This window comes from Bufo bufo, chromosome 3 (genome assembly GCF_905171765.1).
Source record: "Bufo bufo chromosome 3, aBufBuf1.1, whole genome shotgun sequence".
NCBI classification, from domain to species: domain Eukaryota; kingdom Metazoa; phylum Chordata; class Amphibia; order Anura; family Bufonidae; genus Bufo; species Bufo bufo.
In genome coordinates this window covers 106,622,562-106,766,740 of record NC_053391.1, presented here as the reverse complement: position 1 = coordinate 106,766,740, position 144,179 = coordinate 106,622,562, and the positions used below count along the sequence as shown (strand labels likewise).

At 42.5% G+C, this 144,179-nt stretch overlaps 1 protein-coding gene across 2 annotated transcripts; it reads left to right on the top strand.

Annotated features, from left to right (window-relative positions):
- The first annotated feature begins 51,497 nt into the window (after positions 1-51,497).
- FOXN1 (forkhead box N1) lies at positions 51,498-142,044 on the top strand. Of its 2 annotated transcripts, none has more exons than XM_040423456.1 (10): positions 51,498-51,876; positions 58,711-58,834; positions 95,992-96,134; positions 102,174-102,623; positions 105,928-106,053; positions 124,123-124,250; positions 128,833-128,929; positions 136,706-136,913; positions 137,895-138,389; positions 139,382-142,044. In XM_040423456.1, exons 2-10 carry the CDS (start codon positions 58,774-58,776, stop codon positions 139,645-139,647), a joined length of 1,974 nt encoding a protein of 657 aa, XP_040279390.1. In that variant the 5' UTR covers positions 51,498-51,876; positions 58,711-58,773; the 3' UTR covers positions 139,648-142,044. The 2 variants fall into 2 exon arrangements, with proteins under 2 accessions (XP_040279390.1, XP_040279391.1); XM_040423457.1 differs by having other exon boundaries at positions 58,711-58,836; positions 95,980-96,134.
- The last annotated feature ends 2,135 nt before the right edge of the window (positions 142,045-144,179 follow it).

The window sequence follows — 144,179 nt, the reverse complement described above, 5'->3', positions numbered from 1 at the left end:
CTGGACCCATTCATTTTCAATGGGTCCTGAAAAAAAACGGACAGCTCAATGTCTGATTTTTTTTCAGGACCCATTGAAAATGAATAGGTCCAGATCTGGTCCAGATCTGTTCCGCAAAAAACGGAACAGATCAGGAAAGAAACAACGGATGTGTGAATGGACCCTAAAAGGGTTTTTCAAGACTTAAGAACTGATGACCTATCCTCAGGACAGGTCATCAGTATCAGATCGGTGGGATTCCGACACCCAGGACCCTCGCCGATCAGCTGTATAAGAAGACATCGGCTCTCCTATGAGCGCAGCTGCCTTCTCTGTGCTTACTAAGCACAGCGCTGTACATTGTATAGTGGCTGTGCTTGGTATCATTTGTATGAGCAGCAAATGTCCAAAAAAAGGACTCTGATTTCGATGATGTTCTGTATATGCATGTGACTGCTGCAGGCCACTACTGGACTCAGCATTCATGTTCCAAAATTATTACTCCATTGGAATTTGCATTCATTTAATTACAGTTGAATCTGGGCTGGAGTTAACTGGTGCGCCACTTTCTACTAAACATACTTACTGGCACAACATCGGTCAAGAGAGCATTTTTGCTGTATTCACAGGGAATTGAAGCACTGTTTTTTATTAGTTTTTTTATTTGACAGTTGCTGCTACTTTTTTTTAACTTGTTTCCACATCCTGCCTTAAATGTATGGTATGGCATCTAATATATTTGCACACCATGCTGTATCCTACAGCATACAGATTAAACCAGCTCAGAACCTGAGACGGCATTATTAGGAGTATCTGGGGACAATTACAGGGTCCCAATAGTGGACAAGGCAACTGCAGGCCTAACATACGGAAGCTGATTAGTCTAATTAGGCTAAGTTCACACGAACGTGTGTGATCCGTGGCCGTATTGCGGCCCGCAAATCGCAGGCCGCAATACACGGCCACAGTTCCGTGTGCATTTCGCATCACGGATGCAGACCCATTCACTTCAATGGGTCCGCAAATCCGGAATCGCGGAACGGCAGCACGGGACGGGACCCCTCGGAAGCACTACGGAGTGCTTCCGTGGGGTTACGTCCCGTACTTCCGTTCAGCAAAAAGATAGAACATGTCCTATCTTTTAGCGGAATGGGCGGATCGCGGACCCATTAAAGTGAATAGGTCCGCGATCCGATGCGGCTGACCTACGGCCGGCGATCGTGCATTGCGGCCCGCTATTTGCGGGCCGCAGCACAGGCACAGGTCACACACGTTCGTGTGAACTCGGCCTAAGGCCTCATGCACATGCCCGTTGTGTTCCGTTCCGCAAAATGGGGTTCCGTTGTTCCGTGATCCGTTTCCGTTTTTGTTTCCGTGTGTTTTCCTTTTTTTTGTGAGGACCACCAGACATAAAGGAATGTAAAAAAAAATCTAAGACAGGTTTGCCATGCAAATGATAGAAAAAAACGGACGTGCAGACGCGGATGACAATCTTGTGTGCCTCCGCGTTTTTTAGCGGTCCCATTGACTTGAATGGGTCCGCAAACCGTTTTCCGCGAAAATAATAGGACAGGTTATATTTTTTTGACGGACTGGAACCACGGATCACGGACGCGGATGGCAAACGGTGCATTAGCCGAGTTTTCAACGGACCCATTGAAAATCAATGGGTCCGCAGAAAAACACGAAAAACTGCGCAACGGACACGGAATAAAACAACGGTCGTGTGCATGAGGCCTTATAGGTGAACTTCCAGTGTAAAACCAATTTCACTTGGTCAGTATTTGGTGAGTATTTTTCATAAGTATTTGTAAGCAAAAAAAATAATAACTAAAAGTGGGTCCAAAACAAAGAAGAGGCACAAATCTTCCAATGTACATTTTTGCTGTAAATACTGATACTGATCATGTGGAAGCAGCTAAGGATGGGTTATAAGGCCCGATTGTCAGGCAGATTATCATGGATATACGTTCCTATGAAGATTCATTCCAGATAATCTGCCCATTTTAAGGTGCAGCCAATCACCCGATGAAGAAGTACAACACTCGTTCATCGGGTGAACCAGTCGTTCATGCAGGCAAGGAAATTATTGTTTCTAGGCAGCAGATCATGCTGACTAAATAGCCCTCTGCTGCCCAGAATCAATTCAGCTGTATGAGGACGAGCAATGATTACTGCGATGTGGAGGGGATCTCCGCATGTAAAATGCGGGTGCAATGCGTGAGGTGAACGCATTGCACCCACACTGAATCCGGACCCATTCATTTCTATGGGGCTGTGTACATGTGAAAATCGCAGCAGGGTCTATATTCTGCGTTTTTTCACGCAACGCAGGCCCTATAGAAATGAATGGGTCTGCGTGAAAATCGCAAGCATCCGCAAACAAGTGCGGATGCGGTGCGATTTTAACGCATGGTTGCTAGGAGACAATCGGGATGGGGACCTGATCTTTATTATTTTCCCTTATAACATGGTTATAAGGGAAAAAAATAGCATTCTTTATATAGAATGCTAAGTAAATTAGGGATAGAGGGGTTAAAAAAAGATTAAAAAAATTTAAACTCACCTCATCCACTTGTTCGCCCTGCCCGTCTCGTCTTCTTTCTTCTTCTTTGAGGACCTGGGAGAAAAGGACCTTTGATGACGTCACTGCGCTCATCACATGGTCCATCACCATGGTGATGGACCATGTGATGAGCGCAGTGACCTAATTTACTTAGCATTCTGTATTAAGAATGCTATTTTTTTCCCTTATAACCATGTTATAAGGGAAAATATTAAAATCTACAGAATATCTTACCCAAACCCGAACTTCAGTGAAGAAGTCCGGGTTCGGGTCTGGGTACCACATTCATTTTTTCCTAACGCGCGTGCAAAATGCATTGCACTCGCGCGGAAAAACTGAACAACGCAATGCAATCGCATACAAAACTCACCCCACTCACAGGCAAAATCGGACAATTTTTCCGCGACGCACTCGCATCCTATCCGGCCCTCACACACGACACCTGTGTGAAAGAGGCCTTAGTATTTTGCGTTCAGTATACTGGCCGTTTTTTTAGTTCAGTATGCGGTACATATACTGAACCATTCATTTCAATGGTTCAGCAAAAAATACTGAAGTGTCTCCGTGTGCATTCCGTTTCAGTATTCCGTATTTCCGTACCGTGAAAAGATAGAACATGTCCTATTCTTGTCCGCAAATCACAGTGCTTGGCTCCATTCAAGTCAAGGGGTCCGCAAAAAAAACGGAACACATACGGAAATGCATCCGTATGTCTTCCGTATCTGTTCCATGTTTGCTGAACCATCTATTGAAAATGTTATGCCCAGCACAATTTTTTCTATGTAATTACTGTATACTGTATATGGCATACGGAAAAACGGAACGGAAAAAACGGAAACACAACGGAAACAAAAAACGGAACAACGGATCCGTAAAAAACGGACTGCAAAATACTGAAAAAGCCATACTGTCGTGTGCATGAGCCCTTAGGCTGGGTTCACATTTGAGCGTTTTACAGCGCGTTCAAACGCGCTGTAAAACGCTCAACACATGAAAACCAATGCTTCCCTATGGCCCTGGTTCTCACTTGAGCGTTTTACAGCGCTGAAAAACGCGCTGTAAAACGCCCTACGCTCAAACAAGTACTTGAGCTTCTTTGGGGCGTTTTGACGCGCGTTTGTGTCCATAGGACATTGCAGTCAATCACACAAACGTGCGTCAAACGCGCGTTTACTATTGCAAAAAACGCTCGTCAAAAACGCGCGTTAAACGCGCATATCAAAGACGCTCAGGTCTGAACCCAGCCTTAGTCCTAGGTCAAGCATCAGTGCTTTGTTCAGTGTTTGGTCAGTGATTTCCATCAATGATGGTCAGACAAAACCAGGTGTGGTTCAAAAACATAGAACAGGTGCAAATTTTTTCAATTATACCTTATCTCTGTGGAGGCTCCACTGGTTTGACTCAGTCACTGATGGAAATCACTCATGAAGCAATGACCATGAAGCATATCTATTTTGCAAGGGCATAATGACCAATATGGACATCAGAATGGACCTGAGGATTTATTAGGTGAAGCCACAGCTCTTCCTCTAGAAACTGCAGTGGAAACTACAGCTTGTCCTGCATAAAACAATTACTCATTCAGCTTCCGCAACAGAGAAATAAAAAAAAGATATGGATTTTAGAACATAGAATGTATTTTTTAAAGAGATTTTACGATGAAAAAGTAAAAAATAAAATAAATAAAATATTAAACAAAACTATATCAATTTGGTATTGTCATTATTATAAAAACCTGCAAAATAAAGTTATCATGTTACATACTCTACATGGTAAACCCCATAAAAAATGAAAGAAATGAAAAAACTGTCAGAATTGCTGTTATTTGACCACCTCACTACCCCCCAAAAAAGAGAATAAAAAGTGATCAAAAAGTCATATATAACCCAAAATGGTACTACAGCTCATCCCACAAAAAACAAGCTGCTCATCCCACAAAAAATTATGGCTGTTATGAAATCATTTTAGCAAAATCCATTGTCCAAAAGCCAAATTGCATCCTTCCTTTCTGAGCCCTGCCGTCTGCCCAAACACCAGACAGACTTGATGGTGCTAAGATCAGGGCTCTGTGGGGGCCATATCATGACTTCCAGGACTACTTGTTCTTAACGACATTGGCTACATGTTTGAGGTTGTTGAGGTCTGCTGCAGAATAAATTTTGCCCCAATCAGGTACTACCCTGATGGTATTGCATGATGGATAAATATCTGCATGTTTGTTTCCGTGTCTGTTTTTTTTTGCGGATAGGATGCGGACCCATTCATTTCAATGGGTCTGCAAAAAACGTGGACAGCACACCGTGTGCTGTCTGCATCAGTATGTTCGTTCCGTTGCCCCGCTAAAAAAATAGTGCATGTAGTATTTTTTTCTAGTTTGGATAAGGATAGGCATTATTACAATGGATGCCATACGGAATGTCATCCTTTTTTTGCGGATCCGCAATTTGCGGACCGCAAAACACATATGGTCGTGTGCATGTAGCCTTAAGGACACCATTAATCCTGACCATGCTGAGGACTGTAGATGCAGTGATAGGCCAGGGGAATATAGTGCAACAGATGAAATACACGTTATGTTTACTTCCCTTTAGGGCGGTGGGCCCTGAATCTTTTCAGACCTTGGCAATGCCCCTTGACTCCAAACCTAACATGTCTTTAAGACATCTTCAGCGTAAAGAAGTACAAGGAGCCCTGGAAGTCATGATATGGCCCCATAGACCCCTGATCTTAACATTATCAAGACTGTCTGGGATAACATGAAGAGATAGAAGGATTAGACCAAGCCTACATCCACAGATTTGTGGTTAGTTATCTAACATGTTTAGAACAACCTCCCTGTAGAGTTCCTTCAAAAACTGTGTTCACGTGTACCTAGAAGAATTAATGCTATTTTGAAGGCAAAGGGCGGTCGCACCAAATATTGATTTAATTTAGATTTCTTATTTGTTCATTCACTTGACATTTTGTTAATTACTAAAATTAAACTATTAACACTATTATTTTTGAGAGCATCCTGACTTTGAGGCATTTTTGTTACATCTGCCTAACACTTTTGCACAATAATTTATAGTCAGCAACATTTACTACTAAGTCTAATACTATAGTACAATACGTCAGGAAAAAACTATCTCAATATTACTTAGGTAAGTAAAAGAAATCCAAAGATATTACCACAAAAAGTGTCACACGTCAGATTTGAGAAATGGGGCTGCATCCTGAAGATAAAAATAGGCTTTCTGAAGATCAAAATAGGATGCATCCTAAAGCCTCTTGCACACAAACGTATTTTTTTCCGTTTACGTTCCGTTTTTTTGCGTTCCGTATACGGACCGTATACGGAACCATTCATTTCAACGGATAACCAAAAAAAACGTAAGGTACTCCGTATGCCTTCCGTTTCCGTATTTCTGCTTTTCCGTTCTGTTCAAAGATAGAACATGTCCTATTATTGTCCGCATAATGGACAAGGATAGTACTGTTCTATCAGGGGCCAGCTGTTCCGTTCCGCAAAAAACGGAATGCACACGTACGTCATCCGTATTTTTTGCAGATTTGTTTTTTGCAGGCCGCAAAATACAAAAAAAAAAGCCATACGGTCGTGTGCAAAAGGCCTAATGGGGTTAAAACTGTATGTACTCTGTTTTTATCTGGCTATTAATATCATTATTGAAGCTCACTTCATAGATGAAGATAACTGGTCTAATTATGCTTTGCCTACAAATAATTATTTTTTTACAGTAGCAAATACATGCTCATTGGAAGCCTTAGGCTCAGTTCACACCTGAGCGTTCTGAAAGGAGCGCTCTGTATGCGCGATTGTACGGACGTTTACAAGCGCGCATACAGAGACAAGTGTGCACACAAAGTCTATGTACGGGAACGCGCGACAAGCGCCCAAAAAAACGCTCCTGTACTTGTGTGAGCGTCGGGCGTTTTACAGCGCGATCGTACGCGCTGTAAAACGCCCAGGTGAGAACCATTCCCATAGGGAAGCATTGGTTTCTCCTTGTTGAGCGTTTTACAGCGCGTAGGAACGCGCTGTAAAACGCTCAGGTGTGAACTGAGCCTTAGGCCTCTTTCACACGGGCGTTGCTGAAAAATGCGCGGGTGCGTTGCGGGAACACCCGCGATTTTTCCGCGCGAGTGCAATACATTGTAATGCGTTTTGCACTCGCGTGAGAAAAATCGTGCGTGTTTGGTACCCAAACCCGAACTTCCTCACAAAAGTTCGGGCTTGGGATCGGTGTTCTGTAAATAGTATTATTTTCCCTTATAACATGGTTATAAGGGAAAATAATAGCATTCTGAATACAGAATGCTAAGTAAAACAGGGCTGGAGGGGGTTAAAAAAAATAAAAAATCATTTAACTCACCTTAATCCACTTGCTCGCGATGCCGGGCATCTCCGTCTGACTCTTTTACTGTCTAGGACCTGTGGAGAGCATTAACTATAGTTTAAGGACCTGGGATGACGTCACTCTGGTCATCACATGGTACGTCACATGATCTTTTACCATGGTGAATCACCATGGTAAAAGATCATGTGACGTACCATGTGATGACCGGAGTGACGTCATCCCAGGTCCTTAAACTATAGTTAATGCTCTCCACAGGTCCTAGACAGTAAAGGGGACAGAAGCAGATGCCGGCTACGCGAGCAAGTGGATAAAGGTGAGTTAAATGACTTTTTATTTTTTGTTAACCCCTCCAGCGCTGTTTTACTTAGCATTCTGTATTCAGAATGCTATTATTTTCCCTTATAACCATGTTATAAGGGAAAATAATAAGGTTCGTGTCTCCATCCCGATCGTCTCCTAGCAACCGTGCGTGAAAATCGCACCGCATCCGCACTTGCTTGCGGATGCTTGCGATTTTCACGCAACCCCATTCATTTCTATGGGGCCTGCGTTACGTGAAAAACGCACAAAGAGGAGCATGCTGCGATTTTCACGCAACGCAAAAGTGATGCGTGAAAATCACCGCTCGTGTGCACAGCCCCATAGAAATGAATGGGTCAGTATTCAGTGCGGGTGCAATGCGTTCACCTCCCGCATCGCATCCGCGCGGAATACTCGCTCGTGTGAAAGGGGCCTTACTGATCAGTTACACCCAGTTCAGAACCTCAGAACCAAGGGGCAATTCTACAAACCATTTGCAGTATATGGGATAGGTAATAAATTAATAAAGGAGCCCCCAAGTCACCTGTGGGAAGTGGATGGAGCAGTGGTCACATATGCGGTGGTCACATACAGGGGACTCAGGCATCCTTGTTTTTGTAATCAGCGTGGGTCCCAGCAGTCATACATTCATCACCAATCTTGTGAATAAATGATAAATATTGTTCATGGGCCAACTTCTTTATAAACCACAGGCATGATTAAAGCTGTCAATACATGTGAGATGTGTTCTGACTCCAATATAAACATGCACACTCCACTTTGCCAAGCATACATGTTTATTTCAGTGGGGAGAGGAACAAAAGCCAATGCCAAACCAATCTTGCAGCAGATAATCTCCTGCAGACACAAAAGGATTAGGTAAATCAAAATCAAAGTCAGGAGAGGTCGGAGGCCCCAGTACACGCTAGATTGTTGTCCTATTGCTTTACTGAATGTATACGGTCAGCTACATTCTGCACTTTGTAAAAGGTACTCACCTGTAACAAAATAGAGTGGGGGTCTTGACAGTCAGAGTTTATGGATTTTTGGATTGAGCATGTGAAGGCAAAAAAAACAGGCCTATTAGTTTCTAGAAAGTGCCAATGTCAGTGCATGTACTTCAGGAAAGACTGGTTGGACTTAACTGAAATAATAAACCACCTGGATTATTGTTTGATGTTGTACATCCTTTTAAGTGTTTATATAGCCATGTGGCTTCACTGTCTATAGAAGAAGAATATTGAAATTGTGCACACCCTGAGATTATATAAAGTAATGATATATTTTTATTATGGTAATTCAATCCAGTGCCTATGTACAAAGCTCAGATCAAGACTAGAAAATTAAATATTGAACGTGAATTAGCATAAACATATATTCTGTGTAATTATTCGGGTAACAATATGGGTCAATGTCAAACAGTCTAAGGCCTTTTGCACACGACCGTATGGCTTTTTCAGTATTTTGCGGTCCGCAAAGAACAGATCCACAAAAAATACGGATGACGTCCGTGTGCATTCCATTTTTTGTGGAACGGAACAGCTGGCCCCTGATAGAACAGTACTATTATTGTCCGCATAACACGTAAAAAAAAAACGTTTGTGTGAAAGAGGACTAAGAATGGAAACTTACCTGTTAAATCCCCTGCCCCTCGGTCAGTGCTCTAGAGCAGTGGTTCTCAACCTTTTCACGCCAGGTACCCCCTAGTGACAAGAAGTTCGAGCTGAGTACCCTCAAGGAAGCGAACTGTTATAAATGTTAACCGTATAAGGCTATTCTCACTCCGCAGTCATAAGCGCTGTTCTAAGCATCTGTCAGCAGTTCCTTTAGATTTGATAGAAAGAATAGCGCATAATGCAGCACTAATATTCCTATCAAAATGACATATACCACATTAGGACCCATGATGGATTACTATCACTTTTTCTATTACATTCTGCCCTATCAAACATACAGGAGAATACAACACTTCATACCTCATCACATCCAGTGACATTTCATCTGATGTAGATGCTCTCTTTCCTCATCTTCTCCATTCAGACCAGACTGCCATGATGTCTTCTTTCAGCTATGTAACGTCTCTGTAGAGTTTTTTTCACACAAACATCTTAGATTCCTACTTTTCCATTGTCCTTTCCCATTTTCTCAACATCCTGTCCTGCAACCCCCAATACTGTGCCCAATATGCTCACTGATACTATACTGCAGAAACAGTCTCCCTGAAAATAATAGCACCACACAGATAGCACCTTCTTCATGAATTATTGCCAGACAGTGTCCTCCAAAATAATAGTGCCTAGCAAATAATGTCCCTAACAGTAATAGTGCCAGAAACATAGTGCACTAGGTTGATACTTTCCCAGGGTGCTCCAACAGTAATAGTGCTTCCAAAAGTTCCACCAATAGTAATAATTCTCTCCCAAAGTGCCAATACTAGTACTCATATTCCTCATAGTCCCCCAATAGTAATTAAGCCCACCATAATGACCACAGTAGTAATAATTCCCCCTACAGTGCCCCAGTAGTAATAAAGCCCACCAAAGTGCCCCTATTAGTAGTAAAACCAACACAGTGCCCTTCATTAGTTATAAAGCCCATCATAATGCTTCCAGTGGTATCAAAGTCCCCAGTGTTCCCCAGTAGTAAATATCCCCCTTATATTGCCCCCAGTAGTACTAATGCCCCCTAGTAGTAAGGACGCCCACCATAGTATGGCCCAGAAGTAATAATGCCTGCCTATAGTGCCCCCAGTTGTAATAAAGCCCCTAAAATGTGTGCCCCAATAAGTACAAATGCACCCTTAAAGTGTGCGGTAATATTAATTGCCCCCTTATGTGTGTCGGTAGAAAGAAATTGTGAAAAAGTGTCAAAGGTGTCTTTCACTGCAGCATAGTCTTTGTCAGCCTTGAACCGCAAATGCCTTCAACACGATTAAAAAGTCTCTGATACGTTGCCTGTCACTTTTGCTCTGCAGGTCCTGAAGTGAAGTGGATAAAAGTCACACAATCAGTCTTAACGTTTATCGGACTGCGCTGCTTTGAATCCTCAGGAAGTGTCCCTTTTTACGTTAGGGCCATATGCACCTTCAGAGATAGTAAAACATCGATATCGACACCAATCGCACTCCTTCTCAGTGAGCCATTCTGTGAATCATCAAAGAGCTGGCACAGATAGTGAAGTACCATCAGCAAGGGTCAAATTGTATAGGATTTATTATACTCACCGACGTAATCAAGATTAAAACATATCATAAAAACACTGGATAGCCCTCGTGTTCCTGCCAGGGTTTTGCTCACACAAATACCTTACTGACCGACTCCAGTGGTCGACCATACAGATTCTGGACCTTCTAGTTCTTTCCTTTCTTTTTTTCCTAGAGTACTGTAGAGTAGAGATGGCTTTCGCTTTCTCTGTTGTCTCAGAAATGAAGGTTCTTTGGAGCTTAGGCCTAGTCCTTTGAGGAGTGAGAAAATGTAGCTTCTCTCACTTCCTCAGCTAACTCTAGACTGAACTAGGGGAAGATCTAAGTCCCTTCTCTAGCCTTCTACAGGGAGTTAGGATTGTTAACTGAACAGATCCATAAACTATAACAGTGCAATACAATAAATAACATAAAAATAATATTATACAACAAAAACAATTTGCAAGTACCCTATTCTGGAGTACTGCATCAGTAGAAAAAATAATACCCCCTTATAGTGCCTAAAGTAGTGCTAATGCCCCTTTAGTTGTGCCAGTAGAAAAAAAATGTCTCATTACAGTGCTCCAGTAGTACGAATTGCCCCCTTATAGTGCCCCCTCCACCCAACCACCATAGTGGCCCAACAGCATTCTGCAAAAGAAGTCTAGGCCTGCTATGCTCCACTGGGCTCCCTCAATGTCAACATCTGATTTGACATTGCGGCAGCCAATCACTGGCCGCAGCGGAGACCGGATCCCCTTACATCATGACAAGTGGTCACATAACACAAGGGGATCTTGTCTCCACCACGGCCAGTGATTGGCTGGGGCGATGTAAACTGGATGTTCACATTGAGGGAGCCCAGCGGAACATTGCAGGCCTAGAGGAGAAGGAGCAAAGAGCCGGTGCTGGAAAGCAGGTAAGTAATCTTTACAGGTTTACAAGTCCGTTCATTCTTGCACAACCCCTTTAAACTTTCGGACACCCCCTTTGAAATGTTTCATTAATGTGACTGGGATTTATCAGAATACCAGTGTGTGTTTTGGGGCAATGCGTGTTTTGGGGCATGCTGGAGATTTGGAATTCAACATACAGAAATGCATTGGATTTCATCCACAGTTTATGTGTCAATATTTGAGCATTATATGGAGTATTATTTTCGCAGTATAATTAGCAGTGTGTACTTTTTTTTCTGACTTTTCCTATGGTGATCTGTAATTTGTATGTGTCCCAGATGGAGTACATGAGGTTAGGTAGGTTAAAAGTGGTTAGCGGTCAATAATTTGTAAATAATATTGCAAGCACTTGATTTGCCCAGCATTTCAGCTCCTTACCTTAAAGTAATATTCCAGGATTGAGTATTTTTTTGAAGTAAGCCTCCTAGCATGTGGTACCTAAGGAAAGAATCATACTCGCCTGCTTCTTGCTGCTCAGATCCTGCACCCTGACTCCGTTCAGCGATCTTCAGCTGTTGTCAGGAATGGACAGGGTCAGGTGCTCCAATGCAACCAATAGCTGGCCTCAGCAGCACCGTGTCCCCAAAATGGCATGTGGCCCAGCACTGATCAACTGCTTAGGGACAAGTCAATTGTGAGGCCAGTCACTGGCTGCAGGGGAACACGTGGGAAGCCAGGGACCAGAAGATCTCTGAATTGAGCCAGGGTGCCAGAGTGGAGGGGAGCAGGTGAGAATGATTCTTTACTTAGGTACCACATGCAAGATGGCTTACTTTAAAAGAGACCCAATCTTGGAATACCCTTTAACCTTCCATAGATGTTTTGACTAGGCTTGGATATGCAATATTTTTATAGTCAGAAGGTCAGACCATAGTTCACTTTTTTGAATGGCTTAATTTACTAATCCATCGGTTTTTATTTTATTGTGAACTCATATTTTCTTCATCTGGAGGGCCATCCAAAGATTGCTACTGGTTACATAACCATTCAGGTGCCTTCTGATTTGGGGGGTTTTAGGGACTGTAAGGAGGCCTCATTCTTTTATATCTTTAAAAAAAGACTCAGTCTTCCCAAATCTGTGATTCACATTGTACATAGGGTGTCAGAAAGACCATTCTAGGCCTTTTACATAAATAAATCTGCATCTACACAGCCATTGCCCTCTTTTTCCACTGACTGCATTGTGTCAGGTTATCTCATCACTATTAATGATGATCCAAAAAGCAAATTTTCGGTTATTTTAAAAATAACATGAAATATAACAGAAAACAAAAATATCAAGATAATCAAAAATGACACCATAAGGCAGGGATGGCCAACCTGTGGCTCTCCAGCTGTTGTAAAACTACAATTCCCACCATGCCCTGCTGTAGGCTGATAGTTGAAGACAGTCTGAGCATGCTGGGAGATGTAGTCTTGCAACACCTGAAGAGCCGCAGGTTGGCCATTCCTGCCATAAGGCCATTTGTTTTAGGATTACCTGTAGTAACCTATGTTTATAAAGTTACTGATTTGAAAGGTAGGAGCTAATTGTAATGCAAAATCGGTACGTGTGCAAAAACCAGTCATTCTACATTCCATAATCACAGAGCAATGAAGTGAACATATTTTATTTTAATAGTTGCACAAAAATATGCAATAGAAAATATCAACTTTGTAGCTGCAATACAGCACTAATGTGTTCTGTGGCAACGAGGTAGACATACCCTATGTGCAACCTGCACAGCTGCAGATGGGCTTCGCAGACAAGGGTGTCCATTACTATCGATATATTGTCTACATTTATGATTATTGTGCATTGCTCACAATTACTATTGGATTGACTGACCGGTAAGGGGATTTGGAGAGCCATAAAGCCATAAGGTACATGGTCTGCTCTAGTGTTGATCGAGCATACTCGGCCGAACACCAGTGCGGCTCGAGCATCGCGATGCTCGGCACATCGCGGTGTTCGGCCGAATACCGCGTGTGCTTGAGCGCTATGCTCGAGTCTCCCCCCCCCCCCGCAAGTTTGTTGGCTGCCACGCAGCCAATAAACATGCAGGTAAGTACTGCCACTCACTGTAATGCTGTATCCATGTTGGTTACTGGCATTACAGTGATTGGCTGGCCGGAACACGTCATCGGGTGCTATATAGCACCCAATGACACGTGGTTCGGCCAGTCTTAGTCAGGGAGAACTGTACTGTAGAAGGGACAGATAGTGTAGGGAATTGAATTTTATTTTTTTGTTAGGCACGGTTGGTGTTAGAGACCCAAAAGTCCTTTTAACCCCTTAAGGACTTAGCCCTATTTCACCTTAAGGACCAGCCCATTTTTTTCAAATCTGACCAGTGTCAATTTAAGTGCTGATAACTTTAAAACGCTTTGACTTATCCAGGCCATTCTGAGACAGTTTTTTAGTCCAATATTGTACTTCATGACACTGGTAAAATGAAGTAAAAAAATTCATTTTTATTTATAATTTTTTTTTAAAATTTACCAAAAATTTGTAAAAAATTGCAAATTTCCAAGTTTCAATTTCTCTACTTCTATAATACATAGTAATACCTCCAAAAATAGTTATTACTTTTTATTCCCCATATGTCTACTTCATGTTTGGATCATTTTGGGAATGATATTTTATTTTTGGGGATGTTACAAGGCTTAGAAGTTTAGAAGCAAATCATGAAATTTTTCTGAAATTTTCAAAAACCCAATTTTTTGGGACCAGTTCAGGTCTGAACTCCCTTTGCGAGGCTTACATAATAGAAAGCACCCAAAAATGACCCCATTCTATAAACTACACCCCTCAAGGTATTCAAAACTGATTTTACAAACTTTGTTAACCCTTTAGGTGTTCCACAAGAATTAATGGAAAATAGAGATACAAATTCAAAATTTCACTTTTTTGGCAGATTTTCCATTTTAATAATTTTTTTCCAGTTACAAAGCAAGGGTTAACAGCCAAACCAAACTCAATATTTATTGCCCTGATTCTGTAGTTTACAGAAACACCCCATATGTGGTCGTAAACCACTGTACGGGCACACGGCAGGGCGCAGAAGGAAAGGAATGCCATACGTTTTTTGGAAGGCAGGTTTTGCTGGACTGGTTTTTTTTACACAATGTCCCATTTGAAGCCCCCTGATGCACCCCTAGAGTAGAAACTCCATAAAAGTGACCCCATCTAAGAAACTACACCCCTCAAGGTATTCAAAACTGATTTTAAAAATGTCGTTAACCCTTTAGGTGTTCCACAAGAATTAATGGAAAATAGAGATACAATTTAAAAATTTCACTTTTTTGGCAGATTTTCCATTTTAATAATTTTTTTCCGGTTATAAAGCAAGGGTTAACAGCCAAGCCAAACTGAATATTTATGGCCCTGATTCTGTAGTTTACAGAAACACCCCATATGTGGTCGTAAACTGCTGTACGGGCACACGGCAGGGCGCAGAAGGAAAGGAATGCCATAAGGTTTTTGGAAGGCAGGTTTTGCTGGACTGGTTTTTTTTGACACCATGTCCCATTTGAAGCCCCCTTGATGCAACCCTAGAGTAGAAACTCCATAAAAGTGACAACATCTAAGAAACTACACCCCTCAAGGTATTCAAAACAGATTTTACAAACGTCGTTAACCCTTTAGGTGTTCCACAAGAGTTATTGGCAAATGGAGATGAAATATCAGAATTTAAATTTTTGGGCAAATTTTCCATTTTAATCCATTTTTCCCAGTAACAAAGCAAGGGTTAACAGCCAAACAAAACTCAATATTTATGGCCCTGATTCTGTAGTTTATAGAAACACCCCATATGTGATCGTAAACAGCTGTACGGGCACACGGCAGGGTGTAGAAGGAAAGGAATGCCATACGGTTTTTGAAAGGCAGATTTTGCTGGACTGGTTTTTTTGACACCATGTCCCATTTGAAGCCCCCCTGATGCACCCCTAGAGTAGAAACTCCAAAAAAGTGGCCCCATTTTAGAAACTACGGGATAGGGTGGCAGTATTGTTGGTACTAGTTTAGGGTACATATAATTTTTGGTTGCTCTATATTACACTTTTTGTGAGGCAAGATAACAAGAAATAGCTGTTTTGGCACCGTTTTTATTTTTTGTTATTTACAACATTCATCTGACAGGTTAGATCATGTGATATTTTTATAGAGCCAGTCGATATGGACGCGGCGATACCTAATATGTATACCTTTTTTTTTATTTATGTAAGTTTTACACAATGATTTCATTTTTGAAGCAAATAAAATCATGTTTTAGTGTTTCCATAGTCTGAGAGACATAATTTTTTCAGTTTTTGAGCGATTATGGCTACTTTCACATTAGCGTTTTTCTTTTCCGGCATAGAGATCCGTCACAAGGGCTCTATACCGGAAAAGAACTGATCAGGCATATCCCCATGCATTCTGAATGGAGAGTAAGGGTACTTTCACACTTGCGTTGTTTGATTCCGGCAGGCAGTTCCGTTGCCTGAACTGACTGCCTGATCAGGCAAATTGTATGCAAACGCATGTTATTTTGTCTGACTGATCAGGCATTTTTCAGACCGATCAGGATCCTGATCAGTCAGAAAAATGCATTGCAATACCGGATCCGTTTTTCCGGTGTCATCAGGCAAAACGGATCCGGTATTTTTTTTTTCCTCATTTTTAAAGGTCTGCTTGAATGCCGGATCCGGCACTTATACATTCCTATAGAAAAAAATGCCAGATCCAGCATTCAGGCAAGTCTTCAGTTTTTTTCGCCGAAGATAAAACCGTAGCATGCTACGGTTTTCTCTTTTGCCTGATCAGTCAAAATGACTGAACTGAGGAAATCCTGATGCATCCTGAACGGATTAGGGCTCTTTCACACCTGCGTTCTTGTCTTCCGGCATAGAGTTCCGTCGTCGGGGCTCTATGCCGGAAGAATCCTGATCAGGATTATCCTAATGCATTCTGAATGGAGAGAAATCCGTTCAGGATGCATCAGGATGTCTTCAGTTCCGGAACGTTTTTTGGCCGGAGAAAATACCGCAGCATGCTGCGCTTTTTGCTCCGGCCAAAAATCCGGAACACTTGCCGCAAGGCCGGATCCGGAATGAATGCCCATTGGAAGGCATTGATCCAGATCCAGCCTTAAGCTAAACGTCGTTTCGGCGCATTGCCGGAGCCGACATTTAGCTTTTTCTGAATGGTTACCATGGCTGCCGGGATGCTAAAGTCCTGGCAGCCATGGTAAAGTGTAGCGGGGGAGCAGTGTACTTACCTTCCGTGCGGCTCCCCTGGCGCTCCAGAGTGACGTCAGGGCGCCCCAAGCGCATGGATCACGTGATCGCATGGATCACGTCATCCATGCGCATGGGGCGCTCTGACGTCATTCTGGAGCGCCCGGGGAGCCGCACGGACTGTAAGTATACCGCTCCCCCGCTCCCCGCTCCTACTATGGCAACCAGGACTTTAATAGCGTCCTGGGTGCCATAGTAACACTGAAAGCATTTGGAAGACGGTTCCGTCTTCAAATGCTTTCAGTACACTTGCGTTTTTCCGGATCCGGCGGGCACCTCCGGCAACGGAAGTGCATGCCGGATCCCAACAACGCAAGTGTGAAAGAGGCCTTTCTCTCCATTCAGAATGCATGGGGATATGCCTGATCAGTTATTTTCCGGTATAGAGCCCCTGTGACGTAACTCTATGCCGGAAAAGAAAAACGCTAGTGTGAAAGTAGCCTAATCCGTTCAGGATGCATCAGGATGTCTTCAGTTCAGTCATTTTGACTGATCAGGCAAAAGAGAAAACCGTAGCATGCTTGAACTTTTGGGGGTATATTCCTTTACAATGCATTCCAATACTTCTGTATTGGAATGCATTGGCTGTATGAGTAATGCTGTGTGTATTACTCATTCAGCTTCCGGGGCCTGTGATATCCAGGGGGCGGGATCTCACAGGCTCTTCACCGGAAGGCAGCGCAGATGCCTCAGGAAGGCATCGCGCTGCCTTCCATGCCATCGGGTCCCCCCCACAGCCCCATGGGGAACAATGGCACCGCCGCCGCACCAGGTAAAAGCCGCAAACCGCAGGTCTGAATTGACCTGCGGTTTGCGGCGATCGCCGACACGGGGGGGTCACGGGACCCCCCGCGCATTTTGCCGAGGTGCCTGCTCAATGTTTTGAGCAGGCACCTTATTCCGATCACCGCCCGCCATGCCGGTACGTCATGTGTCCTTAAGGACTCGGGAAACATGCCGTACCGGTACGTCATGTGTCCCTAAGGGGTTAAGGACTATTGTTATGTCTGGCAGCAATATATATTTTTAGCGCAACAACACGCTGAAAAACAGTTTAAGTGGCACTGCGTACTGGTTTCCTCTAATCCCCTGTGGGTACTGGAACAGTCACTCAATTTGCAAAATGAGTGCATAATATTGCAGCCTGGCGGTGCTCAACTCTATGTAGACTGTATATAATGTCAAACATTTATAGCTTGTAAAAAAGAGGAATTTGGTGGCACTCACCATTGGTTGCATTCCTTCTTTATTGATTCCATGGTTAGGATAAAAACTGCAGGAATATCATTGGCAGTGAATGGACAATTGTATATGCAGTGCAAAAAGATATGTGGCGACGGCCGTTTCAAGCTTACAGCGCTTTGTCGGGCCAGCATAGCAGCGACATTGGAATGCCTGCTTAAATACCTGTGTACACACCCCTTGTATGTCATCACTGGTGGCGCTCAACTACGGCGCTCACCTGTGAGGTCATCCCGAGGTTAAAGGTGTGTACAGTCCTTGCGGACATTATCATGAAAACATGTGAACACTAGAAACCTCACCACCACCACCAGCTTGATCGGCCACATGGCATCAAAGCTCCCTAACAGGTGGGACGAATGCCTGGGTCCACAATCAGTGTCTGTGGGTCACACCACTGACTCTTCTTCCCCTGTGTTACGTGTGTCCAAACCTCTGTTCAAGATGCAGGCCCAGATGCCTCCCGCCCTGCACCTGGACCTTCGCAAGCACCATCAGCTAGTACATCCACTTCTGTGTCCAAGCGCAGCGTACAGATGTCCATACCCAAGGCCTTAGAACGAATGCGCAAATACCCAGCCACCCACCCACAGGCCATAGCACTAAATGCGCACCTTTCCAAATTGCTGGCCCTGGAATGTTGCCATTTTGGCTTTTGGACACTGAGGCTTTCCACAGCCTGATGGCGGCGGCAGTCCCTCGTTACTCAGTCCCCAGTCCGCCTTACACCAGCATGTGTCCCGTAACATCACCCGTGCCCTGATCAACGCAGTTTTTGGGAAGGTCCACTTAACGACTGACACATGGACAAGTGCTTGTGGCCAGGGACACTACATTTCCCTGACGGCACACTGGGTGAACGTTGTGGAGGGCATGAGCGAGTCGTACCCTGGGATGGCACAGGTGCTACTGTAGCCAAGCATTGCGGGCCCTACTTCCATCAGGATTTCCGCCACCACCTACAATAGTAGCTGCAACCCCCCTTTATCCTCCTCCACCTCCTCCTCCACTTCCACCTCTGAATTCTCATCTTGCAGCACCAGTCAGCCGTCAGTAGCTGGAAGCAGTAACAGGCCGTGCTGAAACTAATATGTTTAGCTGACAAACCGCAGAGCTGTGGCAGGGTATAAGGGACCAGACTGAGCTGTGACTCTCGCCACTCAACCTAGAAACAGGCATGGTTGTGTCTGATAATTGCCGTAACTTGGTGGCGGCTTTGGAGCTCGGCAAGCTTACACACATACCATGCTAAGCCCACGTGTTCAACTTAGTGGTTCAGCGGTTTCTAAAAACCTACCCCAATTTGCCTGAGCTACTGGTGCAGGTGCACTGCGTGTGTGCCCATTTCCAAAGGTCATCTACAGCTGCTGCCGGTCTGGCAACACTGCAGCAGTGCTTGCAATTGCCAGCTCACCGACTGTTGTGCAACGTGAGCACGTGCTGGAACTCCACGTTCCACATGTTGGCAAGGCTTTGTGAGCAGCAGAGGGCAGTAGTGGAATACCAGCTGCAACATGGTCGTCACCTTTCCAGTCAGCTCCCGCTCTTCACAAGCGACAAGTGGGCATGGATGTCTGACCTCTGTGAGGTTTTACGCAACTTTGAGGAATCAACACAGATGGTGAGCAGCAATGCCGCTATTATCAGCGTAACCATCCCACTTCTGTGTCTACTGAAACGCTCGCTGCTCACAAGGAAGGAGGACGCTTTGCATGTGGAAGAGGTGGAAATGGGGGTAGACAGTACACAGGCTGATAGCCAGACCACTTTCCGTTTGTCTTATCAGCGCAAATTGGATGAAGATGAGTAGGAGCAGGAGTAGCAGGAGACGGTTGCCTCAGCTACAGAGGATAGTACCCACAGCAGGTTTATTCCACCTGTTCAGCGTGGATGGGCCGAAGAGGAGAAAGAAGATGAGAAGATTGAGAGTCATCCTCCTGATGAGGACAGTGAAGTTTTGTCTGTTGGGACTCTGGCACACATGGCTGACTTTATGCTGCCTTTCCCTTGACCCTCACGTTATACGCATTTTGGCCAACACCGATTACTGGTTGTTCACCCTTCTCCACCCCCGCTACAAAGAGAACTTCTCATCTCTCATTCCTGTGGTGGAGAGGACTAGCAAAATGGTGCAATACCAGAAGCTCCTTGTGGAAAAATTGCTCCAAAAATTTCCAGCTGACAACGCTGGCAGCAGAGTACATAGTTCCTTGGGCAACCGAGGAGGGGAGACGAGGGGAACACACAGCAGTTCCAACTGAGGCAAGTTTCATTCCTCAATGATCCCTCTGTGCCTTACAACTATGGGTGTCCAAGCTGGACACGTGGCACGAACTGGCGCTCTACGCCTTGGAGGTGCTGGCCTGCCCTGTCGCCAGCGTTTTGTCAGAGCGGGTATTTAGTGCTGCTGGGGGCATAATAATTGATAAGCGCATCCGCCTGTCAACTGAAAATGCTGACAGGTTGACTCATCAAAATGAACAAGGCCTGGATTGCCCCTGACTTCTCTACTCCACCAGAGGAAAGAGGCTGAACATAAAGGCACTTTAAATGTGGCTTTTATGGTGTATTGAATACACTGTATTCCCATGCACCTCTTCCACCACAAAAAAGGGTATATGGTTCAATCTTCCTTTTCTCCTCCTCCATCATATCAACATGCTTATTAGGCTGCCTTCGCATCTAATATTTTAGAGGGTCAGCTCAGCAGCAGGCCCTCAACCATAATTTTTTCGATGGTCAGCTCAGCAGCAGGCCCTCAACCATAATTTTTTCCATGGTCAGATCAGCAGCAGGCCCTCAACCATAATTTTTTCCATGGTCAGATCAGCAGCAGGCCTTTAAACTTAATTTTTTCCATGGTAAGATCAGCAGAAGGCACTCGCTCCTAATGTTTTAGAGAGTCAGCTAAGCAGCAGGCCCTCAACCATAATTTTTTCCATGGTCAGCTCAGCAGCAGGCCCTCAAACATAATTTTTGCTATGGTCAGCTCAGCAGCAGGCCCTCAACCATAATTTTTTCCATGGTCAGCTCAGCAGCAAGCCCTCAACCATAATTTTTTAGATGGTCAGCTCAGCAGCAGGCCCTCAACCATAATTTTTTCGATGGGCAGATCAGCAGAAGGCACCCGCCCCTAATGTTTTAGAGAGTCAGCTCAGCAGCAGACCCTCAACCATAATTTGTTTTCGATGGTCAGCTCAGCAGCAGGCCCTCACCCATATTTTTTTCTATGGTCAGATCAGCAGCAGGCAATCGCTCCTAATGTTTTGGAGAATCAGCTCACCAGCAGACCCTCAACCATAATTTTTTAGATGGTCAGCTCAGCAGCAGGCCCTCGCCCCTAATGTTTTAGAGCAGGGGTGTCAAACTCAAATTCATCGGGGGCCGCATCAGCAGTTTGGTCACCCTCAAAGGGCCGGAAAACTTACAGTTAGTTGGCTTGGCCCTTGGGGATCTTGGACGCCACTTCCACACTTTGGCCGGGGGCTCGGTGGAGCTGATGAGGTGTTTTATCCTAATGAGAAAGATTTCATAATAAGTATTTGGAGAAGGTGCAGAGGGATAGAAGAGCAGGGAGAGGCTGGTGCTGCTACTAGGGGGTCATACCATGGGGGAGTAATAAAGCCCACCATAATGCCCCCCCCAGTAGTAATAATTCTCCTTATAATGTGACAGTGCAAAAAATACCCCCTTGTTATGCCCCCATTTGAGCTAATGTCCTCATAGTGCCCCCATAATGTGCCAGTATAAAATGCTCCAGTAGATGCCCTCAATGTCCCCCATAATTTGCAAGTATAAAATACCCCTTCTTAGTGTCCCCCGTAGATGACCCCATAGTACTCCTCTCCCCTCTTCCCCATAGTACCCACGTGTCCCAGTATAAAATTGTACTGTATAGAGAGCCCATATAAAATACCCCTTCTTTGTGGCCTCAGTAGATGCCCCTATAGTGCCCCCAATCATGTGCCAGTATTAACAGTCCCCCCGTGCCAGTAATAATAGCCCCCTATGCCAGTAATAGCAGCCCCCCTGTGCCAGTAATAGAAGCCCCCAGTAATAACAGCCCCTCTGTGTCAGTAATAACAGCCCCCAGTAATAACAGCCCCTCTGTGCCAGTAATAACAGCCCCCAGTAATAAAACCCTCTCTGTGCCAGTAATAACAGCCCCCAGTAATAAGAGCCCCTCTGTGTCAGTAATAACAGCCCCCAGTAATAAGAGCCCCTCTGTGTCAGTAATAACAGCCCCCAGTAATAAGAGCCCCTCTGTGCCAGTAATAACAGCCCCCAGTAATAAGAGCCCCTCTGTGCCAGTAATAACAGCCCCCAGTAATAAGAGCCCCTCTGTGCCAGTAATAACAGCCCCCAGTAATAAGAGTCCCTCTGTGTCAGTAAAACAGCCCCCAGTAATAAGAGCCCCTCTGTGTCAGTAATAACAGCCCCCAGTAATAAGAGCCCCTCTGTGCCAGTAATAACAGCCCCCAGTAATAACAGCCCCTCTGTGCCAGTAATAACAGCCCCCAGTAATAACAGCCCCTCTGTGCCAGTAATAACAGCCCCCAGTAATAAGAGCCCCTCTGTGCCAGTAATAACAGCCCCCAGTAATAACAGCCCCTCTGTGCCAGTAATAACAGCCCCCAGTAATAAGAGCCCCTCTGTGTCAGTAATAACAGCCCCCAGTAATAACAGCCCCTCTGTGCCAGTAATAACAGCCCCCAGTAATAACAGCCCCTCTGTGCCAGTAATAACAGCCCCCAGTAATAAGAGCCCCTCTGTGTCAGTAATAACAGCCCCTCTGTGCCAGTAATAACAGCCCCCGCCAGTAATAACAGCCCCCTTTGGCAGTAATAACAAACAGCCCCCCCTTTGCCAGTAATAACAGCCCCCGCCAGTAATACCAGCCCCCGCCAGTAATAACAGCCCCGGTCAGTAATAACAGCCCCCTTTGCCAGTAATAACAAACAGCCCCCCCTTTGCCAGTAATAACAGCCCCCGCCAGTAATAACAGCCCCCCCTTTGCCAGTAATAACAGCCCCCCCTTTGCCAGTAATAACAGCCCCCGCCAGTAAAAGTATTGTACATAATAAAAATAATTAAAAAAAAAAAAACACATACTTACCTCCTTGGCAGCGATGCGATGCAGGCCTCTTCTGGCCTGTGTCCCACGCTGTATGGCTCAGGCAGCGCGATGACGTCATCGCGCTGCCTGCGCCGGCCTCTGATAGGCTGCAGGCACTAGGCCGGCAGCCTATCAGGGGAAGGGAAAGGGACACGCCTCTCCCTCCCCTACCGCAGCACAGGCAGGCATCTGAATCGCTGTCCTGAGGACGGCGATACAGATGACTGGAGATGAGCGCTTCCACAATGGAAGCGCTCATCTCCCTGTGCTCCGCCGCCAGCTCGCTCGCCTGCCGCATATCGGCGGCGGCTGCGCGGGCCACATGACGAGGTCTGGCGGGCCGGATTCGGCCCGCGGGCCTTGTGTTTGACACCCGTGTTTTAGAGGGTCACCAGCAGGCCCTTGCTCCTAATGTTTTTCAAGGTCACCAGCAGGCTAGCAATCATAATTTTTCAAGGGTGGGTATGAGTAATAAAGGGTGTATTGTAGTGCCGGTTCCTTGTAATTTTTGGCAGCCCTTTCACTTAGTGCATAGGCTTTATGAGTGTAGGAGTCCCCCTACCTGAACAATTGTACCACAATGTGAATGAGGCCCTCCTTTATGTGATATACAAGTTGTATCTTAGTGCCTCTTCCTTGTAATTTTTGGCAGCACTTGCACTTTATATACAAGCAAATATACAGGAAAGAATGTTTCCTAACAATTTTTCCTCTAAAATTGATTTTATCTTCAGTTGTTGCGTATTATTGTCAGTCTATAAAATTGGCGTACTACTCAGACAACATCGTTCCTAGCAGCAACCTGGGAGTCCAAGATGCATCCCTCCCTCCCCATGCTGTTCCTGAACCATTTCAGTGGTGTTTCCATCAATTTCTGACCTTTTCATATGAACCAGACACCCTCCCCTCTTCAGAGCAGGGGGTGCCTGGTTTAATGCTTGGGTTCACCTATTGACTTCCATTAGTGCATCCCAAGGTGTTCTACTCGAGTAGTGTTGAGCGAACTTCTGTTTTAAGTTCGGCGTCTAAAGTTCGGCTTCCGATTAGCGGAGAATCCCGATATGGATTCCGAATTCCGTTGTGGTCCGTGGTAGCGGAATCAATAATGGCCGATTATTGATTCCGCTACCACGGACCACAACGGAATTCGGAATCCATATCGGGATTCTCCGCTAATCGGAAGCCGAACTTTAGACGCCGAACTTAAAACAGAAGTTCGCTCAACACTATACTCGAGCACCCGAGCACTTTGGTGCTCGATCAACACTAGTCTGCTCCCATTATTCTGTTGCTACACAGCGGGTGTCTCCTGTCTGTGCCCACCTCTGTTATTGTATGACTTGGTGGCATAAATTGAAATCTGATGGTTCTTCAGTATCTATAAAAGAAAATACATACAATATGTGCAGTATATCATAATTGATGTTGCTCTTTTTTATGGATAAAATGTTTTTAAAAACACAATTATATAATTAGTAACATTTGTTACAGTTTCTATGATTTTTTTTTTTTTTCTATTAAGTTGTCAAATAGAAAATATAGGGTAGTTCACCAGCAAAAACTAGCTCTGGACAAGTCATTGAGTGCACCACCAATTCAGCTTTTAGGTATGTTCGTACAGCATTTTTTGGACTGGATGTCAGGTTCTCTGCATTTTTCCAATGTATATTCAGTCCATGTGAACATATCCTTAGATCTACAGAAGCTAAAGGGGGTCATTTATCAAAGACGAGCGTTTTATGCTATTTTGTTTTGCCCCTGAACTGCAGGAGGATGTGCCTAATTTATGAAGAGACGCACGCCTCATCATAAACTAGTCCATGTGCATAGATTGAAATCTATTCCAGTCCCTGACTGAAGAAGATTTCAATTGTTATTTACGCTTTGAAACAGTCATAGATGTTATTGAATTTGCCAGGTCAGATAGATCTGCATCGGCTCCAACCAGTGGCGAAGATGGTGCAAAAACACTGGGGGGACATTTATGAAGACCGGCGATTTAGGGTCTTCGTCCCTTCGGTGCTGGCAGTTCATACACCTAACATAGAGGCGCGGACCTCAACATAACTTTAAACGGACTTGTCTAAATCTGCGTCAGCTCCCTTGTTGGCGTAGCTTTAGACCATTTTCTACGCCTAAAACAGGTGTAGAAAATGATAAATGAGATGGGCCTGCCAGCCAGCCTTTTTCCCCGCCCACACCACTTCACCTTTTTTAGACCTGGCGTGAGCGGCAAAAAAAAGGGAAAAAGTCGCAGATTTCGGAAATTACCCCCATTGCATGGACCTAAATTTGGGTGCAAGGGCATTTAAAAAGTTGCACAACAGGGACGTTTGACTTTTTTTACACCTAAAACTGACTAAATGATCATGATAATTAACCCCAATGTACACAATAAAGGGTTAAAAGCTTATTCTCAAGGTTGGGGGGGGAATTTATCAAACCCTCCAAGTCAGAATTCTGGCTTCATAAAGTCGTAAGTAGAAACTTTGGGGGTCATTTATCAAACTGGTTTACCCTCAGTTCAGACCTGAGCGTTTTACAGCGCGTTCCTACACGCTGTAAAACGCTCAACAAGGGGAAAACAATGCTTCCCTATGGGAATGGTTCTCACCTGGGCGTTTTACAGCGCGTACGATCGCGCTGTAAAACGCCCGACGCTCAAACAAGTACATGAGCGTTTTTTGGGGCGTTTGTCGCGCGTTCCCGTACATAGACTTTCGGGAACGCGCGACAATGTGTGTTCACTTGTCTCTGTATGCGCGATTGTAAACGCCCGTACAATCGCGCATACAGAGCGCTCCTTTCAGAGCGCTCAGGTGTGAACCCAGCGTTAAAGTAGAACTGGCTTAGTTGCCCATAGCAACCAATAGATTCTGCTTTTCACTTTGGAAAATTAAAGGTGGAATCTGATTGGTTGCTATGGGTAAATAAGCCAGTTGTACTTTACACCAGTTTGATAAATGACCCACTTTGTGTCTTTCTGGGGCCACTTGCAGAAAAAAAAATGTTGCGACTTTTTGAGCACTGCCCCTTCCAGTGCCCCTACAGACTTATGCCTCTTTCACACTACTGTATGGCTATTTCAGTGTTTTGCGGTCCGTTTTTCACGGATCCGTTGTTCCATTTTTTTGTTTCCGTTTCGTTTTTCCGTATGGCATATACAGTATACAGTAATTACATAGAAAAGATTGGGCTGGGCATAACATTTTTAATAGATGGTTCCGCAAAAACGGAACAGATACGGAAGACATACGGATGCATTTCCGTATGTGTTCCGTTTTTTTTGCGGACCCATTGACGGAACGTGATTTGCGGGCAATAATAGGACATGTTCTATCTTTCAACGGAACGGAAAATGGAAATACGGAAACGGAATGCATACGGAGTACATTCAGTTTTTTTTGCGGAACCATTGAAATGAATGGTTCCATATACGGATCGTATATGGAACGCAAAAAACGGCCCGCAAAACGGAAAAAAAAACGGTAGTTTGAAAGAGGCCTTAGAATGAAAATTTGGTCAGAATTTGAGAATAAATCCCGTTTATGACTCATTTATGAAGTGCAGCTTTTTAAAAAGTGACAACTCCACACCAGGCACCTCCAGGCGTACTTAAACTACCCTCAAATATGCCTACAATGATACATTTCCCCCCAAACTGTTTATATATGTGGACAATTTGTATTTCAAAATTATTTATTAAACTGCCATAGATAAATTGATCTGTTACCAAGATACTAGTAAATATCGTTCCAGAAGATAAATACAATGTTAAAAATCAATTAAATCATTCAGCTAATCATATTAAAAATATATTTTTTTTAAAAAACAACATAAAAAAGAAACATTATGGAGGATATTTATCAAGACCGGCACTTTCTGCGCCGGTTTTGATAACCTCTGCACTGCCAGAGGATGCAGGCCTCGTGATAAATTAAGTCCATCCTCCAGCAGTCTGTGCTCTGAGCTGCCATAGATTTCTGGCTTCATGGTGTAAAAGAAGATAAATTTGTCTCGGTGTTGGCCATGCCCCTTTCCTGCCCTTACCATGCCCTTTTTGAAAAGTTAGCGAGGGTCTATTTTTTCTTTTTTTTAAAAGTCACATATACACAGCTTGCGACTTTTTAAAGCCACTTTTCTTCCCCTATATGGCTTCTTCTGTAATGCCTCTTGGCCGCAGTATGCTTTTTATAGCTCATTATCAATAAGCTCTCTAAAGTGTCATCTAACTCTAACTTCTGCCCTTTAGGCTGAGTTCACACGGGCGAGTATTCCTCGCGGGTGCAATGCGGGAGGTGAACGCATTGCACACGCACTGAATCTGGACCCATTCATTTCTATGGGGCTGTGCACATGAGCTATGATTTTTACGCATCACTTATGCGTTGCGTGAAAATCGCAGCATGCTCTATATGGTGCATTTTCCACGCAACGCAGGCCCCATAGAAGTGAATAGCGCTGCGTGAAAATCGCAAGCATCCGCAAGCAAGTGCAGATGCGGTGCGATTTTCACGCTTGGTTGCTAGGAGACGATCGGGATGGAGACCCGATCATTATTATTTTCCCTTATAACATGGTTATAAGGGAAAATAATAGCATTCTGAATACAGAATGCATAGTAAAATAGGGCTGTAGGGGTTAAAAAAAAAATAAAAAAAATTAAACTCACCTTAGTCCACTTGATCGCGGAGCCCGACTTCTCTTCTGTCTCCTTCTTTGCTGATTGCAGGAAAAGGACCTGTGGTAAAGTCACTCTGGTCATCACATGATCCATCACATGATCTTTTACCATGGTGATGGATCATGTGATGGACCATGTGATGACCGGAGTGACGTCACCACAGGTCCTTTTCCTGCAACCAGCAAAGAAGGAGACAGAAGAGAAGCCGGGCTAAGGCGAGTTAAAAAAAATGTTAACCCCTCCAGTGCTATTTTATAACCATGTTATAAGGGAAAATAATACAATCTACAGAACACCGATCCCAAGCCCGAACTTCTGTGAAGAAGTTCGTGTTTGGGTACCAAACATGCGCGATTTTTCTCACGCGAGTGCAAAACGCATTACAATGTTTTGCACTCGCGCGGAAAAATCACGCATGTTCCCGCAACGCACCCGCACCTTTTCCCGCAACGCCCGAATGAACTCAACCTTAGGCCTCATGCACACGACAGTATTTTTTGCGGTCCGCAAAAAGCTGTTCCGTTGTTCCGTGATCCGTTTCCGTTTTTGTTTCCGTGTGTCTTCCTTGATTTTTGGAGGATCACCAGACATGAAAAGTGAAAAAAAAATCTAAGTCAAGTTTGCCTTGCAAATGATAGGAAAAAAACGGACGCGGATGACAATCTTGTGTGCCTCCGTGTTTTTTCACGGACCCATTGACTTGAATGGGTCCGCGAACCGTTGTCCGTGAAAAAAATAGGACAGGTCATATTTTTTTGACGGACTGGAAACACGGATCACGGACGCGGATGACAAACGGTGCATTATCCAAGTTTTCAACAAACCCATTGAAAGTCAATGGGGCCGCAGAAAATCACGGAAAATGGAACAACGGACACGGAACACAACAACGGTCGTGTGCATGAGGCCTTACTCCTATTTACCAAAAATGAACTCATTAACTTCTTCCTGACATGTGCTGTACTAGTACGTCACGTTGAGTTTTTAAAGATGGCACTGTAGTCTATGAAAGAAGCAATCTCATGATTGCTTGTTATGGTTCTCTATAGGAACTATAAAAAAGGGGGGAAAAAATAATAATAATGTTTTTAAAAATAAAAAATAAAAAAATATTGAAATTCTAAACACCCACCCTTTTCCCAAAATGAAAATAAAAATATTTAAACACTAAAAGAAATTCACATCATGGGGATTTCCGTATGCAAAAACACCCGTACTATTAAAATGGTAATTTTTTTAACTCATACGGCAAATGATAAAACGTAAAAAAAAGCCAAATGGCCAATTCACCGTTTTATGGTCGCTTCCTCTGCCACAAAAAATTTTATAAAAAGTAATCCAAAAAATGGCATAAATGAAAAGTACAGATCACCTCGCAAAAAATAAGCCCTTACACAGCTCCATACACATAACTACAAAACGTTATAGGAGTCAGAATATGGCGACAAAAAAAAAGGATTTAAAGTTTTTATTCTTTTTTCAGTATTAAAACACAATAAAAACTATACATATGTGGTATTGCCGTAATCATACTGACCTGGGGAATGACATTAAATGATCAGTTTTACCATAAAGGGAATGCTGTAAAAACAAAACCCATAAAACTGTTGCATTGGAATTGCACTTTTTTTTCCAGCTCCCAACTATATCATATGCAATATTAAATGATGGAATTAGAAAGTGCATCTTGTCCCACAAAAAAAAGCCGTCATATGGCTATGGGAACGTAAAAATAAAAAAGTTATGGCCCTAGAAAGGCAAGGAGTTAAAAACAAAAATGTGAAAACTAAAAAAACTTCCGGGGCTGAAAGGGTTAAGGGATTACTATGCTCCATTATGAAGAACAGACCAAAGGACCAAACTCTCACGCCTCAACAGGTGTTTCCCTATGGCTTCTTCACATGGTAAAGGTCACATTTTAAGCCTAGGATGGTAAACGGTGTCTACACAAACCATTAGAAGGCATTTGTATGACATTGGGCAATAAGCAGACATCCATCTACAGGTGTTCCATCGACCTCATGTCACTGCTCTCAAAGGCCATGATGGTGCACGGGAAGACGGCAATGAAGGCTGGAATGGTGGTCTATCTTCTTCAGCGATGAGTTCCGCTTTCATCTCAGATGCATTGATAGCCAGAGATTGGTCTGGAGACAATGTGGGCACAGCAATGAAGAGGCTTTTACAAGGCAATGTTACATCAGTACTACTACAGGGATTCTGGTGTGGGTGCATAATGTGCAGTAGCCAAACCCCTCTAGTCTTCGTTTCAGGTACACTAACAGTTCAGCATTACAATGATTTGGTCATGAACATAGTGGTATGGCCATTGCTCCACAGTGATCCAGGAGCAATTTTTAACAGTATACATCAGGCCAAATGTTGCTTGTTATACCATGGCCTGCAGCATCTCTGGACTTGTCACCCATCAAACAGATCTGGGTCATCATAGCTTGGCAATTGCAAAGGGAGCTGCCAGCAGTGGATCTTGATGATCTGTGCACCCAAGTGCATTCAGCATGGCAGAACATTCCTCAGACAACCATTAATAACCTCATTATAGCATGGCAAGGTGTGTAAGCACATGTATTCAGAGTGTGGTGGCCATACTTTATACTGACCAATTTAAGATGTTTTGAATACTTTGTTTCCATTTTTTTTATAATTTGCATATCAAAACAACTTTTTCTTTTTGGCTTTTGCGTTTTTATTGTTGAGGAGTGTATAAGGATTCAGTCACCTTTAGAATTTAAAAGTTGTAGTATATACACACTTTGTATGATTTCCTCAAGTGAAGAGTTGAATATGTGAACATGTTTCTTATATCATCAAGCACATCCAAGCAAAGGATTCTATTCCAGGGCTCCCTGCCACCACCTCTGAGTCTGTCTGGAAGAACGTGGCTTCTAGAAGATTAACCAACAGGCGCAAAGGTCTGGCATAGATAGCCATTCAGGCAGGCTTGTGGACTATGCCACACCAGGTACTGCCCCAGGTGTACAAACATTCTTGTACCTCTTTTGGGAGTGCCCGTTTGCACAGGCCCTGTTGAATGCCCTGGAAAATGAACTCAGAGACTTTATTTTCAGGAGCAGCCTAAACCACACCGCCATGCTATACGGACTCTTTCATGAGACCTACACTATTCAAGCTATCAATATGGCCTGACACCCTATGAACTGTTTTAAGGACTCTCTGTGGTTTGCCAGGAAAAGCCTGATGATGAACTGGGAGAATATGTCTGTCCAGGACTGCCACAGGCTGTGGCAGCCTGCTCAGAGACTACTCCATCATGGATGGTTCAAACATTGACAGAGAAGAAGATTAAAACCCATTTCCTTCCTTCTCTTTCCTATTCGTGTGTCTGTCTTTCAAAAAAGCTTTGAGCCTGTGATACCCTCCCTCCCCCCACTTCCCTGCGCCCCCCTTTCCCTGTCACTTGTCTATTCTTGTTGATTGATGTGTGATGTTATATTAAAATGTCAGTGTGGTGTTGTGCATAGTGTACAGTACAGGATCTGTGCCTGTGCTGTACATTGCACAAATGCACTGGAAGTTTATGTGTAGTATTTATTGTACTGCCTTCCAGCCTGCGCTGTGTTGCAGTATACTTTTTTTTTTTTTTAAAAGAAGGGTCCCCAATGGCCTCCACTTTCTGCTCCTGGCTCGACACATGTTGATGCCCAATCAGTCTCTTCAATCAAAATTCAACCCCCCCCCCAGAAAACTCTTTTAATCCTTTTTAATGTGTCATACTTCAAATTTTGTATTATTTTGATTGGCGGTTTTGTAAAAAGACACTTTTCTAATGCTTTTTCTACACAATTGTGACATAAAGAAGTTGCAAATTATGGAGCACACCATATGTCCTATAGATGTTCTCCCAATTGATCTGATGTTATTTATGCTACTTTTGTAAAACTTGTGATCTGTACTGATTTTATTGCCCATTCAGAACCCTTTGCTCTATTTGTTTACCTACACATAGCCCCTCTTCTCATGTGTCTTGCTTACCTGCTTAATTGGTTAATGAGCAAAATTTTCCCTAGTTCTATCATCACACTGCCTATAAATGTAGACACAGTCTAAGGGGAAGCCCTCACTGGGGCAAGCAGTCCAAGCGCCATCCTTGTCAAAGCACAATCTTTTCTAATAAAGAAATGAGGGGCACTCCTTATAAGGGAACAGGAATCGGTAGTAAGGGGTTAAAATTTAATAGAAACAATATACATCACATCAAATTGTCATACATAAAAACATTCTAACAATAATCAATAAATATAGAATCAATGAAGATAGGGTCCTGAAGAAACCTGTTGATAATAAAAGTTCAAGGGTTAATGGGACACTGCCCGCAATGAAAGTCAGTCCCAGCAGGTCTATAAGCACCTGAATGTGATTCCAAAAGCGTATGGTTTAACTGTATCAGACGAAGATATGATTGCCAGACAGTGTCCAGATTCAGACCTCCAAGATAGGAGGGAAGGCAATTTGTATCAGGTTCTGAGAATGATCGCTCTTCAGATATAATAGCGAAATAGTAGCAAATGCTTCTTACCATATGCCTTCACACGGCTCACTGTGGTGAATCGAAGCAGCAGCCGATCACAGCTAACGCGGCGTCCCACGTGGTGTAGAGTCAGAACGTGACGTCTCACGTGACTCATCAGCTGGAGCTGTGATGGCGAATCTTGTTGAGCTTACAAACACCACCTCAATACGAGACTGGTATACAGATCACCCCGACCGACGTGGTCACTGCTCGGTCACTTGTAGTACTTGGGGGAAAAGGCTCACTGTCCCAACTTGCCCAAACGCGTTTCAGGGTATACACCCCTTCCTCAGTGGTGGAGACAGTGAGCTCTGAGCAGCTTTTTATATCCTCCCAGAGAGCCAGCCACAGGTGGGACTGCTCTAATTGGGACCTCAGGGACCCACAGTGGACGCGCTCATCTCCCTGTGCCCTGCCGCCGCCCCCCGCATCACCACTGGCCAGCGGGGCTCAAGAGGCAGCTGCCTTGGGCCCCCCAGGAGCAACTGGGCCCGCGGCAGCTGCCCCTTTTGCCCAGCGTTAAAGACGGCCCTGGCTCCCACAACCTTCGACACATGTTTCGCGTATAGTATGCCTTGTCAGGAGGAATAAACCATTATAGGAAGGGGCTGACCTGAAATACTATGCAACTTCCAATGATTATAATTACTGATGATCACGTGTGGCAGTCCCATGACAAGTATCTAATATTGCAGCGCATAATCTTGAAGAGGGCATTGGCTATCTGTTCGGTCCCTTAAAACCATATTTTTTACTTAACCCCCCCACCTCATAGAAATAAATACACAAAACTACTGCTCGGATTTAATCGGCCACAGCAGCCGTTTATTGAATAAATAAATACATAACATAATTAACTTAATAACCATAAATTAACCAATAACGAGGGAGGTCCTAGAAGCCCCAATAACCTCATAAACACCGGGAAAACCTGCGTCTCCATCTTGCCCCCAGCCGTTGAACTTAGCTCGGAGGCAGCAACTGATGGACGCCTAGTTCGTTAATACCAGCTCCTCCATGAGAGTCCAGCCCCTCCCGCGGGGCCCTCCCGCAGGGCCCTCCCATCCTCAGGTACCACCATATTTTTCTACTTCAAGGACCTCCCCCGCCTCCACGACTGCCGCGACAAAAACATATGACCCCTAACCCTGCCCTAAATCCCTACTCAACCAACCCCCTCCCATGTACCCCTTCCCCCATCTCCACTGCCTACTACCTCTTTTTTATTTATTTTTCTTTTTTTTTATCTCACCAAAGAATGCATTCACCAGGGACGGGAGGGTGGGCGTTCGCTTGCCCTGGCCGAATGCTCCTGCTCCCGCCTCCTCTTTCGCCTGTCCGTTGGCCACCCCCCCTGTTCGCATGGCAACACCCGCCCTTCTCTCATTCCCTGCCTCTACTACTTAACCCCTAGCTCACCTGTCCCCTCACACCCAAAACCCTCTTCATGAGCGGCCTCCCCTTACCGCTGCACTTCCTGTCCGGCCTGACTTGAAGAGGGCATTGGCTATCTGTTCGGTCCCTTAAAACCATATTTTTTACTTAACCCCCCCACCTCATAGAAATAAATACACGAAACTACTGCTCGGATTTAATCGGCCACAGCAGCCGTTTATTGAATAAATACATAACATAATTAACTTAATAACCATAAATTAATCAATGACGAGGGAGGTCCTACAGGGAGTGCAGAATTATTAGGCAAGTTGTATTTTTGAGGATTAATTTTATTATTGAACAACAACCATGTTCTCAATGAACCCAAAAAACTCATTAATATCAAAGCTGAATATTTTTGGAAGTAGTTTTTAGTTTGTTTTTAGTTTTAGCTATTTTAGGGGGATATCTGTGTGTGCAGGTGACTATTACTGTGCATAATTATTAGGCAACTTAACAAAAAACAAATATATACCCATTTCAATTATTTATTTTTACCAGTGAAACCAATATAACATCTCAACATTCACAAATATACATTTCTGACACTCAAAAACAAAACAAAAACAAATCAGTGACCAATATAGCCACCTTTCTTTGCAAGGACACTCAAAAGCCTGCCATCCATGGATTCTGTCAGTGTTTTGATCTGTTCACCATCAACATTGCGTGCAGCAGCAACCACAGCCTCCCAGACACTGTTCAGAGAGGTGTACTGTTTTCCCTCCTTGTAAATCTCACATTTGATGATGGACCACAGGTTCTCAATGGGGTTCAGATCAGGTGAACAAGGAGGCCATGTCATTAGATTTTCTTCTTTTATACCCTTTCTTGCCAGCCACGCTGTGGAGTACTTGGACGCGTGTGATGGAGCATTGTCCTGCATGAAAATCATGTTTTTCTTGAAGGATGCAGACTTCTTCATGTACCACTGCTTGAAGAAGGTGTCTTCCAGAAACTGGCAGTAGGACTGGGAGTTGAGCTTGACTCCATCCTCAACCCGAAAAGGCCCCACAAGCTCATCTTTGATGATACCAGCCCAAACCAGTACTCCACCTCCACCTTGCTGGCGTCTGAGTCGGACTGGAGCTCTCTGCCCTTTACCAATCCAGCCACGGGCCCATCCATCTGGCCCATCAAGACTCACTCTCATTTCATCAGTCCATAAAACCTTAGAAAAATCAGTCTTGAGATATTTCTTGGCCCAGTCTTGACGTTTCAGCTTGTGTGTCTTGTTCAGTGGTGGTCGTCTTTCAGCCTTTCTTACCTTGGCCATGTCTCTGAGTATTGCACACCTTGTGCTTTTGGGCACTCCAGTGATGTTGCAGCTCTGAAATATGGCCAAACTGGTGGCAAGTGGCATCTTGGCAGCTGCACGCTTGACTTTTCTCAGTTCATGGGCAGTTATTTTGCGCCTTGGTTTTTCCACACGCTTCTTGCGACCCTGTTGAATATTTTGAATGAAACGCTTGATTGTTCGATGATCACGCTTCAGAAGCTTTGCAATTTTAAGAGTGCTGCATCCCTCTGCAAGATATCTCACTATTTTTGACTTTTCTGAGCCTGTCAAGTCCTTCTTTTGACCCATTTTGCCAAAGGAAAGGAAGTTGCCTAATAATTATGCACACCTAATATAGGGTGTTGATGTCATTAGACCACACCCCTTCTCATTACAGAGATGCACATCACCTAATATGCTTAATTGGTAGTAGGCTTTCGAGCCTATACAGCTTGGAGTAAGACAACATGCATAAAGAGGATGATGTGGTCAAAATACTCATTTGCCTAATAATTCTGCACGCAGTGTAGAAGCCCGAATAACCTCATAAACACCTGGAAAACCTGCGTCTCCATCTTGCCCCCAGCCGTTGAACCCAGCTCGGAGGCAGCAACTGATGGACGCCTAGTTCGTTAATACCAGCTCCTCCATGAGAGTCCAGCCCCTCCCGCGGGGCCCTCCCATCCTCAGGTACCACCATATTTTTCCACTTGAAGGACCTCCCCCGCCTCCAAGAACGCGCAGATTGACATCCTCAAGCCTGCGCGTCCCTCCGCATCCGTAACGCTATCTCAACTCCACTCTGGATCCCCAGAGACCACAAGTCCGTCCCCACCGCATTCAGTTGCACGCCATCCGTTCTCCAAAATGCACCAACACCCTTTTCCAAGTCCTTATGTCGCACCACCACAGCCCCATTCTTTGCCATAAATCGGCCCACTGCCCTATTCACCTTTATCCGGGCCTTATTAAGGCTCTCCACAGACCTTGCCCCCCTCCATGACTTACGCGGAACAATGTCCGACCAAACCGTGACCACACCTGGGTACAACGCCCAGATCCTCAGCAGGTCAAACTTCACATCCCGTATTAACTCTCTAAACGGACGCCTCCCCAAGTCATTGCCCCCAACATGGAGCACCAACACATCCAGAGGACAATCCAACCGCGCAAACCGATGCACCTCCCGCAGCACTCCCCCCCCATAACATCCCTCTAACCCCTAACCACCTGACCGTAGCCACATCTGAACTCAACCCCAGCTGGCGACCGTTCAGCCTCACATCTGCTCTGATTGCCCCCCCCAAAACACAAACCTGCAAACAAATAAAAAACATAATTAACACGACCCCTACCCACTGCAACACAACTACAAAAAACCCAGCCTAACATAAGAACTAAACCGTACCGACTCCCAACGCCCGATCCTCATAATTACTTCATCACTGACCCCCAATCTAGCCGCCTCAGTCGCTGCCCCGATCCTAAATGAATGTCCAGAATAATCCTTTTCCTACACACCCAAAGCCTTTAAACATTTTTTAAACACTTCTAAAAATTGAAATCTGGACAAAAACGAACCATTCTCATGCCGAAGAAACGGCAATGAATCCTTTTTAATACCCAACCGATAACTCCCCACGCACCGCATTGGGCACATACCACAACCTGGAACAGAAAACAATGTAAACTGTTGCCCTCTGCCCTCCTAAACCGTCTTTGACCTACAAATCCGAACCACGACCCTGTCCTCGGCCAACTCCACATCCTCGCACCTCAACCCCCCCGCTCTGTTAACACTGCCGCTCACCAACTCCCCAATCTGAAAGCCCCAAAAAACGCTAGCGCAAATGCTGCCCTAAATAACCCCAACTCCCATCCCAAGCTACAAATGACGCTCAACTTCTCACCCATCTGCACCAACAACTCAAAAGACACCGGCCTCCTCCGATCTGTCACCTTACCCACCCCCCTACGCCAACCTTTTAAAACTTGCCGTACTAAAAAACTTTTTGTCAGATCCGCCATTCCCTGCAACCTGAACCCAAACGCCACACCCACAATCAAACGATTCACTCTGGACACCGACCAGCCCTCGCTTTTTAAATGTCCCAGCAACATCACTAGCTTAATACCCCCATCGTCAACACCTGCTCCCCAGTTCCCGTTCCACCTTTCCCAGGTTTCCCACGCCTTACCATACTCCCTCCACGTACCAGGACTCAGTGAGTCCCTCAACAACCCCATCACCTCTCCTCCAGGATCCCCCAAAGCCACGGCGGAGACTCCAGACCCTCCACCTCCGCTTCTGGCGCTAGAAGCCGGAACCGCTCCCATTGTGAACGAGAATCCGCCACAGAATTAGACACTCAAGCGACATGCTCTGCCACCAACCACACGTTAATCGACAAGCAACGCAATACCAAAAACTGCAATAGCCTAACCACCGGCGGGGAAGATGGCGATAAACTGTTGATAGCCTGGACTACCCCCAAATTATCACAATGAAAACGCACCTTCCTATTCTCAAATCTTTCCCCCCACAACACCACCGCCATGACAATGGGAAAAAGATCTAACAATGCCATATTCTTCACCCAACCCGTACTACCCACGACTCCGGCCACCCGCCCGCACACCATTGCCCCTGACAATAAGCTCCAAAACCCACTCCCCCCGACGCGTCCGTATATAACTCAAAATCCACATTATCACAAACCTCCCCCATTACTAATGTCCGCCCATTATACTGACCCAAAAATTCCACCCATACCCTTAAATCCCTTTTTAACTCTTTCCGCAACCTAATGAAGTGATAAGGCGCAGACACACCTGATGTAGCTGCGGCCAACCTTCTACAGAAAATTCTACCCATCGGCATAATCTGACATGCGAAATTAAGCTTCCCTAACAACGACTGCAGATCCCTCAACCTAATCTCCTCCCGCACTATGGCCTTATCGATTTCCTGCCGCAAATTCAGCAACTTGTCCTCTGGAAGCCTACACTCCATCCTCTCAGTGTCTATGACGATCCCCAGGAAACACAATTCCGTCACTGGACCCAACGTCTTTTCCCTCGCTAACGGTACCCCAAAACGCGCAAAAACCGACTGCACCGTGTGCAACAACAAAGAACAGAAACGGGAATTCGCCGGCCCCAAACACAAAAAGTCGTCCAAATAATGAATAACCGATGGACAACCCGAAACTTCCACCACCACCCACTCCAAAAATGAGCTAAAAGTCTCAAAATACGCACACGAGGGAGAGCACCCCATAGGTAAACACCTATCCACAAAATACTCCCCATCCCAAAAACAACCCAACAAACCCATGCTCTCAACGTGAACCGGAAACAAATGAAAAGCCGCTTCAACATCAACCTTGGCCAACAACGTCCCCCGCCCCCACTGCCTTACCCACCTAACAGCCGCATCAAATGACGGTTCGGGATCTATGCCATCATTGACCGACGCCCCTTTCGGATAAGACAAATGATGAATGAGCCGAAACTTGTTCGGCTCTTTTTTTGGCACCACCCCCAGTGGAGACACTTTAAGGTTCGGAAGCTGTGGCGCCCTGAATGGGCCCGCCATCCGCCCCAACTCTACCTCCTTTTTTAATTTCTCAGCCACTACCTCCGCATGATCAAGCGCGGACCTAAGATTCTTATGAACAATAGGCCCCACCGCTACAACCGAAGGGATGCGAAACCCAAACCTAAAACCGTCCCCCAACAACCTGGCCGCCGCCCGATCCGGATACCTATCTAGAAACTCCTGCATCTTTTCCACCCGCAACGGCGTCCGACCCTTTTCCAGCACCCTCTCCCCCCCTCTGTTTTCCCCCCTTAAAGCAACGGCTAGCTCCATGGGGGCCCCCACACACGGTGCATTCGTGCTTAAATTTGCACTTAGCACCGAATCTGCAGTTTCCCTCCTTAAAGAGGAAACACAACCCTTTTGCTGACGCTGCCGCCAACGCTCCCGGAGATGACCCCCCGGGCTCACCCAGAAAGGACTGCCCAGCCGTAGGCGGTGCCGTCACCTTCAACCAGAGCCCGATATCCTTGTGGTCCCACCGGATATCAGGCCTCACCACCTTACGCTGCCGGAACTGCTCATCATAGCGGAGCCATCCCACCCGCCGTAGACCCGATACGCCTCCCCTATGGCATCTTGGTAAAAGAATAGCGCCGAACAGCATTCTGGGGACCTTTCCCCAATGACACTTGCTAATATGGCAAATGCTTGCAGCCAATTAGTAAATGTGCGTGGAATCAACCTATGCCACCGCTTATCCTCCTCCTCCTTTTTTCCCTCGTCCTTTTTCCCCCTATCCAAGTTAAACCGTTCCAAGGGGAGCAGGGATAATATTTCCACATACTCCCCTTTCCAGATCTTCTCTTTTACCTCCTGCTTCAAATGGGCCCCCAAGGGGCCTCAAAGCACACATACACTTCCCAACGCGCTCTGTCATCCAGCCTCTGCCCCTCCTCCTCCCCCCCTGCCTGAGTCTCAACAGACACCGACCCCACTGTTCCCCCGCGCGTCCCAGCTACCGGTCCTGGCGACACCCCCCAAGCCGGCAATGGTGACCCCCTGGCTGACCCCAAGCTAGACAACCAACCCGCCAGTCCCTCAAAAAACTGCCCCAACCCTTTTCCTGACTCACCCATGGCCGCCCCCCCTCCCCAGCACTTCCCACTGGGAAGCCCTGCGCTAACATGAAACCCCATGCTGTCTCACCAGGCACCACGGGCGCTGTGACTCCCGCTGCCGCAGATCCTGACTCCCGCTGTACGGACGCTCCTTCGACGTTCCTGGTCCTGAATCCCCCAGACTAGATGCAGAGAGCGGGGGAAGGGGCGTCCCGCTCTGCTCTGGGCCCCGCCAGGCGGGAGCGCCTCGCTGAAGGGGCTCCCTACTCGGCGCCGGACCCTGGGGGTGCTTTCAGGGCTCAGTGGGGGTAGCCGCAGGAACAGGCGAAACTACACAGGCACCAGCCTGCTCCTGCAGCCAGCCAGGCCCCCGCACCTCCGCCTCCCTGAGCAGTCGCTCCAACAGCTCCTCTACCGATAATGAAAGCGCAGCCATTGTACCGCCTGTCCGCTCGCTTGCCCTGGCCGAATGCTCCTGCTCCCGCCTCCTCTTTCGCCTGACCGCTGGCCACCCCCCCTGTTCGCATGGCAACACGCGCCCTTCTCTCATTCCCTGCCTCTACTACTTAACTCCTAGCTCACCTGTCCCCTCACACCCAAAACCCTCTTTATGAGCGGCCTCCCCTTACCGCTGCACTTCCCGTCTGGCCTGACTGTAGTGGGGCGCTGTGCTGAAAACAACTTCCATGCTGAAAATGATTTACTTAATAAATTAGGCCCATTTCATGCTGCTTGGGAACGCCAGTCTTGATAAATGTCCCCCACTGTCTTCTCATTTTTTGCTCTTCCTCCTTCTCGAGCAACCACTCTTGGGGTCCCGAGCAGGGGACCGACCACCCTCTACTGATGTCTTCATGCTCTTGCAGAGCACTAGTCCTTTCAGGTGCTCATTTTAGGCATTAAAAAACTAGTTTATAATTTGCTGAATTACAATAATATATTATTTTGCACATAGCTAGAGGGACTTTCTGACAATGAGGGGTAGAATTAAGATAAGGCTATATTATCTTGTACGTAAAAATGTAACGTTCAATAAACTAAATCTTAGATGATGTATGGGAAAATGAGTGAAATATGTTCCTATCACCTACTCAGACGCAGCTGAATGAGAACAGCAGGTGATTTGTTTCTAGAGGAAAACCTTGAAGTCACGTTTTAAGATGAAATCCGGTAAATGTATGTAGTTGTTTGTGAAGACAGCAGACTAGAGATGAGGGAATAGATTGTAAACAAATCAGATTTATTACAAATTTCACAAAAATTAATCTGCTAAACTAATCCGAAGTTTTGGCAATTCGTATCGGACAAATCACGTAAAGGGGGTGGTGGGAGGACTTGCCCTAATTGGCTCAGAGGCTGACAGAGGCAGTATTCAACTAGGTCTTTATGCTGAGAATGAGCCAGATGCCATTCTGTTCTTATTTGTGGAGATCGCAGACCGAAGCCAATTACTAGGGACACTATAGGTTGTTGTTTTTTTGTGAAAATCTTTCTATAGCTCATAGGCTTATTGCCAGCACCCCAGTAGCATACGTCCCGCCTTAACACTGAGGAATGCCCCTTTGTTTCTTTAAAAAAAAAAAGTTTCTATTTACTGTTTGTTAGGCCTTTCAGTGCATTAAACCCGTGTTATTGAATGCATTGTGTATTTCTGTCGACACATTCTATGTTTCTATGTTTCTAATGCAAGATACCGTTCAATGTTACAGTAAATGCATTTTACTGCAAAAACTTCATTATTAAAATTGTAAATTGCTAATACCAGAGTGAAGTGTATTTGTAAAGAGGAGGGACATTTAGTTGTGCCTGTGTCTTTAAATGACAGAAAAAAAATTTAAGCTCCATAATAAAATGTCTGGGAAACTGAAGAATGGCACACAAAAGACCCATGCCTCATTATCCAAAAGTCAGAATGTGGGTAGAAGTGCAAACAGCAGTAGCAGCACCAACGTCCAGCAAGTAGTAGTAATAGGCCACAGTTCTCCCTGGCTTCCGATCAGCGCCCCATTATTATTGAGGAAAAGAGGATGAGATTGTGGACTGGATGGCCCACTCCTCCTCGCAGTCATAGCAGCATGATGTGGATGTCACCTGAGGCAGTGTCGGACTGAGGTGCCTTGGTCCCTCCAGTAAAATTTATTTTGGGGGCCCACCCTACAGATACATCTAAATATTACATGCTCACACAGCAGCAGGATGCTACAAGATGATTGATTATGAGGGTCCCTGCAGCAACTCTGAGAAGGTAGGTCCTGGGGAGAAGAGGACACTGGCTAGCTTTCCTCCATACCTAGAAGTCATCTCAGCTACCTGATTGTGTCTATAAAAATAAACTGTCAAGGTTTTTTTTATATGAACATAGGCTGGTTGAGGTGCTGTACATTGAATATATGTATGTAGTGCAGTAAGTGTACTGTATTATGTGCCACTTGTGCAGGGGGTGGGAGACTAGGGGCCCTGTGGGCCAGTCCGAGCCTTACTCTGAGTCTGACACTGTGCCTTGCAGTCAGACAGGGGCGTTGCTAGGTTAAAACATTCGGGGTCTGGGCCCCTGATATTTTGTCCCAGGCCCCGAATGTCCTGCCTGCCAACTCGATACAACTGTGTTGCCGTGGACGGCAATACAATTGAATCTAATGCAGTGGAAGAGCTGAAGGACCTGTGGCGAAATCACAGGTCATGTGACCAGTAAAACAGGCAGTGGTTGAGAAGGACCTGCAATGATGTCACCATCATGTGACCAGTGCAGGAGAGGACGGCAGTGAAGAGGAGAAGTCCTGGGGGAAGAAGCTGTGGTTATGTCTGCTATGTGAGGAGAGGTAAGTGAAGGTAGAGGCAGAGCAATTCTGGGAGTTGTGGTTATTTAACTGGGAGTCTGGGACTGTATGTTAGGGCTGAAAGGAGGGATGTTATTTACATGGGACTGTATGTTGGAGGTGGCTGGGGAGGGGGTGATGTTATTTACATGGGACTGATGGTAGATGGTGGCTGTAGGAGGGAGTGATGTTATTTACATGAGACTGTATGTTGCAGGGGGCTGGGGGAGGGAGTGATGTTATTTACATGGGACTGTATAATGGAGGGGGCTGGACAGGGTTGCCACTCGGCCGGTATCCCTCCGGCAAAGACGGTATTTTAATGGCCCTTCCGGTGCCGTTAATTTTTTGCTACAGGTTTATTGCCGGTATTTTCCTAACAGGACTGCTACTAATGAGCATTTCCATTTCCATTGCGGAGCGTGCTCATTAGTGCAGCCTTAACTTGGCTGGTATTTTTTGTTGGGAAAGGTGGCAACCCTAGGGCTGGGGGAGGGAGTGATGTTATTTACATGGGATTGAATGTTGAGGGGGCGATGTTATTTTCATGGGACTGTATGTTGAAGGTGGCTGGTGGGGGGGGGGGGGATGATGTTATTTACATGGGACTGAATGTTGAGGGGGTGATGTTTACATGGGATTGCATGTTGGAGGTGGCTGGGGAGGGGGTGATATTATTTACTTGGGACTGTATGTTGAAGGCGGCTGGGGAGGAGGTGATGTTATTTACATAGGACTGTATTTTGGAGGGGGCTGTAGATAGAAAGGGATGTTATTTACATGGAACTGTATATTGGAGGGGGCTGGAGAGATGGTTTGATGTTATTTACATGGGACTCTATGGCGAAAGGAGGGAAATAGTGTTATTTACATGGGACTGCATGTTGGAGGGGCTAAAGGGAGGGGAGTGATGTGATTTACGTAGGACTGTATTTTGGAGGGGGCAGGAGATATAGTGTGATGTTATTTACATGGTACTGTATGGTGGAGGGAGAAATATAACTACAGGGGGCACTGCAAATCCAGGGGCAATCTTATTACTACTGGGGGCTCTATAGGAGGGACTTATAGATCCGCATTATTTCTATATTTCTACTAAGAGCACTATGGGGGCCTTATTACTACTAAGGGGTCTGTAGAGAGCTTTATTACCACTGGGGGAACAATAGGGGCCACCAGTGCCCACTTGGTAAGTAATCACTAATAATGATCACTTACCGAACAGGCATGCCATCCTGCTACATGAATAGGTAGGATCTATGACCAATACACTTCTGCACCCAGTTGAAACCTCCAGTGACCAAATTAAGTATGGTTATTCAGAGAAAAAGTCACTCTTTGCAGAGGCTCTTCATTGGGCCAAGGGGTGTCCAAAATGAAAGATCCCCCCTGTATAATGTCAACATGTCATGACAGGGCATATGGAAGGGTTTGCACTAATGAATACAATTATTTAATGCCTTTGAGTCTTTGCAGCCTCTTCTGGCATGCACAGTGCAGGTAGGTGTGATGATGTTGGTAGATCTCCATTCCATAGACTACTGGTCAAAAATTGCCTACGGATTCTAGGTAGCTGGGTGATGTGCACCGATGCTAGAGCTGGGGATCCAACCCCCTTCCCATGATCCTTTGCACTAGTATCAGTGCGCCAACTCATACTTGCACAGAATTTTGCTCCATGGCAACTGGTAAGCAGGACAATGTTCAGTCAGTACTTATTTAAATACTATCTGGGATCTACTCGTCAGTCGTCACCCCTTGATGATCGACTGATTGCACACAATACTTTACATCTTATTTGAATATTTATATACCATTTAGATCCTGTGGAAGGCAGGCTGCCAATCCCCATAGAGATTGTATTGGACGAGATTTGTTGTCACCACAGAAGATGGGTTAGGCATGTAGGAGAGCAGGATATCACAGCTGGAAGAATATTTTAGCTATATAGAACATTCAGGGTCTTCACAGTTCTCAGGCACTTATATTTTCAGCTAATGTTTGGATTATAGGGGACCATTCATTTGAAGTGATTTTTATTGAGCTGGGAAGATGTTATACAGAAGTATAAGTCACACAATAATAAGCAATAGTTTCATGTAAAGTAGAATCAGAGTCTCTAGAACTTTAATGTAAATTATGAAGTGTAAGATGTAGATATCACATATCATTTATATTTAATTTTGCAATGTGATATGGCATGGATAACTGTGCAGAGTAATCTCACAAGTATCCAGTTCTGTCCACTCTCATGTTTTCATAATTTTACATTACAAAATTGTTATTATTAAATTGCCCCTTACATTAGGAACCACTTAAGAATCATATAAGATGGGGGGGGGGGGGGGGAGTTTTGAAAGACATATTCATTGCTCATTGTCATAGCATATCCTGTGCTGTACATTTTAATGAAGCATGTACTGTAATTAGGTTAATTATAGATTAGATAGATAGATAGATAGATAGATAGATAGATAGATAGATAGAGTTGATGATAGATTAGAGAGATAGATAGATAGATAGATAGATAGATAGATAGATAGATAGATAGATAGATAGATAGATAGCTGCTTCTTCACATGCTGAGTCCAGGACTGATTCCCCAGCTGCGTTTGATGCTGCTCCACCAAAAAAAGGGGGTAGGCTGTGAGGCCACCCTCTTACTGCTAGGAGAGACATGGAAATATGAAGAAAGTGGGATAGAGACTCAAAGTTAAAGGGGTTTTCCGAGACTTAAATACTCATGACCTATCCTCTGGCTAAGTCATCAGTATCTGATCGGTGGGGGTCCGACACCCAGGACTCCTGCCAATCAGCTGTTTGAGAAGGCAACGGTGCTCACAGTAGCACCATGGCCTTCTCTCATCTTTCCTTAGGCCAAGTGATGGCACATTCATCGATCACATGGCCTAGGTGCAGCTCAGCCCCATAGAAGTGAATGAGGCTAAGCTGTGATACCAAGCACAGCCGCTATACAATGTATGGCACTGTGCTTGGTGAGCTAAGAGAAGGCCACAGCTCTACTGCAAGCGCCGATGCCTTCTCAAACAGCTGATGGGCGTGGGTTTCAGGAGTCAGACCCTCACCGATAAGATACTGATGACCTATCCAGAGTATAGGTTATCAGTATTTAAGTCTCGGAAAACCCTTTTAATGTTAGGGTGGTAGTTCCCCCAAACCCTGGAGCTTATCCTCATAGACTCCCTCATGGACTCACATGTGTTTACCTCTTTACATCCAGGTTGTGCTAGTTTCACCATCCCTTCCTTCTCAGGTTAAACCCAGTTTGAGCTGCAAAGTTCAGTAACTTGTGCCCAGAGGAGAACTTTGTATCCCCAAATCTGTGTTCCTTCATAAATGCCCAGAGAGAGACTTTATGTGCCAAAGCCTTCTGTGACCAAAGCAACCATAAAGCTGCGTATCCAGAGATGGACTTTCCTCTGTGTTTATTGTACTTATATTATAATAATGATTGGATCAAAGGACTTTGATCCAATCATTACCACCATGCCACTTTCTACCTCAATAGAAAATATACAATGTATCCGAGATGCTCACCAGTCTATGGACTGGAGCACAGCCCACCAACTACCGATTGATGTTAAAATATATAAAACAAGAAAAAGAAAATGGCCGGCTCACAGTCAATTTGTGTATACTTTACTAGATCAATTCATATACCTATTACAAAAAAACATAAAAACAATACCCCCATACATAAATTTATTAAAAACACATTCCTGGTCCCTTTAAGTGTTTAAATGCGGATCTCTTACATAAAACCTTTGATTAATATAAAATATGGCCTTGTGAACTTTATAGTTCTTTAAATCAATATAACTAATGCTCACTTGATTGCAACATTGCTTATATAGATGTCCTGATATCCACATTGTTCGATAGTTCAGCGCTCCTGCGCTTATACTGGTACTTATAGTACTATTGGAAAATAAAATGTCCTGCTATAAATAAATGTTCAATAATCTTAGCGCTCCTGCGCTTATGCTGGGACTTATAGTACTATTAAGCTATAGGTGCAGTGTCCCGCTGTGGGTAGATGTTCAGTAATATAGCGCTCCTGCACTTAAACTGGGACTTGTGATACTAACGGGCTGTACACGACATGTCCCGCTATGTCCCACTTTGTCCACTTGGTTGAATATAATGTATATTAGTTCGTATAAACTACCTTTGCAGCCTAAAACCGGTAAGGTCTGTGAACTTGCAAAATTTTGTAAGTACTGCCAAGTCCATGCATTCTGAGAACTGTGAATTGCCATATCATCACTATCCACTAAGGGACCCTGCCTCGCACCTACAAATTCATCACTATCAGGACACCCCAAACAACCATTAGGCAGCAGAAACCCCAGAACCAGGGTGTGCCCTGAAGAGAAGAAAAAGTATGCCCTTCCCATCACTGCACGGCCCAGGGAAGCATCAGATTAAATAACTACTACAACCACCATTCTTGTTACTATCACTCCTAACTTCTCCCCTCTCTTGGGCTTGCTACAGATTGATAGAAAGACTAGGCTGGTATTTATGGAGACCCTTACTTTCCTCTGATACAGGGTGACCCACGAAAAAGTGCATTGTTTTTTTTTTAAATCACCCACAAGTCACAAAAGATGCTGAAAGTGGTCCACGTTCAAGTCTACGCATCTTTGGGGATGTCGAGTTATACTGCTTGCAGCTCTTCAACAGTGATGCTGCAGAAGAAATAATGTCCTGCTTTTTCCAACAAAATGGGGAAGCATGCCACACCTCACGGAACTCACTGGCACAGGTTCATAAACTGTTTACAGATGAGCAAATTGTAAGCAAGGGTTTATGGCCACCGCGTTCCACAGATTTGTCGATATGCGATTTTTATCTGTGAGGAAATTTAAAACAGAAAGTGTATCCTAAATGAACTCAAGGAAAACATCACAAACACTATCTGCAGCATCACTGCTGAAGAGCTGCAAGCATTATCAGCCAACATAATCCGATGTGCCCAAAGGTGTATAAACGTGAACGTGGACCACTTTCAGTATCTTTTGTGACTTGTGGGTAATAAAAAAAAAAAATCCACTTGCTCGTTGATCTTGTCATACTATCGCTGGAGGCGGGCTACTTTTTCGTGGGCCACCCTGTAGAAGAGGCTCTGAGGCACATGACCCAAGTGTTCTTCCTATAATCTGGACCTGAACATTCAAATGTATAAAGATTTTTATGGGAACCAAACTGACTGCAAAAAAATTACTTCTGCCTCAAATAAGTATATTTACAAAAATTTAAATATCCACTCACTTACTCCCTCTATGAATCAACCCAGTGGCTTTGTGCTGATGTACTGCACTGACATAATTGTTTTATCTCTGTGCTATCTTGATATTGAAATATGTTTCAACAATACAGTAATTATTATTATTATTACTATTATTATCAGCCACTAGCAAAATAGGTAATGATGCTATCCTTAAGAAGTCATTAAAATAACTAATTCATACTTGTAATTGATAATATATAGCTAATATGTAGACCATAGGCCTTGGGCTACTCCAAAAACAGGCACACACTTTACCCACCAACACCCTACCAGGCTGTGTCAACAGTCAATATCATCTTTCTGTGCTAGTATTGACACCTAGGACTTACTACATCCTATTGACAAGGGATCATTAATTTACTATAAATCTAGTGATTCACTGGGGATCTTTTTATTGTAAATGTTCTCTTTTTCTTCTTCATCTATCCCAGACCATCATGAAGACTTCTCCTGACAACTGTAGAATTGTTGCGAAGACATCTTTGGCCCCTAACCATCTCTAGCCTCTACAGCAACAAAAACTCAAACCTCAGACCAAACTTCAGAATAAATACAGACCCAGGAATACATTCCAACCTCCATAAACAAATACAGACTCCTAAACTTTTAACAGACCCCAGGAACAAATAAAGACTCCTGAGTTGATCCCCCAAATAAGATCATACACCCTAAACAAATACAGAGCCCAGAACAGACCTCCAACCAGCCATGCAAAAATAAATATGGACCACAAAACCAGACCCTTTAAATACAGACCCAGACCAGACATCCTAAATAAATATAGACCCCCGAACCAGATATAGATAAGGACTGGTGCTCTAAACCAGGGGTGGGGAACCTCCGGCTTGTGGGATCATTTCATATGGCCCCCGGCTCCCCGCCCTCTTCCAGAGCATATAGTCCGAATGCTAATGACTGCTAATGGGAATGATAATTAGCATGCGGGAGGCACGGGAAGGTGAGAACAGCGCCGTGCTGGCTGTACTAACCTTTCCTGGTCTTCTTCCAGACCCTGCTGTGTCCTGACATGTACAGTGTCAGGACGTAGTGCATGTAGGCACGCACTATGACCTGATGCTGTACACTGTCAGGTCACAGTAAAGCGTGGCGGGAAGAAGACCAAGGAGAGTGAGTGAATCTGCCGAGTGGCAGCGCCATCCAGACCTGGAGAGGTAAGTTTATTTTTATTTTTAAATGTCTGATCTAAGGTCTGATTGGGGGTCCAATCTGAAGATAGTGCTGGTTGGAGGATCTGATTGGAGGCTAGCGGCTGATATGAGCCTGATGGAGGCTGGAGAGGTCTAATGGGAGCTGATCTGAGGCTGATGGAGGCTGGGGGGTCTGATGGGATCAGATCTGAGGCTGGTGGAGGCTGGGGAGGGTCTAATGGGGGTCTGATATGAGGCTGGGGGGTCTGATGGGAGTCTGATCTGAGGCTGATATGAGGCTGATGGAGGTGGGGTGGCTGATCAGAGGCTGAGGAAGGGACAGGAGGCAGGGGCAGTTGTGAAGGCAAAGACAGAGAGAGTGGAAGCTGGGTGAACCCCTCCCTGGACCCTGCTGGGATGAGCTTGGCTGCCATTAATGCCAACTAAAGAAATAAATATATAATATTCTCCACTTAAAAATATTATATTTGGTCAAAATGGCACCTGCAGGGCCGACGCCAGCACCCGGCATACCCGGGAAAGTGCCGGATCCTACTGTTCCTTAGGGGGGCCCACTCGTTTCTGCGCCGCTCCCTTTAAACATTTACTGCTGCTGCGCTGCTGCCATATCGCAGAATCTCCAGGCCTGCGCTGCGAGACAGATCGGAGGAGGAGGACCGTGGATGGATCACAGAAGGGGCGGAGCTGATCAGAAGAAGACAGCATAGCAGCTGAGCTGGAAGAAACTAGGAGTTTAGGGTCCAGTAACATGGCGGCCAGGGGGCATCGCATCAGGAAGGTTCAGTGCCACAGAGAGCTGCCAGTGTATGGGACAGGAGAAGGGCTAGTGACTTAGGGTGCGGTGGTATTAATGATATGGCCAGTCGCGATATGTGTGTGACAAAGCACAAATCTCCCTCAGCAGCCACACAACAGGCACCATTCATAGCTTCACCTCCTCCAACACAGCACAGCCTGTCACCATTAGCACAGAATCGATATGGCCAGCGTCCAGGTCAAATCAGCCCCAAAAGTTCTTCATCCTTCCAGTCATGTGAGCCCCACAGATCCCTCCTGTCACTCAGCATGGACAGGGAGCACCAAAATCCCACAGCAGGGTTCACTGGTGCTTATAGGAAAGGAAACAGAGGAGGAGATGTCAGTGGAGTCCAGCCTTCAGTCAGCATGAGGAGAGCTGCTCCTTCCCCTCATTCATGGCTTCACCTGGCTCTGAGGAGAGCAGCAACTTTCCTAAGAGCTCATGCATACGGCCATTACCCAGCCGTGGTCGTATTGTGAATGGGTCCGCAATCCGGGAGATGCAGACCGGAGGCATGGATCGGAAGCCCACGGAAGCACTACGGAGTGCTTCCGTGGGTTTACTGTACATGCCTCCACACCGCAAAAAAGTAGTGCATGGGGTCATTATACTGCCCACTGAGATTTATCGCCCAAGGGCCCACATGAACCTTGAGCCGGCCCTGGGCACCTGCAATATATATAGTGCAGGGGCCATTTTGTGCTGCAAGAATACAGCGCTCTGGATTTTTTTAATTTGAAGCAAAATTTCTGTAACTTACCCCTAAGTCAATTATATACTTGACCAAATATAGCAGTCAATTTTTTAAGTTGAGAATTTTGTATGACCCGCGAACGATGTTACAAATATCCAAATGGACCTTGGTAGCAAAAAGGTTCCCAATGCCTGCCCTAAACTAATACATACTGTAGACTCTGCTAGTCTTTCAGATGATTGCACAAAGCAGCTTTGTTGCAGGTCTTTGTCGCAGCAAAAAAAACATCATAACCTAACTGGACAAGCAGTCTTTGAGCTGGGGATCATTGCACAAAGCAGTATGGGAGGTGGGGGCATCCGTACTCCATCACTTTCTTGAGACTGAAATAATCTATGACATGTATCTAACAAAATCATATGATAGCCTCTTATTCCCCCCCCCCCCCCCCCCCCCCCCCCCCCCGAAGGATGCCCTCTTAGTTTTACCACACACTGTAATGATGTCCCCTTAGTGCTCCCCAACTAGTGAGGATGCCTGCTTAGAGTATCCTACACAAAATTAGTGCCCCTAGTGGTGCCCCTTGTGACTCCTACATAGTAGTGATGCTCCCATTGTGCCTCCCAACCTAAAAATAGTGCCCACAGATATACAGAATATTTCAAATCGGCAGCTTTCCCAGGACAACAGGACAGAAACCAACATCAAGGACTATCCTGCTGGATATAGGATAGTTGGTTAGGCATTTGGAAATTGGGTCAGATGGAGGAAATTACATAAAATAAGAAAAGACACACAGAACTAAGCAAAAGCCATGTGGGAAAAAGTGAGTTTAGAATGTTTTTTATCTTGAACATGTAAAGCTTCCATAGGCCCTGTACATATTTGTATATATAAACGTTCCTTTCAGGAATAGAATCTGATAAGTTTTTTGTACTTTAACATGATGTCTGGTGCACGGCACTAAATATACGTTTTCCTCTGTTCACTTGACGTGCAGCTTGTAGAACCTGTAGCTTAGTCACTTTTTTTCATATTACATGCAGATTTGCCTGAGGCAAGCAAGAGCTGATATAATAATTGGCTCTCACAGCTATCTGCCTGCCTTATTTTAACTGATGTAATCTCAGATGTATTTCAACATGCCTTTTTTTTCCCTACCTGAATCCTCTCCACCTCTGACATATTCCCCGATCTAATTCCTAGGCTACAGCAGCAGCACGCTGTTGTGCTTCACTAGGAAGGTAAGAGGAGACGACATACATCTTCCACTCGCTTTCTGCAACTCATGCGTAGAAGCCAAAGTAAAAGAAGAGTACAAGTACAAGGCCTTTACTACAGCCCAGCTACTCAATACTGAGGAAAGATTAGGTGACAGTCCCAACTGGAATACAGTATTTGTACAGCCTCTCTCCTTAAGATACTCAAGCGCAAGATCAGTCAGCATCACCAAGATTGCAATGTACTCTACAAGGAGCAAAGTACTCTGAATATAAGACAACAAAATACGGTAAGATTTAAACAGAGGACTTTTTTTTGTGGCTTTTCTTTGTGTTAATATATTATTTATATTTTTCCTATTTTCTTTTCTTTTACTTTTTTGTTATTATCTTAGCCATTGGGCTTTTGCGTATATTTTTAATTAGAAATATAATACAATAATTACAGTAATACAGTAGTTACATTAAACTGCATATTGAATTCAATTTAACAATTAATATTTGCAATTCTACACCTTTTTTTAATGTTTTTTTATTGGTGCATACATGGCTGAGTAGGCAAGGAAAAGTCTCAGCCACTGCTTAGAACACACTTTTTGGTACTTTGGAATAACAGAAACCATCTTTTGAAATAAATAATGGCAGGATGTCCAATGTCACAAGAAGCAACTGAACCTCCAGCAACATTGTCATTGAACTTGTGAACTAAGAGTCAGTGTAGAGAAGTACATCCAAATGTGAAATGTGTATGGCTTGGAGTTTAGGTTGTTATTATGCCAGTGAGTATATACAGGTGAAACTCGAAAAATTAGAATATCGTGCAAAGTTCATTTATTTCAGTAATACAGCTTAAAATGTGAAACTAATATATGAGATAGACTCATTACATGCAAAGTGAGATATTTCAAGCCTTGATTTGTTATAATTTGGATGATTATGGCTTACAGCTTATGAAACCCCAAAGTCACAATCTCAGGTCCCCTTTGCTCAGGGGGTATGGATTAATTAGCTGACTAGAGTGTGACACTTTGAGCCTAGAATATTGAACCTTTTCACAAAATTCAAATTTTGAGCTGCATTAATGCAATTCCTTTTAAGTTGCATTACTGAAATAAATGGACTTTTGCACGATATTCGAATTTTTCGAGTTTCACCTGTAGATAGAGGCCGTTTTATGGCTTCCAGTTGTAGGTGATGATGATCTAAAGTCTCTCCTGCTATAACAATAGACAAAATGCTGTATTTATTTCCATGCAAAAATTAAAATACTAGAAATTTTGAAGAGATAGAATTATTTTATTTTATTATTTTAGATGATTGTATTGAGATAGGGCTAAGATCTTTAACAGTATAATGATGGGTTGTAGAGGACGCAGGAGTGAATAACAAAACCTACAGCTATCATTTATTGGAAAACACATTATTTTCCGATTACTTGGTAAAATTTATCATCTATAGTAACAGTAGGGCTAATCATGATCCCTCTGTGCACTAAGTAGTAACACATGTGGCTCTCCAGCTAGTGTAAAACTTTACCAACATGCTGAGAGTTGTAGCTTCAGCTGGGACCCTCAGGTTGAGGATCACCATGGTAGTCTTAAGATGTTGTCTATAGGCATGTTTAATACAAAAAAAGCAATAATGCACCTCGGTAACAATTATTCTTGCATCCGTTGGACCGGATTCATTGATGTCTTTGAAATCACTGGAAAAAATGTAATTGCCCATCTTTTAGGGGATAATAATTGAGAAGTGTATAGTTACTAGGCATGTGGCAATTTCAGTAATGACCTATGAAGGCACAAGCATGATGGATTTTCAGTAGTCGATGAAACATGTATGAAATAATGTGCATCATTACAATCCATTATTGAGTACAGAACTACACCAGAAAGACTTGAGGGTCAAGGCTTCCTTTTCTAATAGGCCCATCTTTAATAGATCCTAAGGGTACCCTCACACATGGGTTTCTGCTGGTGTTTTATTTTTTTTCTGGTAAAAAGCCACCAGTGCCTAATTCATGTGTGTAGTGACCCTAATGGATTTCATTGAGTATAATGGAAAAAAATAAATGAACGTCAGGTTTGCTTTTCTTTTACTGGTTAAAGCGGCGTAGACAGAATGGATGTTACTGACGTCAACCGATGGCATTTGCCATCAGAACATTCCCACTGGGGACTTTAATGGAAACATTTCTCTATATTTTCTGTAAAGATAGAATTACTTAGAGTGAGATCAGAGCATTAAGATGATTTTCGGAAATGACTGTTGCTTTTATATTCTGCAATTGGCCAGTATTAGGTTTGGTTGTTGTATAAGAATATGAAGCCGACACTAAATTAAATGTTTTGGGGGGGGGGTTTTAGTTAAAAGATGACATTACGTTTTACAACTACCCTGAATCCGCTCATACATACACTTTACATGCTGTTATTTCCTACACCCTAAATGTTAAAAGTATACAATCGGTTTGAACAAAGAATGTTGCTCCAACTTAAAAGACAAGGGTAATCTCTAACCTTTACTTAAGTAGCAGAGGATGAGAAGAAAGAGACACATCAATCCTTTGTTATGTAAAGCACTATCAAAGAAGGCTGATTATGTAAGAGTCTATTTATTGTCACCATGATGTAGTAGCGCAGATACTGCATACGTTATATATATGTCAGCTTCACGGTCTGGCATCCATCAAATATATTTTGTTATCTGAGGGTACAGATGCACCTGCCAGTTTGTTTGACTTTTATATAAGGCATGTTACATTGTTATGTAGCGGTATATAGGAGTGCTTTTATAGGTTCCATTCACGTCGGCCCTTTCTGACGGCAAGAATAGTACTATTCAGTGGGATCCATCAGTATTCATTGGGATCTGTTTGATAAGGGATCCAACGTAATTGTCATAGCCCCGTCATGAACAGTTGAAGCTGGTGCGAACAAAGCCTTTAAAAACATCAGCTGCTATGCCACTAACCGCCTTCAATGTAGAAATAATACAGTTAAATAAAACATGTTATCTGGATTCCAATCCAAATACAACATCAGGGGCACCTGAAGCATGACACAGAACTCATTATAGGCTCAATAGTAGTTTTGCAACTGGTAAAAGTTCATTGAATACAGAAGTACTTTATTAAAGGAAGGTGGCTAATATTTAACATAAAATATAGAATCAGACAGAACTTAAAGGGGTTGTGTCACTTCAGCAAATGGCCTTTATCATGAAGACAAAGTTAATATAAGACACTTACTAATGTATTGTGATTAGGGATGAGCAAAGTTTTTGAAAATTCGATTCGACTGCAAATTTTAAAAAAATACAAATTTTGTGACGTCACGAAGCAAATTTTTTTGTAAGTAGCACGTGTAATGATAGGGAGCAGCGATCATCATTGTACCCCTCAGATGCCGCATTAACATATGATTGTGACATCTGAGAGTAAAAACAGTATAAAATTAACAGAATTTTTTAAAAATCATACTTACCTTCTCCATTTGCTCGTGACAGGCTGGCCGCCACCATCTTGCTTGAAGATCTGGTGCGAAATCTCGCTGGTAGCCAGCGTGGTGACGTCATCTCGAGCCGTGCGAGATTTCGCGCCAGATCTTCAAGCAAGATGGTGGCGGCCAGCCCGTCGCGAGCAAATGGAGGAGGTAAGTATAATTATTTTTGTTTTTTACACTATTTCAGGTTAAATCGATTCGCTGCTACAAAGCACGAGGAATTTCGGCTTTGCGGCGAATCGAATTTATCCTGAAATTTGGATTCGCTCAACTCTAAATGTGATTGATTCATTTTTCCATCGCATTATATGCTGCTCATTTCCAGGGGTTACGACCATGCTGCAACCCCGCAGCAGTGGCCATACTTACAACACTATAGGAAAAAGTTAAAATATAAAAAATAATTTTTTTTAAAGTCATGTTTCCTCTTGACATCATAAATTATATTTAGAACAGTCTGTTTCAACATCATTACCTTAGTAAGTCACACATCAGGCATTTCATTTCAATGAAACTGTGCTTTTCCATGTTAAGGGATTAAGCAATACATGCAGCTATCATAAGAGGCCAATCTGCAAGTACATAGACGCATTATTATACATGAGCCCTAAGAGAAGGCTCATTGATTTTCACTATACCCATCAAAGAATTAGCAATACCATGCAGAGGCATAACTTAAAGCTCCAATGCAAAGTCTCTAACAAGTCCCCCACATACCATGTAGCATTTAAAATACTGGTATTGGTTAAATGGCACTGGGGCCAGCTCCGACATCGCGACCTCTGCACCCTATACCCGGATGCGAAACCAAACCACGGTTGTGTAAATGATTCTTTATACAATATATTACAGAAGAGACTTACATAGAATGAGTCGAAAATCAGTTTGTTCCTACTGCACAATAGAAATGCCAAAGCTATACCTGGTATACAACAAAAACAATCCCTCTATATAATACACTGCAATTCAATACCCTTTGGACCTTCTGACTGCTTGTTCTGCCAATGACTTTTAACTTACGCTATATCAAGAAGAAAGCATCTTCACCGTTCTTAGCATATTAACCTTTTGCTCTTAGCTAATAGAAACCTCAAAACATATGTAATCCTTCAATCTAACTGCACCTATGTACAAATGTAAAATTGTATTTCTACTTTGAACTATTAGATTTAGATCACAAAACATTAAAATGCTAAACCCCCTTTAAAAGGACACATCATGTATACAGGTGACCGAAATATGTGAATCTGCCTGAATCATCTTGGAATATCACAATACATTGAAACCTTTTTTTTTTTTAGCAATAAGCTATTCCAATATATATATATATATATAATATTTTGGATAGTAGAAGGTAAAAAAAAATCTAACTTGTTTAAGATATTGAAGACATTTTCATCTGTGTAGCTTCTTAAGTTCAGTTCGGTTTAGCAGGCTGTGACTGTGCTCTACCAGATAAACCTTCTTCTCTCTTTTATATAAATCAATTTGTTCCTTTACTATACATTAATGAATATATCGTTTGTGTTCAGCCCCAACTTTATACCAATTCATCTACTAGCTAACCATCATTGAAATATGAAAGTTTGTAGGTGATGAATATTATTAGGTAACTAAAGTGCCTAAAATGAGATATGAACTCAAAACATTCTATACAATAAGGGCTGATTCAGTTTGGTCAATATGTGCCTAAAAACAGTAACACACAGTACCCACATAATACTTTTATGTAGGTTCTACATTTATTTATCTATTTTTATTTATTTTATGCACTTATATAGAGCTGACATATTCCGCAGCGATTTACAGACATTAGCATCACGCTGTCCCCAATAGGGGCTCACAATGTAAGTTCCCTATCAGTATGTCTTTGGAGTGTGGAAGGAAACCAGAGTACCCGGAGGAAACCCACACAAACACGAGGAGAACATACAAACTCCATGTAGATGTTGTTCTTGGTTAGATTCGAACCTAGGACCCCAGCGCTATAAGGCACATATAGTATTATATAATGAATAGATCACAGATCACTACAAAGTCCACATAACAGTGCTATATAGAGCCAACATAACAATGTTAGAAAGTACCAAAAAATAACAGCACCAAAATTACCATTGCCATGAAATGTGCTTTGTTACTAACCCTCAGGAAAGAAGTATAGATAGGCCATGAATTGTAAGGATGGCGGAGCTTTTGAGGCTGAGACATGGTGGATGCTCATGGTCAATTATAATGTTGCCCAAACCATAACCGGTATAGCCATTGAATCATTATGGTTACAAAATATATTATAGAGGAATGATGCAATAAGTAATAAGAAACTTGCATATGTGCGATTTTTGTTAGAAAGAAGGTAGTGACAGTATTGTTCCCGACATTCTTAGCCCACAAGAGAAGGTCAGAAACCAATATCAACATTGACCCAAGGATTTCAGTAATTCAGAAGTTTTGACCAAAAATTCTTCTGTAGTTGTTCATCTTGGCAATGGATGCTAATTACTACAAACAGGAAAGCGTAGCATGCAACATTTTCCTATTCAGTGGAAATAACATCCTTTGTCCCATCCATTGTTCATTGAGGCTAATGAGATAATGAATGTGAATAATAGCAACCATTTCCTCCATTCCTCATCTCATTGATCACAGGGTTAAAATCAGTAACAGAAAGAAAGAAAATGAGACAATTGATGAAAACACTGATCACGAGTTTATGGAATAGTCACCAAACTTTTTGACATTTGACATTCATTCCAACACGGAAAACATAACAAATGCAGTATGAACATCTATAAGTTTATGATGTAGTTATTCTTCATGCAGATCAATTATAATAGTAGCCATTAATATTAATACTGTGAATCTCATTAACGGTATATCACACATAATGCATGTATCAGTAACCTTCCGGATTTTATGGGCCATCTTGTGGGCCAAACATCTATAGGGGTTTTCCAAAATTAAAAAAACTTTGTCTAGAGCAGACGGCTGTCTAAAATACTGTAATGTAAAAGCAACTCAGGTTTTTTCCATGTCCTGATGTCTCAGAACCATGCTCTGGTTCCAGTTGCTCCAGTCTCCACTGGTCCTGCATCAGAGACATCACATCCATCGTTCACGTGACCGCTGGTGCCAATCAGTGGCACTCTGCCTCCGCTGTGTTCATATTCCGGTCCCCATACATCCAGTGGTGCATGGTCATGGTCACATGCTCCGTTGCATGCCAATAACTGGCTTCAGTGGTGATGTGCTGTTTGTGGCCACATCACCAATAAAGCCAGTAATTGGCTGCAGAAGAGCATGTGACCATGTCCATGCACCACTGAAAGTAATCACTCCGGGGACCAGAACATGGACACAGCAGAGGCAGCACGGAGGATCAGTACAGTGGGGAGAAGGTAAGTATGAATCTTTTGTTTCTGGAGGCAGGCTGCTGGCATTACATAAAATATAATTATTACCGGAAAGCCCCTTTAAGAGAATACCAAAAGTTTGGCAGCCGACAAAAATATTATATACAAGCCTTAGACTTAATTATAGGCATACAGATCCTTACATGTCATCAAGGTCCTGTGTGCAGTCTATAGCACAGCAAGGTATATAATATATTTCCCTTGTCCACAGAAAGAAAACTTGCCATAGACACTGATGGGTGTTAAAGGAGCAGATCTTTATTAATGAGATCACATGGAACCTGAAAAGGACGACTTTCCTCAGTTAGGAGAAGAGATGGTGAACACGCAATCTGGTAAAGAGAGAAACTAGTTATCATTTACAGTGTATACATGAGAACAACATGGTGACATGTTCATTAGTAGCAGATGTAAAAATCAAGGCTCACCTCTGGAATAACTATTACCATTATTTAAGGGAATTGTATTATGAGCAGTTTCCTCACACTGCCCATTAGGACAACTCTTTCATTATGTCCTATGGAGGTCATAGTGTGGGGTCTCCGGACAGAATGCAGGCTGTATGCGGTGCAGGAGAATAAGAAAGCTGATACTTGGGTTTAACTATAGTAGCCCAGATTTACTAGTCCGTCTGCACCTACAAGCTGTCAAAAAAGTGGTGAAATTTAGTGCAACTAGGGTTTCTACATGTTTTTCCAAATTGCTTGAAAAAAAAGCATCAGGGCTTCACTTACAGGGGGCATGCCTAAGATGTGCTGTTTGGCACCACAATTCTGGTATACAAATCTGTCTCAAAGTAATCCAACCAGTAGTTGGTGTAGACCATTATGGGGGTCATTTACTAACCAGAAATAAGTCTGTATTAGGTGTATTTCTGACACAGATTGCGGCACAAAGGTTATTTGCGCCGTGATCTGCGACTTTTCCCCGCTCACGCCAGGTCTAAAAAAGAGGGCGTGGCGTGGACGAGGAAGGGGACGAGCCAGTAGCTCCGTCTCATTCATCATTTTCCATGCCTGTTTTAGGCGTAGAACATGGTCTAAATCTACTCCATCAAGGGAGCTTGTGTAGATTTTGAAGCGACGGTGTATCCGCCAAAGTTATGTAGAGGCCGGCGGCTCTACATAACTTCAGCGGACCACCGCCAGAGCAGGGCTTATTAAGACTGGCGTCTAAAACACCAGTCTTAATAAATGACCGCCTATGTGTCTTTGGAATGGAGGTATGGAATGGATCATGGAGAAATGGACAATTGAAATGCAGTCTGGACCCATTCCACGGGTGTAAAATGTGGCGCACAATCCATGTTCTGCCATAATAATAAATGCTGGCTTTGAGATGGATCTTTAGAACTGCTTCAAGAGGTATTTCCATGATAAAAAAGTAATGGCATATCTCCATCATTCTCTGATCGATGAAGTCTAACTCCCAGTACTCCCACCATTCCTCATCATTAAGGGGTCACAGGGCGGGCCTGTGGCTCTCTCGTACAGCAATGACGCCACCCACCTACAACACAGCGCCATTCTCTGTTTCAATCGTTTTTTATTAAGTTTTTCATTTCAAACAGTTAAAGAAAGTACATTACAGTTTGATTTGTTAGTGTCAAGCAAAATACCATTATATTCAGGAAATCAATAGTGTTGAACGCGAATATTCGAATTGCGAATGTTAATCGCAAATATCGCCACTTTGAGAATTTGCAAATATTTAGAATATAGTGCTATATATTTGTATTCAGGAATATGCTAATTGCAAATTTATCGCAAATTTATTGTGAATATCGGCACTTAGCAACATCCCTAGCAACCAGTAGGAAAGTTGCCTACCCCTTAGTGTTGATCGCGAATATTCTAATTGTGAAGTTTTATCGCGAATATATTACATTGTCGATTTTCGCAATCAAGTAAATAATGAATGGAGATCACAAATTCTCGAATTTGTGAATTTATGGCGAATATTCGGCCAAAAATTTGCAAAATATTGCAAATTCGAATATTGCCTATGCCACTCATCACTAGTAATCAAAGGAGAATATAAATTCCAATATAATACAATTATTCAGATAACATTATTTTATGCAAAGCATCATCCTATTCTTTATTGTGCTTCAATGAAGCAACCTTCGAGTTGGTGCTACACAGCGCCATTCTCTAGAACAGCACAGCTTCCTTCACTTTATTCTGAAAAATGGTAGAATCCTAGTGATATGTCATTGCTTCCTATCATAGGATTAGCCGTTAAAGTTTATAAAATTCACGAATAGTATAAGCCTGAAAGAATATTTGAAGAGAACTATATTTTCCTGTATACATTTCCTCGTACATATAATCCTGTAACTAGTTCATCCCATTACATATATAACTGTTCTAGTCATTTTCTAGTTTTATGAAACATTTGTATTTTTTCTGTCAAGTGTTGTAGATCATTGGGATCATTTATCAAAACTGGTGTAAAGTAGAAGTGGCTTAGCTGCCCATAGCAACCAATCGGGTTCCAGCTTTCATTTTCCAAAGGAGCTGTCAAAAATAAAAGGTGGGATATGATTGGTTGCTATGAGCAACTAAGCCACTTCTACTTTACACCAGATAAAAGACCCCATATATTTTGCCAGATTCAGATGTTGCGCTGTATACTGTATAGGTACAAAAATCACGTGACAGAAATTGAGAAGCTGTGGATTAAAAAATCCACATCACAGGTCCCCATCAAAAATGTGCGCAGTGTGGATAAGATTTCTACAGGTCTCATTCACTTTGCTGGTACTTTCATCCACAGCACATTTTCCATCTGGGAATGCAGACAGAAAACGGATTATGTGCGGCTGAAACCTTGAGAATGATTGAACACAATTTCCATATCTAGGGATTTGGGTAAAAACTAGGTCATGTTTGGGGGATTTGGAGGTTATGTAGTTCATGTCAAGATGTGTACATTGCACTAATGGTCTGTAGTAGGTGCCACACAATGCAACCTTATCTTAGCGTTCAATGGAAAATCTAGGCATCCAGGGACAGTGGTTTATTCAGCAGTGTTGCTTTACTACTGAGCTTTTTTGTCGCTACATTTTCTACGTCTAGGAAAAGAATTAGGACACTGTTCCAGCCTTGTATACCCTGGGCAAGGCACAGTGACTAGCGACAGCTCCTCACACCCAGGACTAGGGGGCATATATCCGTGATAGACCCTACCTTATTAATATTACAGGTTATAGCTACTAGAGAGGGGTTGTTGATCCAGGGAGTTATTCTGATTGCCTGATTGGAGTCGGGAAGGAATTTTTTCCCCATCAAGTGGGGAAAATTGGCTTGTACCTCACAGTTTTTTTTTTGCCTTCCTCTGGATCAACTTGCAGGATAACATGCCGAACTGGATGGACAAATGTCTTTTTTCAGCCTTATAAACTATGTTACTATGTTACTAAATGTGTACTGATTACAAGACATTGTAAACCATACATTTACCGGTTGCTCGTCCAGCCAACAAAGTGCAGAAACAATATTAAAACAATTACACAGGAGTACAAGGTAATAAATCATGTAGATCAAAAGGGTTAAATTTGTGGTATCACAGCACAGGGCCCCACCTAACGCCCCTCCTTCACTCATCCCAAGGCTTTGTCCCTCAAGGCTCTGATCATTTTCTTAATAGCCATGTATGAAATCTGATGAGTTGCCAGACCTAATGAAGGGCGTTCCTCTAAGAGTTTGCAGCAAAAACTGAGAAAAACTACCTTAATTTTGTACATAAGATTTTCAGTATCAGTAGGCACATCTGTTACACAGTGCTTTATACTTGTACACTGTAATCATAACTGCATTTCTTAAAGGGGTTCAGAAAATCCCTCCTTGTCAGAAGGGTTCCTTGATGATAAGCAGGTCAGGAATTGTTCTCCTGCTAGGATTCGGAACACCAATGATTAATGTTAAACTCTGTGGAACCTGGCAGTAAGTGTCCTGCAGCACCTTCACAGGGGAAGTAAAGCATTACAGTGTCCATTTTAGGGTACTTTCACACTTGCGCTAAAGTTTTCCAATATTGAGTTCCGTCCTAGGGGCTCAATACCGGAATAAAACGCTTCAGTTTTATCCTAATGCATTCTGAATGGAAAGAATTCCGTTCAGGATGCATCAGGATGTCTTCAGTTCAGTCACTCTTACGGTATTTGGCCGGAGAAAATACCACAGCATGTTGCGGTATTTTCTACGACCAAAATTCTGGAACACTTGCCGGAATGCTGGATCCGGCAATAATTTCCATTGAAATGCATTAATACTGGGCCTTTAAAAATGAGAAAGAAAATAAATATCGGATCTGTTTTTCCGGATGACACCGGAGAGACGGATCCGGTGTTTTAATGCATTTGTCAGCCGGATCCGCATCCGCAAACAAATGCTATCCGTTTGCATACGGATTTCCAGATCCGGCAGGCAGTTCTGGCAACGGAACTGCCTGCCGGAATCCAACAACGCAAGTGTGAAAGTACCCTAAATCAGAGGGTTCTGTGTAAGAGTCTGTTCACACAGAGTTTTTTGCATGTGGAATTTGGCTAAACGCTGCAATTTTGCTGCACAGTAATTGCCTCTATTGGTTTGTCTTCTGCAATCATGCCTTGTCCTTTGTTGGTGCAGTGTCCTTCAAATTCAGCTGGAAATCTTGGGCCCGCCACTCTCATATTGAAAATCCTTAGCAGAAAGCAGAAGTGTTTCTGCTGTGGAATACACAGAGTATTTTGCCAAAGGCAAAAGCCTTTGTGTGAACTAGCCCTAAGCAGAACCGGACACCCATTCTGATCAATAAATGAGGATCCTGAACAGAGGACCCCCCTTTTAACTAGGGAACCCATACTAAGAATTGCCTGATAATGTAAATGAAAATGAGTCTATCCTTCATTGATAAGTCATCTATCTACAGTGCAGTCGTCACTTTCACTTTTTTTCACGTTTTATGTTGCGTCCTTGTGCTAAAATAAAAAAAAGTTAACATTTTCCCCGTCATTCTGCACTCAATACCCCATAATGACAAAGTGAAAACTCAATGTTCAAACCACCATATTATTATATTATTTATTATATATATATATTATATTACATTATATTATATTATAATAACACCCCAAAGTGTTCTACTTGAGCACCCGAGCACTTTGGTGCTCGATCAACACTAGTAGTTTCCCAATGCACTGTATCTTATCTGTCTATCCATCTACCATTTATCTGTTATTTTCTCCCTAATTGTCCCTACATTCTCATGTCCCAAGGTTAAGTAAATAATGATTTTGTGACGTACTGTAGGTAATCCCAATATCCTAAACCCACTGCCATTGTCACATTTCAACAAGCTTCACAGTGAAATTCAGCCTGAAGGGATATAGCTCCTCACATTTCTAAAATGACTTTGTGTCTGTGTTTTTGTTGGTCACATTAGGTGGATTTAGATCAAGGTTTATGATCATCTCTGATCCAGCGAGTAAAATAATGATTCTTTATTTCTATATTTAGATTTTTTTTTATAAACAAGTCATCCTCCAGCATTTTATGCACGAGGATTGCTTGTTTATACATATTTTTAAATGAAGAAATAAAGAATCATTGATTTTACTCTCTGGATCCATTTGGACTTTTTTGCTGCATCTACGTTGGGTGTCAATCCGCGCAGAGCAGGTCAGAGCACCTTTACCACTTGAGAGCTGGACTTTGTTCTATCTACATTATGATCATCTCTACCTGCAAATACTTTTTTGCTTTGCTTCCCATACATCATGGACCTATCAGATATAGAATCATTGCCAAGCTACAGATTCCATACATTCCCATGCATAACGTATATACATGTATAGAGAGAGACAGCTAATGGAGCAGTAATTTCCTAATTTCGAGTTAATCAGGTCTACATATACTGTACATATTGCAGCCCTTCAACTGACAAAAGAGCTGAAACTAAGGTTAGAAAAAGCCTGCATCTATTGACAATGCCACAGAGTGCACTTAAAGTGAATCTGTCACCACGATTTGGACTATTATCTGCTGTAATAAATGGTTAGTACTGCAGATAACGACTCTAGATCAATGTTTTTTAATTTTCTACTGCCTTCTAGTGTTGAGCGAACTTCTGTTTTAAGTTCGGCGTCTAAAGTTCGGCTTCCGGTTAGCGGAGAATCCCGATATGGATTCCAAATTCCGTTGTGGTCCGTGGTAGCGGAATCAATAATGGCCGATTATTGATTCCGCTACCACGGACCACAACGGAATTCGGAATCCATATCGGGATTCTCCGCTAACCGGAAGCCGAACTTTAGACGCCGAACTTAAAACAGAAGTTCGCTCAACACTACTGCCTTCCATTCTCCCGCTCTTAGCATTTAAAGCTGCAATGAAATGCATTGTCAGGACTGCTGTGCATGTGCACAGAAGTCCTCTCTATTATGCTGTCATGGCACAGCCGTCCGGACTGTGTATTTCAGAGCAGCTTTGAGAGGTCACATCAGGGTTACAGGGGGGCAGAATGAAAATAAAAAATAGTGATCTGGACTCTATTTCTGAAGTACTACTCATCTATTACTGCAGTCCAAGATCATGGATTCCTTTTAACCACTGAGCTATGTTGGCTGATGTCATTTAGTATTGCTATTAATCATTTATAGATTACTGGGTAAGTACTGTACTAAGTCTCCCATATTAGCAAATATTTTGTAAAGAAAAATTTGAAGATAGAATGAATTTCATTATATGGATACAGGATACAGGAACATTTCCGGAATCTAAAAAGAGGGCTTGAGACGCATAGTGTCTCTGCACACTTCAAAAGAGTGCATAATAAAAATCCATTAGGATTAAAGTTCGTGGGAGTGGAACGAGTGGTAAACAAATGGCGAGGGGAAGATCCGATCGCCAAGATTAATCGCCGCGAGGTAGAGTGGATCTATAAATTAGGCACTCTGCAGCCGTCCGGGTTAAATATGGATTTTGACCTGAAACCTTGTTTGATATAAAAGTGGGTATGTCCAGAGTACAGGGAAAGAGCCCTATTATTTTTCTATGTGAAGGTATAATGTCCCTCGTATGAAGTGCTGATCTTGAGGTTGTGACAGCAGTGTATAAACAATGAGAATTTAGTAGTAGGTGCTGATTGGATGGTGTAAACGTGACTGAGAAGGGAGGTAAAATGAACTATTATGAATGAATCACGATAGTGATTTTCAATTGGCCATACCTGGACATATGATTATGAAAGGGGTGAAAAAAGAGGTTTTCCATTGGTAAGAAAAGCGGAGATAGAAAAATAACATGTGGGATTATACATTTTAGGCCTTTTTAGATATAAAAAATGATGAATGTTTATTTTTAGGAGTTTTTATTGATTTGAAAAATGTATTTATGAATGTTTTTAGATTGATATTAAAATACAGTAAAGAACAGAAGTATTTGAACACCCTGCGATTTTGCAAGTTCTCCCACTTAGAAATCATGGCGGGGCCTGAAATTCACATTGTAGGTTCCCACTCTGAGAGACAGAATAAAAATAAAAAAATCTGGAAATCACATTGTATGATTTTTAAAGAATTTGTCTTGCACTGCTGAACATAAGTATTTGAACACCTGAGAAAATCGGTGTTAATATTTGGTACAGAAGCCTTTGTTTGCAATTACAGAGGTCAAACGTTTCCTGTAGTTCTTGACCAGGTTTGCACACACTGCAACAGGGATTTTGGCCGACTCCTCCACACAGATCTCCTCTAGATCTGTCAGGTTTTGAGGCTGTCGCTGAGCAACACGGAGTTTCAGCTCCCTCCAAAGATGCTCTATTGGATTTAGGTCTGGAGACTGGCTAGGCCACTCCAGAACCTTGATATGCTTCTTACGGAGCCACTCCTCGGTTATCCTGGCTGTGTGCTTCGGGTCGTTGTCATGTTGGGAGACCCAGCCACGACCCATCTTCAATGCTCTGACTGAGGGAAGGAGGTTGTTGCTCAAAATATCACAATAAATGGCCCCATTCATCCTCTCCTTAATACAGTGCAGTAGTCCTGTCCCCTTCACAGAAAAGCACCCCCAAAGCATGATGTTACCACCCCCATGCTTCACAGTAGGGATGGTGTTCTTAGGATGCAACTCATCCTTCTTTTTCCTCCAAATTCGACGAGTGAAGTTTAGACCAAAAAGTTCTACTTTGGTCTCATCTGACCACATGACTTTCTCCCATGCCTCCTCTGGATCACCCAGATGATCATTGGCAAACTTCAGACGGGCCTGGACATGTGATGACTTGAGCAGCGGAACCTTCTGTGCAATGCATGATTTGAAACCATGATAGCGTAGTGTTCTACCGACAGTGACCTTTGAAACTGTGGTCCCAGCTCTCTTCATGTCATTGACCAGCTTCTCCCTTGTAGTTCTGGGCTGATTCCTCACCTTTCTTATCCTCAGTGATACCCTACGAGGTGAGATCTTGCATGGAGCCTCAGTCCGAGGGAGACTGACAGTCGTCTTTAGCCTTTTCCATTTTCTAACAATAGCTCCAACAGTTGATCTATTTTCAAAAAGCTGCTTGCCAATTGTCCCGTAGCCCTTTCCAGCCTTGTGGAGGTCCACAATTTTGTCTCTGGTGTCTTTTGACAGCTCTTTGATCTTGCCCAAGTAATTGGCGTCTGACTGAGTGTGGGGTGGACAGGGGTCTTTAAAGAGCTCAGACAGGTGCTACTAAGTTAGATTAATGAGTGGAATAGAGGTGGACTTTTTAAAGGCACAGTAACAGGTCTTTGAGAGCCAGAATTCTTGCTGTTTCTCAGGTGTTCAAATACTTATGTTCAGCAGGGCAAGACAAATCGCAGGGTGTTCAAATACTTCTGTTCCTCACTATAAGTATGCAAATGAGGAGAATGTTAGACAGGGGGAGTGAGGAGTAGATCCCATGTGTATATAAAAAGTACGCCCCTGAAAGGTGGGACAGATGCCCCTGTTGAAGCGAAGGTGAAACCCGGTCCAGGCGGTAGACGGGAAACCAGTCTAAATATTTGATATGCCTGTCTCCTTTTTGATCTTGTGAGTATAATAAAAGCTGATTTTAAAATATCTACTACGGTGCTTCACTATCCTTTGCTCCTTTGATTTGACCATCTATAGGAGAGATGAATAAGTGTGCGGTTTGGAGTGCTATGGAAACAGTGATTGGTGCATTTTGAATATCGACATATACTGAAGTGGTCGGAATGGCACCTGTTGGAGAGCAGCGCAGTTTTAAATTTTGAATAGTGAAACTTGACCCACCACACCCGTAATCTGCTGCGCTAAAAATAGGATTGACAATTTGGAATTTGCTGTTTCTTTTGTCAAAGAGTGGAATTGCACAAGAGAGTGTTCAATAGTATATATGCATGTAATATAAACTTAAAGGTGTTATCCAAAGCTGTAAACCCCAAAGTCACCCGTGACGCAAGGGGAGCAGGTCACCGTCGCGGCCTGCTATTGGTTGCACCCCCTGTTGCCAGATGTTGTGATCTGCACGATGGGGAGATACAGCAATGACTGTGGAGGTATCCAGGAGGACACAGGCGTCAGGGACAAGGTAAGTATTGTCTGTATGAAGCTTTGCTTCCTATTCGATTTAAAGTACTAGTTCCAGTGTCGGAGGCTGCAGGGAGAAGAAGATCAGAGGAGAGGGGGTATGGGGTGTAACACCCCCCCCAATCAGATATTAAATGGGTTGTCTCACCTCAAACATTGGTGGCATATCGGTAGGATTAGCCACCAATGTCAGATAGGTGTGAGTCCCACCTAAAATGCATGCGTGGCTGCCTTCCATCCATTTCTATGGGAGTGGATATTTTTGGAAGTCCCATAGAAATTAATGGAGAGTGCACCGTGCAGGTTTGGCCACCACTCCAGTCACGTCTATGGAACTGACAGAAATAGCAGAGCGAGCGCTCAGATATTTTCGGCACTACCATAGAAATGAATGGAGGGTGGTCTCTCATGAAAAGTGCTCTCTCGTTCTCTTGGGAGCTTCGTTCTAGAGAAAGGTGAGGGTCACAGAAATGGGACCCGCACCTATCTCACATTGGTGGCATATCCGAGCAATATGCCAACAATGTTTGAGGCAAGGCAGCCCACTTAATAACCTATCCTGATGATAAGTCGCCAGTATCAGGAGCATGGAAAACCCCTTTAAGTCCCTAGATTTTAAGTCTGAGGGCTTGTTTTGTGTATTCAGATGCACCCATCAACATAGCTTAATAATGTCATCTATTAGAAAAAGTAATCCTGTTAAGAGTTAAAAGTTTGTCGTGACGCCAGTTGCATTTCAGCAACGAGGGATGGGTCTTCCTAAGTAGATGGTATTGGTGGTATGCAGGTGTAGGAATGCCAGAGTGGTGTAAGGGTTGCCTATAGTGTCCCTTTAGGCGTGGCTGTTCACTGGTCACGGTGCTCCTACCTGGATATTCTGGAACCCCAGGTGTGGTCGTCCGCAGCAGTGCAACTAAGATGGATAGGTGATGAAGGTGAGGATGAAATAAACTGAGTCCAGATTTATATTAATGTTAAATACAACTTTACTTAAATAAACTCTCATCAAGGAACAATCTTCCAAACTTTATCTTGGTAAAAAGCAAGCTTTGGCATAAGTTTTGGCAGGCAAACACATTCGGCACTGCTACATCTGTCACTTTCTCTGGCTCTGCTGTGCTATCAGGATTAAATAGAAACTTTTCCTTTCTGCTGTCCTTCGCTTGGTAGTCTGACTCTGTCTATATCTCTTTATCTCTGTCTTGGTATCTTTTGCTTTAGATTTCTCTTTGTCTCTGTATCTTTAGTCCTGTCTTTATTCAGGGAATCTTTACTTTCAACTCTGGAGGCATTCAGCTTAGGCCTACGGGCCCAGCAGAGCAGACAGTGCTCTGTTGGCTGGAACACAGCCTTCCCCTTGCAAGGGGGTACGCTAGACTGACCTTCACTAACTAGAACTCCTCCCTCTCTAGAGAGGGCTAGAATGAAGGTTTCTCTCTAGGCAAACTAGCTCTGCCATTGTTGCCGCCATCTGCTGGTGAACCAGGTACATTACACGTTAAAATAACATTTGCATAGAATTGCAATACACATTGTGCAGGATCTGGAATAAATACACATGATGACACAGGGTTAACAGTAGGAGACAGTAGAGGGGAGTAAAGAGGTGGTAATACCACTCTGAGGTATTACACATGTTGGGCTTTTTAGTCAAAAACTGTCTGAAATGATGTACGTATAGTGTAATTGCCCATACACTAACAATTATTCACCACTTTTACATGAGCATTATGAGTTTTTCCCTAAAACGTTGTGAGATGCTGTCCCTAATTGGCCAGCTCATTCAGAAGTGTTGATGGTGGATACAGTTTTTCGAATGGTCCAAAAACCAACTGATCATTCCCAATCCTTGAAATCTATGTATGATAGGTGTGTATGATGGGAAACTGGCTAAAATACCCCAAAACAGGACATATTGTCCCCTCCTTTTATATCATAACATAAAATCTGCAGAGCATTAAAACCACATAGCCAGCAGGTGGCAACATAGAGCCCTTCACTGTAAATATAGTACAAAACTCGTATCTTGCGCTGTAATTTGTATATTATACTAAGGCACAAGTCCATAATCTGCTGTTGTATGACATGCAATTTTATTTATGCTTCGGACTGTACAAACCGTAATCTTGTAATGGTAAATTGATATTGTTAATGAACCCCATCCAAAGTCAACTACACAAGCTGTATTTTTCCATAGTTTATGTGTTAATATCTGCTTTTCCTACAAAAATCATGTATAAACCCCAGAGATCAGAAGTTGTTCGGTTGATTATCTATGTCCCATTATTTATATTGAGGCAACATACTCTGCAGAGTGGAGATTGTTATCATGTACATCATTCCGGGTCCCCACAGGGCTCACCATCTAATTTCAGACACACATACTAGGTCCAATTTCATAGGAAGCTCATTTACCTATCAGTAGTTGCTTCAAGGAGAACACACAAACTCCATGTAGATATTGTGATTGTTCAGAACTGAATCCAGAGCCCTGGTGGTACAAGGCAACAGTGCCAACCGTGCTGCCGCAAGAAATCAGTCTGACCGACACACGTCACATCAGAAGATGACAGTCTATGAGTTGTCACAAGTTATACTGGAGTCACCTATGGTTCATCACTGGACTTTCCTTCCAGCACCAGAATCCCCATTTTGCTTGTAACCTAAATAATGCAAAAACAATGACTATAATGACTTCCTTTCCTATTTGTTCTGTAAACTTTGGTAAATCATATTTATCAATTTAAAAAAATAAAAACAATTAGTAATATAAACAATATTCACTGAAATGCAACTGCTAAAACCTTGGTACTTTCCAAAATATTCAACCCCACATAATTTTATCTGGATATCACTCAACAAAGGAAATTTTTTAAGGCAGAGGGTAGGAAGATCCTCTGAAGTAATAAGTTTTCCTGTATTTTTTTTCTAATATTGTCCTGTTATTCAGACCAGGTTCCAACTGCGATATTACATGTCTAGATGTACTGTAAATTCACTCATGGGTCCAATATCCCATAGAAATGAATGTGAAGATCTCCAATCAGTAGCAACAATGCAGATTTCAGCTCCTGATAATTTTTTAACCGTTTTTTAAATTTGCTCACCTTCACTATAAAAAAAAAATTTAGGCAATCAATGAAGTTGGGGACTGGTAAGGTGCTGAATTATCAGGTGTTCCAAACCACTGGACACACTGGGACTTTCAGCAACCATATATGATTTCACCTATAGTTTCTAGAGTGATTCATCTTTTTATTGTAATATTTTACCACTGAGGTGTCCCTCTAGAAGCTGTGCCAGCAGCTGCGTCAGCGCCCAGGAGATTGGTGAATCATTGCTGTATGTTCTCTTCAGTTTGTGGAAGAGTAAAGTAGGACATGTCTCATGTTAATGTGTTCTATTATGTCTGTTGGTATGGATGCTGAATACACAGGAGGATAGTTATCAAAACTGGTGCTTGCTACTTTTTATACACCAATGCAACAAAATGATATCTAGAGTAGTGCTTCTAGTCCTCCCTTTACCACTTTCTGAAAAGGGGACATGGAGAGGGCGGGGAAGGACCATTGGGCCCAGCACATTTATACTCATTTATACCAGTTTTCTGACATAAATGAAGACCGAAATCCATGGCAGCTCAGAGCAGCGCAGGAGACATCACGTCTGTCCGTTATAATTCTCCCTGATATATTTTTTACCGAGTCAACTGTTATCATTTGGTCCCCCAGGAGCAGTCATTTTAGACTGGAGAGAGGCCTACAATAATCCTCGATGCTCCATGTTTACTACCTTATCTCTAATTATTTCTAGTTCTGAGAATCTGACTTCATTTAGTGTTTTATTAAAAGCTATCTATCATTGAAAAAAAAAGTTTTGATTGGTGGGGTCTGGGTGCTGAGACCCGACCGATTACTAAGATGAAGAGGCTCATTACTGTGCATGGCTTAACCTGGAGACGTGAGGAAGCAGTGTATGAATTCATTCCTATGAGTCTGTATACTCGTGAGATCAGTTAAGGTCTCCACCAATCAAAACATTTAACGTGTCACTATGGCATGTCAAAAGTCTTTAAAGATGATAAGTAACTTTTAATTAACTTGCCTTAGTATACAGTATGCATAGAATGCACTAAGTGGCACTTTAAGTATTATGTAATAGCAATACAAACACTGCCGCGAAAACACAAACTGATCCACCAAGCTTGAGATTCAATTGAATGAGGTCAACATACCTACCAGAGAGGTGTCACAGAAAAATGTTTTTAAAGGGTCATTGAGTTATGGAAAAAATGTTGATATGGATGTATAATATTATTTTTGGATTCATTTTGGGATGTTGGAAATGTAATGTTTACATGAAAATAAATTTACAGTAGCCCTTAAAAGGGTTTTCTAAGATACTTTTACTGATGACTTATCGATCAGTATCATATCAGCGAGAGTTCGACACCTGGGACCCTCGACGATCAGTGGTTTGAGGAGGCATCCGCCTCGGCCCTCTCTCAGCTCACCAAGCACATACATTGTATAGCGGCTGTGCTTGGTATCACAGCTCTGCCTCATTCACTTCTATGGGGCTGAGCTGCTCCTAGGCCATGTGCCTGATAAACGTGATGTCACTGGCCTAGGAAAAGCTGGAGAAGACCATGGTACTACTGTGAGAGCCCTTGTCTTCTCAAACAGGTGATCAGTGGGGATCCCCACCGATCAGATACCGATGACCTATCCAGAGGATAGGTCATCAGTAAAAATATCTTGGAAAACCCCTTTAAGACTCTTATAGGGAAGTAACAGAAAAATTCTGAGCAGCCATGCAAATTTCTTATCAAATTTCAACTGTAAATGGAAATCTTATAATTTAACTGTATTATGGAATGTTCTAATTATGATAGATAATAGATAGAATAGATAGATAGATAGATAGATAGATAGATAGATAATAGAGAGATAGATAGATATTAGATAGATAGATAGATAGATAATAGAGAGATAGATAGATATTAGAAATATAGATATATAGATGAGTAGATATGAGATAGATAGATAGATAGATAGATAGATAGATAGATAGATAGATAGATAGATGTATAATAGATAGATAGATAGATAGATAGATAGATAGATAGATAGATAGATAGATAGATAGATAATAGATATGAGATAGATACATAGATAGATAATAGATATATAGATAGATAGATAGATAGATAGATAGATAGATAGATAGATAGATGGATAGATAATACATTAGATTCCAGTATATACATCTGTTGAAAGCAGGGCTGAATATGCGACTTAAATGGTATCATGAGTCATCACATATCATTGTACAGCAAATAACACTTAACACCTATCCACAGAACGATAAATGAATGATCACTAATGGTCTGACCTCCGGCAGTCCTGTAGCGACATTTCTTATCATTTTGTCTCTGCAGCTCCTATGCAGACTATGCTTGTCCATGGCAACAGCAAACACATTTTCCGTAATGTAATATTGTCGTCCCGCAGTTTCATTCTTTCTTCCATTTGTCCCCTTCTTGTACTAGCATGCATTGGCTAGGTTAACCAGAAGTAGAGGACAGATCGAAGGGAATGCGACTGCTGGATCAGACTACTGCATTACAACATTGCACAAGAGAAACTGTTAAATGACAGGTTTAGCTCTGCTACATCACAAGTGATTTGGTCCTTTCACTTCCAGACTAGACACTATGTAGCAGTGAATCTCTACACTTGGAGAAAGCATTCAGGACTATGTGCCTTACAAGACAGATAATTGCAGAGCTTAAGTTTTAGACAATTCCCAGCAGGTTGGTGGGAGTGACAGAGGATTGGCTGATAATTGATGTTCTGAGCAGGTCCTATAGTCCTCGGTAGGAATATTGTACTGAGAAAGCAAAACAGGAGAAGATGGGTCTGCAGCACTTTCATGTGGGTTTACACCACACCCAGCATAAAACAAGCTGCCACAGCCAAGAACAGAAACAATTAGGGTGGAACAAGGAACACACCTTCCTGCTAAAGAAAGGAAGATGGAAGGCGATCCCTGAGTGAACGATGAAGCTGGTGCTAATGAGCTCTATGGAAGAAAAAAAAAAGATGGAACCAGGAAACAATAGGGACCACTCATCAAAGCCCAACCTTATGACCAATCCAATAATGGCTCCTCTGCACAGACAGGTCCCAGCATTTCCTGTCTGTCACCAGCCAAGACTACGTCGACATCACTCACCTTGGGAGTCACTACCTGGAAAGCCTTTCAGTTTCAATTGTCTAGATCATGAGAATATTTAGGATTTGCTGACTAATTACTTATTTGGGAGAAAGGTAATTAGTTATTTCCCAAAGGTAATTATATATCTGCGTAGTACAAGATTCTGTCTACACTCATTCATTTGGACAATATACAGCACTGAATTAGCTCCTTTCACAGTAGGACTGACTTTATGAGTTGGCCAGCCTTTTGTGTCCGTCGCCTACACAAAATATAAGGCAATTGTTAAAGTAAATATCCCGTTACAGTGGTATCCTTACTAGGGTATATGGATGCTATAAAGGGTGGTCAGCTTCTTGAGACTCCACCACTGTGATCCAGGGCAGACAGTCACTGCAAAGCAGGATGAACTCAATACCACCATCTATTGCAAGGTCCACCATACATTTGTATTTTATCTTTTACTTTATTTTTTTATTATCTTTTTTGTTTTAACTTAGACTGGAAACTGTCAACAAGCAGGTTTGAGCATTGTGATGAATCTTATTAGAGTTTTATTTATATTCAAATTTTAGTCTGAGCACCCTAAGGCCTTATGCACTGCCGTTGCTTGACCGTTCCGTGCATTGCGGACCACACTATTTGTGCGGCTGGCGCGACAGATCCAGACCCAGTCAACTTGAATGGGTCCATGATCCTTCCGTGCGGAAGCACAAAGAGAAACACCACGGAAGCACTCCGCAGTGCTGTTCCACACCACACCTTCCAGATTGCGGGCCGCAATACGGGCACAGACGGGCATGAGGCCTAAGGGTGAGGTCACAAAGGACGGCAGTGATGCAACCTCCCCGAAGTCAAATACTGCAGTGGCATATGGCAGTCGGCAGTGGCATTTTGTCGCTACAATTTTTAAATTGATTTCTAAATGGACGCAAGGTTTTGTCAAAAGACACTTGGCTCACCTGCAAAACCAGGAAGCCAAATAGCATGTCCCCGTCCTGATCTGCTAATGGCTGCCCCTTCCCCCGTTCACGGATGTTTTGATCCATGTGACGGGGAGATGCAGTAGCGGGCATCAGAAGCGATGCGGGTGCCAGGGAGTGGGGTAAGTATGACCAGTTGACCAGTATGAGAGGCCCGGGTATTAGGGGGGACATTAATATTCATTCCTGATAATCGGCCGAAAAATTGCCCCATGTAAATCCAGCATTAGACCCCTGCTTATTACAAAAATGAAGAGACCAATGTCCTTTCTGCTTACTCCCTGCATAGCGGTGCTCCTAAATGTGCTTATTTATACAGAATGATGTTTTTGAGGGAAAAGTAATACTTTCTAAAGACACCATTTAATATTCCATATGATGTATTGAGAAGCTGGAAAAAAATATTAATGGGGCGAAACTGAGAAAAAAGCAAACTCCGTTTGTTTCCTTTATTCTTTGGATTTTCTCCTCTGCTTGTAATGTTGGAATTATCTTGGTGAATTGTTGTTTAAAAAGAAACTAATATATTTGAGTAGACAGACTTTCTTGTCCCCACTTACAGTATGTACATATTTGAATATTGACATTGACAATATTTGTTCTCTAGGGTATACAAATGTACATGTGAGTTTGAGCAGGAGATGCCTGTATAATGTCAGTTGTTTCCTCAGGCAGAAGGCATCTAGACTATCTTTCACCCAAGGCAAATATCCAGTTTTGCACTCCTCCTCCTACAAAACTAAAGCACACATTTGCAAGCTTTTTCCCGTAGGTGTTCAGGTGGAGTAAAGAGTGTTACACTGACCTGAACAACATCAGTCAAATAGATGCCCATGTTTTCTAGACAAGATGGACCTGACTATAGGACAGATCCAGGGTTTAGTCAACAGAAAAAAGGAAAAAAAAAATTTAATAGTCAGAAAACAGCAATTAAAAAGTTTGCCATGAAGATTGCTGGAGACGGCTCCTGCTGATGGCACACGCAGTAATAAGTACAGATGTAGCAGGGTTAACACTCAAACTCTTAACTCAAATTTCTTAACTCATCGCGTTATCTTGAAACAAAAGCTATTGAAAAGCAATTGAAGGTGTTTGCTTGACGCATTTAGTTTAGATAACACGTCTCAGAAAGCATGTGTGTCAACTCTACTACATCTGTATAGTCAGGGGACAGGAGCTAGATGTCGTCAATGCTGTCTAATTAACTACTCTTTCTACTTATTATTTCATACAGCCTCATCAGTCTGTATCTGTGCTGTCTTACCCCTCATGTGTTCCTCGTCTGCCTGGCCTTTGTCTACTCCTGTCATCTGAGTAAGCTTGTTCATACTTACTAACATTATAGTTGATTAATTAGGGGTAGGTATGCCTCACCCTCAAGAACCTCCAGTAAGACTGTGAACATCCACTTATAGGTGGGACCTTCATAAGGCTACTTTCACACCTGCGTTCGGGTGTCCGCTCGTGAGCTCCATTTGAAGGGGCTCACAAGCGGCCCCGAACGCATCCGTCCAGCCCTAATGCATTCTGAGTGGACGCGGATCCGCTCAGAATGCATCAGTCTGGCAGCGTTCAGCCTCCGCTCCGCGAGCGGACACCTGAACGCTGCTTGCAGCGTTCGGGTGTCCGCCTGGTCGTGCGGAGGCAAGCGGATCCGTCCAGACTTACAATGTAAGTCAATGGGGACGGATCCGTTTGAAGATGACACAATATGGCTCAATCTTCAAGCGGATCCGTCCCCCATTGACTTTCAATGTAAAGTCTGGACGGATCCGTTCTGGCTACTTTCACCCTTAGAATTTTTTCTAAGTTATAATGCAGACGGATCCGTTCTGAATGGATGCAAACGTCTGCATTATAGGAGCGGATCCGTCTGAGCAGACATCAGACGGACCCGCTCTGAACGGCAGTGTGAAAGTAGCCTTAGTCCACCCAGGACCACTTACTTACATAAGCCCCATTCATTTTTGGACCAGGACAGCCCAAATTTTCTGGGACAGTCTCTAAAGATTATGGACAGTCCCAGAAGTTATTCTTGTCTCATCTGCACTTTGTTCCTTGAGGGGCTGCTAGTTCCTGTGTCTCCCCAGGCACACCCTTTGACCAAACAACCCACTTCTGCTTCTGTTGCCCCTTTCTTCAAGCTGAATAAATATAAAAATGGCAGCAGAAGTTACCAGGAGCATTGTAGCTTAATGTTTGCCCGATCATTGGCAGACTTCTTTGACTCTGGACTGTAAGATGTACTTGTTATCAAGAATGTTTATTCCTAAAAGGGTCATTTTATAGTCTGAAAAATATGTTATTAGATTATAGCAGATAAATTATAGCTTCAAGAACAGAGATAATAACTACAAACCTATGTAAATTCCAAGAGTAGGACTAGCTCTAATAGTTGCACCAACAAGATGTCTGTGATTATACAACCATTAGTGCCATCAATTAGAGTTCTGTAACAAAACCAGCCAAAGTGCTAATGAATAGTGTATTCATATATACTCTCAACTATCTATAGATAAAATGCCATAAGGCTCTATCATTAAATGATATTCCCATCTCAGACAATTATGCTTCTCACCACTGGGAGGAGTCTAAAGTAGTTTTAGAATGGGGTCCAACTGACCCCAACCTGCTTGACCCAGTCCTTCCGGCTGCCACATCTAGGCTGCTACAGGTCATCGGATTTATGGAAACAGCTGTGATTACTGTGCTACCTGTTATGATGGGTATCCTTGGGGCAGGACAACTACCATTCATGCAGTGTATTCTGAAAGTCTTCAGTCCCTTTTTTTCACATTATATTAGGAAACCTCCTTGTGCTAAAATACAACAGAAAGTCAAGTTTTTCCCCATAATTCTGCACTCAATACCCCATTATGAATAAGTAAAAACAGAAACCCAAACCTTTGCTACTTTTTTGGAAAGTAAAACTAAAATATTGCATTAACATGAGCATTTAGAACTTACGGTAGTTGACGCACCATTGACAGCAATTATAGCCTCCAGTCTTCTTGGGTATGATGGTACAAGGTTTTCACATCTGGATTTGGAGATTTTCTGCCATTCAACTCAGGGCTCTGGCTGGGCCACTCAAGGACATCCACAGAGTTGTCCTTAAGCCACTCCTGTGTTGTCAAGGCTCTGGGCTTTATGTCATTGTCTTGTTGAAAGGGGAACATTCAGCTTATTCTGAGGTTCTGAGCACTGGATTTTATTAAGAATATATCAGTAATTTTCTCTCTTCAGCTTTCCTTTATCCCTAACCAGTCTACCTGTCTCATTCGCTGAAAAACACACCTCAGTATGATGCTGCCACCACTATGCTTCACTGAAGAGATGGTATTGAGCAGGTGATAAGCAGTGCTTGGTTTCCTCCAGACATGACACTTAGAATTGAGGCTGAAAAGTTCGATCTTGGATCATTTGATCAGAGAATCTTGTTTTTCACAGTCTATGAGTCCTTTAGGTGTTTTTTTGCAAACCCCATGCAGGCTTTCATTTGTCTTTTACTGAGGAGATGCTTCTTCCTGACCACTCTGCCATAAAGCCCAGATTGGTGACGTGCTCCAGTGATGGTTGACCTTTGGGAAGTTTCTCCCATCTGCACACAGGATCTTTGGAGCTCTGCCAAAGTGATCACTTCTCCTACCAAGGCCCTTCACACATGATTACTTTTGGTTAAAGTTTGGTGGGACAACCAGCTCTAGGAATCCTGGTTGTTCCAAACTTCTTCCACCTAATAATTATGGAGGCTACTCTATTCTTGTGAACTTTAAGTGCATTAGAATTTTTTTTCCCTTGTCCAGATCTGTGCCTCCACACAATCCTGTCTCAGGGCTCTACAGGAAGTTCTTTCCTCCTCATGGCTTGGTTTTAACTATGATATGCATTGTCAGCTGTGAGATCTTATATAGTCAGGGGTGTATCTTTCCAAATCATATCCAATCAATTGAATTTACAAATCAAGGTCTACAAACATCTCAAAGATGATCAAGAGAAATGGTAGGTCCCGAAAGCTAAATTTCAAGTGTCATAGCAAAGGGTCAGAGTACGTAAGTCTATGCAAAGTTTTGGTTTTTCCTTTTTAAAACAATTAGCAAAAAATACTAAAATTCTGTTCTTACTTCCTCATTATGGAGTAAAGATTGATTGGGGGGAGACTTGAATTTTATTTATTTTAGTACAAGGTTGCAACATAACAAAATGTGAAAAAGTGAAAGGGTCTGAAGACTTTCCAAATACGTTGTACATTGATGGCCTATTCTAAGGAATAGGCCATAGGTCTAAAAACTCTGAAACCCCATTTGAGGGAACACAATCAAAAGCAATTACAGCATAAGCTCTCTCACATAATCAACCAAAATTGCATTGAAAAGTGGTCTTCTAAGGACATAGTCTAAATGGCCAGAATTCATAATACATAGTGGAACAAAAAACCTGTCACAGGAAATCTAGTCTGGATAAGGGGGTGGTCTTCTCAAAGAGGTGGTTTAAGAGAGGTATCATTTGTGTATTAATTTGACTGATAAGTATCCTTAATAACCATTTACATATTTCTAAGTTTCAAACTATTAGTCATACCAGAACTGGTAATATTTGTAATCCTGTCGTACGTCATAATGGCACAAGATCAGTATAAAAACTGATGAGTAAGAACCAGCGAATAACCAATAGCAACAAAACAAATTTTTCTATTTACTCTCTAACAAGCATCAAAGATACAAATTATAAGTGTCTATCATCTCCAAGTAATAACATCAAAATATTCTTAGTAGTATTCTTTCAGAAGTCTGATCATAGTATTCTATTACATGTGAACCTAGAGGGTCAAAGTGGCACCTATAGCTTTACAGTGCATTGGAAAATGTATTCACCCCCTTGGTGTTCTTCCTTTTTTGCTGTATTGCCTGGACCTAGAATTAAAATGGATTTTAATGTTAGTTTTTTTTAATAGACCTTACAAAATAGTCCAATTTGTGACCAAAAAAATAACTTGTTTAAAAAGTACATAAATTAAACTGAAAGGTTGAGAGTGAGTATGTAAGTATGTATGTATGCATGTATGTGTGCTAAAGCTACACTGGGGTATTTTATGGGTTTTGTTGTACTATAGCCGGGAATTAAAATAGATTTTTTTTCTTGGGGGGGGGAGGGGTTGTATAATTTGATTTATACAACATGCCTACAACTTTGAAGGTGCAACCTTTCTTTTTTTTTATTTACTGTGAAACAACAATTTAGGCAGTAAATCCAAATAACTGGAATGCATTCTCCCCCTGTCAATTCTCTGAGGAGCCACCTTTGGTTGCATATGTCTCTTGAGGTATGTCTCTGATTTCACTCGTTCTTCCAGGCAAAACAGCTTCAACTTCTTTAAGTTAGATGAGTTGCGTTGGTGTCCACTAGTTTTCAAGTGATGCCCCAGATTCTCAGTTGGACTGAGGTCTTTGACTAGACTATCGCCAGACATTTAAATATTAACCCATAAAATACCCCAGTGTAGCTTTAGCACACATACATGCATGCATACATACATACTTACATACTCACTCTCAACCTTTCAGTTTTCATCAATTTATGTACTTTTTAAACAAGTTATTTTTTGGTCACAAATTGGACTATTTTGTAAGGTCTATAAAAAAAAACTAACATTAAAATCCATTTTAATTCTAGGTCCAGGCAATACAGCAAAAAAGGAAGAACACCAAGGGGGTGAATACATTTTCCAATGCACTGTAAAGCTATAGGTGCAACTTTGACCCTCTAGGTTCACATGTAATAGAATACTATGATCAGACTTCTGAAAGAATACTACTAAGAATATTTTGATGTTATTACTTGGAGATGATAGACACTTATAATTTGTATCTTTGATGCTTGTTAGAGAGTAAATAGAAACATTTGTTTTGTTGCTATTGGTTATTCGCTGGTTCTTACTCATCAGTTTTTATACTGATCTTGTGCCATTATGACGTACGACAGGATTACAAATATTACCAGTTCTGGTATGACTAATAGTTTGAAACTTAGAAATATGTAAATGGTTATTAAGGATACTTATCAGTCAAATTAATACACAAATGATACCTGTCTTAAACCACCTCTTTGAGAAGACCACCCCCTTATCCAGACTAGATTTCCTGTGACAGGTTTTTTGTTCCACTATGTATTATGAATTCTGGCCATTTAGACTATGTCCTTAGAAGACCACTTTTCAATGCAATTTTGGTTGATTATGTGAGAGAGCTTATGCTGTAATTGCTTTTGATTGTGTTCCCTCAAATGGGGTTTCAGAGTTTTTAGACTTATGGCCTATCCTTAGAATAGGCCATCAATGTACAACGTATTTGGAAAGTCTTCAGCACCTGAAACTACGGATACTGGAAGCCTGTGCTATCATTTCTCCTGCGGTGTTGCTATCAGTGTGTTAAGAGTGGGAGAAGAGGGTTGCATTGACAATCCAACACAATGGGGCAGCACATTGAACACATTTTATAAGTGGTCAGAAACTTGTAAATAACTCATGAAAGAATAAAGTTACATTAAAACCAAGCACACCATTGTTTTTCGTGTGAAATTCCCAATAAGTTTGATGTGTCACATGACCCTCTTCCTATTGAAAAAACTAAAGTTGGATTCACAATGGCCGACTTCAAAATGGCCACCATGGTCACCACCCATCTTGAAAAGTTTCCCCCCTCACATATACTAATGTGCCACAAACAGGAAGTTAATATCACCAACCATTCCCATTTTATTAAGGTGTATCCATATAAATGGCCCACCCTGTAGAAAGTGCATGCTGGTTAATTTACACCTCTGCCTGTAGGGAAGGGGTTACGTCAAGAATTTGGCATGAGGGGGTGCCCTTTCAATGTTTGCCTCAGGCAGCAGGAAAGATATGTGCTCCCCTGCCCCTTTTCAACAAGCACTGAGGGAAGGGGGGCCCAAGCTGAACTATTGCACTAGGGCCCATGAGCTTTTAGCTACGCCCCTGGTGATCAGCATTAATTTGTACACAATTAATGCACTGCCTGTAAACCAGATGATAGTCAGTTTTAGAACTGTCAATGATACTGAGGGTTTAAACAGCTGGTATTCAGGACATGGCTGGTTTCATCATACAAACCGGATTCCAAAAAAGTTGGGACACTATACAAATCGTGAATAAAAACTGAATGCAATGATGTGGAGGTGCCAACTTCTAATATTTTATTCAGAATAGAACATAAATCACGGAACAAAAGTTTAAACTGAGAAAATGTACCATTTTAAGGGAAAAATATGTTGAATCAGAATTTCATGGTGTCAACAAATCCCCAAAAAGTTGGGACAAGGCCATTTTCACCACTGTGTGGCATCTCCCCTTCTTCTTACAACACTCAACAGACGTCTGGGGACCGAGGAGACCAGTTTCTCAAGTTTAGAAATAGGAATGCTCTCCCATTCTTGTCTAATACAGGCCTCTAACTGTTCAATCGTCTTGGGCCTTCTTTGTTGCACCTTCCTCTTTATGATGTGCCAAATGTTCTCTATAGGTGAAAGATCTGGACTGCAGACTGGCCATTTCAGTACCCGGATCCTTTTCCTACGCAGCCATGATGTTGTGATTGATGCAGAATGTGGTCTGGCATTATCTTGTTGAAAAATGCAGGGTCTTCCCTGAAAGAGATGACGTCTGGATGGGAGCATATGTTGTTCTAGAACCTGAATATATTTTTCTGCATTGATGGTGCCTTTCCAGACATGCAAGCTGCCCATGCCACACGCACTCATGCAACCCCATACCATCAGAGATGCAGGCTTCTGAACTGAGCGTTGATAACAACTTGGGTTGTACTTGTCCTCTTTGGTCCGGATGACATGGCGTCCCAGATTTCCAAAAAGAACTTTGAATCGTGACTCGTCTGACCACAGAACAGTCTTCCATTTTGCTACACTCCATTTTAAATGATCCCTGGCCCAGTGAAAACGCCTGAGCTTGTGGATCTTGCTTAGAAATGGCTTCTTCTTTGCACTGTAGAGTTTCAGCTGGCAACGGCGGATGGCACAGTGGATTGTGTTCACTGACAATGGTTTCTGGAAGTATTCCTGAGCCCATTCTGTGATTTCCTTTACAGTAGCATTCCTGTTTGTGGTGCAGTGTCGTTTAAGGGCCCGGAGATCACGGGCATCCAGTATGGTTTTACGGCCTTGACCCTTATGCACAGAGATTGTTCCAGATTTTCTGAATCTTCGGATGATGTTATGCACAGTTGATGATGATAGATGCAAAGTCTTTGCAATTTTTCGCTGGGTAACACCTTTCTGATATTGCTCCACTATCTTTCTGCGCAACATTGTGGGAATTGGTGATCCTCTACCCATCTTGGCTTCTGAGAGACACTTCCACTCTAAGAACCTCTTTTTATACCCAATCATGTTGCCAATTGACCTAATTAGTGTTAATTGGTCTTCCAGCTCTTCGTTATGCTCAAATTTACTTTTTCCAGCCTCTTATTGCTACTTGTCCAACTTTTTTGGGATTTGTTGACACCGTGAAAATTGGAATCAACGTATTTTTCCTTTAAAATGATACATTTACTCGGATTAAACGTTTGATCTGTCATCTACGTTCTATTACAAATAAAATATTGACATTTGCCATCTCCACATCATTGCATTCAGTTTTTATTCACAATTTGTTTAGTGTCCCAACTTTTTTGGAATCCGGTTTGTATATGAATGTAAGATAAACTGTATTACATTATATTATATATACAGATGATTATATACAGAGAAAACACGAATGAGTGAGAAGAGTGATACATAAGAAGGACATTTGAGAACATTTTTATATGCTCTTCTATAATTAGAATGCATAATGTTATCCTTTGGTGACTCCTCATCAAACACTTCTACTGTATACCAGGCTCATATCTGATGTCCTGCTACTTCTCAACACTTCTGAAGTTCTATTATTATTATTATTATAATTATTATTATTAATAATTTTGTATTATATTTTGAAAACACAAGCAAAAAAAATATTTGTTCTAGTCAGTAGAGTATTATGAAATTCCTGTACCTTGAAGCCAAATCTAGAACAGGCCCCCAACCATTGCACATGATTAATAGCACTGGTCTTCTCACATGGGTCAGAGGGACTTCTTAGCTTCCTCAGGCTCCTAGAATGAGGAGCAGATGCAACCTAGGAGCTGGCCTAGATGGCTAGTGGCATCTTAAAATAAGCTTTTGCTGATCCTACATACTCGGATAACACCTACAATGCCTTGTGAAACTATTTACCCCTTGATGTTCTTTTTGTTTTGTTGCATTGCAAACTGGAGTTAGACTGGATTTTGGGGGGTTTGTTCCATTTGATTTACACATCACACCTAACACTTTGAAGTTGGAACATAGCTTTTACTTTAGTACAAAAAATAAGATAAAAACAGAGAACTTTTTGTGCATAAGTGTTCACCCCCTGAAAGTCAATACTTTGTGGAACCACCTTTTGCTACAATTACAGATGCAAGTCTCAGGGTATGTCTGTATTAGTTTAGCACATCTAGACACTGGGATTTTTGCGATTTCTTCCAGGCAACATGGCTCCAAGTCCAACTCCTTCAAGTTAGATGGGTTGTGTTGGTGTCCAGCAGTCTTCTAGTCATGCCACAGATTTTTAATTTCATTGAGGTCTGGCTTTGACTATGCCCATCCAAGACATTTTAAGATTTCCCCTTAAACCCTCCACTGTAGCTTCAGCAGCATATTTAGGGTTATTGTTCTGCTGGAAGGCTAACCTCTAACGGAAACAGATTTTCCTCAAGAATTGCCCTGTATTTACTGCCATCCATCTCTCCTTCCATCTTGACGAGCCCCTGCCGATGAAAAGCATCCACAAAGCATGATGCTACCACCACCATGCTTCACTATAGGAATGGTATGGTTGTTGTGATGGGAGATGTTAAGTTCACGTCACCTACTGTATAGCATTTCCCATGTTGGCCAGAAAGTTCAATTTTCTGACCAGAGAACCTTCTTGCATATGTTTGGGGAGTCTGCCACAGGCTCTTTGACAGACTCCAAAAGTGTTTTTTAAGGTTTTTCTTTAAGCAATGGCTTTTTTCTGGCCACTCTTACATAATCTCTGTGCAGCGTACTCCTATGGGCACATACTTCCATTTCCACTGTTGATCTTTGGAGATCCTTTAATATTATTGTTAGTCTCTTTGTTGAATTTTGATTAATGTCCTCCATGCTCGGTCTGTGATCTGTGTTTGATCTTTGTTTGGCCGTCTAAATCCACACTGTAAACCTCTTGTGAGGATTTTACTTTTGCAGGATGTCAATTTATGTTGCAGATTTCCACCTTTCATGGCATTGGGTGAAATCCAAATAGGAATTTTAGCTTTAAAATTGTGGCGAAATCTGCAGCAGCAATTCTACCCGTCATCTGCCAGTTCTGATCTGTATGTAGAAAATCTGCATAAAAACACAATGCAAAACATGATTAAAAAACATGCATAAATCTGCATTATTAATTGCATATTTTCTGCAGCTTTTATGCTTTTATTGTTGGAAATTCTGATGCGGATTTTCTTGTTATGTTAACAACCCCATTAAATTCTATGGGAAAACCAATATTTGCAAGGTACGGAATCGCACAATTGACATACTGCAGATTTTAAAATCTGTGCAGTCAACAAATTTCCTCTTGTACAAAATACTCAAAGTGCTCATGAGATCTGGAAAATCTCATTCACTTTGCCACAACATGTAAAGGTGCACTTCAAGGTACAGCCATAAGTGATTGTAATGCTGTGGAATTTCTGTAGTGGAATTGTGGGCAGAAAATCTGCAGTAATTTATAGTAAAGATGCGACCACATACTCAGGTTTCCTGATGCAGTTTTGGAGGCCAAAATCTGGAGTGGATCATAAAAGGAGAGAAAATATAAAGGACACTTACAACTTCTCCTCTTTTATTAATTCACTCCTGGTTTTGGTTTCCAAAACTGCTTCAGAAAGCCTGAATGTGTGGCCGTACCCTTACAGCAAAGGGTATGAGATTTAAAAAAAATCTCAGCCACAATCTGTGTATAAAACATTTCCACTGTGGAAATGGACCTGCCTCGTGAATGTCAGTTTATGCTGCAGATTTCCATTGTATCGGATCCACATCAAAATTCACGACAAATACGCAACACAAAAATTCCACTGCAAAAAATCCACCCCATGTGTCCATACCCTTACATGTCCACGCATGAAACCACAGTTGCCCCAATTTCTGTTGTCATAAGTAAAGAGTATGTGTGCATAAAGTAATGTTCCTCGACACCTTTCCTCAATTACCCCTAACAGGTCATTACTGCAGGATATCCGATAATAAGAACGCCCAACGCATGCAGAATAATTATATTACCTGTGCAATACCAAGGAGATTGCAAAACCATGACCTGTTGGTGGTGACTTGAGGACCAAAGTTGAGAAACACTGGGAGAGATCTATCAATATTGTCATAAGGTGCATCGGTTCATGACAATGTAGTTTATCAAAATGGCATCCATGGAATGATAACATAATACAACCGGCTAGGCATGTTAGACACTTTCCTCTTCCCACCTTATGACTGGTATACATGGACACCAATCATTTGCCATGATATTTTTTTACTCTGCTAGATCCAGGGACATACAGTAACTAAAGAGGAGGAGGGCACAGAGGGTACCGTTGCTCTTAGGCCCTGGAACTTAAAAAAAAGGGGGCACTTCTTTAAGGACCCAGTCACATGGCATTTTTTTTTCCGTGGAACTTTGGAATAGACACCTTCACCAAAATTACGCCGACCAATATGTCCTTTCTGCCTCCCATTCTTTTCAAAGTTGAAGATATCAACTGTGTCAAGAAGGGACATGTCCATTCTTGGCGCGGTTGTGGCGGCTCCAACATTTTCATTGCTGCCTCCCACTGAAAAGAATGGGAGGTAAAAATGACACAGCCGTCGGCAGAATTTCAGCACCGGTGTCCGTGTCAAAATTCCACAGGAAAAAAACGCTGTGTGAACAGGCCCTTATACATTTTTATGGCATCTCTTAGCTACATCCCTAATTCCAAAAAAATAAAAAAAAAGTCTCTTCTCTATGTTACACAATCCATTATTAGGACAGGTCCAGATATGACATACCTGTAATTGCTGTGAATCTGCACATCCGCAGCCATTTGCATTACAATACATTCATAAATTCATCATGCTCATTATGTTGCAGAAAATGCACAGATTTTCCCCAAGGGAAATGATCCATCGCATCTGGACTTATGTACCCTTGGGCTACTTTGAGGAGACAATGAAATCCCCCCGACTTTTGATGTCTTAGTTTAGTGGTACAGACGTAGCAGAAGTGCATGCGGTAAATCCTCAACATTGACAGCAGCAGTGAAGTGGATCAGACTTTCACAAATCTCATTCACACGCAATGAAGAGTGTTTGCTAATAACGTGACATCTAGTGAAGGCATTAAACGCACAGCATGCCAATATCTTGGACATACAATATGCAGCAGATTTTCAACCTTTGCAAGGTAGAGGGTGAAATATGCAGCAAATCAACAGCGTTTGTGAACTGAAAACCCTCTAATGTGTATGAGGCCTCCGGACTCTCCTCTAATGATGATGTCGGGGGAGATAAGAATTGGGCACTTTGGATTTCAACTGCCCCATCCTTTTGTTCTCAGAAGGTAAGGTACAGTAGATAAGAGGTGTATGACAGCAGCTTTCCACCCTCTCCCCATTCACTACATAACCATGGTTGGTCAAGCCAAGCATGTCTATGTATGGGAAAATTGGAAGGGATCGCTGTTGGCCATCTGTCCATCTTAATGCACACAAAGAGGAGTACATAGAATAAACATCATGTGAGAAAAAAGTCATTAAATTTGTCACTACAGACAGCCTGGTGCCAGGAGGTGACTATGCTTTACATGCTTAGGACTGTTTCCTATGTGATCTGTTGGGAAACAAAACTAGATATTGTCTTGCTGTGGGCTTCCAGCCAGGGATTCCCTATCCATGAAAAACGAATGAATCAGCTCTGCTGTTATCCAGCATCACCAAGCTCTCATCTTATCTTTCATGCTCTCACCTCCTCTTCCTCATTGCTATACTCCCTGAGTGGTGACCTGGTAATCAGAGTAATGGGCTGTCATGCAACATTTACAAAATGCGGTAACCATATAGGCCATTTGTCAAAGGCATTTCCAGCTGCCGACATTTAATACTAAAACAGCAGCTTTAGACTTTCCTGCCATACGAGTCATATTCGTCAGTGTCTTGAAGAAAGATATGACCATTTCCATGTTAACATGAAATTCATGCAATACCATGTCACTGTGTAGGCATGTGTATGTACATACATTAACATTCGTTATATCCGGAGTCAATGGGACCAGAACACTGCCATATTAGCAGAAATTCAAGATTAAAGGGTGAGAAGTGTTTCAAACTCACTTGTAATGGTCGAGAACCTTCAAGAAGAAATAAAATGTTAAATACATGCTACTAAAAGTGCCCAGGAAAGCCGGCCAAACTCACCCACTTAGGTGGAACCGGACAACTGACTAATGTGCATGGGGCTCTCTCAACTTTCCACCACTGGCAGATGACAAGGGAAACAAGGATTTTAACATGTCCAATTCTTGGCTCTAAAGTGGGAAACATTAGTAGCAACCAGGGGCGTAATTACCATAGTGGCAGACCATGCCACTGCTAAGGGGCCCAGGGCAAGAGGGGGCTCAGTCTTAGTTGGGATTATCTCCTCTTCTACTGGAGGACTCTACCCTGGTCAGGACTCTACCCTCTAAAGGAACAACATTTAGCAAATGAAGCCGAGGAAAAATGGCCCAGGGTTCATGGAAAAGGGTTTAGGGAGAAACCCTTCTGTCCTGTGTGGGGGGCCTGGTCTGATCCTTGCTATGGGGCCCTTACTTCTCTTTGTAGGCCGTTGGTAGCATCCCTTATTGCTCTCTCCCCATTGAAATAAACGTTGTAATAAACATGCAAGTTTGGCTCAGCCGGAGTCAGCGTATGCCTCAACGGTGTCTGGGGGACCCAGCATTGCATTGGGGCCACCCCAAACCCGGCCGCTGTATTTGGTGGATATATTACAATAAACATATAAGTTGCAGTTCAACAATAAAGTGCACTAAAGTAGTGAGTTGATGGATTTGCGTAGTAACATTAGGGGCAAATGTCCATAAACGTCCATAGTCCAAAGCACCCATGCTCCAAGGCACTACATATATAACTGCCAGGATAACATCTATGAAAGTATATGGGCACCTTAAGGTTACCAATGTCTCCGTCTGAAATCTGCATTGGCAAACTGTGCACCAAATTGTGTGGATTGTGCTGTGGATTTCAGTGTGAAAACCCTAATGGATTTGTTATAGATTCTCCCTCTGCACTGCAAAGAGTAAAATCCGCAGCATAAATCGCCATGCGGCTGATTTACAATCCGTGCCCCGTGGCTGTTTACGCATGGATTCTGGTGTGGAAATTCTATACAGCGTGTGGATTTGTTACATTACATGTGGCTAAAACCTCAGTCTGAAATTCCACATTATATTGCAGTTCTGCACTGACAACAAGCACCAGAATTTCAGACTTTTCTTACTATTATGCTGGATTTAAAGGAATTCCACTGTATATACTGCATATGGTTGTATATATACGTTTGCTTCCTTTGATAGAAAATAAGAGATTAGTTGTATACAAATGAAGGAGAGCTAAGTTTGTCATTTGGCATATTCCAAGTTTTCAACGTGTAATGCTGTCACTGTGGCTTATCTTTTGGAGAATCATAACGTACAGCAGTGGCGTGTCTAGAGTGTTTGGCACCCGGGGCGGGTCCTTTCTCTGGCACCCTCCCCCCCCCCCAATACTTGACCACATACCTCTTACATCCAGGGACATCTCCTGTCATGTAGATAGTCTCTTTCCTCTTCTCCTCCGTTAGACCGCCATGAGACATCCTTGTGTCCCCACAGTGTCATCCTGCTGCCACTCCTAATACTGTGCCCTTTGTGCCCCCCAATGCCCCAGGTACTATACTACTGAAAAAATAGTGACCCCAGTAGACATAATTGGGGTCATTTATCAAACTGGTGTAAAGTAGAACTGGATTTCCAAAGGAGCTGTCAAATATGAAAGGTGGAATATGATTGGCTGCTATGGGCAACTAAGCCAGTTCTACTTTACACCAGTTTGATAAATTACCCCAAATGTCCCTATAGTGTCCACAGCAGCTATAATGTCCCCTAGAGTGCCCCCAGTAATAATAACACCCTCCAGGTAATAATCCCTGTATAGTGTCCCCAGAGATAATATAATTGCCCCTACAGTGTCTCCCCAATAGCAACGCCCCCCGCGCTGCCCCATATAGTAATTTCCGCCACACTTCCCCAATAGTAATTCCCCCATAATAATTTGCCCCCCTACACAGTATTTTCTCCCACACTGCCCCTATATAGTAATTTTCCCCACACAGTAATTTCCCCCACACTGCCCCCACACAGTAGTTTCCCCCACACAGTAGTTTCCCCTACATAGTAGTTTCCCCCACACTGTCTCCCACACAGTAGTTTCCACCACACTGCCCCCACACAGCAATTTCCCCCACACTGCCCCAACACAGTATTTTCCCCTCACACTGCCCACCACAGTAGTTTCACCCACACTGCCCCCACAGAGTAGTTTCCCGCACACAGTAGTTTCCCCGACACTGCCTCCCACACAGTAGTTTCCCAAACACTGCCCCCACACAGTAGTTTCCCCCACACTGCCCCCACACAGTAGTTTCCCCCACACAGTAGTTTCCCCTACATAGTAGTTTCCCCCACACTGCCTCCCACACAGTAGTTTTCACCACACTGCCCCCACACAGCAATTTCCCCCACACTGCCCCAACACAGTATTTTTCCCCACACCGCCCCCCACAGTAGTTTCCCCGCACACAGTAGTTTCCCAGACACTGCCTCCCACACAGTAGTTTCCCCCACACAGCCCCCACACAGTAGTTTCCTCCACAATGCCCCCACACATTAGTTTCCCCCACACCGCCCCCCACACATTAATTTCCCCCACACCACCTCCATACTGTAGTTCCCCCCACATAGTAATTTCCCCCACACTGCCCCATATAGTAATTTCCCCCCCCACTGCCACCACACAGTAATGTCCCCTACACTGCCCCCCACACAGTAGTTTCCCCCACACTGCCCCCACACAGTAATTTCCCCCACACTGACCCCACACAGTAATTTCCCCCACACTGTAATCTCTCTCATAATAATTTGCCCCCACATAGTAATCCCTCCAATAATAATTTGCCCCCACATAGTAAACTCACCCATAATATTTTTCCCCCACATTTCCTCCTGTGTCCCCCCCATGTCCCCAAAGTTGGCACAATAAATTAAAACAAAAAACTAAAAACTAAAAGCTAAATACTCACCTGTGCTTGCTCGCAGAGGAAGGCGTGCACACTTCACTGCGCGCTATGACGTCATCACGCATGCGCCGGAATTTCACTACCACATAGGCCTCAGGCCTGCTAGGTCTGAAGTCTATGTCGGTGATCTGCAGCGGGGCAGGAAACTATGCGCTCCCTTGCCCTGCCGCAGTATGTGGGCGTCAGCACTCCAGCAATGAGAGCCGGCACCGGGGGCGGACTTCCCCCCAGGCACCCCACTGACGTACAGATCTTTATATAGTATAAGATGCACTTACTTATAGGGTTGGGAACCAGGGGGTGCAGAGGTAGCAGTCACTACCAGGCCCAGGAGCCTGAGGGGGCCCAAAGACCCTTGTGTTGCATAAGAAGACACCATTATTATAGAAAGTGCATCCTGGTCAAGTTACACCTCTGGCTGTAGGGAAGGGGTTAGGTCAAGAATTTGGCATGGGGGGGGTTGTTATTTAAATATTTTACTCAGGCAGCAGGAAGGCTATGTGCTCCCCTGCCCCTGTCCACAAAGCACTGAGGGAAGGGGGGCCCAAGCTGAACTCTTGCACCATGGGCCAGGAGCCTTTAGCTACGCCCCTGTTGGGAACCCACAGCCGTAACTTCGGCATCACCATTACCGCTCGAGTTACACTAGAAACCTGATGGTCCCATTATCGTCAGTGGAGTCCATCAGGCACATTGCGATCAATGTCACTGTCTGCTCCTGTGGTTGTGAACAATGGAACCAAACGATGAACTGAATATAGCCATCCAGCAAATTTCTTAATGCCCTAGTCACAGCTAGTATGTTTTCACACTGAAATTATATTCAAATTATAAAATCTGTCAAATAGCCATTTAAGACAATATTGTATACAAACCAAAATCATCATTAAACATCTACAAATTGCCAATGTAAAAAATAACATGTAAATCAATATCTGTAGTTTTCTTTTAGATCTGGAGGCTTCTTCTCCATATGTGGCAAGGCTATTTAGTAAGTTAACTCAGGTTTCATACAAAACATTTCAGTTTTCCATATTGTGACCCCCCCCCCCCCCCCCCAGGGGTTTATTTAACGATACTGACTCAAGATAGATGTTTTATTATTTAACAAACAGACTCCAGCCAAAATTCAACATCAACTTCTTCACGTTCAATGCAATCATTTCTTAAAGGCTCACTGAGTGTTCAAACTTTTGATATGTCAGAAGACCCTCACCGATCGCTAGAATAAAAATGCAGAGGACGGAATCAAGAGGGACACATAGGCTTCTACTGAGCCAGTCTCCTGCAGTGAGATTGCCATCTCGTTCTGGCAATCGATGAGGGTCTCAGCACTTAGATCCCCACTGATCAAAACTTTTGATATGATTAAGAAATGATTGCATTGAACAAGAAGCAGGTAAGCACAGAAATTCCTCTGTCATACATTTATCCAGAAAGCTCAGATCTACTGTAGGCTGCTGTTTGCAGAGTTGTTGCACTGACAACCTGATTTACCTTGTATGGGAATAGTTACTTGTGGAAGAAATGCACCAGTGGGCACATGTTTTACCGATGTTAGTGTAGAAGATGCAGATTTTAGTTTTTTCTAGCAAAATTCTTGAATGACCTGAAAGCATGAAAGAAATGACTCTTTTGTTGCATCATGGCATATATCTTAACATATTAACCTAATGTTCAAATATCCAAACGTCACCACTACCATAGGAAGTCTTCCCAGAAGACTAAAATCATCCATTTAGAGTTAGTACTTAAGGAGGTTCTGCATGTTGAGGTTGGAACAGAAGATTCCCACATTTGCATGGCTGATGACTAGCTGCTCAGATGTATGATCTACTTAGTAGAGACCAATGCAGGACCTCAGAGGAGACTCATGTGTTATTGGGCTGTTGTGCCTTCTGCATGTGGACACTTCTGTTGCAGAACGTACTCAGCAGACGCTCCTATGTCAATATTTATTGTCATTGCTATTTTCCTGGCACTATTTCGTATGTACAGTGAGGGTCAAAAGGTTTGATCAGAGGTGGTCTGAGTGCTAAGACCTCCACTGATCGCTAGAATGAGGAGAGAGAAGTGCTCACATATCTAAATCTCTCTCGATTCACCCTCTTACCATCCGAGCGATTGTCTCTCCTCGTTCTAGCGATTGGTAGGGTCTCAGCACTCAGACCCCCACCGATCAAAATTTTTGACATGTTCAGTATAAATTATAGCAAAGGTGGTCAAGCCTGCTAATTTCAGCAAGACCGTCCGACTATCATATGTGTGTGGGGACGTGCTGATTGTCCATGATAAGGACTGACGCTGCTGATTTTCAACATTCCTTTTGTTCTCAAAGAAGATAATATGCCACTAGTGGCTTACTCCTCCCTCTCCACTGAAACCACATACACTCAGCAGTACTCAGCTGCCAAACCAAGCATTCATGTGTATGGAAGAGTAAGGAGGAATAGGTGTTGGACCCGGTTATTAAAGGTGTATGCCCACCTTTGCATCTGTAAAAGTATTCTGTGGCATGTGTTTCATTCTGTGCCTCCAAGAAGGAGGTTCCCAATAAGCTACTGACCACTCCCCACAACATAAAACTAACACTACTGTCTGGATCCTTTATGAGCAAGCACGCTTGGCTATTCTCCATAGCAATGACTAAATAGGTGGCTATGCATGTGCATTGTGCTCTCCATTGACAATGGGGCCCCATTCTTGAGACAGAAGCAGGTCCAAGTGGTGGGGGCATATCCTATGATATCCTATGATTCCCAGATGGGAATACCCCTTTTAAGGAAACAATTTACAGTCAGTTCCCACTGTTTTGTTTGTTCTAACCATTCTCCATGTTGGCACCACACACCCCTGCTCATTTTGCCAACCTCTTGTCACTTTAGCTGGCATGTACCATTATATCGTATGTAACAGCTATAAGTAGGATTCATTGAGTTAAAGCCAAGGATCAGGCCAATTATTGGGAACAAAATGTTCATATGAATGCTCCGTCCAGATATTTAGCCTGTGTAAAGGTGCCCCCAATCACATCTTTCATGGGGCACTTAAAATGGTCTTTTGCCAACAATACATCACGCTAAACCAGCAGATGTGCTGCCAACAATATGCAAAGCAAATGGGGCATTCTTCCCTTTCTACCTTTGCATCAGGCTGTGTAAAATGCACTTCATGTGAGCGCGGATCAACTACTACACCTTCAGTCAGCGCTTGTTATTGGCCTGGCACTGACCCATGTAAAAGGACCCTTAGGCTCACTCCTTCGGTCTTATCAAGAAAGAAGATAGGTATTTTTTGCTGAACTCATGATGACACTTTTTTTTGTACATACCAGATCTTGATTCTGTACTTCATGTTCCACCCTTAGGCCTTAAAAAAAAGCTATGGTTTTTTTTCAGTCTTCAGTTTAAGCTTGATTAAGCTTTATTAGCTTCAATGTAGATTATTAGATTACTTTTGAATTTTTTTTTTTCAAATTTGAAATAATTTAATATGTTGAAAGCACAAAGAAAATAGTATAAAGATCCAGATTCATACAATATTGAAGAAACCACTGTTTAGCATCATGTATTAAAGGGTTTGTATGGTTTGGAAAACACTCACTTAGTAAGTTGTTACTACAGAGTAAAGCTGGTTACAGACAGGTTTGTTCAATCCGTGAAATGACCGCATTTCCCGGACTGACCACTGCTCATCTGACCCAAACTCACTGCATCATAGTAAGTTGGGATGCTGTGAGTTCCTGGCCAACCACAAGTCTATTTTTCCATACTTACATGATGCTATGAGTACAGGACAACACATTATAATGCTATCTGGTATGATCATTCTATTCTGGTGAGGGCCATAAATTAGACTGGATAGGGCAAAGGAGGTTTTGTAGTGAATATCAGAAATTGAAACTATGTTCACTAAGAAGACCACTAAGTGCGCTGTTCATGCATGGTTGTATCCAACAAGGTAGCACAGAGAGTTTAACCCATCCAATAAGTATTAGACATGTATGTATAGTCCAGGATGGTCATGTGTTCTACAATAGACCATCTAAAACTGTCCTACAGCATGTGCAGACAGTTATAGATTCCTAGCTATGCAGTCATGCCGTGGAGGTTTTACTGTACATTAGACAGATATTTTACATTCTGAACACTACAAAAGATATGTTAGCTACACTATTAGAATCTACTGGATATTAATTATATATTGCTTTGTAAAAAAAAAAAAAAATTCTCTTTACAGGTTTTATGTCCAATCCGAATTTAATAATGCAAGACCAACCAAGCATGCCTTTTCCATCAGGATCTCTAGACGGTGATTGTTCTCCCACAAACCAAACAGATGAGGGTATAAATGATCAAACAGGCTCATCTTGTTTACCCATGGTAAGTAGAAATGAAATCAGGAGTGCAGTTTTGGTCTTAAAAACAATTATTTTTGGGTAATGCTTGTCATTGATGACTCTATGTTATCTGCATTGAAAATGTCAACTGGTCTGAATTCTACCCCCTATATTAATGTATTGCATCTGTTGGAGGCATCCATTTAACATTTATATAAGCACAGCCTAAAATGTCTTATATTGTTACAATGCCAACAGTCATAGGGTATGACAAACATTTTTAGGCAGAAAGTGAACAATCTATTCTTGAAGTTGATGTGATGGAAGCAGGAAAAATGGGAGAGCATAAAGATCTGACTGACTTTGACAAGACCTACATTGTAATAGACAATTGGGTGAGAGCATCCTCAAAGCAACAGGTCTTGTGGGGTGTTCTCGGTATGTTGTTGATATCTACCAAAAGTGGTTCAAGGAAGGACAACCAGTGAACCAGCAACAGGGTGTTCTCCAAGATAAATGATATTTGGGGGGAGCAAACGCTAGCCCATCTGGTCCGATCCCACAGAAGATCTATTGTAGCATGAATTACTGAAATAATTATTTCTGGCTATCAAATTAAATTGTCAGAATACACATCTGTGGGATGTGCTGGACGATAAGGCCCCAACTCGCAACTTAAAGAACTTAACATCTTGTGCTAGATACCACTGAACACCTTCAAAGGTCTTGTTAAGTTCATGACTGATGATCAGAGATGTTTTGGTGGCACTAGAGTGCCCAATATGACTGATTGAGGCTAAAAAGCCTCAATAAGCAGGGTCATAATAATTCTCTTTAACACACTCATTTGGTAAATATCAGGCAAAGGTATGGTGGTTGGAAAGCACCAATCTTACATGTCATTGGAATTTTAATTTGTCACATTTCAAAAGTAATGTTGCTGTTGCAGATTCAGCCTCTAGGGAAATCCCAAAGAGATTGTTAGCAATTATATAGTAGAAAGCAAAAAAAAGCACACACATACATGTTTCTATAACACTGAATCATTGAAACCACATGTAAAGCTTCAGTAAAGCACCATCTGCCTGCTTTACCACCCAGGATAGCACGTATCAGGGTGCAGCCCCTTCTTCAGATGAAAATGGAGATGTACATCCTGAGACGACATCTGCATGCCTTACCAACACATTAATGCTGCCCATATAAATATGAGGTGTATGTTCCCAGACTCACACATGCACATGCTCCTTCACCTTGGCTGAATAGGTATGTTGTTTCAGTTGAGACAATATCACGTCTCATATGGCAGGTAACAGACGTGTGGCGCAGAGAGGAGAGAAGAAGAGTACCCTTTCACTAGGGAGAGGGAGGAGTGGTGACCCCTAACTCACCTAGCACTGGCACATGGCTGCCCTGACGTCCCTAGACGGGCTGCTAACCTGTATGCCGATCACGTGCCTTGTACCTGGCTTACCCTCAAATAAGCCCTAGGTAGTGAATAGGGCGGTGGGAGCACTAGTCCTCACCACTGACACCTAGGGTAACAACAGGGAAAGGACAAACAACACAAACACCACAAACAATCCCAGAAGGGAGACAACAAACAGGAGAGAACCGGAGATCCAACAGCACCAGTTCCAACACCTCTACAGAAACTCTAACTCCACCAGAGGTCAGAATAGAAGATCTGGAAAGAAGGTCTACATCTGGCAACAAGGGAAGCTGTGAGTGTCTGATAATATGTGAGTGGCTGACAGAGAACAACTGAAAGGAAAAGCTACAAGTTCCTAAATGGGACTAAAAGGATCGCAAACCTAAGCAGGAAAACCTGGACCGGAATCCATTCCCACCACTAGGTCATGGAGCGATCTCTTGAAACAGAGCGAGTAGCCACCTGCTGCTACCTTCTGACCCCAGGCACAACAGAGTCAGCGATAGGTCGTGACACCCTCTTGACAGACAGGGAACTTTCAATGACCAGCTCTGTACAGACGAGAAGAATGGCGGTCCCAGATCAAAAATGAAAATGGTGTTTTGCCTTCTACACCATTTCATTAATCTTCAGCCTATTCCCCAACTCTTCTAGAGTTTTTAACAGATACTCACAACCCAATAGCAAATGGGTTATGATCAACCAGGACTAGGACTTGAAAATGTTATTTTATGACTATGAAAATTGTAGATTCACACTGAAGGCATCAAAACTATGAATTAACACATGTGGAATTATATACATAACAAACAAGTGTGAAACAACTGAAAATATGTCATATTCTAGGTTCTTCAAAGTAGCCACCTTTTGCTTTGATTGCTGCTTTGCTCACTCTTGGCATTCTCTTGATGAGCTTCAAGAGGTAGTCCCCTGAAATGGTTTTCACTTCACAGGTGTGCCGTGTCAGGTTTAATAAGTGGGATTTCTTGCCTTATAAATGGGGTTGGGACCATCAGTTGCGTTGAGGAGAAGTCAGGTGGATACACAGCTGATAGTCCTACTGAATAGACTGTTAGAATTTGTATTATGGCAAGAAAAAAGCAGCTAAGTAAAGAAAAACGAGTGGCCATCATTACTTTAAGAAATGAAGGTCAGTCAGTCAGCCGAAAAATTGGGAAAACTTTGAAAGTAAGGGCTATTTGACCATGAAGGAGAGTGATGGGGTGCTGCGCCAGATGACCTGGCCTCCACAGTCACCAGACCTGAACCCAATCGAGATGGTTTGGGGTGAGCTGGACCGCAGAGTGAAGGCAAAAGGGCCAACAAGTGCTAAGCATCTCTGGGAACTCCTTGAAGACTGTTGGAAGACCATTTCAGGGGACTACCTCTTGAAGCTCGTCAAGAGAATGCCAAGAGTGTGCAAAGCAGTAATCAAAGCAAAAGGTGGCTACTTTGAAGAACCTAGAATATGACATATTTTCAGTTGTTTCACACTTGTTTGTTATGTATATAATTCCACATGTGTTAATTCATAGTTTTGATGCCTTCATAGTCTTTTGAATGAGAAGGTGTGTCCAAACTTTTGGTCTGTACTTTATGTACAACCAGTGTGATACAGTATGGTTGGCAGGGACAGGGTTATCAACCCTGTTCCTCCTTTCTTGGTAGGTGTGGGCTGGTTCTGCTTCCTGCCAGGATGGAGAGTTCTAGCTAGGACAGTGAGGAGGGAGGAAACACCTCCAACTCCTCCTTTAGGGGCCAGCATGGATCCAATTCTCCTGTGAGACAACTACTCCAGAGAGACTGCAAGAATACCAAAACTCTAGAAATTAGAGAAGCTACAGTATTGTCAGTCAGAGCAGGTTGACAAGTCAGCCACGGCTTTACAGACACTTCTGCAGGTGAGAGATTATGGTTCAGCCAACCATCACCTAGATAACACCCAGTCCAGACCATCTCCAAGCCTGCATTACACAGTGGACACCTATATCCACAAGCCAGAAGTGCAAGGAAGAGTCATCAGCAAGATAGGTGCCCTCAATTGCCACTTTGCCCACCACCATACCTCATCATCTGGGAACAGAAATTGCACTTTGTACAAACTACTGCTGGATGTACTACACATTATCTTTTGCACTGAGTAGAAAGAGACCTTTATTCTTTTACTTCTGTCCTGAGTCTTTAAACCCCCTTTCCACTGCACCGATCCCCAGGGAGCAATGGCCCGAGGGAATACACCATGACACAACATCTCATCAGAGCCACTACAACTCCCATCCTCTGCACCAACTCCTCAGGGGCTTGATGCACTAGGTAAATGGTGGATATAATGGGATTAAATCTAACCAGTTTCACCCCTGTTACCCCAGAAGATACATCAAGGATAAGTCCCCATATACATTCCAATATAAATAGCCAGATTATGTGACTTGATTTCCTTCTGAAATAGGCGCACCACTAGCTTAGTCTGAATACCCAAATTAGGCAGTGAAAATTATAGTATTGTTAGAATATAGTATCAGGCTTATAATATGGAATGTATTTTTTAAGTGATTTCAAAGTAAAAGTACATACACTGCCATAGGCACCTGTTGCCCGTAAGGTGATCCACACATCCAGGAATTTTTTTTTTGTTTTATTTTGCAGCTAAGGTAGAATCAATTGGCTATATATTACCAGTATGATCTTATAATGAACCCAGAGATGTAATAATATAACTGTCATTTAGTATCTTTATACAAGATAAGGCAACTCAGATTACAATTTAAGGAATGCAGCACATTGCTCCGGGCTATAAACTAGAAGCACTTATATAACAATTTACAAATAAAAGTGCAACGTATTCAAACAGATTAATCTAGACAGTATCAAATATTAATCGTAACATCAAGTGTCAAGCAGTCAGTGATTGCTTAGCGGCAACAGATTGCAGCAAATTTATAGCAAATTAAAAGAAGTATCACTGAGGGCAACTTCCTAAAACTTAACTTTTAATCTAATTACAATTAAAATATAAAACATAATAATAGGTGCGGTCCAGACCGGACCATGATACAAATAGTACAAAAAGATGTCACTACAATGTACGGTTAGCAAGGAGAATTCGGACAATCAGATACAATTGGGGCAGAGAATCAGGATATACTCTGTCTGTCCCTACTCTTGCCCTTATCAACACTGCTTAGCCCAGAGATGCACCTTGAAGGTAGATGCACTCTGTCCACGTACCAGGGCTAACCTGTCCGTATACAGCCCTATCACTTTCTGACACAAAATACAATATTCCAACGCGTTTCCCCTTATAGATAATTAAAGGTTCATCAGGGGACAAACAGTATCAGTATAACGGTAGCGATCTAGCACAAGGCAAAGGAGCGCATCGGAGCATGAGATGTCTGGGTGAAAATATGGGTATGTCCGGGTTCAGCTCTGAACCCAGACAACCCCTTTAAACAGGGGCTGTTACTTGTATGGGGTTTGGCTGGTTGACAATATGCACATTATTGCTGTTCTAGCCTGCAATCTCCTGCAGGTCATTTGACAGTAAACACAGAATATTAATCAGCTCTGGCATACCCACCTCTCCAACCTCAGCACTCTCCTGCCCCACAGGTGGGAGCCCTTCTTCTGCCATCTGCTTTTCCTCCTTTTCCACATGATCTAATATCGATCAGAATATGTCATCAGGAACATCCAGCTCCTCCTCTCTGTATCTTGCTGACTTTTCTAGGACATGGAGACTTTGAGGGATCATTTGGAAGAAGAAAAGCCAGCAAAAGATGAGGATGGTCATCATTAAGACCTGCCCCCCCCCCCCCCCCTAAGGGGTGCAGACTGGATGGTATTGGTTGGCATGCTGGCACTGGAATAATACGCTTCCATCTTATTGGTATTGAATTACATATCTCAGTTTATGGCTGATGTAGGAATAAGTAAATACAACTGACACAAAATAGGTCTCCCTACACTCTCCCTAAACTCTCCCTCTCCAATATTCTTCTATTAAGCATGGGACGAGGGTTTTATAAGGTTGCGACATCATATGGGATGGCTATCTGCGGATTGTCTGGCTGCACGGTGATCTTGCATTCCCAGGCTTCTTACTTTCACTTTGTAACACGTGCAGCCACCATTTTAGGAGAGACTAATTCGTTACCACCGAAGCATAAGGACATTCTAATTTGTTGCAAAACGAAGTTTTCCTAAACTTCGGACGAAATTCCGCTTCGAATGCTTTGCTTTGCTCAACACTACTAATAAGATAACATTTTTCTCACCAACTGCACCCAATATGAGTTGCAAGCTTTCTAGTACCTCTTTTTAGCAATACGCTTCTAATTCCACAATGGACATTGCTCTATCCACAGGATCCAAAATCACTGTCCACAAGCCTAGTCTCTGCTATTGTATGAATCTATGGATGCACTTCTGATAAATTGAGTTGCTAGGTGGGTCAGAAAAAAGCATTGCCATCAGACATCAAAGAGAGACAAACCCTTTCCATGCAGTGTACCAAGAAGCTTGTAATTTATGTCATTAAACACATTACATACATGTGTAACATACATGATTTACAGTAGTGCCAAATACTTCAAATGCAAGAATGTCATAAAACTTTGCTAAAACAGTCTTCTTTCTTGGCCTTTTTAGGACAGTTATGGTGGAAACACACATGATTCTGACAGCCAGACCGAAAGAAAAAGCTCAGATTCATCCATGAGCCCTGACATTTCCTTGTCACCTCAAGATCACATTCCTATGAGATTTTCAGGGAAGGCCTCTCCAAGAGATGAATACAGAAGGTACAGCTGTGATGAGCCTGCAGAAACCAGTTTTGGTAAATTTATCAAAGAGAAAACCCAGTTTCATCCTTACAAGAGACAATTCAGTGACGTTTTTCCAGATGCTATCCATTCTATGTCTCTTGGGGAGAAACCTTTCAAAAGCATGGATGGAATAGACAGCTTTGAAAATGTCTGTGGTCCAACCTGTCCTGAAGATAATGAGTCATTTGCGACACACATTCCTGATATAGCTGTGGAAACAGCATGGTGTAATTCTATACAGTACACCAGCCACGAGGAAAGCTCGCAGATTATGGTAAGCTTATTATATAGTTATACTTTTATATATATATATATATAATTTTTGTGTAAGTATCCATGGAGTACACACAGTAGACTGATATTTCCTACTGTATTTTCTGCAGGTTACTTTCCATCTTCCAGAATAGACTGACAGAATAAGCAAAGTCATCATTAGAGGGCAGGGGATTTGATGACTGCTGTGTTGCACTTCTGAAAGACTAGATGAAGCAGGATAGTAAGGGTGTCCATGAAGTATTACAACTATTCCTTCTGACTGTCCCATAGGCCTCATGCACACGGACGTTTTTTTTTGCGGTCCGCAAAAACGGTTTCCGTTGTTCCATGATCCGTGTCCGTTTTTTCATCCATGGGTCTTCCTTGATTTTTGGAGGATCCACGGACATGAAAAGTGAAAAAAAAAACGAAGTCAAGTTTGCATTGAAAATGATAGGAAAAACGGACACGGACACGGATCATGGACGCGGATGACTATCTTGTGTGCATCCGTGATTTTTCACGGGCCCCATTGACTTGAATGGGTCCCTGAACCGTTGTCCGTGAAAAAAATAGGACAGGTCATATTTTTTTCACGGACTGGAAAAACGGTTTACGGACGCGGAAGCCAAACGGTGCATTTTCAGATTTTTCCACGGACCCATTGAAAGTCAATGGGTCCGTGAAAAAAAACGGAAACGGAACAACGGCCGCGGATGCACACAACGGTCGTGTGCATGAGGCCATAGTCATACATGTAGGTTTTAGCTTGGGGACAGGGAAGCGGCAACTGAAATGAGATATGTGATACATATTAGTGAAATACATTTTTAAAAGGATTAACTATTTTGGACAGCTTGTGCCATTACACATTAGTCTATGATATTACTGAAATGTATGTACAATGCAGAAAACCCCTTTTAGCTTAAGATGAGGGCTTATGAGCTCTTAGGAGAACAGAGATAAGGACTACAGATCAAGCCTCCTGATGACTATGTATCCTAAGTCCTATCCAGGTCAAATTGTTACAGAGGATATCCGCATATACAGTATATACAGTATTTAGATCTCACAATGGATTAGTTTGAGCCTTCATGATATTTGGACAACAAATAGATTATGTTTATATGTTTTGAACATATATTACTCTACTTTAGGGAACCTTCTAAAGGGCATTAATATGGCAACTTGGTGATTTCATATATCTATCCTGTCTCGCGCTATCACATAACATGCTATTTCTTCTTCACCTCTTTGCTGTTTTCCAAGGTGGTTCTCGTTGAACATGGCTTCAAATCTATTTAGTGGCTTATAACCACTGGCTTGGGACTCTGCTAGTGGACTGATGATGGTTCTGGTTATTGGCTCAGCTTCTTTTGGGGCAAGTATGAAGGGCTTCTGCACTGCTGGGAATCACACTGCCTCACTTTCTGGCATGTTCTATTTCATTTCCTGTCCTATCTGTATTTTATTATGAGTGTACTACTTTGCATGTGCTGCTGGCCTGCATTCTTGCCGTGTTTTCAGTATCACCCCTGTGTACAAAGAAATGCTCTAGGTGTTTCCTACATTATAAAAAGCTACAAGCATCCTAACATATGTGTAAACATATCATCAAAATGTATATGTAAAATATGACCTGTTGGTGAGGACTACCTTGTTGGAGGTTGTCCTTATAAGCTAGGTCAGTTCAGGTCACATCCTATAGGAAAGTACTGAGCCATACTGCAAGTGCTGAGAGCAGCATTTTGTGGCAGCAACTGGAATCCCTTATGCAAAATAATGATAGTGATAACAGTGATTTGATCATTGTTATATCTAGACCTATTGTTTTGAATAGTTTTTTTATGTTAAACCTATTTTGAAAGAATTTTAGATTATGCTATTTGTAATTTTCCATGTCACTACCTATATTTTAAATAAAATCCTAAAACCCTTCCGTTTTCCCTCTGGCTGCATAGCCTACTAATAGGCGCCACTTCTTGATCTGTACAGATCACTTTTTAACAGTCATTTCATTACAATCACAGGCAGGATTACAATGACAGATATCAAAGGATCCACCATTCAGAATAGGTGATTGTCAAAGCACATCTACTGCTTCCTTGTACAATGACCTCTGCACAGGTCACAGAGCATGCCCAGAAAACTCTCCCATAGAAGTCAATGAGGTCCCCTCCTGACCATTGTGTCTATGGCCCATGGGGCTGCCGTAAAGCAAGTTTCTTAATGCTTTATAAATTCTGTTAAGAACCGCTCAGACAAGATGGCCGCCCCCATAATCATGTTCATAAAGATGTGTGTTATTGTATGTGTTACTTTTAATCTAAGATATGTGTTACTATCTGGTTTTAACTGGCGGAACAAAATTATAGGTGACACATTTCCTTTAATACAGGGTTTCTTCTCCATGAGTCTAAAGTAAATCCAACAGGTCATATTTTAAAGGATTGTTTAAGGGTGCTGTCTGGCCTAAATAGAAACTAATGGGCAGCAGAACTGTCACATGCACAAGAACGGCATGTAACTGCTAGTGACGTGCCAATCTTGCCCCTGAGACCACTGGGGCATTGATTGCCTGCCCATAAAGAATTGGTGCCTGTGAGTGTTTGTTTGTTTTTTTAAACAGTCCTGCCAGCTAATAGGTTTTAAATTAGGCCAGACAAATTTCAGGCTACTTACACACATAAATTTGGCCTTACAAAATTTAAAGAATAAGTGCTAAATTTAAGGGCACCTGTGTGTTCTACTGCTGCTTCTTTTCTGGTGTTTTTTCCACACATTGTAGCATTTTCTCAGTGTTCATAAAATTCTATGGGCCCATACTGTACCTTTTCTCATGGATTGAATCCACAAAAATGCAAAAAGGATTCCACAAGGAAAAAATGTGGCATGGTCCGTTGCATTCTTTATTCATCTCTGCTAGAAGCCATTGCGTATGGTACCTCCATGATCCATGAAACATGATTGGCGTCTGCAGCAATGACGTGTACTTTTTTGGAAAGTTCCCGACCTGTTGGTGCTGTTTCTATTGTGCGCTGTACATACAGATGTAGCCACCATTAGTTTGACAGGTTTAACGAGTAAACGCAACAAAAACACATTACAGTAATACAAAAAATCATGTTAAAGTGACCATTCTGGCCCAGCTGGTGTCAAAATAATGCTGGTCACATGTGCAGCACGTTCATATACAGTGCACAATACAAGCAGCCATATAATTGGTGCTTTCTTTGCAGTGATTGCAGTCATTATACACTGGAGACTGTGATGTTATAACAAGCCATATGAGACTGACCTATAAATGTGTCATTTCTTTGTAGCTGGGATCAGAAGTAAAGCTGAAGCCACAATCTTTGCTTATGAGACAGCAAGAAAAAGAGCAAAGGATGTACTGGTCCCAATCCCCAACACAGCAGATCTATTGTGCCCCACAGACATTTCCTCAGGTAACTCTCACATGTAAACTCACCTGACTTCTAAAGTTTACTTAGTGCATGTTAGTAAAGCCCAAAAATAAAGATTTGCATGTACTAACTTAACTCACAGAAGAGCAAATAAAGTCTGAGGTTTCAGCGTCGATAGGTAGTGGTAAAAAACTCTCAGCAAAAAGAATGGGTTAAAATTCGATCTGACTCTTAAAGGGGTTGTCTCTTCTGGGATTGTCTCATCAGTTCCCACACGAGGGATGTAGTATCACATGGTGACCATTCAGATGGAAGGCCGTCCATTTATTTAAGGAATGCTCAAATCCACTAGACTTGGAGTCTCTTGTACAGAGAAACTCTCCATTCTGGTTCATAGAAAGGGGTCCTAAGCAAATGGCGTCCCTCCATGATGACTAAAAACAGTAGCTGCCAGCTTCCTACTTACTGCATGGCAAGTAGAAGATACTGGAACCCCATTTAGTACAGCAAGCAGAGATCTTGCACCAAAGGGGTCTTTTTTCTTTTCAAAAAGAAGTTCAATTTAATTGATTGCCAATTAAAAAGCCCATGCAAAACTTTATGGATCTACCAGGTAGAGATCTGTAATACATGTCTTTATTTTCTAATGGAGTGAATGACCAAAAATACAAAACAGAATCCCCAAGAAAGAAAATGTAGCGTAGTCCTCCAACAGATAGGGGTTGTTATCATGAGATGACCCATTTAATACTTTAAGGAGGCAGTTCAAATTACACACCACCTCAGATATATGTGCAAGAGAGGGGGCTCAAGCCAAATAATTTCAAAATAAGAAGACCCCCGCATTCAAAAATTGATGCAAGTGATGTACGTCTTGAATTGTGAGGACTGCCAGTACGGGAGTCCTCACAATTAAAGACGACAATCAGTTGCATTGATTTTTTAGTATGGGGGTCTTCTTATTGTGCCATTTAATAATTTTTACATATTACAAATGGATTGCCGAATTTATACATTTTCTGAATGTATCACCTGTTGACTTTACTGAAAAACCTGAAAAATCTGTGTAGCATTTGCTCAAAGACCGAGAGAAGTAAAAATTCATCAGAAAAATGTTTCTAAATCTAGATTTGCTTCCCTTTATCTCCAATTTACCTTAGAAGATAAATCAACTTCTAATACAAAACTTTTATTTCATGAGGACATAAATCCAAGATCCAACTCCACATCCTTCAATAACCAAAATGTTCCCAATATAACTCTTTATAAACTGAGAGCACCAAGTGACCAGACACAACCCAGTTCAAGTCCTACAGTAGGCTACAGGAACTAGACTGGAACTTCATGTCTTACTTTTCCCTCAACAATTTTCTTTAACCCTCTACTATAACTCATTGCCCAAATTCATCAATGTGTTTGCAACCGTTTTTGGAACAAGATTTTACCTTTTAATAGTTACTTTGTAACTTATGCCAAATTGCTCCTTTTCTACTTCCCTCTACTGGTGTAAAAATACACCATTATGAGTAAATGTGGTCCATTGTCTCAAAATCATTCAACTTAAAAACAAACCTTTAAAATAGCCTCAGGATAGGCCGTCACTATCAGATCGGTTTGTATCCGACACCCCGCATCCCCACTGATCTGAGCTGTTCTGCAGTAGCTCTGGCACCGGAGCTACACAGCTCTATACGTTGTGCAGTAGACAGAGCTGGTTACTGTAGCGCTGCAGTAACAAACTCCATCTAACTGCATAACAGATGCAGCTCTGTAGTTTCGGCTACAGCTGATCTGCGGGGGTGAAGGAGGTCGGTCCTCCCCTTCCAATCAGATAGTGATGGCGTATGCTAAGGATAGGACCCTTTACTATTAAAGGGTTAGATAGCACTTTTAATACTCTACATGTCCTTATACACAGGTTAACACATATCAATGTGAGTAAAAGCACTAGTCAATATGTAATCAATACATCAAAAACAGTAAATACAGTAATAATGAACAATAGAATATCAGAAACGATACATTCACTGTATCGAGAAAACTATGTAATTGTTACAAACCGGATTCCAAAAAAGTTGGGACACTAAACAAATTGTGAATAAAAACTGAATGCAATAATGTGGAGATGGCAAATGTCAATATTTTATTTGTAATAGAACGTAGATGACAGATCAAACGTTTCCGAGTAAATCTATCATTTTAAAGGAAAAATACGTTGATTCCAATTTTCACAGTGTCAACAAATCCCAAAAAAGTTGGGACAAGTAGCAATAAGAGGCTGGAAAAAGTAAATTTGAGCATAACGAAGAGCTGGAAGACCAATTAACACTAATTAGGTCAATTGGCAACATGATTGGGTATAAAAAGAGCTTCTCAGAGTGGTTGTGTCTCTCAGAAGCCAAGATGGGTAGAGGATCACCAATTCCCACAATGTTGCGCAAAAAGATAGTGGAGCAATATCAGAAAGGTGTTACCCAGCGAAAAATTGCAAAGACTTTGCATCTATCATCATCAACTGTGCATAACATCATCCGAAGATTCAGAGAATCTGGAACAATCTCTGTGCGTAAGGGTCAAGGCCGTAAAACCATACTGGATGCCCGTGATCTCCGGGCCCTTAAACGACACTCCACAACAAACAGGAATGCTGCTGTAAAGGAAATCACAGAATGGGCTCAGGAATACTTCCAGAAACCATTGTCAGTGAACACAATCCACCGTGCCATCCGCCGTTGCCAGCTGAAACTCTACAGTGCAAAGAAGAAGCCATTTCTAAGCAAGATCCACAAGCTCAGGCGTTTTCACTGGGCCAGGGATCATTTAAAATGGAGTGTGGCAAAATGGAAGACTGTTCTGTGGTCAGACGAGTCACAATTCGAAGTTCTTTTTGGAAATCTGGGACGCCATGTCATCCAGACCAAAGAGGACAAGGACAACCCAAATTGTTATCAACGCTCAGTTCAGAAGCCTGCATCTCTGATGGTATGGGGTTGCATGAGTGCGTGTGGCATGGGCAGCTTGCATGTCTGGAAAGGCATCATCAATGCAGAAAAATATTTTCAGGTTCTAGAACAACATATGCTCCCATCCAGACGTCATCTCTTTCAGGGAAGACCCTGCATTTTTCAGCAAGATAATGCCAGACCACATTCTGCATCAATCACAACATCATGGCTGCGTAGGAGAAGGATCCGGGTACTGAAATGGCCAGTCTGCAGTCCAGATCTTTCACCTATAGAGAACATTTGGCGCATCATAAAGAGGAAGGTGAAACGAAGAAGGCCCAAGACGATTGAACAGTTAGAGGCCTGTATTAGACAAGAATGGGAGAGCATTCCTATTTCTAAACTTGAGAAACTGGTCTCCTCGGTCCCCAGACTTCTGTTGAGTGTTGTAAGAAGAAGGGGAGATGCCACACAGTGGTGAAAATGGCCTTGTCCCCACTTTTTGGGGATTTGTTGACACCATGAAATTCTGATTCAACATATTTTTCCCTTAAAATGGTACATTTTCTCAGTTTAAACTTTTGCTTCGTGATTTATGTTCTATTCTGAATAAAATATTAGAAGTTGGCACCTCCACATGATTGCATTCAGTTTTTATTCACGATTTGTATAGTGTCCCAACTTTTTTGGAATCCGGTTTGTACTTAGTCAATGTTACATATATCCAGTGCAGGTAAAAAAAACAAAGTTAAACTCTGATTAGATGTTATGGGTGATAATTTTTTTTTCTTACCTGCTCGAATTATTTAGAAAGGAAAGAAAATAAAGTGCTGACTCTAAAATTCATGAAATGCAATGTCACAGTGGCACAGTGCTATAGTACATATAATTACTACAAGGAGACCAATGAAATATCCTTTCAGGATACTTTCTCTTATACCATATAAGGCCCTATTCACAAGGTTTCTTTTGAAGCCGGATTTTTGCCACGGATTTCGAGTCAAAAAGCCGGCAGTGGCTGCGCAGAATCCATGTCCCATTGAATAGCTCCATTGAATGGGGCAAAAGCACAAGCAGGTCTGCGGCATTTATATTGAAAAACTCCAGCAGACTGTGGGTTTCTGCATCAAAATACACAGCAAATTCTGCTTTTGTGAAACCCACTGTGTAAAGGGGGCTTAAGAAAGGGCAGCAGACTGTGCTCTCCTATACAGCAGGCCATCCCATAAATGGTAAAACCTGCAGTATAGTTTTTCTTAAAGGAGTTGTTGCACGAAATAAAATAATCTACAGTTTTCAAACCAGCACCTGGATCTGAGTACTTTTGTAATTGCATGTAGTTAAAAATTTTGTATATTCACTGAGCTATTCAATAAAATGTATCCATATAGTACCACCTGCTCTTAGTTCTTTTTCTTATTTCTTTGTCCTGCTCACTGAGATGGCCGCACATGCTCAGTTTCATCCTTCAATTGCCTCCTGAGCTGTGATAGGGAGAGCATGGACACGCCTCCTGAGCTGTGATAGGTAGAGCATGGACACGCCCCCTGAGCTGTGATAGGGAGATCATGGACACGCCCCCTTAGCTCCAGCAGAAAAGACACTCCTATTGAGCTGTCAGCTTGATATAAATCTAGCAGAGCAATGAATGTGGAGATCTCTGGATCCATGTGAGGTACAGGGCTGGTTCTGGCTTTGTTAGAAAGAGATTGTCATGTACTAATATGATGTCTCATAAATTTTTGACATTAATCATGGAATAATGTCTTTAACATTGTAGCCAATAGATGCATCGGTATGCCACAATATGGATTTTGCAGTGACATAAGTTCCATCTGAGATATACTTCAGAGAATACTACTGATATATACCTCCAACATATGGCTGTAACGAAATGTGCAATGTGGAGTTAGTAAAAAAAAAGATCTACAGGGTGGGCCATTTATATGGGTACACCTTAATAAAATGGGAATGGTTGGTGATATTAACTTCCTGTTTGTGGCACATTATAAAATGTGTTCAATGTGCTGCCCATTGTGTTGGATTGTCAATGCAACCCTCTTCTCCCACTCTTCACACACTGATAGCAACACCGCAGGAGAAATGCTAGCACAGGCTTCTAGTATCCGTAGTTTCAGGTGCTGCACATCTCGTATCATCTGAAGGCAATCGTCTATGCTGTGAAGATACGAGATGTGCAGCACCTGAAACTACGGATACTGGAAGCCTGTGCTAGCATTTCTCCTGCGGTGTTGCTATCAGTGTGTGAAGAGTGGGAGAAGAGGTTTGCATTGACAATCCAACACAATGGGCAGCACATTGAACACATTTTATAAGTGGTCAGAAACTTGTAAATAACTCATGAAAGAATAAAGTTACGTTCAAATCAAGCACACCATTGTTTCGTGTGAAATTCCCAATAAGTTTGATGTGTCACATGACCCTCTTCCTACTGAAAAAACAAAAGTTGGATTCAAAATGGCCGACTTCAAAATGGCTGCCATGGTCACCACCCATCTTGAAAAGTTTCCCCCCTCACATATACTAATGTGCCACAACTAGGAAGTTAATATCACCAACCATTCCCATTTTATTAAGGTGTATCCATATAAATGGCCCACCCTGTATATTTACTAGTAACCAACTGTTTAATGTTAGTAAAATGCATTCACTGTAGCATTTTAAAATGTCAAGACATCCTAGTAGGGTGAGGCCGTAATATAATGTATTATTTCTGTAAGCTGGGTACATTCTCACGACTACTTATTTATGAAGGTTTTCTCCCAGCCTACCGGCTGTCATCTGGTTCCAAGTCCCATGTTAAGCACCGTAGTTGTCCTGAAGTCAGTATTGCTAAAATCATATTTCATAATTGTAAAAAAAATATAAAAAGAAGAAAAGCCTACTCCCTTCCTACAGTCAGGTGCCAGGGTTATTACAATACATTGGCATAATTCATTGTAGAAATTGTAGAAAACCAGAAAGTGCCTTGGGCTGAAGCATAACATGGACGAGAGACAACATGCTCATCACTTATATTACCAGTATCAATCCACCTGTAGACTGGCAGCCTGACAAGCTGTCACTTGTGCATCCCCTAGTCTTCCAACCCTAGGGGACATTTCTTAAATATTGTGCTAGATTGCCAGGTTGCAAGGTGTGTGTCATGCAAGTTCAGAGACTAAAAAGTATCTGCTGTGAACGCAAACATGTAGTAGTTATGGAAAAAGAAATTAGCTTTTTTCTATAATCAGTTTTTACTAGAAGGTAAAGTCAGCGTGCATAATGTCTCTGAAAGAAACCTCCATTCAGTTCAGAAAAAAAATTGCCAATTTTCTGGTTATAAATGGAGTACAGCTCAAACATCTCCCATCTGTGGATGAAGTTTTCTCCACCAGGAGGAAGCCATTGCATTGGTGTCTGGATCAACCAGAGGATCCTCTGGTGGCCCAGTCTGATGCCGTGGTTGCCAATCATTCACCCCCCTCCAACTTGTCCTCTAACCATTCAGGAAAACAGAGGAGAAAGACAAGCAATGCTCAACCCTCTCCTTTTAAGCAAGTGCTTATAGGTGGAGCAGCTGACAGGGGGGGTTCCTTCACCTATCAGCTCTGAACAGTCAGGGAGCCATGGCCCTGGTCCCTCACCTTCCCCCCTTCCCCAGAAAGACATCAGATTTAATAGGTTAAAATTAAATAAATAAACTGCCATTTCTTAGGAGCTGGTGGCTGCCCGCTTTTGCAGCGAGCGCCCGAGGAGCTGGAGAAGAGGATGGGAGTGGTAGTGGCCCTGATGATGATGTGTCACAGTGTAATCCCTCAGGCTGTCACTCCCTGGGGTCAGAGCAGTGAAGGAGGGGCACCCGATATCCCCCCTGGACACTTCTCAGGGCTCCTGTCTGGAGGTAGTTTGGGGTGCCCTTGATTTGTGGGTGCAAGGCCATGTGGTGTTAAGAGAGTGAGTATCCAGGCCAGACTGAACTTAACAAAAGTCTCTATTTACTGTGCACAAAATAGTCGTTGTAGTACAGCCAGCAATTATCTGTGCACAGTGCAAATTCTCCCCAGGTGTCCAGGCATGAGTTAAACAAGTAGTTGGAAACAATGGCCCTCTGATTACTCTTTCTCTTGATACAGTGTCTAGTATGGGGATATCTGGCTAGCAACTGTAATCTGTCACAATGTCTGCAATTCGCATGGCCTTGTGCCGTTCCAATAATACGACAGGCCAAATCGTACCTAAAGAGTGCAGGGTGTCTTAACGCTTTATCCCTCCACTGCAGGGCCTGAGAATAATGTGTGCTGATCACCTTTTTGACTAAAATGTTGTAACCCTTTAATCCACCAACCTGGGGATCATAGGGTGTCTTAACTTGTTATCAAAGTCCTTAATGCTTTACATTGTTTACCTTGCTGACTCTCACTCTGTATCCATGAAAATTCTCCAAAATCTCCCCTCTTTCTCTCTCTCTCTCTCTCCTCTCTCCTCATGGGATCTGAATGCCTGAGAAGGGGAGACCATATAATCAGCGGCGTTGCGAGGGGGGTTCAGGGGTGCGGGCCGCACCAGGTGACACCAGTCTGATGGGGTGAGTCACCCGCCGGACCCAGTGGCGGATTATAATAGGGGCGTTCGCCCACATACTGCAGCGGGGCATGGGAGGGAATAGTTCCCTGCCCCGCCGCCGATCACCGCCATAGGCTTCAGGCCTAGTAGGTCTGAGGCCTATGCGCTAGTGAAATCCTGCCGCAGGCGTGTGTGATGACGTCATCATGCGCCTGTGTCGGGAGGGACGCAGGACATCGAAGAATGCGCGCCTGCCTCACCATGCCGGATACAGGTAAGTATTAGCTTTTAATAGTTTTTTTATTTTATTTTCTGTGTGTGCCAACTTTGGGGCGGCAGAGGAGGACATGGGGCAATGTGGTAGCAAATCAGTTCAGGGGGGCAGATTATTAAATGGGTGCAAATCACTTCATGTGGGGCAGTGTGGGGTAAGATTATTACTTGGGGAAAAATTACTTCATGGGGGCAGTGTGGGGGCAAATTACTTTATGGGGGCAGTGTGGGGTCAAATCACTTTAGGGGGTGCAGTGTGGGGGCAAATTCTTCATGGTGGGCAGTGTGGGGCAAATTACTTCAGGGGCTGCAGTGTGGGGGCAAATTACTTCAGGGGTGCCGTTTGGGGGCAAATTACCTCAGGGGGTGCAGTGTGGGGGTAAATTACTTCAGGGGGTGCAGTGTAGGGGCAAATTACTTCAGGGGGTGCAGTTTGGAGGCAAATTACTTCATGGGGCAAATTATTTCATGGGAGTGCAGTGGGGGGGCAAATTACTTCATGGGGCAGTGTTGGGGCAAATTACTTCAGGGGTGCAGTGTGGGGGCAAATTACTTCATCGAGGACAGTGTGGGGGCAAATTATTTCATGGGAGTGCAGTGTGGGGGCAAATTACTTCATGGGGCAGTGTGGTGGAAATTACTATATGGGGGAGTGTGGTGGAAATTATTATATGGGGCAGTGTGGGGGAAATTACTATATGGGGCAGTGTGGTGGAAATTATAATATGGGACAGTGTTGGGGAAATTACTACATGGGGCAGTGTTGGGGAAATTACTACATGGGGCAGTGTGGGGGAAATTACTATATAGGGGCAGTGTGGGGGAAATTACTATATAGGGGCAGTGTGGGGGAAATTACTATATGGGGCAGTGTGGGGGAAATTACTATATGGGGCAGTGTGGGGGAAATTATTATATGGGGCAGTGTGGGGGAAATCATTATATGGGGCAGTGTGGGGGAAATTACTATATGGGGGCTGTGTGGGGGAAATTACTATTAGGGGACATTATTTTTGGGGACACTATACAGGCAATATTACCTAAAGCACAATATAGGGTGTTATTATTACTGGGGGCACTCTAGGGGACATTATAACTGCTGTAGACAGGGACCTTTGGGATAATTTATCAAACTGGTGTAAAGTAGAACTGGTTAAGAATCCCATAGCAACTAATCAGATTCCACCTTTCATTTTTGACAGCTTCTTTGGAAAATGAAAGGTGGTATCCGATTAGTTGCTGTGGGCAACTAAGCCAGTTCTACTTTACACTAGTTTGATAAATGACCCCAATTGTGAGAAATCTAACGTGTCTGTGTAGCAAACTCTGCAGAGACGAGATGCGGCTGAAAGAATTTGTCATGGTGGTCTGGGTCAAACGGAGGAGAAGAGGAAAGAGAAGGTCTACATGACAGGAGATGTCACTGGAAGTAAGAGGTATGTTGTGCTGTATTCTCCTATATGTAGAGAGGGCTAAGATTTTAATTTGTAGATGTCACCTGCCGTCCTATGTAACAGCCCAGATAACAGTGCTAACTTTCTGTGTCCAGATAATGTAGTAGATGTTCCCTGCAGTCCTATATAACACCCCACATAACACAATAATTCACTGTGTTATGTAGGGTGTTACATAGGACTGCAGGTAACATCTATGACATTTGCACACAGAGAGTTATGAGATTGCTGGGGGTCTGACTCCTGGCACTACCGCCAATCAGCTGTTTGAGGAGACCGCGATGTTCCAGTGAGCACCGCAGCCTCTTTGCTCCTTACCAAGCACAGCTCTGTCCATTTGATAGCACTATGCTTGGCATTGCAGCTCAGACCCAATCACTCAGATGGGATTGAGCTGCAGATGGGAATGAGCTGCACCTAGACCACGTGAACGATGAATATGATGTCATATGGCCTAGGAAGAGACCGTAACGCTCACGAAGCACCGCAGCCTCTTCATACAGAAAAAAATAAACTAAAATGGAGGGAGGGGCCCGTGTGGGGTAGACAGCCCCGAGCCTCACATCCACTTAATCCGCCCCTGGCCGCCGGACCCAGCACCACCACTGCGGTAAGCAATCTGACTGCTAGCACCCCCGCTAACCCCCCTCCCCCCCTCCCCCCGGCGGCGATCTGTCTGCTTAGCCCCCCCACGTCAGCGGTCTGTTTACTATCCAAACCCCCCCCCCCCCTCATTACCGCTTGGGTTGGTCGGCTCAGTGAAGGACGTGAAGGGACGTCAGTGGCGGCGCGGTGGCAGGGCGGAGCTTGATAAACGTCCCCTACGTGATTCGTCCACACAGGTCAGACATCGATGACCACACGAAGAAGCGGTCAGCAGAAGAAATTGAACAGCATTTGGTGTCTCGGTCCGCCAGCCAGCGAAAGTGGGGTGCACCTGATTTAGGGGTGCTGGGGCTGTAAGCTTTGGGGGGGGGGGCTTAGGTGGGTGACACCATTTTCTACCGCACCGGGTGACACCAGCCCTAGCAACGCCACTGCATATAATATCTGCTCCCTGCCTACCCCAGGCCCATCCTCACACTCCCTACTCCTAGCACAACTAGAAGCTTCTGGAGCTAGGGGTAGGAGCCAGCCCACACCCTAAGCTCCATATAGGCCAGGCGGTTTATAGACTCCACAGAAGAGTGAATATAACTCTTATCTGCCATTGACAGTTATGGTTCAGTCCACCCCACATAAATTTATGTCAAAGTCTCCAAGCACTACCACTCTGTAGGGTTACCCAAATTTAAGAATAACAGATCCAGCCACGACATGGTCCATGCCGCCACTCTTCACTCCCCCCTGAAATATTATTTTCCCCTCTTACTGCTAGCGCCACAGAGCACAGTGCACCCATGTCAGAGCTGAGCATAAGCTCTGCAGTAAAACAGAGTGCCTCCACTGCCTAGGAGCCACAGATTGTCACGCAGAGGCAGGGAGGAATCCAAAAATCATAGTCCAATAGAATTATGTATTTCTATACTGGTATGCTTAGATATATCTAGTGTATAATGTACTCTGTATAATACATATGTTATATTGCTATGTGGGGATACCATGGGAAAATACTTCCTGTAAGGAAGTATATATACAATTCAATTTGCTTAAATGTGTCCCAATGAAGTATAAAAAATTACCTACTACATGTGTTTGGCAAGACTACATACAAGATAATAAACTGTCAGATTTCTATTTTAAGGCTTGCATGTACTATCAAGTCTGTACATTGCTTCTTTCAATTGAGGATGGAAGTAGGGCATCTGCAATCCTGTGAGACATGTCTTCTGACTAATAACTTAAATGATTCATCATTACATGTTTTAGATTTGTTTGGTATGTTCCTATAAAATAGGGAAAGAGATTATAAAGCTGTCTATGAGTAAACCATTTCACACGTCTAAGGGAGATGTAGGTAATTCACTTGTGTGTCTCTATAGCCCACTATGGGCCATTCTACATCAAGGAAAAGTGCGATTTTATGTTTGGCCTAGAGTTTGTTTGCGTCATACTTCTACCAATATATAGTGTGTGGCCAAACAGTGTTAAATAGCTTCATAATTTATAAACTAGAGAGATAAAGGGTTGTCCAACCTTGAAGCTAACAACCCCTGGGATCCTCTTATGTCCCCCTGAACATAAAAAAACTAAAACCATTCACCTATCGGCGGTCCCACTGCTATTCCGTTCCCTGCTGCTTCTCATTCCAGCAGCACCTATCTCAGGCCTCAGTGGTCACAGCAACTTGAACGCTATGTCACAGCAGTGATGTACCGTTCCAGCAGCTGTGACCACTGAGGCTTGTGATTCGCTGTTATGGGACAAAGCCATTTCCCGGTCCTGCAAGAACCAGAAGCACCTGGGAACCAAACAGCGGAAGGACACCGGAGAGGGACACCAGAAGTGGGGAGGACCCCAGAGGTTGTCGGCTTCAAGACCTGACAACCCTTTTAAAGAAATGCTTAACACTATGGATAAGGGTGGGGACAAGAATGTGTATAAATGAGAAGCAGGCTTCATACCAAAAAAGGAAATATTCCTCTCTGTGTCCCATAAAAAGGAAGGCCTGGCTCCCATCCACTTCTTCCTAAACCTTGTAAAAGACGAGGCTGGAGTGGTTTGTCAGATCTCTATACCTTGTTAACACTGAAATGTTTGAAGGGAGTAAAGTTTGTCTGTAGTCCTTTCTTCATGGACATCTGCAAATAGATATTATGCAGCCAGTGAAGTTTCTCCTTTCTCCTTGCCTCGCCATCTTCTGCTGGAGTCCAACTCACAGAGGTCACAGGCAGACAGGAAGCATACTAAGGAGCGGGGCTTAACACTGCATTTACTTTAACAGACATTCACAGCGCTGTGAAAGAGGCGGATGCTGCAAAACTTCAGCAGCTTCTTACAAAACCTCCCCTGTATGTGTGCAGCTTTACTAGACAATAACACACCACTGACACTACAGAAAGTGCTACTCAGCTTTCCCAGGTGTCTGAATCTTAAGTTCGCCTATATAGCCAGGACGGATCTCTCACTGTCTGTTTAGGCAAATTTGACAATCAGTGTTGAAAACCTGGATTACAAGTGTTTTGGAGATCTACACACTGACCCCATAATGTTACCCTTACATTGTGCAAGTAACCCAGCTTTCCCAGGACCCTGAAAGGCAAAATCAGCCTAGCTACAAAACTATTTAGGAGAGAAGAGGGGGCTTTATCTACAAGATAAAGCCCCCTCTTCACTCCTAAATAGTTCCAACAAAATGGCCACACTCACTGTGTGGACAAAAAGTATCCAGACTAAACTCAGACACCTCCTCATATACCTCCTGAGCATCATAGGGGAGGGGGGGGGGGAGAAGACATGGTTGTAGCCTGAGAGAACAATGCACTGCTTTTCTAGTTAATTTTTCAGGGTCTGCACTTGTGATATCTGATGAAACAAGAGCAAATAACAAAGACATAACAAGATCATGTTACGTTTTGTTGGTTGTTCTTTTTTCTTTGTTTGGATTCTCGGTTTAGTGGCCCTTTAAGGGTAGGGTGCTAAATAGGAAGTAAATGAGGTTGGACCATGCAAGGGGTTGAAAAAGAACTGCAATTGTGTAATAGCTGTGAATACATGGAGGTCATCATGACCACCTACGGGCACTATAATTGAAGTGACCCAATTTAGCATAAAATTCTTAAACAGCAATCATTTCAAGACATTTTTTATATATATATATATATATATATATATATATATATATATAATTTCACTTCACAAATGGAAAAGGACCCAGGTGCACATGTCTGCAGGTGGTGAAGGACTTAAGTACAATGCATGTGATTAATGATTGTGACAGTGTCATCTTATTAGGTGGAGACATACAAATGATTGCTCTGTCTAACTGCTTGTCTAACATCTAGAACACTCTACATAGCGTACATGGGAAGAATGACATGATGGCGATGATAGAAAAATATATTATAATTCTGGAATTGCACATGACATAAATTAATGGAAAATGCCGAGAGGGAGAATCTGTGAGAAATGTACAACTTTATATACTCTGGAAACTTTAGAAGACGGGTGATGGACTTATGGGAACTTAGAAAAGATATTAAAATAGCAACAATATAAATACTGTAAATTGTAATGTCTTCAGAGTATCTTGGGCTTGGGTGTAACCGCAAACCTTTACACCCCCTATAGTTATGTCATGCAATGAAGCTGTGATCAACGCTTATGGTGTCTGTAAACAGTTAAAGGGGTTTTCTGAGAGTTTTTTTTTTACTGAAGACCTATCCTCTTGGGATTTAGACCCCCACGATCAAAGAATCTTGGAAAACCCGTTTAAGAACTGCTATCCATAAATTTAGTGATAGAGGCCCTGTTCCTTAACCCAATGCATAGTTGAGGAAGGGATTAAAACAGCTTCCTAGGCATCTGATCAGCCACATGGAGTGCAAATAAAATCAATCTCCCGAAGCTCCTCATATAACAAAGTTACAGGGCCATAAAGGTTTTCACCTCTTCCCCGATAAGTATGTACGTGTCCCGAGCAGCCCAGATGCCAGAGTTTCTTCAGTTTGTGCAGTATAAAAGGTAGTGTATATACCTAGTACATTATGCAATTGGTCATCCTTCTTCTCTATCCCTCCACTGGAACACGATATGAAATGGTTGGTTAGCACTACACTACTTCTCTGCTTTTCCAAATTCCCTGGGTTCAACACAGTCTCAGGTCTTCAGTTTCGACTGAATCTGCACTGGGAGATCAAGGACAAAAATATCTTGAACGGTACTTTTTGATAAAATCCAACACATTTAACACCCCTACTTACTTTAAAATAAGCCCACAAGATGCATTGGGCTGAAGTAGAATAGAAGTCATTAAAACATAAAATGGACCTCTCGACTGGTTTCACCATTCTGGCTAGAGTCATTTATGGATGTCGCAGAGTTAACAGTCAGAGTGATAACGCTTTAACTAAATGTGATAACTAACCAATTGTGTGTGTGTTAACTCTGCTAAGGTACATCATTAACTAACATGTACTAAAGTGGCTGAACTGTGTCTGGTTCTGAAGAATCAGCACACTCTGGTCTTTCCCAGTTTAGGATTTATGCTGACATATGGCATGTGTTTTTATGCCATCATTGAATTCATAGGGTCCCATAACAAAGTCAGAGATGAGTTCCTTACCATCTGATTGATAGCAAACTGAACTGCAACAATGCAAACAACAGCCTACTTCTGGGACCCCCACTCATCATGAGAATGGGGAGCCCGTACCCTGAATGAACAGAGCAGCCAGTTGGGGAAGGGGCACAGACACTCCATTTATTTCTATGGAAGTTCTGGATATAACCAAGTACAGCGCTCGGTAGGGCCCCCCTAGATCTAATAGTTATATAACGTCATATAACTGGAATACCCCTTTAAAGAGAAAGAAAATCACATCATGCAACTCAAATTAGGTAACACAAGTAGACAGCATTTTAGCTTAATGGGACATTACTTATAACTGCGATTGTGGCAATGTTTTTATTCAATTGCATTAAAAAAGACAGGTATTTAAGATAGATATATACCTTGAGAGAATTTCCCAATACATAGAGTGACCATGAAGTTAAATTAGCTTTAAAATTAATTTGATATTTTCCTGGTTTGACCTATATGTATATATGCATGTCCTTACATGAGTATGAGCTGGGATAACTTTTTTATATTGTAAATGTACAATAATATATCATAATTGACACTGAAATGTCTTAATAAAATCCAATAAACCCAGCTGTAAACTTTCTGAACATTATGCCAGAGCCATTTAATTGGTCTGATATTCCCACCCTCAATAAAACCGCCAGGTACAGAACAGAACTGATCTGTAGTTTAGGCTTTTAAATGAATACTACATTTAGAAGTCAATGATAAAACTAAACAGGAAAAAATAAATACATAATCTCAGTTTACGGCATATTCCTGTTGCATGTTCCAAATACAGTCTTTTAGAAATTCTGCATAGAACACAGGGGTTACTATACTACTCATTTCTTCGATTTTTGGCTGGTGACCAGATGAGGAGACAGGGTTTAGCTTAAAGGCAGGGATTAATGATGTTTATGTCCTACTGCAGACAGAACTCCTCAAATAAGATGAAAGTGCAGCACTCACCCTACTGCAGAGAGAGACAGGGGGAGGCTCCTGCTGCAGCCACGTGTCTTACAGTCATGCACAGAATAGTGAGGATGAGGAGGGGGACGTGGCTGATCTTCTAGGACACATATATATTTATTAGTTTTAATTGAAATATGAAGCAAAATAGAAGGAAACAAAAGGAGGAACATTAAGGGAGACATTTCCGGGGGGTTCTTTTCTGTGATTTTTTTATGTTTAGTGTTCTTTTAAATCACCACCTTTTATGTTTTATGGTGGTAGAAACATATAGATGTCTTCCAATGCATCTATATCCACCTATTTTGGGGGTGATAATTGATTTATTATCTTGTAATTAAAGAGAATACATTATACACTTTGGTACTCAAGCCAGCCTGTGAAAGGAGCATAACTAAGTAGCAGTGCTGACTTTGTAAATGTATCAGATCTTAGTTTGAAATTTAGGACAGTGTGTCTTGAAACTTACCAAAATACTATATTTTATTATCCTTCATGGTAAAGATCAAAGGGTATGTCAGAGCATATATTGGCCTATTTGGCTAAGGGAAATAGTGATGTCACCGTACAGGAAAAATAGACACAATAAAATAACATCATGTGGGAAGCATGGTGGCTCAGGGGTTAGCACTGGTGCCTGAAGTCCTGGGTTCAAATCCAACCAAGTACAACATGTGCATGGAGTTTGTATGTTCTCCATGTTTGTGTGGGTTTCCTCCAGGTACTTCAGTTTCCTCAAACACACCCTGATAGGAAATTTACATTGAGAGCTCCAATGGGGACAGTGAGTGATGATAATGTTTGTAAAGGACTATGGAATGTATTGGTGCTATATAAGTAAGCAACATACACTCCTCATCATTGAAATTACAACACACAGGTGCTCCATCAACCTCACACCACCGCTCTCAAAGGCTACCATGGTGCACAGCAAGATGGCAATGGAGGCTGGAATGTAGGTCTATCCTCTTCAGTGATGAGTCCTGCTTTTGTCTCAGATGCAATGATAGCCTGAGAGGCCTTCACAAGAAAATGTCACACCAGTCCTACTTCCTGGAATATGTTGTGGGGTGGCATAATGTAGGTAGCTCAACTCCTCTAGTCTTCACTTCAGATGCACTAACAGCTTGACATTGATTTGGTTGTGGAACCAGTGGTACGGCCATTTCTCCAAAGTGTCCCAAGAGTAGTTTTTTCAACAGGACAAGGCCAGGCCACATGTTACTTGTGCTAATGTGAGGAAACTGCATGGCCTAAATGTGCTACCATGGCCTGCAGCGCCTCCAGACTTGTTTCTTATCGAGCAAATCTGGGACATTGATTATTTGTGTGCCTAAGTGCATTCAGTGTGAGATAACTTTCCCTAGACAACCATTAATAACTTCATTGATGTTGACGGCATGCATGTAAGTATGTGTATCTCGGTGTGTGGCACTCATATTCGATACTGAACACATCAAGATATTTTAACCTTTAATGGGTCATTTATTAAGACCAACATTTTAGATGCCGGTTTTAATATCCCAGCGCTGGTGGTGGATACGCCAAATTTATGTAGTTCCTATGGAGCCTTGCAGGTTGCAGAGTTCCATAAGGACATAGCAAATCTGCAATGAATTGCAAAGTAATGTAATGCATTGCAGAAGCAATCGAATGATTGCTTCTTATAGTCACCTAAAAAAAGTAAAATATTATAATATATAAAATTTAAATCACCCCCTTTCCCCATAATTAAAATAAAAGTAAACAATAAAAAAATAAACATAGGCTTCGCTGTGTCCCAAAATGCCCAAACTATTAAAATATAAATGTAATTTATCCCATGCGGCGAACGCAGGAACAGAAAACAATACAAAATGGCCGCTTAGCTATTTTTTTGTTGCATCACCTCCCCAAAAAAGTTTAATAAAAAGTTATGAAAAGTCATACACAAATGATATCAATAAAACAGGTTGTCCTGCAAAAAATGGGGCCCCAGACAATTTTGTAGAAGTCATGGGGGTCAGAATATGGTGATAAAAAGAATAAAAAAAATGTTTTCAATATTAAAACTATACAAATGTGGTATCACTATAATCATATTGATCTAAAGAATGAAGGGCATGGGTCTGTAAAAAAAAAAAGCCATAAAACTGGCGGAACTGTATTTTTTGCCAATTCCATAAAAAAAATGTTTGCAGCTTCCCACTACCTCTTATGTAATACTAAATAGTGCCATCAGAAAACACTATGGAATGTGAACACAAAGATAAAAAAAAAAGTTATGGCTCTGAAAATGGAAAAATGGAAAATCACCCAGAGTTAACAGAGCAGGCACTGAAAATTGAAACTGCTGTAGAGAATTATAAGAATCTAAACAGTCACTATATAGGCACTATGCTGTGTATGATCTGCTATGCTATGTGGTCACTGCTAGTGTATACAGGCATTCAGGTGAACCTATTTGACTTGTCCGTGGACTCTCAAACATGCTATTATTCAGTTGAGGCACGTTTCAGCTCTATTTAGACTGCAGTGGTTTTGAGGGCAGAACCAGTAGAACCAATAATGTTCAGAATCAGTTCCTCAGTTCATTAAGATATTGATAAGATGATATACACTCTTGGAATATCACATTTAAGCCTCTGAATATTTTTTTATGAACACCTGCACTAACCATATATTGTCTTTCCTTTAGTATTCCACAGGAGGAAGCTATCCTGTTACATACATTTCTACATCACATTACCCTTACCAAAGGATTGCACCGCAAGCTGGCATGGAATCACAGCAACCCCTGTTCCCCAAACCTATCTATTCCTACAGGTAGAAAATGTCAATATAGAATTGTGTATATGAATACCTTTACACTATATAGAAATGTACACTTTTGCAACCAACTCTTGTAATGCTACTACAAAAAAATATTGGTTAAAAAAGAATAAATTATTTTTTTTTGGGGGGGGGGGGATCTACAGCTCCTATGTAGACCTATGTATCTCTAAAGTTACAGACTACATATAAACCATGTTACAGTGTTCATTTTAGGACATGGTCAGATATCATAGTCAAGTATCAGAATAATGTCAGTTTGAGGCAAAATACTCACCCTGACACCTGACACCTGACTCCGACTTTGATATTTGACTCTGACTTGGATGTGTTACATTCTTCATAGGTCAGGGTCAACATCACAATGAGTTATAGATATACTGTGTATTTGTATGCTAAGTCAATGTTTTTATTGTCTTTTCAAGGTTTCTATTGGGTCTTGAACCCAAAAACTCCAGCTTACAAACTAGCTGCCTAACCACTGAACTATAGGCTTACCTACCATTATAATACATGAGCCTACAGCATTTCAGAGAAAAAAACACCCAAAAACTTATTGGCTCCTAACAAATTGCTTGCTGTGAGTGATAAACATAGATCATAACCCAAAAGAAAGAACACACAGCAAAATATACTGTATTCTAAATAATTGGTTTATTGTTCACATATACAAAAATATTAAAAAATTAAGTCTTAGCAGCAAACATACACAGGAAAAAAGAAATAGGACTACACCTGAATGACTACACCTCAAATGCAAATCCTGAATGGCTGAACCACTTATCATATGGATGCTTTACACTCAACTGAAATGATGAAGCAGAAGGGCATAAACAACATCCCAAACAGTATAGTACTATTTCCTTCCAAAAGTCAGTCCAAGGCAATATATCCATATAAGTCAAACTAAGTAAAGTGATGAGTGAATATAAATAGACAGTACATTCAGGAATAATGCATAAATATAATACCGACCAGTGCAGTCCTGACCCCGACGCACGTTTCGCCATCGCTTCCTCAGGGGATGTCAGGGTCAGGACTGCACTGGTCGGTATTACACGCATTATTCCTGAATGTACTGTCTATTTATATGCACTCAGCACTTTACTTAGTTTGTCTAATTAAACCAATTATTTATAATATATTTTGCTGTGTGTTCTTACTTTGGGGTTATAGCATGTCAGAGAAGTAAATTGCTTATTATTGCAACTGCACAGACCACAGAGCTATAAGCTTAGCTATAGACTTTCTTTGGATGTGTGATTTAGCACACAAATAGTTAAGGCTGCATGCAGCCTGTTATTGTGGGAGGGGCCAGGTCCCCTTACTTAAACCCCCTCGTACAGCTTACCATCACCGCGCCCGCCGACCAGCACTTCACCCACCCTTTCCCCCCCCTTTTTTCTTCCTACTCTCCCTAGGGTTGGCCCTCTTTTAGGCAGGCCCACGTCCCGTGGCTCCAGGCACACCCCAGCCACTGTCTAGCCCCCTCCTGTCACCTTACTGACCGTGGCCGCGGCCACAAATGCACAGTATATCTATAACTCATTCTGACTTTGACCCTGACCTATGAAGAACATAAGACATCAAAGTCAAACTAGCTGACTTCCAAACAGTAGAAGGAAGTTAGTTGGAAGGGAGTTACAGAGATACATTTGCACAGAAGCGTATACACAAAAAGTTTAATGTTGTCTTCTTTTAGCATTTTGCATGGGTTCTTGGCTCTTGCCTGAAGATGAGTCACTTCTCAACCTTCCACCTAGAGAGGGAGTGTACCTTTACACCGATGACAGAAGGGAGCGGAAGGAATTACAAATTCAGAAAAAATCTTGAGAACCTCAGAGAACACCAGATTTTATGGTGTGGAAAAGTGACCCATCTTTACAGCAAAAACTGAATTTTACTGTACATTAGGCCCCTCTGGTTTCTGCCCATCCAGTTCAAATTGACTGACAAATCCCTCCCTTTAAGCAAATAGGGAGAAACCTGTCAATAAAGTCAAGCTGTATTTATTCATTCATTGAAGTGAATCGGGCTGAGCTGTGCCGAGGCCACGTGACCTATAGTCACAACGGGAAGCAGCAAGAAGGTTCCGGCGCTACTGCGAGCATCACTGCCTTCTCAAACAACTGATCAGCGGGAGTCCCTGGTGTTGTACCTCCACCAATCAGATGCTGATGACCTATCCAAAGGATAGATCATCAGTAAGAAAAAGGCACACAACCCCTTTAAACTACAGTTGATTTAAACCCAATAAAGAATTACAAGACCGCATAGAATATAAATACACTTTATTAATAGAATTAATCAATATATGAAAAATGGTGCAGGGAAAAGGTGGCATCCACAAGAGGAAGACACAAGGGTGATGATACTCATATCATAACGAAAGTGCAAAATGCAAAAGTATTCAAATGTACAACAAAGAACCATTACCCATATTGTGCTTCCTCCGGGATGGCGTTTCGGCGAACCTTCGTCTGGGGGTGGCGTCATCACAGAGAGGCACACACTAAATACCCCTGTTTGGCCAATCACATTGCTTAGTGGATAATAGAAAATGATGAAAAGCTGCGTACAAGCGCGAACATGAAGGCAAAAGTCTCATAAAATGAAGCGCTGATAACACATGACGCATCACGTGAGTAATCACATGATCGCGCATCAAATCACATTATATCCACGGCAGATGCGCGATACTACAATCGCACACATGCCGGTGGTATCAAGCACAAGATTGCGCATGCGTGGGCCCAACGCATAGCCATGGAAACCTGCACGCTACCTGTTAGGAATGAATGCAGCATTTAATATTACCATACATAATTATGCATATATATGAAAATTTGTGCATTTATATAAAAGCATTATGTGTGTATAAAAATAAGTTATGATAACTAAACGACTATATACAACCTAGACAATCATAAGTGAAATAAGTGAAGGTAAATGAATAAATAGTGCATAATGAATAAATGTGTATGAACTACCGTATATACTCGAGTATAAGCCGACCCGAATATAAGCCGAGGCCCCTAATTTTACCCCCCAAAAATGGGAAAAATTATTGACTCGAGTATAAGACTAGGGTACATATAGCATCTTATGCTGGCCCCCCTCATGGCCCTGTGTGTCCCCTCATGTGTCCTAAACTGCGCACATAACTGGCTCTGTGTGTAAACTATTTTACTAGTGTGTAAAACAAGCTCTCTCCTATTGATAACATGGCCAGCCTCTGCACTCACTGTCACTATGAATGCACTACAGCGAGCGGGAGCGAGCTGGCCGGCGCGTGACTGACGTCACTTAGTAACGCTCCTCCCACTTCAGGAAGCAGGAGCGTTACTAAGTGACGTCAGTCACGCGCCGGCCGGCCGCTCGCTGCAGTGCATTTATCGTGACAGTGAGTACAGAGGCTGGACCTGTTATCAATAGGAGAGAGATTGTTTCACACACTAGTAAAATACTTTACACACAAAGCCAGTTATGTGCGCGGGGCCCCTTCATATATAATCGCGGCATTTTCGGCCAAATCGCTCCTACTGGGAGCTTAACAGAGGTGCCGCGCGGACGTGCTGGGAGCTGACCGGAGCAGCTGTAAAGGTAAGTAACAGCTTCTCCGGCCCCCAACATGTCATGGTCTGTATTATGGCAATGTAAGTTGCCATAATACAGACCTAGACTCGAGTATAAGACGAGCGGGCTTTTTGAGCACAAAAATATGTGCCAAAAAACTCGTCTTATACTCGAGTATATATGGTAATTGAAATGTGGTAATATAAACAAAATCAATCGCATGTACCTAAAAAAAAAAAATAAGAACTTTTGCCAGATCAAAAGCGCCCAAAAAATGGCGTGGTCCATCAACAGGTGTCGATCTGACAGGAACAGATCCTTCTCCCACAGCCCCAGGATCAAATTAGCGTAAGAGGGCGCACAAGGCGCCCCCATCGCTGTCCCCTGGAGCTGCAGGTAGAAGGACCTTCATTTTATGCGACTTTTGCCTTCATGTTTGTGCTTGCACGCAGCTGTTCATCATTTTCTATCATCCACTAAGCTATGTGATTGGCCAACAGGGGTATTTAGTGTGTGCCCCTCTGTGATGATGCCACCCCAGACGAAGGTTCGCTGAAACGAGCGTTGGAGCTGGCGCCATCCCGGAGGAAGCACAATACGGGTTATGGTTCTTTGTTGTACATTTGAACTCTATTGCATTTTGCACTTGCACTTTCGTTATGATATGAGTATCATCACCGTTGTGTCTTCCTCTTGCGGATACCGCCTTTTCCCTGCACCTTTTTTTATGTATTGATTAATTCTATTAATAAAATGTATTTATATTCTATGCGGTCTGGTAATTCTTTATTGGGTTTTCATTTATAGTGTATTTTACCATAGGCATATGTGTTACTTCTTTCATGGATATTATACACATGTAACTTTGTATGGCATACAAACAATTGTGGTTTATGTATATTTTTGTTGGCTCATATTGGCTGGGTGGCACCGTTGATTTAAGAACAGTTTTGAATTCACTGATGCTGACACACTCACGTGTATTTTTTTTTTCCCAAAGCATCCTGATATTTATGGCTCTTAAGAACAGTAAAACCGGCAGCCTTCCTGTCAGCGAGATCTACAATTTCATGACAGAGCACTTTCCTTATTTCAAGGTAAGATCTTCCTGACTAGTACATCACGTTCCGATCTTACCCAATAATCTGTTCAGCAAAACCTCCCATACCCATACCTAACCCTCAGCCATCCAGATTATTCTGACAACCAGTGTGACACGTACAAAGAATTAAGGAACCATGCCTGTGTGCAGAAGACGTTTATGACAATCATCAAGAGGACTTGACAGTCGCTCTTCATAGTTCTGTTCATTAACCGTTACCAGTCAGGAATGTGTAATAAACACTTTTGTTGCCCCAAAGCAGAAATTAATAATCCAAAACAAGTAAAAAATGTATGGAATGACACATCTGCCTTTCTGTACGCCGCAGCAAAAATCAGATACAGTTCCTTCCCTAGCACTTTTGGCAAAATGTAAAGAATGACAACTTGCTGGTCCCTAGTTGATGTAGTACTAAAAGTCTCAGCAACAGCGGACTGGCTGAGGATGTTCATTGGAATGCTGTGCCATACCGCATGTGCAGCCACCTCTTCACTGACAGAGGCCATGTCCCCAGCATCAGGGTTGCCAACCAGAATCTTTCTTTATATCTGGACAACTTATCCCAAAATCACGGACAGCCAACGTTTTTTACAGATAAAAGCTGTGAGCTATAAAATGATTATTACCATAAAAAAAATCTAGTCAAATACCACCAACCTCAAAAAAATCACGAGCACGTCTATTTGTTTTTCACGGACACAGGAAAAAAGTTGCCTATTTTTACAGACTGTCCAGTAATTTCTAGACAGTTGGCAACCCTGCCCAGCCTGACAGGGGTCAAGGAAGCCCTGTTCTGGAGATACAGTAGGTACATCTTGTGGATATTCCACAACTGTCTAAGATCAGAAAGCCCTTTAAGCTGCAGTGCTGAAGCATCGGATATATCATTTATAACTTGGTAGAGTTGATGCTCCGGAATCTAAGAATGTTGGATGACAAACTCTTAGGTGTGATAAGAAACACATTTGGTTTTCCAAACATCTAAGAATTAATTGAATAGGTTGTCTTCTCTGCAACACAGCCTGTATTTTACAAGGGTCCCCCAATGATAGGTGATCGCATGGTGTCCTGCTTTTGGGAACACCAACAATCAGTTGTAGTCTGAGGGGAAACCCCATAGGAAGAGTGCAATACTTCTACAGTGCCACAGCTGGGGGAATGAAGCATTACACTTCTCTTATTGAAATTAATTGGCTGTCTAAGTTATGGACAGTTATAACAGGCCCTACTGATAAAGAGAATGGTGGGAATTTATTAAGACTTGTGTTTCATACACCATTCAATAAAAAAAATACACTGGTGTACGACGCGGCAAATTTATCAAGAAGCAGGAGGTCTGTGCACCAGAAGCTGAAATCTATGACAACTAAAAGCTGGAGTTGATTCCATAAATGGGTAAAAAGACTTTGCTGGTGCCCTAAACTTTTTAAATTCTCTATTGCCTTTTTAGCCACTTTTTTTTCTGGCTAATACATAAAGATCCAGCAACAAGGAGCCCCCATTCTATCCCTAGAGGGATATTTGAAAAGGGCTTTTCTAAACAAGACAACCCAGTTAAAGGGGTTATCCTACATCATTTATACTCTTTTTTTTTAACTCACTCATCTACCTAACTTGAGGACTTCCCTTTATGTGGGTGGGCAGCAGCTCACATGAGACAATAAACAGCCCGCATCGCTAAGGATACCTTGCAGTGAGCTCTTGTTAAAGGGAACCTGTTCCATATGCAAATTAACCTGAGATGTGTCCTGTATGTGAGATGAGTCCAGCGTGAAGGAGCCCAGCACCGCCCCGCATCCTCAGAATCTCCTCCTTGCTCCCCTACATCAGAAAGCCAGAGAGCCGTAATCTCGCGATGTGCGAGCTAGCGTATGCGCAATGTTGTCATAGTGTTCCTTCCCTGTGCTGGCATCAGCCTCGGGGAAGGAACTGCGCATGCGCTAGCTCGAGCATCACGAGATTACGGCGCTCTTGCTTTCTGACGTCGGGGAGCAAGGAGGAGATTCTAAGGATGTGGGGCGGTGCTGGGCTCCTTGACGCTGGACTCACGTTACAAGACACATCTCAGGTTAATTTTCATATGGATCAAATCATTTTTATACACAATAAAAGCACACAGAGCTATGGGGACTGGGCATTGCAGATGTGCTAGCGGCCATCTAGCAACCCATGTCCTCAGCTCTATACACAAAATCCGGGTGACAGGTTCCCTTTAAGCCCTTCCTTCCCCACCACGGCACATACAAAATAGTATGTTCATCTAGCACCCGACATACAGATACTGGATGTAATGTTCCCAGAGTTTTTGGCTCCACTATTTACAGAGTTGTATATTTTTTTATGAATTTAGAAGTAGGGATGGATGAATGAATGAAAGATTTCTGGGCAACTTCACCTGCTTCTGTACAAGATCACTGAGCTATTGACCATGTTAGTCTACCTCTGAATGCAGGAGAAGGTAAACTAGAAAGATAAACAGCAGGGTGCGCTAGCAAAGAAGAAAACCTATATATACATTAAAAAATAAACAATATTTTTTATTGCATGTCTATTTGAGTAATATGCAGAGGCAGATTGGGAACTTAAAGTGGCCCTGGAAAAAAATCTAAAAGTGGCCCCATGTTGTAGGTAGGTCTAAATTGACAGAAGACAAGACAAAACAAATAGGCAGAGACAACAGAAGTAGGTGGGGCCTGCAATACCGTAATGCAGCCCAGAATACCAGCCCAGCAGAACCAAATACCGCAGGGTACCCAACCCCAGTATTCAACTGTATCACAGTTGCGTTCAGGAGAGCACCTGTGGCCATTGAGCATCAGATCATTATGTACCTGGCCTGTGGCCATCAAGAGGGCTTGAGTGGCCCCCTGGGCATCGGCCCACCAGGAAATTTCCCTATAGGGTCTATGACCAATCCGCACCTGGTAATACGTCATTTGAAATGTCCTATTCATTGCATAGTAATTAATGTAGATGACATGATGGGGATTGCAGTGTTCCAGGGTCCATGATAATCATGAATCCACAGCATGGTTCCCGGGACAAATGTGAGCAACACTCCTATTCTTCTTTCCTACAAACCATTACAACTATGGTAGGGGTGGTCTTAATATTTTATGACTGCGATTAATTGCTGAAAATCTCCTCCAAGTATTTACAATCCATTAATGGGAATGAAAATTCCATGCAATTATCTGGGGTGGAAACCACTTGATAGAAGGCTGAATATGTCTGTTATTATGAATGGAGACACAGACACAACTATAAAAGTGATGCGTGGCATTTGACATTTGTCTGACTGACACAACTCTATTTATGGGTTGGGTAAGTAGAAAGTGGATCCTGTCTGGGCTTTATTTATGGGGTATTATAGTTTTATTCCTAAGAGCCATAGCATTGTCTTCCAACAATAAATTAGTAGTCATTTTCTATACTTTACTCATGGGTATCGTAGAATCCTTTAAGACAGTGACATCATTATTTTAGGTGAAATCCGAGATCTAAATTATTTTGGTACAGTTTTTCATGATTTTTTTGCAGCAAAATACATGTTCTAAAATGACCATAAAACAAATTAGAAGTACATCATAAACTATGGTATATTTTTTGGCCTTTAAGCCTAAAATACACTTAATACCAGCAATTCAGGTAAATGCCTAAATGTCATAGTCACAGAAGGCCAAGAAGCTGAGTAGTTGTTTGATAGAGTCCTACTGTGCCTGTCTATGATACATAGGGGGCACTGCAGTCACAAGTAATTTTATTTAGTAACCTGTACTGTGATATCACTTGAGCCAACATGAGCATCTCCTAAACTATTGTGCTTTGAGAATACAAATGGTTTCTTTCCACGTTCTTTTACTTAAGGGGTTTCCCATTATCAAAGCCTATCACTCATTCACAGGTTAGGTGATAACTGTCTGATTTTTTGGGATCTGACAGCTGGGACCTCCACCATTCATGAGAACAGGGATCCTGTTTTCCTCTGTTAGAATGAGGCTGCGGTCCCATTGTCACCCTTGGTATGTGGTTATGGTAAACCCTCTTTAAAGGGTTGCATGGTCTCTAGATATTGATGACCTTAGGAAACCCAGGACCTCCACGATCAGCTTTTTTCAGCATCTGAAACCAGAAGCATAGCTCCATCCACAATGTAGTGGCCACACTGGGTTACTGCAGTTCAGCTCTATCCACTATTTCCAGCAATAGCGGCTACTGGAAACAGCTGATCAATGGGGGTGCTGGGTATTGGACCCCCTTCAGGACTGAGCAATGTTGACATTAGGCACACCAGGATTTTATTTTGTTTTTGGAAGCCATAACTTTTATTTTTCCATTGATGTAGGGATGCATTATCTTTTTCAACTTTATACTTGTACTCATCAACTGTGTCTCTGGGGAAAGGAAACAGCAATTATGCCATCATGTTTTAGTTTTTTTTACATTAAATACCTTGAACCATTCACTATGCAACTTGACTAACAGTTTATCTTTATTCTATGGATCAGTACATTTATGCCAATATCAAACATGTTTATGTACATGTCAAATATGTATAGTTTTTCACGAGAATAGCAAATACCATGGAATTTTTTTTTTTTATGTCCTGCATTCCAAGAGCCATAGCTTTGTTATGCCTCGGACCCCCCTGGCAACATATCTGCACCTCATGATCACAAGGTTCTGATGGGGTGACTGAGGAAGCCCCCTCCCTGTGTCTAACCACCTGGGTGCCAAGGTTGCAATTCAAAATGGAAGTAAGGGGTTAAACAGCTGGGATCAGAGGTAACACAGTTCCTGTCCATTATAAAGTCAGCTAAATACAGTATTACAGACAGCAACCACTCCTCGGCCTACTGGTCATAAGTCTATGTCCATTTTCAAATGCGGGGAGGGCTTAATATATCAAAACTGTTGGGAAATATGCAGTAACAGTGACTTTCTTTTTAAAATAAAAGATGGATATTAGTAACTTCACTGAGTTATGTCCATTGACTCATGTGTCAAGGTTAAATTGCATATCACAAGAATTGTTGCAAGGAGCCTACCATGAATCGGAAAAAGTCTGCAATATCTTTTCGGTATTGGCTTAAAGCAGTGATGGTGAACCTTTTACAGACCACGTGCCCAAACTGCAACCCAAAACCCACTTATTTATTGCAAAGTGCCAACACGGCAATTTACCCTGAATACTACAGTCCATTATAGTCTATCTTCCATGTACTTTATTATTTAGCTATAATAGCCTGCCTACATTCAGTGTGCCGCCTGTGCTGTTCATAGTGCGCCCTGCGCTGAATGAATGGCAGGAAAATCTAAGGCATATTGGTACACCATAGACTTTTTACAGGGTGCGGGTGCCCACAGAAAGGGCTCTGAGTGCCGCCTCTGGCACCCGTGCCATAGGTTTGCCACCATTGACTTCAAGTGTCTCCAGGGACTAACTCTAATCCAGAACCTAGTAATCCATAAATATCATGATAATCCTGCATACTTTCAAAATAACCCCAATGTCAATTCGGAATCACCTCATGGACCAGTATTTCTGTTGCCACTAGAGGACAGTGCATACTGATTTATTATGGAGTTCAGTGGGAGCTATATAAATTCATATGTAGTGAGCTCCCTCTGCTGGCCGCTGCAAGCAAAGAGAATGTTATCATTCAACTCAGTGGCTCTACGTAGGGATGCAAGGGACTTTTTGTTCTATATCAAAAAACTAGAGCTGTGAACCCCCCTTTAAGAATTACGGTCCTATGTAGATTAAATAAAGGGATATTTTGTTGTTTCTGACAGGACTGTCAATGCACTTGGAAACCACCTTGTAAAACACCTGCACTTACCCAATTAAAGTTTTTCTACATATCAACTAATCAGTAGGAAAAAAATAGATACAATTCTCCAGGTAGTCCTGCTTTCAGTCTGATCTGTCCCCAAAGAATGGCCTACTACACTGTTGCCTTCCAGTGGTTCATTGAGTTATTCCATACCATTGTCTTGCTACCCATATTCCTTCATGATGGAGCATCTCCGGGAGATGTCTTACCTGCATCCTAAGGAGGAGCGGTCAGATTTATCAAAATTGGAAACTGGCTTAGTTGACCATAGCAACCAGTCAGATCCCAGCTTTCATTTTTCAGAGGTTCTTTGGCAAATGAAAGGTGGATTCTAATAAATCTCCCCCAAAATGTCTAATCTGGCATTCCTGGGTATTATTTAAAGGGCATTTGTTACTACCTTTATGCTGCCCTCTCTGATTCCACTGCTGATTCTCTTATGTGTATAGTTAAAGTAGATTTTAGGAAACTTACCATGTAGGACCTGCAGCCTCGGAAGCCGTCCACCCACCTGCCAATGATTGACAGCTATCTCCCTTACTTTTTCTCCAAATTCTCACCATCTCAAGCTTCTTTCTTCTTACTTCATGCATTGAATTTAACTAAAATGAATGGGTACTGCATTTCAGTATTGTAAACCCTGCTTTCTGCATGTCAAATGCTGGTAGCAAGCAGGGTTGTTGCTATAGGGGAAATGGCTGCTTTGGAGCCCAAATTCAGAAGGGGCCCACCCAGGAGGAGGCTCTAAAAGATTTTATTGTCAGGGTCCCCTCAACAGTATTATACAATGACATTATATACAGAGACACTGTTGGAAACGGCATTAGTGGCTACCGGACCTGGTCTGAGAGAGCGATTTTGACTGGTCATAGAAGTGGGGGTTGCAAGGGAGAAGGGGGTTGCAAAGAAGTTGCTTGGAGGGAGCATTCAAAAATTTGCTGTGGGGCCCAGTCATTTCTAGTTATGCCACTGGTAGCAACGGCCTACACAAAAACATACAAAGGCCAAAGAGTATTGCAAAAGTTAAAATAAACTTTTCTGCAAATTATAATTAAAAATAGTCAGACCATGAATAAAAAATGAGTCACGCAGTATAAGATTGGACCGAGACACTCTCATACGAATGGTATGTGGCAAATGTGCAACCGTTTTATACAGTTATATAGAACTATAGGGTCAGACACTGCTACTACTACTAATTTAAAAGTTCATTAAGAAATTTAGGGCTCATGCACACAGTAATGTGCATTTTGGTGTGTAATTTTAATGCGTGGAGTTGGGGGGGGGGGGGAATATTCTACTTAAAAGTTTGCTATGGGCCCAGCCTTTCCTAGCTAGTTACGCCCCAGTTTGTATGCTACCTACTATTTGCACATTTGGCACCTAACACTTGTATGGGAGTGCCTGGGTCCAATCTTATAATGTGTGACTCATTTTTGTTCTTGGTGTGATTATATGTAATTTTAATTATGTTATGCAATAAAGTTTGGTTTTAAAAGGGTTGCCTACCTTTTATTAAGTGATGAACTATCCTCCGGATAGGCAATCACTAGCTGATGGGTGGGGACAAGCTCAGTCTACTGCAAATTTGATGTAGCTCTCTCCTTCCAGCGGTAGCCAAACAGCTAATGGCATGGGTGCAGGGTGCCAGACCCATGCCAACCAGCTAATTATGGCCTATCCTTTTTGAATGACCTAATTATAAACTCAGTAAATTTTCATCAATCATAAAAATATTTGCTATGACTATGATGAAAGCCTCAGCCTTTAAGAAATACCATAGATTCTACCATGCATACAGTATATGAATACTATCTTGGAATATTATAATAATTTAATATAATTTTAGAATAGTGACTTTATATATGATGTTTTCTTTTTTGGGAGAGTTGTAAAATCAACTGACAGATTACAAGAAATGATTGTATTTTTAGACTGCTCCAGATGGGTGGAAGAATTCAGTGCGTCACAACCTGTCCCTAAACAAGTGTTTTGAGAAAGTGGAGAACAAATCTGGAAGTTCTTCCCGTAAAGGCTGTTTGTGGGCCCTGAACCCAGCCAAGATTGATAAGATGCAAGAAGAGCTGCAGAAGTGGAAACGGAAAGATCCAGTAACAGTGAGGAAAAGCATGGCAAAGCCAGGTAAGGTGACCCAGGGTGATTGGGGAGAAAATGCTACTCTTCCAGGGTCTTCTGAACATTTGGAGAACAGTAGACACCTTTGAGTTGTACCTGTCTTTGTGAAATCTCACTTGCTGCCAAATGTCTTTTAAACATGTTTGCATTTGGAAGGGTATTCTTTAGTGGGGGTTAAGTGGGCGACTTCAAATTTCATTAGTTCACTATTAGTATCTGAATGTTCAACAGCAGGTGTGTGCTTGCTTATGCCTAAATCTACAATCTACATATATTACTCATAAAATGCCGATGGGCCTAATCCCAATAAATACTTAAAGGGGTTATCCCATGATTAATGAAAAAATCAAAATCATACATAGTCTTCTACATGACAACCTCTTTCTAACAAAGCTAGAAACAGCCATGTACCTCACATGGATCCAGAGATCTCCCCATTTGAAGGATTGAATAGAGCATGTGCTTCCATCTCAGTGAGAAGGACAAATAAATTAAAAAAAGGGGCAAACAGCAGGTGGCGCTATACAGATAGATTTCATTGACTAACTAAGTAGCTATGATAATTTTTTAATTTCATGCAATTGCAAAAGTATTCCGATCCAAGTGCTGGTTTGAAAACTGTAGAATATTTTTTGTGGGACAACCCCTTTAAAGTGAGTTTTGAAGAGTAAAGAGTAATATAAATATAACAATTGGTTGACCAATATTTAGATGTGCATGAGGTATAAGTTTTTTTTTTAGACTAAGTAGGGCTGTGCCTATGAGTAACAGAGATTGCTATGATTACATTGACTGATGCTCTCAACGTGTGCATGCCCTATTTAGCTGTCTTCCATGGAAGAAAAATCAGAGCATTAGTCAAAGTATGTAACAAAAACAAGTGATGACACTATAAAATGAGAGAGGCCTGAGGAAACTGGATGTTCAGGAATGGTGCACGCAGTCATGTTATATTTCACCATATGTTTCTTTATATTTGTCCCACAGAGGATCTTGACAAGCTGATAGGAGAGAGAACAGAGAAACTGAGATCCTCACTCCTGGCTTGTAACCCATCTGGCATCATGAACACACCATCCACAATGCACATGACCTTTCAGAGTGAACAGAACATTTCCTCCACCATGTCTGGATCACTACAGACAATGCATGAGGTTTCTGATTCTATGCCTGGCAAGAAGCCCCCACCGAGCTATACTTCACTCCCTCATGGATATCCCCAGATCTCCCCTGCAATGATACAACAGCCTCATCCAATATCACAGAATCATTTTTCTCCACCAGAGAACCAAAGTGAAATGACTACCCAATCCATTAATCCCCAGGACTCTCCAATACCTGCCCACACCCCTCCGCTTCACAACATGAAGCTGTTAACGGAGCACTCGCCTACCAGAACCATGCAAGACCAACTGATGGAGGGCGAGCTGAGCAATGACATTGATGCTCTCAATCCCTCTCTTACAGACTTTGAACTTCAAGGTAAGCTGTAAATCAATGCTCTTACTCATTGAGGGCCACAGTGGGAAGACTATCAAGGGAATTTTGTCAAGAGACGTTCATCTATTTTTTAACGCCAGTGGCCTACTGGAGTAAGAATGCACAATTATTGAAAAAAATCTTTTAAATTACAGGATGACATTTATTAACCCCTATTCAGCAGCAAACATGCATCAAAAAGTTGCATGTTCCTAACACTTGATAAATCTAGAGTGTACCTGATTAACATAGACAACCGTGATGACTTTTCAAAAATGGAAAGAGCAGTATAAAATCACAATTTCACAAATATTTGCTAAAAATACCTATCAGGAGATCAACCTAAACAGCCTATATTTCAGAAAAGTTTCTGCCGGGATTCAAACTGACAACCTTCTATATTAGAGGCAAAGCACTTAGCCAGTTACTTAAAAAAAAAAACGTTGCATTTTCCCATCGCTTGGATCAAAACATCCTGCATCAGGGAGTGCAGCCAATAGCAGGCCGTGACAATGGCTAGCCTCAAGGGGGCTTGTCAGCGTCTGCTAGTGGCTACATTAACCCCCCCCCCCCCCCCCCCCCCTTCCCCGTCTTCTGATGTTTTGATACGAGTGACAGGGAGATTCAGCTATGGCCGGACAGGGATCCGGAGTAACGCGAATGCCCGGGAGCAGGTAAGCATAATCCATACTAGGGGCTCGGGAATTAGGGGGGGGAGAATTTAAGTTATCAGATAACTCCTTTAACCCCTGTAAAGTTGCGATATAGAGGACAGGGTTAACTGAAAGATAACAGTTTGGTACCTTGGAAGACACTCCAGAAACATACATTAGTGGGCGCATTTTACTCACCAGATCAGTCGTCTTGGGGAACGATAAAGGTGCCACGAGTTTATTTCTAGCGATTACTGCTAAGCAGGAAGAATTTTCTTGAATACTGAAGTAGACCTAGTTTTTTTATGTGTATTACCCTTTTTTTTGGTTTTTAATTCACAGGAAACCTATGGGAGGAACTTAAAGATGACAGTCTGGCACTGGATCCCATTAACCTGATGTCTTCCTCCCCAACTCCACCTCCACCACATTACTTCATGCACAATGGGAACTGCAGCAGCAACGGAATCAGCCCCCCTAGTAGTAACTCGCATATGGGACTAAGCGACATCCAACTTACTACCGTTTACTCCTCATACATGGAGATGGACTCTGTGGTGCCGTCATACATCAATGGCTCCGGATCTAAGCACGTTGCCATTGTTTAAAGTAACTGTCTCCACAGACTATACTGAATATATGACCAAAGATATTTATATATTTCATTTGCAAAATGATTGATGATAAAAGCTACATCAATTCAGTCTTCTATTATAGAGAAGATGGACAGTATGCGTTTTAGGGTATCGTTGTCCTACTCAGAGCAAGGACTATAATATATATTAAATTGCACAAGTAACACATAAGTATGGGCTTAGTAAATACGTCAAGTAAAAAAAACTTATGTATATAACGTATGTTATTTGTTAAATTTTACATTTTAAGTATTTAATATGCTGTTATTTGATCATAGCACAACTTTTTCTTTAGAGAAAAATGTAAGAAGCTAAAACTATTCACCAGTATTGAAATATATAAATGACATACAATTGGACGCATCATCCATGTCATCCGTCCTCCATAGAGGACAATCTAATACACTGAAAGGCCTCATGCACACAACCGTATTTTGCATCTGCATCTGATCTTGCATTTGATGTCATCCATGTGCTGTCCGCATCCGTATGTCCTATTTTTGTCCATATTGTGGACACAAATGGTCATTTCTACTGAGGCACAGGTTGTGTGAATGAGGCCGGAAAAATAAAAGAACAACACAGTATGCCAGTGTGCACCGTAAGGTGCCAGGCAAACGGTGGAGCCAGTAAGGAGACACATAGAGTCTCTTTGACCCTCACTACGAAGGCCCTCCATATGTCTCCATCCAATGTGTCTCTGTATGCACTGTACTACAAAGATATCTGCCCTGAGGAGGAATGTGTACCTCCATGATACATCATCTGATGAACACGTCGGATTGCACACTAAAGTCCCATACACCTTTATGGGCTCTAGATTACAGATTTGTGCAACTATGGTATGAGGCTTTAGACTGAAGAAACATGTCTACCATAAATGGTGTTAAATAACACATACAATATTTCACAGTAACATCCTAGTACGACGTAGCATGACGTGTCAAATGAATGGGAGCTGAGTTACAGTCTGTCAGCACGGCCAGTGTCGGACTGGGGTGCCTAGGGCCCACCAGTAAAATTTATTTTGGGGCCTACCGTACGGATACATTCAAATATTACCTGCTCACACAGCACAGCAGCGAGATGCTACCTGATGATTGAATACGGGGGTCCCTGCAGCACCTTTGAGAAGGTAGGTCCTGCAGAAAAGAGGATACTGGCTAGCTTTCCTCTATACCTAGAAGTCATCTCAGCTCCGATCGTGTCTATAATAATAAACTGGGGAGTTTCTTTATACACATAGGCTGGTTGAGGGGCTGTACATTAAATATATGTATGTAGTGCAGTAGGTCTACTGTGTTATTTTGCACTTGTGCAAGGGGTAGGAGACTAGGGGCCCACCTTGCTTAGAGGCCCACTGGGGGATTCTCTTGTACCCCTCTGAGCCTGAGCACGGCCACTACACAGTGGATGGAGGCTTTTGATTTTAGTTCCGTCCCCTGTTATGTTTCCAGTGGGACTGCCGGATAGGTCATCAATATCAAAAAGGTGAAACACCCCTTAAATTTATTTCTGCTGCACCCAACAAAATTTTTGTTATAGCCAGACACAAAGTCGCACTAGGATGTCTGGAAAATGGGCGTCCTCCAATCATCTGAAATCAAGCCACACGCGTAAAATATTTCATTCGCTTTTAGTTACTCAGCTCCAGAAATGAGTGTTTCTCAAAATGACTGATATAGATGTTTTCTGTTCTGGACACAGGGGGACCTGTGTTGCACCCCTGATATTTTATCAAGCAAAATCTTTATTACAAAGACTCATTTCACTGTAAAACTGCGCAAAAGCAAACGACTGACGTCACGCAAGAGACGGAAATGGAAATTTCAGAGTCCTAATAAAAGCAAAAAACTTTCCAGGAACTCGGAAGCATTTCAGTTCTGTGCATAAAATAATGTTTCTTCCAGCTTGTCTAGGAATATGTGTGAATATATGCAGTTTCATAAAGCAGGTGGCGCTTCCCTTTCAGCTGTGCACTCCTTGCTTGTTGGTGGAATTCCTTGTTGCACTTTTATTTCATGAATATTATGTCATTATTTCACTCGGCGTTGTCCTTCCTGTGGGCTCCAGCTGTCCTCGGACAAGGACCATGTCTGATTATTTGTATTGTTCTCTTAGTTTATGTGCAGTATTAAAGACCACAGATGGATTTAACGTGATGAGTTAGTGGACAGAATACTGGTGGCAAGGCAAATTGTCAAAAAGTTGGCTTTGGTTCAACCACACTTTCCTTTAAATGCTACATAATCCTATTTATGTGCCAATCTAGCCAATGTTAATATGCCCCAGTTCTGTCTCATTTCCAGATTGCATTTGTACAACATTCTACGGTATGTTTGTGAAATAAACTCATCTATCTGCAGTGGACGTTAATGTGGTCATGGATTTTTTTTTATTTTGCATTACTTAGGCAATCAGTATTGTACTGTGATGACTTCATCGGATCCAGTTCTAAAATACTCTGAATAAATAGCTTACAAAATATCTCACCAAAGTGAGTACACCGCTCACATTTTTTAAAATATTTTATTCTATCTTTTTATGGGATAACACTGAAGATCTGACACTTTGATACAATGTAAAGTAGTCAGTGAATAACTTGTATAAATTTGGATTGCCCTCAAAAAAACGCAACACACCGTCATTAATATCTAACCGCTGGCAACAAAAAAAAAGTCAGTACACCCCTAAGTGAAAATGCCCAAATTGTGCCCAATTAGCCAGTTTCCCTCCCCGGTGTCATGTGACTTATAAGGGTCCATTCATACATCCGTATGTGTTTTGCGGATTCACAGATCCGCAAAACACGGACACCGGCAATGTGCGTTCTATTTTTTTTTTTCGGGAGCCGCGGCCCGGAAGATCGGCGGCGCGCTCCGGAAATGCGGATGCGGAGACCACATAGTGTGCTCTCCGCAACCGTTCCATCCCCATAGAGAATGAATGGGTTCGCACCTGTTCCGCAATTTGCGGAACGGATGTAGACCCATTATTATGGATATGTGAATGGAGCCTTAGTGTTACAAGGTCTCAGGTGTGAATGGGGAGCAGGTGTGTTACATTTGGTGTTATCGCTCTCACACTCTCTCATACTGGTCACTGGAAGTTCAACATGGCTCCTCATGGCACAGAACTCTCTGAGGATCTGAAAAAAAGAATTGTTGCTCTACATAAAGATGGCCCAGGCTATAAGAGGATTGCCAACACCCTGAAACTGAGCTGCAGCACGGTGGCCAAGACCATACAGCGGTTTAACAAGACAGGTACCACTAAGAACAGTCCTCGCCATGGCTGACGAAAGAAGTTGAGTGCACGTGCTCAGCATCATATCCAGAGGTTGTGACACCAAATTTACACTGTTCTACAAGCTGTACACTGACTTCTTTACATTGTATCAAAGTGTCATATCTTCAGTGTTGTCCCATGAAATGATATAATAAAATATTTATAAAAATGTGAGAGGTGGACTCACTTTTGGGAGCTACCGTAGTTCACGTCTGTTGAAATGTAGAATGTAATCTACTACACATAAACCAGGGGGTGCTTGGGCAGGAAGTTTTATTTAAAAAGAGTCATGAAAAGAGTCATGCTTTACTCACCTTCATCTAGCCTTTTTATTGCTGTTTCGGTCCCCGACACTCTCCACTTCTTGTCTCGGCTAGACACACTGTAAATGCAAAGGGAATTCTGAGTTAATAGGGGGTCTCCGAAACAATAAGGAAACAAGTGCGCTCACCTGATCTGTCTTGAGATGGAGGCACGGACTGTACTTGGAAAAGGCACCAAGTTGAGAACTGTATAGAAATAAGACGGGCTGTCCAGCTTCCAAAAAAGACGTAGTTCTTTATTCCAATGACACACAGAATAAAGAATCCAACATGGCAAGCAGGTCTACGCGTTTCGGATACTGTAATACAGATCCTTATTCATGACAAGTTTGTTGCTGAACTTCCTGGCGCTCACAGGTGATTGCAATCAGCAGGAACGAACATATTGGGTTCCCCCTAGGTAAAGATGCCAGGTAAAGATGAGAGCAAGGATAAAGATAAAAAGTTGGATATATCAAAAAACATGAGCTCTAAAAATATATGATATGAGCAAAGATCAGTAATGCAGGATTAAATCATGTTTGCGATTTAATCCTGTTGGAACTCGAGAACCCATGCGAAAAATCAAATAGGACTCCCTGTTTAGGAGTTTTCACTTGTAGTCCCCACCTCTTGCAGGAGGATTAACTCTTTCTAAGGCCTGAACCTAGAAACCTGCGTTATCACCCTGGCGAGAAACCGCGAAATGTAGACTGGCCGCTGAAACATTTCTCACTCTGGTATGTGGGATGTCTGAGAGATGTTTACAGATTCTTACTTTTAAGCTATTAGTGGTACATCCGACGTATTGCAGACTGCATATGGAACAGGTAATACAGTACACCACATAGTTCGTGTTGCAATTCACATGATTTTAAATGGGAACAGCACTTCTCTTGGATCTCAGCAGACGTT

What these genes read in the sequence shown, in the direction of transcription:
- FOXN1 (XM_040423456.1), top strand. Translation starts at nt 58,774, where the DNA reads ATGGAACCTGAAAAGGACGACTTTCCTCAGTTAGGAGAAGAGATGGTG. An exon ending in GATGGTGAACACGCAATCTG is followed by an intron (nt 58,835 to 95,991) that starts GTAAAGAGAGAA and finishes TTCTCTTTACAG; the next exon opens with GTTTTATGTCCAATCCGAAT. An exon ending in AAACCTATCTATTCCTACAG is followed by an intron (nt 124,251 to 128,832) that starts GTAGAAAATGTC and finishes TTTTTCCCAAAG; the next exon opens with CATCCTGATATTTATGGCTC.